Genomic DNA, 118,156 nt, shown 5'->3' with positions numbered 1-118,156 from the left:
CTCTGCCCACTAGATGCCAGTCGTGCCTTCTCTCCCCAGATCCCTCCCCTGCTTGTGGCAGCCAAAAATGTCTCCAGACATTGTCAGATGTCCTTTAGGAGGCAAAATTGCCACTCTCCCCAGGTTGAAAACTGCTGTTCTACTCTAACTCTAACCCATCTTTATAATGATTATATAATAATGTGTTATTAAATAACTCAGAAATATCTTTTAATGGCTAAATATATCTTATTGAATATTAAATAAGTGCTATGCCTAAAATAGTACTTTTGATTATTTTATAAAGAAAAATTTACATTTGAGAATTTGAAACAATCAGGTTCTTTGAAATCTACCCCCTTGGTGTACTTTAGATATCCAAGTAAACTTCATCAATGAAATAATAAGCAGGGGCTGTTTTATATCGCAAAGACTATTAACTTCCTCCTTTAAAATGTGTTGTTACTTTTCACTTGGTATACTTTAGAAGACAAAAATGAAGGAGACTTGTGTCAGTAAAAGATTTAACAGTGAAAGAGTTTATTTGATTACTGTATATAGACATGGCCTAAGTTACAATCAAATAAAGTAAAAGTGCATGCATATATATCTGAAAATAAAAATAATTCATTAGTCAAATTTTTTAAAATTCAGAATTCTTTTATTTTCCTAAAATACCTAGTACATCAATATTTACTAAGGCTTTGGTTTTGATTTTGCTTCTTTTAAAATATATACTTAAATATATATTAAAAGCAAGTATTTTGCTATTTCTACCTACATCATTCACCAAATACCTACTCTTATGTTACCTACTTTAGGAAAGATATAAAAATTATGGTCTGCATTCCTGAGAAAATTATTTTAGAAACAAGTCATATATACACAAAAGCCCTAAGAATAAGAAAAGATAGTGTAAAGCAACGAATAAGATAGTTCACATAATTCACATTAAATAAAAACGTATAACTACAATACACACACCAAAGTTAAGGAAGATAGTAAAATTCATTTAATAGGCATGTTACATATAAACAATTTGTCACAAACTTTGCAGTTTAAGAGTCCACATGAAAAATCACAGTATGCATAGGATAGAAGCAATGCATATGGGACAAAAACATCCTAGAGATGTTTAGGCTGTCAAGCTTTTACATCCCCCAAATCTTTTTAGGGTTTGGGACAAAAAAAAAAAATTGGTCAAAAACAAATATTCTATCCCTGTGGTTTTGACTTATTTCTTCTTACCAAAACAAACAAACGAAAACCAAAACCAAGGCCAAAAAACCCCACCATAATTTCCTACACATTCCATAAAATTTTAAATTAATGGTATTTGGTTTATAGTTATTGAGAACTGTTTTACTCTCTACTATAAAAACAGAATTAAAAACACATCTGGCTAAATAAATCCAAAAGAGAACAGTGGATTTTGTTGGGTTTATAGACAATGATATGTATTTAAGTGACCATACATTCTTAATCTTTTCCTTGGGTGCAATTTGGAAGTAATCTGCCTTTTAATAACCTACATGGTTGCAATCCAAGTGAGTAGCATCACAACAAAATTACCTAGGACACACATGTTGCTTAGGGCTGCAACGTTACCATGGTTACTACCAGATCAAACATCTCAGGAAAGCAGAGCCACTAAAGTCTTTCACCTTGCAGAAATTTAGCACTTTTGATAGGTTCTGAGCCTTCATTTTCCTTCATTTGGGGGCTTTTCCAATTGGTCTTGTGTTGTTTCTTCATCTTTCTTTTTCACATCTAAAAAAATAAATAATTTTCATTCATATATGTAATATATTAAGATATATTTTGTATGATACTGGAATAAAACCGCTGGTTTTTCCTTTATGAACCCTAGCCATTTTCTACTTGATTAAGACATACTTTGCCATCAGTCTGGACATGGACACTACACAAAGAAAGCTCAGACCCCAGCTTTTTGTTTTTATTAGCATTTGGAAACCATTAATCTTTAAACCCTTAATAATATCTGTATTTAGCTAATTAAAAAGAGAACAGGCCTTAAATATACTTATTTATAGCTCTGTTAATAAAACGTTGTCTATGCCATCTACCTCTGTAACTGGGTTTCCTTTTGTGTATTCTTCAACATCTGGTGTTACGTATTGATTGTATTTTTAACACCTGAAGTTTCTTAGTTGTTGCCTTTGACTTTATTCCAAAATGATTTCAAGAAACATATAAAAATAGTAACAATATTCTTTCAGATAATGGTCTCTCTAGTGACCAGAATAAAATGATGAAGACTACTAACTCTCCTGCAGTATATTTGTTCTCTTTTCCTTAACTAAGTTATGTCAACATGTATTTTGGTTTTTGTGTGTGTGTTTATAAACTCTAATTAGGCCTTTTATATTAACAAGTAACTTCTCTCCCTCATTAGTTGAGGATGGCCCTTCAACAACTACACATGTCCTGATAAGCATACAGTAGTCCCCCCTTACCCATAGTTTCACTTCCTCTGGTTTTAGTTACCATGGTCCAAAAATATTAAATGAAAATTTCAGATATAAACATTTCATAAGTTTTAAATTGCACATTGTGCTGAGTAATGTGATGAACTCTCAGGCCATCCTGCTTCATTCCCCCTGGGACCTGAGTTATCCTTTGTCCAGTCCTCAGGCTGTATTCAGTCCCGCCTGTTAGTCACATGTAGCCGTCCTGGTTATCAGGTTGACTGTTGCTGTACCACAGTGCTTGTGTTCAAGTAACCCTTATTTTACTTAAAATGGACCCAAAGACATGCACATAATTTTTATTCCAGTATATTGTTGTAATTGTTTTATTTTATGATTAGCAGTTGTCGATAATCTCTTACTTGTGCGTAATTTATAAATCAAACTTTACCAAAGGTATGTATGTATAAGAGAAAACATGGTATATATAGGGTTTGGTAATATTTGTGGTTTGGGGCATCTACTGGGGGTCTTAGAACATACCCCCTGTGGATAAGGGGAACTACTGTATATAACATTTTCAAACTTAAAAAGCCAAAAACATTATACATATTTTATTTCTTTTATTTTTCTTTCTTCCATCTTTTCATTCATCTCATGTATATACTTTTTTTAAAAGATTTTTTAATTTAGTTTTAGAGAGAGAAGAAGGGGGAAGGGGGAGAGAGAGAGAAACATCGATGTGAAGGTGAAACATCAATCAGCTGCCTCCTGATCTAGCCCCCAACCTGGGCATGTGCCCTGACCAGGAATTGAACCGGCAATGTTTCAGTGCATAGGACAGCGCCCAACCAATTGAGCCACACTGGCTGGGGATTATGTGTATACTTTTTTACTTTTACTTGTAATGTCCCATATGAGAAATGCAATGACCTTTGGAAAAAGGTGAGGTAACTATGGGATCTGACCACAGTCCTTGGCCTAACAATGATATATTTATTTCATAAGAATTAAACCAGGAACATTTGTAACTTTACCAGGTAATAAATAACCTCCCGAGGCAAATAACCTCTGGAGCTCACATGAATGGGGTAGATGTGCAGAAGCTTCTAGCTCTCTCTTGCCTCATTGCCACCAGGAATAAATTTCTATACACGGAGTCCACCCTGACATCTAAGGTGGGATGATCCAGTAATTTCACTTCTGGGAATATATCCGAAGAAACCCGAAACACTGTTTTGGAAGAATATATGCACCCCTATGTTCACTGCAGTGTTATGTACAACAGCCAAGATCTGGAAGCAGCTGAAGCACCCATCAGTAGGTGAGTGAATAAAAAAGCTGTGGGACATTTACACCATGGAATACTATGTGGCCGTAAAAAAGAAGGGAATCTTGCCTTTTGCAACAGCATGGATGGACCTGGAGAGCATTATACTAAGTGAAATAAGTCAGTCACAAAAAGACAAGTGCCAAGTAATTTCACTTATATGTGGAATCTAATGAACAAAATAAACTAACAAAATAGAAACAGAATCATAGACACAGAGAACATATAGAGACAGCTATATGTCCCTCAGAGGGGAGGAGGGTTGGGTGGCTGGGTGAAAAAGGTGAAGGGATTAAAAAGAAGAAAAACCCCACACATAGACACAGACTACAGTGTGGTAAAAGCCAGAGGCAAAGAGGGGTGGGAGGAGGCAGGAGAGGGTAGAGGGGGAAACAGATGGCGGTAGAGACAGACTTGACTTTGGGTGACGAGCGCAAGATGCAGTATGCAAATGATGTTATAGAATTGTGCACTTGAAACCTGCATGGTTTTATTAGCCAGTGTCACCCCAATGAATTCAATAAATAAATAAAATGGGGCACAAGTATTTTGGTAAAGACCTGGAACTGAAATTATCTTTAACCTCTTTGAATGTTTTTAAATGAAGTGATTTTTTAAAACCTTTATCGAATTATCATTATATTTATTTTCAGAAAGCTTAAGTTCTGTATAATCTATGAACTGTGTGTAAGCCATGGGGAGAAAGAACCAGGATTTTCCTTCATTGACTTGAAAGCTCTCCTTTTTTTCTTAATTCAACTACTGGTTGAAGAATGATCACCTTTCATACAAATTCCTTAAAGATCTCATCTCTAGTTGATAATAAACTTCCTCTAAGATAAATAGCTAAGTTTATAGATTACTGAAGTTTAGCAGAAGCTTCCAAAGTGATTTGTTAGTGGGTGGCAGAAGAAAAATTAGGTTATTTCTGAGTACTTCTCAATAAATTTGTGTTAGTTCATTGAGGGAAAGGATAATATCTGTTCACCTCTTATTCCCAATCACCAGCACTGTGCATGACAATGAATAAGTCCAAGGAATAAGTAAATGTTCAGTTTCCACATACACGCCAGGAGATAAAAGATGAAGTTGTCCTCTATCGGAGAGCCTGAGAGATCTACTTAGCCTCAAACAAAAGCTGAAAGGTTTTCGTGAACAGTAAGAAAGAAAAAGTACTTAAACAGGGAGACTGTTCCACAGGAAAGAATCGATTGAGAAGTGCTCCTGATTTTAAGAGAATTTTACTGTTACCTTCCTTTATGGAGAGGGCCTCCAGTTTGAGGGGCAACTCGGAAGTTTCGCCTGTCACAGCTGACCCCTGGATGTCGGGGATGGCATTCCGGCGGCCTGCCCTTGCCGAAGATGCAAAATTGGTGACCGAAGGCTCCACATCAGTCATTTCTGGCAAATCTGTCCTCATAGCAACATCTACAAATAGAATGTGCAGGTGAAAAAGATGAGCCTATTCTGAGGTAAATGTTCCCAACGGCGGCTGAAAGGCAGGGCTTCATCACAAACACAACAGGCTTGGGAACCTAATCACCGATCACACCCTGCATCTGTCTACTGTTCTGATGCTGGAGTTTTATTTGCACAATCGCTGAACAGAGCAGGAAGTTCTCAGTGTGGGCCAGACTGCTATAAATAACCCGAGCCACAAGAGCCATTGGGATGTTTTAGGGTGCAGCAATTCGTGCCTTTTGTTCTGCTTTTCTATGGACAGATCAGCCAAAGAGGGCTGGGAGGGAAGTGAACACTGACTTGTTTGGCCACTCCCGTACAGACTCTGCCTGCCAGTGTTTGCTCTGGGTACTTGCTCAGTCTGAAACCAAATCACTATAATTTGTGAGCAGCAAACAAAACACATGCTGCTCCCACTCTTCAGAAATACGAAATTCAACTTTATGTCAAAGGCTTTCCCCCTCAGTGACAGCTGTGCCCTTCTATCTGCTCTCTTCTCAGACCTAACTTTCAATGCCGCATGTTCATGTTGGGGAGAGTAGGACCAGTTTTACCTTTTCCTGCCTTCAGGTGGACATGGTAATTACTAGTGTTTTCCTAAAGCATCCTTTATCTTCCCAGCAACTGTCTGTCTCTATGAAAAAGATTCTCAAGAGATCACTCACTATATAGGGAGGGAGGCAGTAGATGGTGCATATTCTAAAACTCTTTCATATGATATTTTCTTTCTTTTTTTTATCTTTAAAAAAAAATTTTTAATTACAGTTGATGTACAATAATATATTAGTTTCAGGCTTACAACCACATGACTAGATATTTATATAACTTATGAAGTGATCAGCCCGATAAATCTAGTACCCATCTGACACCATACATAGTACAATATTATTGACTGTATTCCCTGTGCTGTGCTTTGCATCCCCATGACTATTCTGTCACTACAATTTGTACTTCTTAATCCCTTCACCTTTTTCACCCAGCCCCCCAATACCCCTCCCCTCTGGCAACTGTCAAAATGTTCTCTGTATCACATGATGCTAACGAATCTTTCCTGAGAAGTCAACACTGAACAGCATGTCAAACGCAGCAGGAGCAGGCACAAGCATTTATTGAGAAGCTATTAAGTATTAGGCTCTCAGAGGGGCATTGAGAGTACAGAGGAATGACATATTCTCTGTTTTTAGGGGACCTGCATTCTCAAAGGGAAGAAAGAAGGTTTACATGCAATGACAGATAATAACATAACACAGAGTGTGCTGAGTGTCAACCGAAGGATGGAGATAATCATCACTGTGGCACTTGAGGGCAGAAATACGTGAACCTTGGCCTACATACGCAAAGCCAATTAAACTTCTCTCAAAAGGAGCCCTTTCCAATCAGTTAACTTCAATTCAGGAAATGCTAAAAATGAAGGGAAATAGTCACAAAACATGTGCATTTGATATTAAAAATGTAACTCTTTTGGTCCATAGCACTCAGATATGCACATTGAGCTTAGTGTTGGCCTGAGGATTCCTGGAGTATTCTAGGTTTCTTCTCCAGATATTTTCATCTTTCTAGGAATTATGGAAAATTTGAGGACACTGCTAGATTTTAAGACACAATTTTGAAATCAATTAGACTTCTAGCTGTTTAATATTTGCTAACTATCTGGGCTTGATAGTCAGTACAGGTTAATGTAAAGAGCACTGGACTATTAGTAAAAAAGAACATTACAGGCTTACAAGGTGATATTGGTTAATTCATTTAATTTCTCTGAGTCGCTATTTAAAAAACAGCCTTAACTGATTCACAGAATTCTTGTGGAAAACTAATGAGATAAGGGATATAAAAACTCTTTGTAACTATAAAACCATATGGTTGATTATTGGCGTCATTGTTCATGTCTCACTAAGTTTTATTCACAGTACCACTCTCCTATGTATCCCTTTTGATCCCAACAAGAAATATCTTCCTCCTAGAAGACCTCTTAAGTTTTCTAAGAAGGAAGCCAGCATTTATTCAACACTGCATGAACATTTTCATGTCTATTATTCTCATTTAAATCTCCCAATAATCCTAGGAGGCAGTAAGGAATCCCCCTCACTATGTGGATGTGGAAACTGGGGCTCAGGGAAGTTAAGTGACTTATTTAGGGCTGCACAGCTGCTAATCTAGCATCCAGTTTCAGTTTACTCTGAAAGCAAGGTGACGTAGACTACCACAAAATTAACTTTCCAAATCTCTGAGATATGTATAAATAGCCACACAACAGCTACTTTAGATCTTGCCCTTCAATACTTTTTAAATAGGGAAATATTTAAATATATGTTTAATAAATATTTAATATATGTTTATCTTGTGACAACCTCCATTCTACATGAATTTCAACTAGAGATCTCTTCTCTACTTGTGAGATCACTACCCTGTGAGAAGTACCTGACACCAGTGTGGAAACAGGCCCCATTTGCAGGCCTCTACTCTTTTTTTAGCCAATTCACATCACATCAGCAGCCATGGCCATGATCAAATGTTTATTTCTGTGAAACATCTTCCTGTGTAACTACAAATAAATTAACTATGCTAAGCTTGGAGGAGCAGCTCCATGCATACCTTGATTACTACTGGCCTGACACTCCCAAATCTTAAAATTGAAGGTAACAGATACAAAAAATTATTATATGCTATATGATTTGTTAAATAAAATTGGTAAACTTTTTCAGCAAGATGGGATGTGTTAAAGAAGTATCGAGTTAGCATTTGTACATGAAAGAAAGTTTCCAAAATGTGGCCTATAGAATAGGTCATCAACATGGAAGGAGAGATTCTGGGCCCCAAGTTTATTACAAGGTTTCTTTGTTGCTGGCTGCTGTTTTGGAAGTTTTTGCTTTTGCCTTCAGTATTTTTCTAAATTAGCTCTTTTTTATGGATTGGTGTTAGGAAACAAGCTCATCACGAAACTAAATTTTGTCCAAGTTAACTCATTAACTACCCCTTTAAGTTAAAAACTAGAACTAGATATGTAGGGAGGCCAAGCAACAGGCCACTTTTCTCTGGAGCTTTGCTTGGTCATTTCCCAGCTCTCGCTCGCACCATCTTCATTTCAGGGCCGGCGGTAACTGAGTGCCCAGGATGTCATGCTCCACAAACGAGCAACTCACCCAGCAAGCCCCACAGGGCCACGGGGAGAAGACGCTCGCTACGCTGGAAAGTCGCCTGCCCTTCCCGACAGAATGTGTCTGCGATTTAGGGGTCTCCAGCAGCAGCATTTGGCCCATGGGGTGATTCTAACTGGGCTCTTCCCATTGCAAGGAGGTTTAGCGCAGCACTGGAAATAATCCACAAGCCCATGAAGGGAAAAAAGGTGGAAAAGGCTGCATATATTATATTATCAGCTGTTGAAAGAAACGCATTGCTTAGATCTACTTACGGGATGTGTCCATGACACACTGTGAAACAAGTTTAAAAAGTAATATTTACAGTGTACATGTGCGTAGGGGGCGGAGTCATGAATATCATGTAATTTCAACTTTGTAGAAAGAATAAAAATCCTAGATGGGGCTGTGAGAACAAGGAGAATATTAACCATTTTTTGGTACCGCCTTACATATTTTAACTGGTAATAATGAGCATATGTTACTTTTGTAATTTCAAAGAACTAAAACATATTCACCTGGCAAAATTATAAATACACAGATATTCTAGCACAGGAAGGTTCTAAAAATACCATTTTGGCAATACCAAAAATAGCACATCTCTAACTACAAGCCTCTTGTCCTCTAAAGAGTCATCTTACTTGTCTGTTATTATTCTATGCAACAATAATTGCCTATGCTTGATTTTTTAAAGGGACGATGAATATATTATATATGAGAATTGCTCCCTTCAAATGCTTTGTAACATCTAAAATAGTATATAACCTATAGAAAGATGAAATGCTGCTGAGAAAAACATGAGAGAGATAACTTGCAGGTTCTTTGAATTTTCTGGGCTTAAAAAGCTAACCGTGTTTGTTTGCTAACCAAGGCAGATGACGCACTAGCAGTTCTTCCTTTTCTCTCTTCTACAGATTAGCAGAGAAATTTGGATGAGTTCTGCTTTGTCAACTGTGGCTGCTTACAGGAGCTGAAACCATTTGGACATTTGGAGATTTCGCAGGAGTCCTGGAATGCCCACAGCAAGGTAATGTGATTTACATCGCCTGGGACAAACTTCCATCTCTATTGAAAACACATAAATTTCAGGATGCCGTAACAAAACCGTTCTGAGGGCATATATACATACATTCCAGCATCTCTGCAGTCTATGAAATATTGAAAATGCAACGGAAGCACCACTGAAGATAAAGATGTTTAAGCTAATTGGAGCACTGGAGGAATGTATATATATATATTTTTAAAAATCACTAGTCAGCTCTCAGTGGGCTCAAAAGAGCCTTCTAAGAAAAGCGTATGTTATTAAGTTATAAGCATACTTATAGACAGAAGGTTTTGCAAGCTCTTTTCTTCCCAACCATGAGAGTCCATCCTTTTAGTTCACACTCATTCTTTTCTGAAGCTTTCTTACTTGAAGCCAAGCCTGCAAGGAGGTGGGTACCTCTTTTCTGCTCTCTGGATTCATATTATACACCCCATCTCCCACAGTGAAACCACTACTTATTCTGCGTGTAGGACTTGACATAAACTTCACTAAATTAGTTCTCTGGTAGCATGAGTCAGGCTATCTGGAAAACCACTTAAAGTAACAAGAAGGAAGAATATGCATTTTGGAAAGTTAGTGTTCCTCCTGCCAAAAGACATAGTGAAAGAGATAGAGACATACACTGGTCTCAGCTGATAACTGTCTCTCCATACCTTGTGCTAGATTTCTTTATTTCTCTGCCTACAGATCATTCTTTTGTATGATATTCTCTTTGGAACAAACAAACCTCTTCCAAACAAAAAACTATGACAATTGCCTCTTACTACAGACCAACAGAAACAGATAATTATTTACTTATCCAGTTAACATTTATCGAGCTCCTACTAAATTATTCAGTGCCAGGCCCTGTGCTAGGCTCACAAGCTACCGAGAGGAGCCCACAGTCTGGTGAGATCAAACACATTCTGATCTTTTCAGAGACCTTTCTTGAACTCAAATTCTATTCTACCCAAATCAAGTAAAAGTATCCGCTCTAAAATGTGCATCCTTTAACACATCTCTTCACTTAGGTATCGAGGTCATTGTAGGCTACACAGAATGTGTATATATGTACAAAAATTTTTTTTTTTTTCTTACATGGAGACCTTCCTTTTTTTCAGAATTCCTCCATATATGGTATTGCTATGCTTCGAGTATAAACCAAAGGAAATTCTACCTTTTTTCTGTTGACACACATATTTCTTTTCATGCTTAGGTTCTTGCTTGATAATGATTTAAACAGATCCCTCAACATATAATTGGTAGGCATGGCGGTGCTGTTAATCACAGGAAATTTTTGACAGAATAAACCTATACAATTCAAAATGCAAAGCCTATTGATTTCCCCATAATCTTCCAGGTAAAGTACTGAACAAATCTGAATACCCTCCCCGCACAATGACACTTGTTATACTAAGATAGGGCCACTCAGAATAATAATATGGACTGATGTGAATAAAGATAAAAAAAATTAACTGCACTAAATCATGTAACCTCTTTAAATGTGGGGGTCACATTTGACTGGCCATCCCACTCTTTTTAGTTTCCTGCTAGAAAAACTTATTTAGTAAACACCCTCCGTAAAGATTTGTTGGCAGTTAGGCTGTTCTAGGGCTTCCCTGGACCTTTTGCAATTTCCCAAAAGGACCATAAAACTTTTCCCATTATTTCAGGATTTTAAATTTGAAAGGACCCGGTAGTGCAACCTTCCAGATCCTAATCCTTAAGGGATGCATTAACATAGCTCAGCCAGTTTGCGTCAAAGTCTTTCCTAAATTCCCACAGTTCTTTCTGCCATTAGCATGACTCTCCCTGCTCAATCTCCAAAACAGCTTTCCCCACTTGTTAGTACATTATCTTGGGGGGGGGGGGGGCAGTGTTTGTGTGTGTGTGTTGTGTGTAGTGGGTGGTATCCAGGATACAGTGTGTTATTTTCAATTTTCTTTTAAATGAACGTAATTCTAAATGGTTATAAGCCATAGCAGAGAGCCTCCTTCCCATCTTACCTCTTACACAGTTTTGCCCTTTCACCCTCCACTTTTCAGTCCCACCTTTCTGAGGGGTCAGAGGGAGAGGGCACAGCATGGAGCAGGAGTCATTCCCCCCCTCCCCGCCCCGCAAAGCCTTCCTGTTTGGGAATGTTCCTTCCCTCTCATTTATTTCTCACACTATCCTTTCCAATCAGTGGCTCAAATATCGTGTGTTCTCATTTTATTAAGCTCCTGGAGTTTAAGAAAAGAAGTATCTGGATTCAACTCAAAAAATATTTAACACCAACTCTGTGCAAAACACTGTGGAATGAGCTAGTCAGCGAGGCCTTGCCCCGCCTCAGCTGGAGAGCGGGGAGGCTGCGGGCTCCTGGGGCGGGAAGGGGCGGTTAATTCCAGGGGACAGGGCTGGGGGGCTCCTCGGGGCGGGAAGGGGCGGTTAATTCCAGGGGGCAGGGCTGGGCCCTGCCCAGAGCACACAGCACCGCCGGGCCGGGCGCGAGCAGGCACACTAGGGGAGACACTGCTCTCAGACCCCCACTTCTCATCTTGCCCTTTCCAACCGTTTTGGACACAGTGTTCCTAGACTTCAAAAGATTCTCCAAGCTCACCAAGGCCAAGAACGGAATGCGTACTAGCGAGAAAATGATACAGCTCTGAGGCTCCTATGGTTTGCTTGACCCTCAGCCCGTCTGCGCAGTGGGTGTGGAAGCAAGACCTGGGACGTCGGTTCCTTTCTTCAGGAGGCTGTGGCTTTCCAATGACATCAGTAGGAAGGAGAGAAGGGAAGTTAACGCTGACCAGTGTGGTCACACTAGGAATGTCTCTGTCTGGTACATGGACTTTATATTCATATGTAACAGAATGGCAGAATGAAGCTATATCTAAAATGTAACATTATATTTTACAGTAAACTGTTTTTAAAAAACTGTATGTCCCAACACCATACATAGTTACCACAATGTTTGGTGTCCTGTATGGTGTCAGGTGACTACTAGACTTATTGGGGTGATCACTTGGAGTTATATAAATGTTTTATACCTGAAACTAACATAAGATTGTATGTCAACTATAATGAGAAAATAATTTTGAAAAAGCTGTATGTTCCGCTTCATCACTATCTCTTTGCACTAAGCATGACTTCAGGTTCCTTTCAAAGCCTCCTTGGCATTTGGACTTGCATATATTGAAGAAAAGTTTTCAAGTGACGGGTTCAAAGCCGAGCTTTGAGCAATGACATTATTGAACAACGTTAACACAGCTTTGGGACGACAGCGCTTAAGTTAGTCCTCATGTGTGTTAAACAGTCTATATGGAGCAACAGAAAGTCTGGTTGACTAAAAGTGAACATTCCTGAAGTTGAATCTTGCATTGCATTCTAACAGATTTGTGACTCCCAATAAGATTTCTCTGCTAATTAAGTTCCACACTTATCCAAAGTAAAATTAACGTTACCTATTTTACTACCTTGCAACCAAACAAACTAATGGATATAAATGTGCTTGGTTAACAACCACACAAATGGAATGTGTTTGGAAATCAGTCATATTAATTTATAGGCACTATAATAGATTATCATTATGAACATCAATTATCTTCTTAAATTCTGGTGTTGATGTGTCTTAAGAGATAGCCTCTGATGTGAGTTATAAAGACAAAAATAGGTTAACAAAGAAACACTGCTAGAAACTTGGTGTTCAAGAAAAAAAAAGAGAGCATTAAAAAAAAATCATTTACAATCACCCCACCACACATACACAACACAAACTTGGCTACCTCTCTGCAACACCTGTTCCAGAGAAGACACCTGTCAGGAAGACTGCATCTCCCTGCATGCTCATCAGAGTTTCTTCCTAAAGGTGAACCTTCCACATACTGTGAGCAAGGAACCATAGTTAAGTATTTAACAGTTAAAATGGGATTAAAAGTCTCAATTTCTTCATGATGCCTGAGAAACAATTCTTAATCTGAGTAATAACATAATGACATGATATAGTGGGGAAAGAAGGGTCACAGAACTTGTGAGAGAACGCTGCTTTCTCAGCGAGGCTCACCCTTACCACCCCACTTAAAATAGTGCCTCCTCCCTGTAGTTCCTGATCCCATTTACCTTGCTCTGCTTTCCCCCAGGACTTAGTAGCTTCAACACACATAACTGACTATGACTGCACTTGCTGTTTACCGCCTGTGCCCCTCCACAAAGCAGAGGTTCCTGTAGGTTGTTTCACTGACGTATTCATTCATTGCATTAAAAGCCAAGCCTGGCACTCACTCGGCAGGTAATCCATAAAATGGGTTTGATGAATGAAACAGTCATTGTTCCATTTTCCTTTTTCAAAACCAATTCCTTTCTGTTTGCATATGAAAGTAATATAAGCTCGTTGTTGGGGGGAGGGGGGAAAGACAATCCCAAAAGGCGTAAGGAAGAAAAAAATCAATTGCCTTATATCTCATTCCCCAGTGACAGCACTGGCATCATTCTGGTGCATATCCTTCCAGAGTTATTTCAGTGCTCACACATGCAAGTCTATCACATAGTTATCTTACATGTACATATTTCAAAGCTAGATCATATTTATTTGCTATCATTTCATATCTTAAAAATACAATCTTTTTCAGACCAAGGTAATTCTAAATTTTAAATGCAAGTTTTGAAAACAAATTTTCTAGAAAGCTAAATATTTCGGGGTGTATACCAACTGTACACACATAGCCAAAGGTCAAACGCAATGGCAGACGTAAGGGACATGGCTGGGGACTGAAGTCATTCACAAACCTTTCCTTAGCTAAATTAGATAAAGTAGGAACACACAAAACCGTGTTCCCACTTTAAAAGTTCCAGTAATGTCTTTTTTCTTCTACTTTATTAATTTAAAGAAAAATTCTTTGAAGTCCCTTTTTGAATGAATTTAATTTTCATCATTTTTTTTCTGAGAAAAGGAGGGAAATGATCGAGCCTTTCAAGCTCTGATTTGTTTTCTAAGATCTCTTTAGTACTTTATTTTCCTTTGCAGCGGAAGAAATCATTTTAGAGTTTCATCAAGCACAAAATTCAATCAAAATAGCAGTAGCAAAAATTTTAAAGTTGTTTTGAGGTTTTTCTGGGTCATATAGGCAAAAATATTCCCAACCATTGAAGAGAAAAGCCATACCATTGAAATATTTTTGTTCAGCAAATTATGTACATTGGTATTAACCTACAATTAAGTTAATTGAAGTAAAATTATTGATATGCATGCATTTACCTTTTACAAATTCCTTTTGTAAAAATAAGAAATTCTGTTATTGCATTTATTTACTATTACATAAGTTGCATAGAAAAAGGAGACACTTGTAATAAAAATGCTATCTAAAACATATTCAAGAGATATAAAATATTAAAAAAAGTTCAAATATGCACAGAAAAACATGGTAAGGGGAATATACCAACATTTTAACAGTAGTTCTTTCTTCGTAGAGTTATTAGAAATTATTTTTATTTCTATTTTCTTCCCTGACCTTTATTGTTTTCCAAATTTCTATAACAAAGATTTTTACATATAAAAATAGCATAACTATGTGTTGAGTACATACTGTTTAAGCACTTTAATGAGAATTAGCTCTTGTGATTCTGCACTGTGGGGAATTCATTACTATCTTCATTTTAAAGATGAGGAAACTGAGGATCATAAAAATGAAATGGTTTGGCTAACGCAACCCAGTCAGCAAGTGACAGAGATGTGGCCAGAACCCATTTTGTCCATTCTCATTAATTACCCCTTCTATTGTACCTCACCAAATATCTGTTGGAAAAGACTCAAATTTTATTCAACTAATTTTTATTAGCTCTACTATATCCTTTCACTCTGCCAGATAATATAGTGCCAAATAAGACTAAACACTGTGATGGACACTGTAGGAAGACACAAAATTGTGTGGCCCAATTGTACAAATGAAATATGTGCATATTAAAGGAAGTGTAAAAATAGAAGTCAACATATGATACATTCAAACAAGTATTATAAATGAAAAATGTTATAAAAATGTAGGAGTTACTGAATTTGGGGGCAATTAAGAAAGACTTCGCAGAAGCTGTAGAACACATATTAATATTTGGAAGGGATTTACACAGGTAAGAAAGAAAATGAAAAGGTTTGCCAAGCCAGAAAAATACCTTAAGCTAAACCATTAAAATGGGAGTGTAAAAGCAAGTTCCAGATAAAGGAAAAGGAAACATCTGACTATAATAGTGTTATGCCATATAGAGTTGGAAAAATAAGTTTGGACCATAGTCATAACTACAATCCAAGTTGCAAAGAAAATGAATGCTATTAAAAATAAGATTGGCTGTGGCTGGGTGGCTCAGTTGGTTGGAGTGTTGTCTCATACACCAAAAAAAAAAAAAAAAGCTGCGGACTTGATTCCAATCAGGGCACATAACTAGGTTGCGGGTTTGATCCCCAGTTGGGGCACTTATAGGAGGCAACTAATTAATGTTTCTCTCCCACACTGATGCTTCTCTCTTTCTCTCTCTCCCTTTTGCTCTCTCTAAAATCAATTAAAAGAACACATCCTCAGGTGGGGATTATAAAAAATAAAAATGAGATTGTACTTCTTCCTGTGAGCACTGGGGAACCATGGAAATTTCTAACTCACATAATAAAGATATGTATAATATGAACTGTCTGAAAAGAGAACTGATGTGATCTCCTGTTTCTCAGGCCTTCAGACTTGACACAGAATTATATTATTGGCTCTCCTGTGTCTCCAGCTTGCTGATTGCAGATCTTGGGACTTTTTAACTTCCACAATAGCTTGAGCAATTCCTTATGGTAGATAAATACATATTCCATTGGTTCTTTTTCTCTGGAGAACCCTGACTAATACACTGAGATATAACTGTCATTCTTTAAGGTTTATAGAATCTTTTTTTCTGCTATATTTCGAGGATTTAATATCTTTGGTGATTCTGAATGTCATTACAAGGTGCCTAAATGCCTTCTGTGGTTTTTTTTCCTTCTTAGTATTTGTTAGGATTCCTAAGTTTGAGACTTAATCAATTCTGGAAAACTCTCAGGTATTATTTCCTTGAATATTACTTTCCATCTTCCCTCTAATATTTCATTGGAAATTCCAATTAGACATATGAGATAAATACTCTCATTCTATTGACCAGGTCTTTCAACCTTTCTTTCACATTTTCCTTCTCTTTTGTCCTTCTGTACTGCATTGTGAGTAATGTCTTCAGCTCTATCTTCCTGTTCACTAGTTCTCTCTCCTTCTCTGTTTAATCTGATCCATAAGGCATACACCAAGTTTTAATTTCTAATTATATTTTTCATTTCTAGACAATCTGGCTCTTTTTCAAATCTGCCTCTTTGTATTATAGTATCTTATTCTTTAGTCATACATAATTAAAATACTCTCATTTATTCTTTTCATATATATTAAGCCTATGTTTGTAAATTTTGTACAATTCCAACATCTTTATAGTCTGATTCTGTTGTTTATTGTTTCTGTAAAATCTCTCTCATGGTGGCTTATTTCCTTGCATGTTTTACGATTTTGGATTGTGAGCTTTTGTTTTTTTAAAACTTCCTTAAAGTTACCTGAGATCTGAGCTAAAGTGTTTTCCTCTACAGGAGCTGAATTTGCCTCTATTGGGTGTCGGGGATCAGTACCAAATTGGTTAGCTTTAAGTTCTCAAACACAATTTCAAACATTTGAGGTTCTACTTCTGGTAATAAATGATGAGTAAAGTTTTTTCTCCCTTTTCTATGCAAAGAAAGGCCAAGACTGGCAAGTATCCTTGCTGTTTTTCTTTGAAGGTTAGGGTTTTGCCATATTACCCTTTGGCTAAATACATCACTCTTCAGCAGTCTAAGTCTTATGCTGGGGACTCAATCTGATTCCCTGCCTTGAGTGAGTTCTAAGTTTCTTCCCTTATCCCAAGAACATAACTCTTTAAAACAGAACTTCTGAGACACTATGGAACTCAGGGAAGTATCTGAGGCAGCGCTCACCTGCCTCCAGATTTGTGATTTCTTGTTGTTCTGGGTTTATGAAGCATTCTCTTAGTTATTTGCCAATATGGACATTCATTTCAAAGAGTTTTGAAAATACATTATCCTACATTTTAGTGTGTTAGCGGACATTAAGCCTTCCATAATGCCAGAAAAGGAAGTTCTAGCTAAGGCTCAATAATTTTGTAGCCAAGTAATAACAAGATATCCATTTTCTTCAGTCACCAAAAACAATGTGCAATAAAATATAATTGCATTATTCTTTAACAGAACTTACTTTAACTCAGAGACCCATTTTTCCTTCATAGCAAAAAACTCTTATGATTCAAAGTAAAATCACTTTCACAATAATCCACAGGATTCATTCCTCTATGTAGAATAAGGCTTAAAATTAAGGTTCAATATTATATGTTGCCCTGACATCTAGTAAAATTGGGAGTGTTTCAAAAGTTCCCTCTCTACTCTGCTCCCATGGATAAGTATCCTAGCCAAACAACCCCCTTTTAATCAAAGGGATCAGGCACAGTTCCTGCTTATTCCTGAGCAGTGGTTTTCAGTTCCTTGCCAGCCTGTGGAAATATTCAAACAAGCCAATCACATCCTCTTGTGGGAACCAGGAGGCACCACACCCTCTTGTTACTACGTAGTTTGCCTTCCACAACCCTTGGTTATTTACTCTGTTCCTGAGTACAATCCCCATGTGAGCCTGCGTGATCTATGGCATCTTCCCTGGACTGGTAATATATGTGGCTAGTAAACTGCTGTCAATCTCATGAGTCCAGTGTCAAGTGTTGTGTGTTTAGCCAACGCCATATCCCCAGGGCAGGAACCTCTCCCTCACCAACAGGGTCAATAGGAGCCAATAAAAACCACTGGTGTCACAAACCACATGACACTCTCAACCAGGAACAAGGTCACCTGGTCAGCTTTAACTAACTGCTCTTGGCTAACTTAACTGGTTTTGTGATACGGTGAAGGCTGCCTGACGTGGAACCACTAATTGCTGGCAAGCTTGAGCTACATCCTGTGTTGTATTCTATTGTCTTTGTCAGCCATTGCCATCTCTTTCCACCCTAAAACCCTCTTGTCCCCAAGGCAAGAACGGTTGTTATCTGATATTCCCTGGCATAACCTGGTGCTCTCAGGTTTAGCCTGTTTGGCAGGTGGTCTCTGAGGCTCCCACTTGTAAAGGCAGTGAAAACACAGTGACTTAACCAGTCAGAGCTTCAGTCCTGCTAACCAAGGGTTAGGTTAGGTCACTGCATCTAGCCTGGTGACCATCACTGGCTGCCTGGGGAAGCTATACAGACATTGTTTGTATTTGTGCACCTTTGGAACAGGCCCAGAGGACAGTCCTTTGTGAGTCTAATGGGAAAAAAGGAGCTACCCGTAGAGAATTAAGCACGACATCCCAGTTGCTGTTTTTCACGCAAGGGTAATGACCTTGCTGATCTCCTGTGCTGCTGCTTCCCTTGCTGCTGTTGCTTGCGCTGTCCTGACCCCCAAGGGTATGCGGGTGCACATCCATGGTGGCCTGTGGCCCAGGGGCTGATGAAAACAAAAAGGGTAGGGGGAGGAAGGAGCATTTGGTACTCAACTTGCTCTCCTGATGCAAATTCCACAGTCAGTGCACCTAAGCTTTGCTCAGTACTGCTGCTTCCCAGCACACTAAAGAGCTAACCTTGCAATCATTTGTCTATGGCCTCCATCCAAGCTTTAGACAAAATGAGTTTACTGGATATGGACCCTGATCCCAGAAAGACTGGCATTCCCTAGAGGAAGAGGCTGCCATCTATAAGAGAGGCTACCAAGCTCCTGAACCTTTTCCCATAAACACCCAGAAGGTCTTCACCACAGGTGATTGTGCAGAGAGAAACTAAAAAGTGTAACTTTATATGGCTAGAAGCCCCAAATATTCTCAGGGAATCTATACAGAGAGGGGAAAAAAGGGAGACTACATGAAAGAAAAGGTGGGGCTATAGTGGAGGATGGTATTGATCCATTAGGCCTGGGTGGTAGGCCCAGCATGTTTCCCCTACACCGCTCTGCTATCTATGTCTCCATTGCAACAAAGGTCTTAAACCTTCAGTACTATAGGGGAACATGGAACCTTATGGCACCATTAAGAGGTTAATTAAACCTGACTTAAACCTTATAAATCAACCATTGGTATGCTAGAGACGTTTAACGCTGATAATACTGATTTGAGGTTCTCTGGAGGAAGAAAATTATAAATATGATAGGGATAGAAAGGCTACCTCCCCCTCCCCCACCCACCACAAGTATATCCAGTGACCAAAAACAATAGCAAGATTAAGAAGAAAAAAAAGAAAGAAAGAAAAGAAAGAAGGCTGGATATAGGGAGGGAAACCCAACAAACAACAACTTAAACAAATGCCCATAACTTGACCCAAATGGAAATCTAAAATTTACTAAAAAATATGTATACAGCAAACAATGAAGGAATACTAATTATCTTTATTGCCTCTACAACATAGACTCTGAATTAACTTTAGTATCTGTTAAAATTCACAATTGTCAAACCTTCATGGCCTTAACTAATACTAAGGCCAAAATTATAGTTATATCAGGGGATCCCACTGTATTTAAGCATGGCATCCCCCATAATGGGGAGTTTACTTAGGGGGATTACTGAATAGGAGACAAATAGGTATACCCCACTTTAATGATCAGAACTCTTGTATTGCTTAAATTACCCATGGTTATGGCACTCATCGCCCTAAAATATCCTACAGTGGGCATGAACGCTCTGACCTAATAAAAAATAAATAAAAAATAAATTAAGTCTCTGACACAAATTGGCTTGACAAAATATGACACCTCCTTTTCCCTCATTAAAATAGGTTAAAATAGTTAACATGACTCGGTGCAATTTAAAACAGGTTCTTCGAGGATTATTTGTTATATAACGTAATGTGTGAAGGGTGATTAACCCCACTGTTTCTCCATTTTACAGCCCCGTCAAGCCTGTTCTTAAAAATCAGTGGTGCCCCATAGTGGACTGCTGCAACCTTAACACTGTGGTCCTATCCCATTAAGGGCTTTACACCCAATAACTTAATTACTGAAATTGCTGACTCCATCCAATCAGCAACTGGTAAATATTTTGCTACTTCAGATTTGGCTAATATGTTCTGTTCAATGCCTACCTATTTTTAATAGCCTCTCAGCCACAGTTTGCCTTTATCACTGAAGGTACACACACATTTACAAGGATACCCACAGAATCTGAGGGTCAACATAACTGGCACACTTCAATCAACAATTGGCGCCGTCTGCACATTTTTACAAATTCTTAGGCCATTACCTGAGAGTTGTCCTCTTTAGGGTAAAGAACTCTGGGAATCTCTTGCCTCACAGATACCCCAAATATAAATCAAGGTAACATATTTCCCTAAATATACTATGGCCAGAACACAAGGAGCTCCCCTTTGGAGTTCTAGATACTACTGATAGTGGCCAATGCACTCATCTTACTTCTCAGAATACACTGTGCTGGGCTCTTGAAGAAGGCATTCGATCAAACTTCTACCTCCCCTGGAGGCCCCAGGTAGGCACCTCCAAGCAGCCAGTTTAATTGAGAGGCTTGATGGGCTCCTCAAACAACTCCTATTTAAGTCACAAAGTGGAATATTTGTGCCCACCCCCTGGGGATACCCATTTCCTACACCAATGTCACACAGATCTCTCAACTGCCTTTATTGGCTATAAATGGGGACACTTCTAAAGTTCATATTTTTGACAACCACCTCATTGTGTAGCCCTCTCCCTCCTGGTCAAGTGCCTACTCTGCTCCCTAAAAGTCTCAGTCATCTATTTAAACTGATGTCAAGATCTCAAGGGGTCAATAGTGGCATAAGGCCAAAATAAAGGATTGGTATTTTTGTGGTACCTTGCCATTTGATAAAATAAGCCCTGAATGGTATAACCCAAGTTTTCCCCACTCGGAGAGTGTCCCTTAGCCACACAGCTCTCCTTATCAAAGGCGCCAGGCCCAATTCCTGCTTACCCCTGGGTAGCAGGTTTCGGTTCCCTGCCTGCCTGTAGAATTACTTAAACAAGCCAATCGTATTCTCCCACAGGAACCAAGGTGCACCCCACTCTCTTGATACTAAAGTCTATCTCCCATAGCCCTGGTTGTTCCCAAGTACAGCCCCTGCTTGGGCCTGCATGGGGTCCCCCTCCCCAAGGCTGTGAGTGTCCATGACTAATAAATTGCTGTCAATCTCATCTGACCTCACCTGTCCAGTGTCAGATGCCGTGCATCCTCATAACGCTAGGCTGGGAATCCCTCCTTCATCAGCGGGGTGAATGGGAGACAATTAAAACACCCTGCCACCAATACTACTTACCTTTCTCTCCGGAAAGGGAGCCTTAAGTAAAGAGAGGACCAAGCATTAGGTTTGCACATGCCCTGTGTCCAATGAATTGCAACGAGGGTTGTTCTCTTTCATTGTGCACTGGGATCCGCTGCTGTCTCAGGTACAACCATAACCTCAAGTAGAGGCATGTGTATCTGCATCATCTTTGTTACAACTCTGGAATATTTAGGGTCCATGGTCTATTTAAATCACTCTTTGCCCTTCCTGAGGTCATTTCAGTCACCTTCCTGCACTCCTCTGAGGGCCTGGGAACTCCTGCAGCATCACTCTGGCCCATCTGCTGAGGCACTTTTCCTCACCAGTGTTTCTCTTTCTAGGGTTGTACTAGACATGGATCTTCTTTAGGATGCTCGGTTTCCCTGGGAATTAAGGCACAGTCCTCTCTACACTTGGATTTCCTAACCCCATTCAGATGTCTATTGTTTAATACCTCTCCGTGAACCAGGGTCCTGGGCACCTTCCCAGAGACTTAGACAATGCCTGGGGCCTCATCACATTTTGATTTCTACTCCCACCAGCTAGTCAATATTCAGTTCTCTTCCAGACACATAAAACTACTTCCTTTGCCATCATATGCTTCTTTCCCACTCTAAGATTTGTTCTCAGTTCTCCAGTCTCAGATAGCTCACAAATCTTTTCTCTCAAAAAGTCAGGATATTTCCAGAGACAACTTTGACTTTCAAGACTATGGCTCTTTGTTCGCATTTAAAAAAAATCAATCAGAAACTCACGCTAACGTTTGTTGCAGATTATGGGTACCATTCTTCAGCGAAGAGTATCTATAGAAAGCATTAAAGGGAGTTGTAAAAGGATAAAAATATCGTAGTTGATAATTAAAATAATTATCTATCTTATTATCTATGCACATTTTAAAAGCTACTTTTAATTGAGCTCTTACTTAGCTAAGTAGTACACTTGTTTTATATGCATTATTTTTTTATTTAACCCTTACCACAAACATCAGAGATACAAGGTAAGGGGGATTATCTCCGTAATTCAAATGAGATGGCAAATTAAGTCTTCCAGATATTAGGAACTTGCTCTTAATTAGGATTTAAGCCCTGTTATGTGTGATTTCAAATCATGGGATTTTAATAATTTCATTACCTTTCCTCCCTTCTAGAGTCATGGACACTTATAAATTTAGAAGAGATTAAAACAGTATAAAAATACCTAGGTATAAATTTAGGGACCCAGAAGCCACCTAAAACTCACCTACTATGACATCTACCATATGTATGAATCACTTCAGCAACAATATTTTCTTTCTTTGAATCACATATTCTTCATGGTGTTGAACCAAACTCAAAATATTGCTCAAGCACCCTAGCTGGTTTGGCTCTGTGGTTAGAGCGTCAGCACTCGGACTGAGGGGTCAGGGCCTGGGCGGGAGACGGCCCACTGATGTGTCTCTCACACTGATGTTCTCTCTCTCTCTCTTTCTCTCTCTCTCTTTCTCTCTCACACACACACACACACACACACACTCTCTGAAAAGAGATGGAAGAAGAATCCTCAGGCAAATCTTTGAGCAAAAATACATATTGCTCAAGCATTTATCTAATATTGAAACTTTAATTAAATTTTGAATCTTAAAGATGAAGATCATAAGATTAAAATAATATGTACAACTTTCAATAAAAATTACTTTTTGATTTTTTTATAATTCTCATTAACTGTTATATAATATATATAGTATAACTATATAATCTGTGAACACACACATTTAGATGGCTTAAAATTCTTTCATGGAAGACCATAGAAACAAAGTCCTATTGCTGGTGGTAAAATCTTATCTATAATTTAATTATGGATATTTTCAGGTATGTTAGTTTAACCTTCCAACTTACCTGCAATTACATGACAATTAGCATTGAAAATAGTTAAGTCAATATAAACTTTTGTTTAAAGATTCTAGGATTTTTTTGGTTTAATTTTAGACTTTACCGCTGAATTTTATCTTTGTAGTTTTTTGTTAAAATATGAAAATAAGTTTGCATTTAATGGAAAGGCATTTTCTGATAACAAAGGAGAGAAGGCCCCAAGAATGCAGCAAAGGAAACCCACTATTAGATTCTCTGGAGGTAACTGATAGCTGACTGCACTGTATTTACCATACCATTTAGTCATTTTTATACAGTAAGACAAATAAATATGCATTTTACTGTAAAATTTTGAACCTTCCCCTTGGAAGCTATAATTACAATTTGGTGACCTTCTCCAGGCTGCCCTAGCTATGTACACGTTGTCCAAATGTCCTTTTAGCTCAGTAGCTGCTAAATGATCAGGCACTCAGCTTCATCCATCTGCTCTAACGGTGACCTCCTTCAAATTTTTTTTTATAAGCTTTGAATATTTTCTTTTTATAGCTTTGCCAACATAATCATATTACATCCTGACACCAGGCAGTGTAAATTAATTCCTCTCCTGTCTTATGAGCCACACTACAGAGAACTAGATTTTTCACCTTAACACTTGATTAAAATGTGGAAAGGAGAAGACAAAAATGTGAGGTCTCTGGAAAAATTTATCTCACCTTTGTCAGCCTAGAGACTAACAGAGTGAATTTAAAGCACATTACCTCTTCCAATGATTTTTAAAAAATCTTAATGGAGGAGGAGAGGAATAGAGAAAGAGTGAGCAAGGGTGCGTAAAAAGCCTATAATCCTCCCAGGTGAACTAGAGCAGCGTTTCCCAAACTTGCCTGCTCATAGGCTCACCTGGGAATGCCGTTAACAATAGACTCCTACTGCTTTACCTGGAGCCTTCGATTCAGTGTGTCTGCACCATATGTATTTCAAGTATCCTAGGAAATTCTTGTTCTCACACAAGTTTGACAACTGAATTAGAGTAAAAGTTAGGTCAGATTCTCCTCCATCTTTCTCTAATAATATACTGGGGGGGAAAACATAAAACCATAAATTATGCTGCTTCAGGGTCTAACAGTATGTATCACCTGAAAGAATAAACTACTTACTAGTAGTTTTAGCAAAGTAAACCAATACACACAGTCTTGGAGATCTACTCATCCAATTTCAGATCTTTTTAAAAATTTCCTTGTAGAAATTAAACGAATTACAAAACTAACCTTGTCCAAACCTGTTCTATCAGGACATATACTGATGGCCCTGGACCCTTTCACCTTTCACTCTGATAGCCAACCCTGAAGTTCACCACTAAATCAGTTCAACATGTTGTTCACTAAATATTTTTATGTGTGTGACTTATTCTAGCCCCCCACCACCCGAATACCATACCTACTGAGAAGCAAGAACAAATAGCTTCTAAGTGCAGACAGTGGACAGTAGGTGTTCAGTGAGTGCTTTCTGAGTAAACTTCATATCGATCTGACTGTGCAGTCCACATCATTTGCAGATCCTGTCTGTGTGGATAGGAAACTTATGTTACTGAACTTGATAAAAGAGCTCTGTTATTTTAAGCGAATAACCTAAGTTGGCAGTATGTCTGAACGAAGAAAGACCTTTCAAGTCATCCTGCCACTCTTCCCCATGCCACATCAGATTTTTCATTGTTATCCTTTGATATTTGATTAAGGATGCCTAAGAATGTTAGTTGGAAAAATTCTCCCAAATCCATCATAATTAAAATAACTGAAGAGGTTATTGAAGTTATTGTAATGAATACACCTAAACCATAAGTCTTAAAAGTGAATATATATATATTTAAATTAAGTTTATTGGAGTGGCATTGGTTAACAAAATTATGTTTCAAGTGTACAATTCTATTCTACATCATCTGTACATTGCATTGTGTGTAGTAAATAAATCAATAAAATAGGAACTAAAGAGGAAAGTAGTGATCCTAGCATATTCTAATTCATTTATAAGTATTTAAAAGTCAATTTGATTCACTTTTAATGCTTATGGATTAGGTGTATTCAATACAATAACCTCAAAACTTGGGATTTCCATAGCTAGATGAATAAAAATTACTAAAAAAAGATCTTATTTGCATTAAAAAGTGTGAGCTTAAAGAAAAATCTAATCAGTATGTTCATGATAGCTCTTGTTTCATTTGAATGAAGAGTGCTCTGGTTCAAGTTACTCTTGTGTCACCTGGCAGTTATCCTTGGGTCTTTCAGTCTGAAGGGAGTTGACTCATAAATTCCAAGCTACATATTACACCTCAGAGTACTGGCATTTGGGGATCGGCAGGGAAGCAATAATAGTCGTACATCACAGGGTCCAGAGAGAGGAGCATTCTGGCACTTTCAGAAGCCTCTATTTTGGGTGTGGAAATAAAAAAAAAGTGACACAAATGTTCATGGTTTTCTTGTTTTTCTTTTTACCTATTTGTGTGTGTTGCTTTACTAAGCAAATCCTCAGTGGAGCATGGAGAGGAAGCAGAGATGCCTATCTCCTGTGACCTTGAATAGCCTCTGTATTTTAAAGTATTAATTGCCAAGATTAAAATTCAAAACCTGTTTTCCAGTAAACTGTAAGTGAGAAGGCTTTCTATAGTCTGAAACACCATGTTCCCTTGATGTATTTTTTTTTAATGTCTTTATTGATTTTAGAGAGAGGAAGGGATAGAGGGAGAGAGAGAGAAACATCAGTGATGAGAGAGTCACTGATCGGCCGCCTCCTGCACGCCCCCGGCTGGGGATCGAGCCCACAGCCCAGACATGTGCCCTGACCAGGAATCGAACCAGGATCTCCTGGATCCTAGGTCAATGCTCAACTGCTGAGCCACGCCCGGCAGGGCCCCTTGATGTATTTTTAATTTAAGATAAGCTGGTCCAGCCATAGCAGGATATTTTCACTGAGCATTGTTTTTGTAAGCGTTTGTTCTACTGAGGCCACGTAGAGTGGCTATTTTGCTGCAGTGTTTATGCATGAGGTAAACTCTTCTGAACCGAAGAATCTGCCCTTTCTTTTAATCCTCTCTATGTTTTGCCTCCACATTATTTGGGAAACATATGTTGAGCATGCTCATCTCTCTTTCTCATATACATAGTAGAAACTGTATCTACAAATAGAATTTTTAGTCTTTTTAAAACTGCAATTTTAAATTATTACCTGTACTCTGGCACAATCTCTCCCTATAATTTATTTTAGTGGTGGCTTCCATTTTTTAAATTAATGATAGTGATGGAAACATGATTCAGCTCCTAACACAATCACTATCTATAACTGGCGGCCAGTGACTAAACTTTCATAACACATTTTTAATGACCTGTGAAGTTCAGTAGCTGGGTGAAGATTAATAAGGGTGTTTTCTGAATTTAAAAATATGACAAATATTTTTATTTATTATTTTCTTTTTAATTAAATTTATTGGGGTGACACTGGTTAATAAAATTATATAAGCTTCAGATATACAGTTCTACAATATTCATCTGTATATTGTATTATGTATTCACCACCCCAAGTCAAATCTCTTTCCATCACCATTTATCCCCCCTTTACTGACTTTTGAGACAGCATGAATGGACCTGGAGAGTACTATGCTAAGCGAAATAAGACAGTCAGAGAAAGACAAGCACCATCTGATTTCACTTATATGTGGAATTTAATGGCAAAATAAACTAACAAACAAAATAGAAACAGACTTATACAGTACAGAGAACAGACTGACAGCTGTCAGAGAGGAGGGGGTGCAGGGAACTGGGTAAAAAAGATGAAGGGATTAAGTAAAAAATGCATAGAAATATTTTAATAAGCTAATTTTTAAGATTGAGATACAATGTTTTGCAAAACTCAAATGTCTATCTGACCTTGACCACAGCATACTTAATCTGGTTTTTTCCTATTTTGCAATTTAATGGAATTAATGCAGTCGAACTAATCAATGCCATTAAGGACAGTCAAGAGAAAAACAAAACAACTGACAATCCTAAGTAACTTGGAAATATCTGAAAATTTTGGAAACAGAAAATCTTTGGCCATCAGCAGCATAATAATAAGTGAACAAACACACAAAGCAACCTGATTGTAAAGATAAGGGAAGGAGAACAGGTTGCTGGTTCGACAGAGATCTGGTTAACTTTCGAATCAAATTTAAACTTCATTCCACTGGATATTTAAGTCACTACTTATCCCACAATAATGATGGCTTCTAATTTTTTTAAGGATAAAAATCACTTTTTAACAGTAGATCACTTGTGTGGACATAGTGGATGTAATTTGTAAAGAGAAAAGGCCCAGTCTCTGGGGGTGCGTGGGGGTGGGGGAGGGTTGACCTTCTGCCAGGCCTTCATGTGCTTAGGGAAAGGTTTCTGATTGTCAAGTCTATTAGGGAAAGACATGCCCATATTCTTGACCTTGAGCCTTGCTTAGAAGTCAATCTGTGTTCTACAGTTTTATGAAAAAAATCATTCACTCCTTTGATTGGCAAAGCTCTCTTACTTAGGAGTACATTGTTGGGGTGGAGGGGGCTTGGTTAAAAGAGAATCCCACTTTGTAATGATGCGACTCAGACAATGAGTTACTTACTGTTATAACTTAAAAGTTGTATTCATTGGAATCTGAATTGCATAACTGCCAGAATACAACAATCATTGAGAGGTACTGATTTATTTATGTGCAGGGAGAGGAATTTTAGCCTAGATTCCAGGGAGGCAGGACAAGATTGAAACCACCCTGAGGACAATCTTAGGGTGATGTAAACTCGAGAGAGCTGCAGCAGCATCAAATAACTTTAGAAGACAGTAGAAAGTGTGAGCAGAGACCAGAACATCAGACTAGAACAAGTGACAGGTAGTGCTCAGGATAGATTCATGGTATCTGAGGATTCTCAGAAATACTAGGTGTGGAGAAGACAAAAAATATTGTACATCCTGTAATACAGGAGGCATAGCTGTGTTTATTGAGATTTAATCGCAAGATGACACTTCAAGGTTGAAGAACCTACATTTTTTATATATCTGTTGATTGAGAAAATATATAACAAATGAAAAGTTACTATGAAATATTTTTAAAAATTAGTTTTTATTTTTAAAGTAATAATCTGTATTTTAAAATGGTAGTATATATGGTATATGACTATTTATTTAGACAGATACATGGCTTTGTGGGCCTCTCTAATAGCTGTATAAAATCCTAGGAGACCAGGATCCCAATGTTGGCAAACACTGGACTATATCATAAATCATGGCCTTGGTGGCCAGCGCCCTGTCTCCTGTAACAACCATAACTTTAACCTCTAACATGTAAGCCTTCTTCCACTTACTTTTAATTCACCCCTTTATCCATTTAGAATTATAAACTATTTGAGCTAAAAAAAAATTGTTTAATTTCTTCAGTTGGCTCTCAGAGATTGGAAGACTAGATAATTATGATGGTCAACGTTCAGTGGACAGTTCAGGGGGGTGGGGGGTCTCGCAATATCATCTAGAGAATAGAATACAAAAATCTCTCAAGCTGAATTCCATCCCACAGTCCAATCATTTGTTCAGTCCAGAGTTCCAAGAGCCAATCTTAAGCACTGACAGCCCACATTTGCTTTAGGGCTTGGGCTGGCACATTAGTGGCACCCATCCCTAGGCCTTATCCAAGCCTCATTTGCTAGACTATGATAGTCACATGACAGAGAATCATCCTTGAAAGAAAACAAAACAAAACAAAATACCACTCCAGAAAATTCTAAATTATTTTCACAAGGCTAGGATGGAAAAAGTCTCATTTAATTAGCAAGTGGAATAAAGATGTGACATTTAAAAACAAATTATAACATTTCCATTCTTCATTGGTACACTAAATGATGATATATTCTTCTTTTATAGTTGCCACTTCCAAGTTTTAATTGCTTTGGTTTAATTGGTTTAATCCAAAAAAATGTCAATTCGGTAATTACCCTTATGTTGTTGGAATTAGCTTCATTTATCGAGCAAAACAAAATTGACTTCAGAAAGGGAAACCAATTACAACATAATACCAGGGGAAATACTATATCATTGAGGTATTACAAAACAATACTGTATATGAAACTCAATTTATTTTATAGGAATAGAAGAAATTCTAAACAGAAATATACCAAATAAATAGTCAGACATAAATTAGTTAATCCTGAATCACCTTTATTCATTTATAAATTTATTAATTTACTTGGAAAATATCTACTGAGTGCCAGTTATGTGCCTGGCACAAATCCATATATAAATACAAACTGTGGTTAAGTCTTAGATGAGACATTAACAAGTGTTGTATGAGTATATCTGACTCATTGACAGTAGGAGCTGAGACAGAAAGTGCGAAAAGACATTAACTAGTATAGAGACAGAAAAAGAGCTCAGGACATTTCAGGAATTGAAGGAAGACTAGTGTGTCCTGAGCACAGAGAAGAAGGTAGAAAATGGCACAAGATGAAGGAGATCCGTTAGCAGGGGCCACATCACTGATGCATGGTAAAGAGTTGGTCTACCCTAATAGCAATTGGGAAGACTTTGAAGGTTTTTAAGCTATGGCATAATGACCAAAACTGAAGTTTAAAAAGATCACTTTGGCTGCAATAAATGGGGTAGATTTGGAAAATAAGAAGAGTGGATTCAAGAGATGAGTTTGGAGGCAATTGCAGTATTCCAAGTGAGAGAGAATGATAAATTAGAAGGCAGAGTTTATGCCTTCATTTTAACACTCCATAAAGTCTAAAGTTATCTGTGTTCTAGGAGTGACCTATTTTCACAGAATTATATGTGTCAGGGCTAAACAGAAGGTAAAGTGATATAATAAAAGGTATGGGTGATGTAGAAGGAAATACGCCTGACTTAGCACACTGGTCTGAGCTTTTGCCTCCACTACTTATTAGCTTAGAGACTGTAGGCAAGGCATTAAGCTCTCTGAGCCTCAGCTTCCACATCTCTTGAGGGCACAGAATAATACCTCCCACAGTGGAGAAGATTAAGTATGACGACGTGTGTGATATTCTCAGCATGTGGAAGGCAAGTTAATACTAAACAACCCCAGGAGAGATCAGCTGGTCTCATCCACTCATGTTAGAGATCTTCATCTTCCTTTTGAAGCCTGTTTCTCCTCTTGGGTTTTCTTTCTCAGTGTACAGCACTATAATCCACCCCGATGCACAAGTCAGAAGCCCATGAGGCATCTTCTCCCTCACTCCTCATTGTCATCAAGTTGCATAAACTTTATTCTCTGAACAGATCTTCAATTGATGGACCAACAGCTCTGCCCATCCTCTTTGGCTACCCTAGTGAAAGCCACCAGCCTCTCTAGGTTAGATTAACCTCTTCATTGATTATCCTGCCTCAGTCTGGTTGCCCTCTGGTCCATTTTTTACACTGCCAAGCAAATTTCACTATTTAGTGTTTCGTTCACTCCCCTTATGCCAGAAAAAAAGTCACCCAGCTCCTTGGCTTAACAATACCCTACATGACCTACACTCTGCTTACTTCCCAGGCTCGCCTTCTTCACTCCCCTGTGACCCAGCAGTTGAAAGAAGCTGCTACCCATTCACCTCCTGGTTCAGGCCAACGGATGGATGCAGCTCCTCCTCGCCGGACTGCTCTGCCCAAAGCTTCTCCTCACCAGGTCAACAACTACTCAACTGAGGCCTCCGTCCCGGCAGCACTTTGTCTGAGAAGCACTTTTCGGCTACCTGACTGTATCCCCGTATATAGGACCGTCTATAACACGAATTCCATTATTTGAATAAACTGAGCAAGTAGCCAAATGAGACCTGGGGAGTCTGACTGGGCTGCCCACAGTCAGGCAGATTGGGGGGGGTGGCATGAGGGGGCCCAGGTCTCCTGCCACATGCTGCGGTGTCTCTTTCTCTCCATCAGGGTGACGCCGCCTTATAAACCTCAGTTGCTTCAGGTCTCTTCCTCAAGCCTTAGAAAAACATGTTCTTCATGTAGTTTCAACATGTTACACATTTACATTGTTGGCTTTGACTTTGGAACTCAAAACAGACCACTGTCACTTCCTCACCAAAGCCTTCTTTGACGCCCCTAAGAAGTGGCTCCAGGCTCCTGTGGGACCAAGTGCTCCTGCAGCATTTTCCATACCAGTCTCCCTCTCCATGATACTGTGAACTCCTCTGAAACTAGAACCATGCTGGATTCATTTTACATCTCTGGTTTACATCCAAAACCATTCTTGGGACAAAATAGTACTTAATATTTGTTGAACTTGCACTCAGGGATGAACAGTGTCCAAATATGGGCAAGTAAAGTATATAAGGGGCACCATGGGGAAAAAACAATGCAAGAATAAGAATGTTGGGGGCAGAGATACTGATCATACTCTGTTAACCACGATTGTGAAAGGGGGGAGGGCACCTAATAGGAATAGGACCATAGTTGTTTGCTGATTATTTGCCTTACTAACTGTAGAGGAGTTTTCCTACAGATCTTGGGAAACTGAAGGATGTGCTGCAAGAAGAAAAACAGAGCTGTAAAAAGATGAGACACCTTGGGACCTGGATGGAACCAATGCTCGGAAAAGAAGATGAGTTTTGAAGAACAAAGGACAGGATGTGCCTTGATTTGGTTGCTGTGCCTGGAGCCTGACCCCCACCCCCTCACCCCCAGGAATGCCGACCATTCTCAGGTCCTAGGAATTGGCAGAAATGGGTTTTAACACCATTGAAAATTAACTGCCTTGTTATTAGACTTCAAGATCGTGGAAGGAGGCACACAGACCACAGACCCTGCAGCCATCCTCCCACTACCCCCTACCCCTTCTCCCTTGCATCCAGCCCTATAGGACCAGCCATGTAATAAGGGAAGGGCATAGCAGATTTTATGTGGACAAATCCCACTGCTCTCCCATTTGCCAGCAAAAATGGAATACATGCTCATTATTTGATTCAACCTTGTCTCTGCTTAATTGGCTGAAGTAGTGACAGGCAGCCCGGACCCCTGTGTCCGCTTTCAAGAAGGCAGATTAAAATGTTGATGGCTTTGTCATTGAGAGACACGGAATTTGAGAAAAGGCATGGACAGCTCTGGCTAAGAAAAAAGAATCGAGAAGGTGAGAGCCAAGAGGGTGCCACTGCTGAAACAGGCTGCCCCTCCTGGTGAGTACTTCCGCTCCCTCCGTGGCCTGCCTGCCTCGTTTGATTCATGGCAGAGAACTGGAGTTGGAAAGGTAAAAGCTCTCACATTCAGGCAGCTGGACAGTTAAGTAGGGAAGCTCTATGTCTGCTTTGAAGACTACAGCCAGCACTGGAAAAGCTGGTTTCACAGGCGTTCCAGGTTCTTGAAATGGTAGAATCAGAGCCAACGAATTGTAATGGAAATAGAACTGAGCTAGGGGCAGACATCCAAGTGTAAATATAGGTCTTGCCCTGTGGCCTTGAGCAAATCTCTGAGCCACTCTTCCTCTGTGAAGGAAGAAGTTTGAAAGAGATGGCCTCCAAGAGTCTTTCTTATTTAGGAATCCTGCAATTTATGGGCTTGGCACTTAGATTTCCTTAAAACTGTGACACAACCAAGGGTGAGAAGACTGTCAGTCTGATTAATGCATGCAAATGAAGACATCCAAACTTATTCTTTTCATTCCTGTAAACTTGATCTGGACTAGCTGAAACTTAGACCCATAATGATTTCTCATCCACATAAGGTAAGCACAGTCAAAAACTTTATCAATAAAATGTTAGAGGTACAGTGAGGCTGTAAAGCAGTGGTTTGCAAATATCAAAATCAGCTTGGCAACTTTTTGAAAACACAAGTTCCAAAGCCTGCCAAATCAGAATCTCCAAGAAGCCCTAGGAATTTATATATATACATACACTTTACAAAGCTCCCATGTAATTTCGATAATCGACTACTGCAATTGGCAAATCATTTTTAAAGAAAAATTAGTGTCTCTCAATGGGTAGCCTGTAGATCACTTTCATGTAAATTATCTAAGATGCTTGTTATAAACATCTGGGAATGTGGCTAAGAATCTGCATTTTAACAGTTCTTTCAATGATTTCATAAACTCCAACTTTATCCATAAAATAGCTTATGCATGCTGACAAGTGAGATCATTATGTGGACAAAATTTCAAATCTATAAAACAATATAGGCAAGAGAAAAAATTATGATTGTAGCACAGGTTTATTTCATCATTATTATTTAGATTGTATTGTTTCATTATTTCATTTAATCCCCATAACAAACCTGTTACCACAGTAACAAAAATGGCCAGTAATATAGACATTTTTACTCTAATTTTACTGACTAATTGAAGCATTAAATTCGGGTGACTTGCCCCAAACCACAAGATACATTGGAACAGAAAACTAATTCCACATAGCTAAAAAACAGCCTATATTGCCACAGAATATGTAATTAAGAGTTCAGTACACCTTCCAAAGAAACAATGTCTGAGATCTTATCTGATAACATGTTAGAGCTCTGTTTCAGTTCCTGTTGGTTGGTTGGTTTTATTAGCTACTACACATATATTAATGTCATTATAATAATCCCATATTAAACAACATAAAATAACTACTAACTACTAAGCAACAATGTTTCAGGGACTCCCTGGAATCATAAAATCATCTAAGGTAGTCATCATTTCTAGTCAACAACCTTCAAACACAAATATTTATTACAGTTGAGAAGCTCAGCACTGTCCAAAGTCTTAGACACCTAGTGAGGAACCCACCCAACTCCAGACCTTAGTTACTCACCTCTGCTTCCCCAAGCTGCCTTTACATCACGGCCCTAGACTTGACGCTCTTCAATTCAATGTGCTGACTCTTTGCTCTAGTGCCAGAATAGGACTACATTAGACTTGAAATGTCTTTCAAGGCATAAAATGTAAAATGCTATTACTACAGATACATTTTTAGGAAAAACTGACTTGATTATTTGGGGGTTTAGCACATTAGTTATTATTAGATCAAGCTTTAATTTTTTTTTAAAAATTCACTAAAAGTATTAATGGGAAATACAAAGTTGCCCTAAGCGATATAACTTTAAGCACAGTACAAATTCTTCCCTTTCCTATGTTCATGCCCTGCCCCTTCCCTCCTCCCACTGACGCTACAGACTTTCTAAAATACATGGACACACAGATACTTTCACAAGAGAAAGAAATAATAAAAATTACACCAAGGAGAGAAACTACCAAAAGAAAAAAAAAATCAAACCTTCACTAGCTGTAGATAGATTTGGGAAGGTTTTCTGACTGAGGTTTGATTTCTTTGTTTTGCTTTTGGAGGAGTGATTTTCGTATGTGTTTTCCTCATTCAAATTTTGCAGACCAATTCAGATTGAATAGTTGTATCCTGTCAAGGGTTTTACTAAAGGAACCATATCTTCCACAAAATCAATATTTAATTTCCCTTAAAGAAGAAAAGGGTACAAATCGTTGATTAAAATATGTTATTTCTAAGACAGGCTTGGGGAGAAATTCTGATAAACTTTCTTTCCTGCAAACTAAAAATGTATATTTGTGAAGAATCTTAAAAGGTAAAAATCTAGTTAGATTATCAAATTTTAATCATTTTGTCTGTTTTGTTGTTGTTGCTGTTTTTATTGAGTTAAAACTGGTAAATAGGGATTACTGTCAAGTTGAGGAAGCCACCCCCTAAAAATGGCTATTACAGCAAACATTGGTAGGCTAGAAAAAATGATTTTAAGAAAATGTGAGGCTCATTAGATATATTGTTTATTAAAAATAAAATTTTGAGATTCTATAACTATAAAAGAGAGGAAAGATTTGGTATGATTGCACCTTTGGGAGTTGGTAGCCTCATATTACACTTTTGTAGAATGTAGAGAGTTTTTGTATTTTTTGCATCATCCTTAAGTGCCCTGAGGCATTGTACCAATATTCCCAGCACCCACACCCACCGCATGGAAAAAATCCAATCATCTTGCTCCTAGAAACCAAAATAAATTAAATAGATAGAATTCCTGTTCTGAGAATGGACCCTGTGTCTCAGGGCTTAGCACCTGACACAAGAATAATGAAAATACTATAAGTATGAACCCTCAGTATTCACATTAGCTATGCAGGGAAATAGGGCACTTTGCAAATTGCCTCCACCACACTCCCACTGCTCTAGTTCAGCCTATGATTCATTCTTCCTGGACTACTGAACAACATCCTAAAATGATTTTCTTCTTTTTTTTAAGTTGATGTCATTTATTTATTTTATTTTATTTTCCCTGTCTCCTTTTTTAAAAAAATCTTTATTGTTGAAAGTATTACAGATGCTCTCCCTTTTCCCCCATTGATCCCCTCCACCCCACATCCACCCCACCCCCCTAGGCCTTCCCCATACCAATGTCTGTGTCCATGGGTTATGCTTATAAACATATAAGTTCTTTGATTAATCTCTCCCCACCCACACCCCCCTCCCCACCTTCCCTCTGAGATCCCTCAGTCTGTTCCATGCTTCTATGTCTCTGGATCTATTTTGTTCATTAGTTTGTTTATTACATTCTACATATGAGTGAGATCCTGTGGTACTTGTCTTTCTCTGCCTGGCTTATTTCACTTAGCATAATATTCTTCAGTTCCCTCCATGCTGTGCCAAAGGATAAGAGATCCTTCTTTTTTATAGCTGCGTAGTATCCCATGGTGTGAATGTCCCACAGCCTTTTTATCCACTCATCTGCTGATGGGCACTTGGGCTGTTTCCAGATCTTAGCTATTGTAAATTGCGCTGCTATGAACATAGGGGTGCATAAGTTTTTTCTGATTAGTGTTTCGGGTTCCTTAGGATATATTCCTAGAAGTGGGATCACTGGGTCAAATGGCAGGTCAATTTTTAATCTTTTGAGGAACCTCCATACTGTTTTCCATAGTGGCTGCACCAGTCTGCATTCCCACCAGCAGTGCACTAGGCTCCCCTTTCTCCACACCCTCGCCAGCACTTGTAGTTCATTGATTTGTTGATGGAGCCATTCTGACAGGTGTGAAGTGATACCTCATTGTGGTTTTAATTTGCATCTCTCTGATGATTAGTGATGTTGAGCATTTTTTCTTATGTCTCTTAGCCATTTGTATGTCCTCTTTGGAGAAGTGTCTATTTAGGTCCTTTGCCCATTTTTAATTGGATTATTTGTCTTCCTTTTGTTAAGTTGTATGAATTCCTTATATATTTTGGATATTAACCCTTTATCAGATGTGTCATTGGCAAATATGTTCTCCCATACAGTGGGCTCCTTTTTCACTTTGTTGATGTTTTATTTTGCTATGTAGAAGCTTTTTATTTTGATGCAGTCCCATTTGTCTATTTTCTCCTTAGTTTCTCTTGCCCTAGGAGATGTATCGGCAAACATATTGCTACAAGAGATGTCTGAGATTTTGCTGCCTATGTTTTACTCTAGGATTTTTATGGTTTCACATCTTACATTTAAGACTTTTATTCATTTTTAGTTTATTTTTGTATATGGTGAAAGTTGGTGGTCTAGTTTCATTTTTTTGCACATACCTGTCCAATTTTCCCAACACCATTTATTGAAGAGACTGTCCTTACTCCATTGTATGTTCTTGCCTCCTTTGTCAAATATTAATTGACCATAATTGTGTGGGTCCATTTCTGAGCTCTCTATTCTGTTCCACTAATCGATATGTCTGTTCTTGTGCCAGTGCCAGGCTGTTTTGATTACAGTAGCTTTGTAGTATAGCTTGATATCTGTTATTGTGATCCCTCCAACTTTGTTCTTCTTTCTCAAGATTGCCGTGGCTATTTGGGGTCTTTTTGGTTCTATATAAATTTTTGGAATATTTATTCTAGCTCTGTGAAATATGCTGTTGGTATTTTAATAGGGGTTGCATTGAATTTATAGATTGCTTTGGGTAGTATGGACATTTTAATAATGTTAATTATTCCAAATCATGAACACGGTATATTCTTCCACTTGTTTATATCTTCCTCTATCTCTTTTCGCAACATTCTATTGTTTTCCAAGTACAGGTCTTTTACCTTCTTGGTTAATTTTATTCCTAAATATCTAATTTTTTTTTTGCAATGGCAAATGGGATTGTTTTTTTAGTTTCTTTTTCTGAGAGTACATTATTGATGTATAAAAATGCCATAAATTTTCTGGATGTTAATTTTGTATCCTGCTACCTTGCTGAATTCATTTATTAAATCTAGTAGTTTTTTGGTGGAGTCTTCAGGATTTCCTATGTATAATATCATGTCATCTGCAAATAATGACAGTTTTACTTCCTCTTTTGAACCTTTAGCCAGACTCATCAAGAAACTAAGAGAGAGGAACCAAATAAAATCAGAAACAAAAGAGGTAAAGTAACAACTGACCCATCAGAAATAAGAAGGATTGTAAGAAAATACTATAAACAACCAAGCTGGACAACCTGGATGAAATGGACAAATTCCTAGAAAAATACAACCTGCCAAAACTCAATCAGGAAGAGTCAGAAAACCTGAATAGGCCAATAACTGCTGATGAACTTGAAGCAGTAATCAAAGGGCTCCCAGCACACAAAAGCCCTGCCCTAGATGGCTTCACAGGGGAGTTTTACCAAACATTCAAAGAAGGACTAACACCTGCCCTCCTCAAACTATTCCAAAAAATCCAAGAGGAAGGAACACCTCCAAGCTCTTTTTGCAACGCCAGCATTAGCTTAATTTCAAAACCAGATAAAGACGCTACAAAGAAAGAGAATTACAGGCCATTATCCCTGATGAACATAGATGCTAAAATCCTTAACAAAATATTAGCAAATCGGATCCAGCAATATATTAAAAAGATCATACACCATGACCAAGTGGGATTTATTCCAGGGATGCAAGGTTGGTACAATATTCGCAAATCAATAAACATGATACATCACATAAACAGGTTGAAGGACAAAAATCACATGATCATATCAATAGACGCAGAAAAAGCATTCGATAAAATCCAACACCCATTTTTGATAAAAACTCTCAGCAAAGTGGGAATAGAGGGATCATACCTCAACATAATAAAGGCCATGTAGGACAAACCTACAGCCAACATCATACTCAATGGGCAAAAACTAAAATCATTTCCCCTAAGAACAGGAACAAAACAGGGGTGTCCACTCTCACCACTCTTATTCAACATAATACTGGAAGTCCTAGCCACAGCCATCAGACAACATAAAATGATTTTCTTGTACTCATTCCTGCTTCCTATAAATCTATTCTTTACACAGACTGCAGGTGGAATTATTTCAAAGTAAATTTACTCATGATTATTCTATGATCAATCCTTCACAGCCTCCCCATCATCTACAGGATCACTTCTAAGCCCCTTCACAAGGTGCATGGTGCCTGGAGTTGCCCCCACCCCCATCTACCTCCTCTTCATTTTCACCCCGCCGGATCTGCTATGATCCTAGAGCACTGTAGGCACACCCAGTCAATAGCACCTGTGTGCCTTGTTTTTATTGCCCCTGTGACTGAAGTTCTTTGCCCCTGTCCCCCTCCTTATTTCCTGGCTAACATCTATTCATCCATTCAGGGTTAACTTGGGTATCTCTTTCCCAGAAGCCTTCTCTGCCCCCCTGGGCTAGTAGGTTCCCTCCTCTGAGCTCCAAAACACTCTGATATATCTCTATTGTTGAACTTATCACATATATTATAAATTTCTGATTATTGCCTGCACCTTCTCACCCCACCTCACAATAAGTTTTTTAAGCCTTTTGAGGGCATGGACTGTGACTCACGCATCTCACTCAGTGTTTTGCACATGTGGGAGGAATGCAATAAATATCTGTTTGAGTTTCAAGGTGCTTTTCAGACTCAGAGCTGCCTGAATGCACATTATCATCCTGAGAGGATTTAAAATCAAAAGCAGGTATTTTTTAACCTCATTCCTATCCAGCTTCCCATATGGTTTCGGCTGTTGCTCTCACTCTTTATCTGGGACTGTTTCCCTTCAATTGAGTCCTAGTTACTCAGGCTGAATACAAGGAACTGAGAAGAGAAAGAGAAAAATAAATGGGGGGAAAAATCACATGGGAAGTAGTAGTAAAAATAAAAATGTATAAATTTCAAAGTTTATGTAATATAATGCAAATGTGCACCCCTGAAAAACAAGATTAAGAAAACATACTTTCATAGGCCTAATTTTTTCACACTTGCATATAACTCTTGTCAAAGATCTAGTAGAAACAACCAAGAAGAATCCAGCTTAAAGTCAGTTAGATAAAACTAAACATTATTATTTGTGTCTTTAAAATGCATGTTTTAAAAATACCTGTAATTGTTATACCTAGTCCATGATTAAATTTGTGTTTTGGTTTTATGAATTTCCACCTAACTCTGCAAATAGCAATAGAACCAAAAAACAAAAACTCAAAAATAGAAGAGTAAGATAGTTATTTTTCCTCTCTAGCTTTACCTGCAGAATGTACATTACAGCTACCCAAGGGGTATCGGGGAAAATTCCAGGACTCTTTCCAGTGTCATTGAAACCAATCATACTAAATCACTTTGTATGAGAAATGGATATCCCCTCTTTTCTTTTGAAGAAAAGAAAGGATCTTTTCCTCTTCACATAGCGATTACATTGCTCATGGTCTTTAAGCTGCTTTGGAGACAGTTTTTGTTCTTGTTTTGAGTGTTATACTTGAGTTTAACAATCCCTCCTTTTAAAGTTATTAATACTGGCTTAAATTTTAGAATTCCATACCTCCTAGTTTTTTTTAACATAATGACCAGACTTCGGTATTCATTCCCCCAAGTAAATCAGGGTGGGGAGATCTGCTCTAAAGTAACCTCTTCTTTATAATGGTTACAAAATACCTTAACAAAGGTTGCAGTACACCATCAAACTAGCTTGAGGGAGATTTTTTAAATAGCTTTTAAAAAAAAAAAAGTATAAGGCAAGAGTGTCTGTTGGGAACAGGAAGAATTGTATTTCTTGGTACTTAGTATTCAACGTGCAAAATTGTCATGCTTCACCTCATCTGTTCTGCCCATCTCCTCAGGGGCAGCTTGTGTGGTTCTAAAATTCCTGGCATTTAACATATAATTTGAAAGCCACTCTGATCACTCAGGAAAGCCCCTTTCTCTACCCTCTTACTATGTGTCATATAAAAACCACAGCACCAAACGAACATTTATTATAAACTACTCATTGCTTCTTAACGTTTGCTTGCAAAGCTTCATTAAAAGAAGTAACTTCAAAATTTTTCCAACAATCTTAAACTTCTTAGCCTAAATTACTTTCTTGCTTATATCATAATCCTCAAACACCAGGAAATCAGCTCCTATGCCTCAGATGTGTTCCATGTGACTTACAACAGTTTAACAGGTATATCTGGGGCTAAAGAGAAAACTGTTAGGCATCACAGTTAATAAGGGAATTTTGAGGTTAATAATAAAATAGAGTTACATTTTTAAGTACTAACCCTCGCACTATTATATTCATACGAGCAGTTTTAGATCTGGCATTCAAACACTCATGCTCACACAAGAAAGCTAATGAAAACTGTTACACGACTTGTTGGGAGGAAAAGAAGCAAAGAAGTGCTGAGTGCTCATGACTTTCCAGATGTCTTGAATGTTCTCTCACTGAGGCCTTACCAAGGCCCTAGGAAGTAAACAGTAATACCATTGGATGCCTGAGGAAGCCTTAAGTTTTAAGAGCCAGCGCCAAGCAGGGTCAAGATTTGAACCCAGGTCTGCCTGACAGTCATGCTGACTCAATAATGGTAATGGTGCTCAAATAAGTCAACCCATAAGAGCAGTAGGGAGCACACATGTGGGAAAGTAGAGTTGGTGAACTCTACTTTAGAGGTCACTTTGGATTGCCACATTTTTTTCTAAGTGGTTTTTACAAGATTTCCTACTAGCGTTATATTTTAACGCCAGATGCTCCATCGCCACCTTGATAAAATCAATAACCCGTTCAAAGGAACCCGATCTGTTTTTCCCAAAACCAAAGAAATGTCCTTGAAGGCAGGTCAGGACGAGCATTAAATGTGTTGTCATCTTGCATATTTTCCAGAAAGTGGTTTCACATACTCCTAAAGTAAGAGGTGGCAGGTGGGGGAGGAGTACAAAAACACCATAATAGATTCCTAATTTTTCAATTTGTTTCTGAAATAAATATTATTATAGTATGGTGCCCTTAAGGGTGAGGCAAGATGCTCTTATGAAATGGACACAATGACCTTTTCACAAAACATTAAACTCTTTGGACTTTCATTTCCGTACCTGCACAGATGGCCTGCAGGAGCTTTAAGGGCTTTTGCAATGTTAACCTTCTTGAGTCTGGCTGGCAGGCAGTGCCAGTGGTAACAACACTGGGCAAAGGAAGTCAGGCAGTCGTTAAGGTCTGGTCCGAGAAGGCTAAAGCTGGGGCAGATTCTAAAACTAAAGATGGCATAATGCTATACACCTGAGCTTTGGGGTCACACTGGCTCTAGAACATGACAGCTATAACTTGGCCAATCTCAGTCCAACTTTCCTTATTTATAATGTGGAAATAAAACTTGTGCCTCACAGTGTTGTAAGGATTAAATGAGACAATGCCCGTAAAGTACTTAGTATAATGCCAAACACAGTGCTTGATAAACAATAGTCATTATTAGGATGTTCTTTGTACTAAAGGAGAAACAGCACTTTAGAAGATTAAATGACTAGCAGAGATCACAGGCCATTCTACTGGGGAATAGGGAGTCCAAACTCAGCTTCACCTAAAACCAGGTTGCCTCCAAATAGCGAATTACCAACACGGGACTCAAAAGGGTCTGCGAAAATTTCAAATAAATTTATAAATTTCATTAATAAAACTGACTTTCCAGCCAACTTTTTTCACTTTTCCTAACCTCCACTTCCTTTCAAAACTACCTTGGAATTCCTGTGCGTTTTTGATCCTGCTATTTCTTGGGCTGAATGTCTCCCTCTTGAATCTACTTTGCCCTGACATTCTCAGTCACTATTTCTTCCCCGTATAGTCTAAAGAAAGCCAACATGAAAGAGAAAGGTATTAGAGGAATCTTATTTGGAGGCGTATGATAACTACTTAACATTCTGCGGATGTAGATGTTTCTGTGTAAATAAGACACAGGCTGCTAGTTTCGGATTTTGAATCACATTAAGAAAAAATCTGAAATAGCATTTTGAGATAAATCCATTTTAAAGGGTCTACTGAAGGGTAATCTTGGGCACTATCTGTAAGAACACTCTCTGATAAGTAAACTGACTGAGTTAAGATTTCACACTTAGTTTATCAAGAAAGAGGCTCAGGCAGAAATGCTCATTTCTGGTTTTCCTATTTGTTTTCACTAAGTGAAGCAGCCTGGCCTTGTTTCTTTTCTGTCATAGTCATTTTGAGGGTTAAAAAAAAATCCAGGTAAATGGGTCAACTGAAAAAAAAAAAAAAAAGAGGTTCGTTTTTCTAATCCATGATTCATCTAGAACTGGAGAGGCGATTAGAGCAGGCCACTGCATCAGGCTGTGCAGACTGCACGCTTCACGACTTCCACTTACATTGTCATCCAAGGGACACTCATAGCTGAACTTAAGAACTGTTCACGTCATTAAAGTCCAAATTTAGAATACAAGGAAGTCTTAATATACTATTTACAAGGATGTATTTTTCCCTAGAGTGTTATTTACTAGGTACACTAAGTTCTTTAGACTAAATTTAATTGCTTTTTAGAGATGAATCAATTTATTTAGATATGCTTTACTTCAAGACATTAAATTCAAGACAAGAAGATTATGGACAGGACTAAAAAGAGACAACTCAACAAAAACATATTTAATGTCAAATTATCTCCTTTGAATTTGAGAATGACTATGTGTCTGCCTCATTTATGCCTGTGACATTCATTACCAGCTGAATTTACACCTCCTATCACAGCAGCTTGTTCGTGTCAGGATTTATCTGGCGCAGAGAGAAATGACAGCTGCAGTGGTGATTCACTGAAACCAATTCTGGGTGAAGCAGCTGCTGCTGAAGCTGTGCTTCACACATCAGTCATTTGCTGATTGTCGCAGCTAGTTCGGTCACATCATCTCTCAGTCCACTGATTCTGTGGTTGTTGACATTTGGATTGCATATTACTGTTGTCATATCACACTGCACTAGTTGAAATAACATCATCTTGTAGAACTTCAAATATGAGAAAATCCACATAATCATCACAATTTAACCATTTTGTGAGAGAAGTGATGAAAAGAGCTATTCATTCCAAATGCTAAGAGCCGGATTTTCAGCAGAATGATTCCACACACCTCCATGCTTCTTTAAGAGCTGGCCTCAGTAACACTCCAGCAGCATCACAAAGACCAGATTTGGTATATGGGCTGAAGTGTGTTCCCAAAAAGATATATTGAAGTCCTAACCCCTGGTACCTGTGAATGTGATTTTATTTGGAACTCGAGTCTTGGCAGATAAAAACCAAATTAAAAGATGAAGTCATACAGGAGAGGTTAAGCCCTTAATCCAATATGACCGGTATCCTATAAAAAGGAGGAAGACAATATGAAGACAGAGACCCACAGGAAGAACATCATATGAAGATGGAGGAAGAGGCTGCAATGATGCATCTGCAAGCCAGGAAATACCTGGCCTACCAGAAGCTGGAAGAGACAAGAAATGATCCTCCCCTAGAGGCTCTGGAAGGAGCATAGCCCTGCGTACACTTTGATCTCTGTTGTTTTAAGCCACTCAGTTTGTGATACTTTGTATGGTGGAGCTTTGGGGTATCCATTTGGCGATGATGAAGGAACATCAATAGCTCCTAGAGAGCATGAATATAAACTGTGTCGACCCTGGAAACCATAGTGAATTGATAGACTCATCTTTCAGTCCACATTTACTCAGCTTAGAGACTTTTCTCAAATTAGAGCAACTCTAAGTATATATAGATATTTTCTAAAATTAGAAAAATCAGGATCAGACTAATAGATGTTAGATTAAAAATACACAAAAATGGCTTGAGATAAACCAAATATCCCAAAACATCTTGTATTTCTAGTGCTCCCTGGCACTATCTCTCATGACCTGTTGCTAACAGATACAGGGCAAAGGAAGTCACACAGACATTAAGCCATCACCACATGTATTCATGCCAGAAATTCTAACACACTCAAAAGAACAAAGAGATGTACTAGAAACACTAGAGTACCTATTTGCATGAAGCTTTTTAAAGCAAAGGAAATACAGAAGAAATGGTACAATCAGGATAAGGCAAACAATAGAAATAAGCTTAAGGGGTTGAGCCATTAAACTAAACCTTCATGATTCTTTTCTTAAGCTCTTCTCTTGGAAGGTAGCAAAACACAGAAGCTAGACTCAGACACCTTGAGTTATGCTACCTCTGACTAGCTCTGTGTCTTTGGATAAGTTATATACCCTCTTTAAATTTCAATTAACTCATTAGTAAATGATTAATAATTCTACCAATTTTATAAAGAAAGTATTTGGTAATTATTAGCAATTACTGTCATTACTAATCTCAATGTCACTTCACTCATGAGAGAAATGCTCCGTCACACCTCTGCTTTCCATTTTTAAACCATAAAGAAACAAAGCCAGCTGCAAAATGGCCCTGCTTTAAAAAGTGCCCACAGACTCATAGCCTCATCTGAACTATTTGCAATTGGACAAAAAAGAATAAATTCTTTGCAAACATTGCTGATAAGAACCTTTCTAAAATGTTCTAATCTTTTTCTCCTGTTTGATAAATAGGAGATATCTTTTTAATCATTGAGACTCTTGTCATTTTTGATGGTCATTATTCTGAATATCAAATATTATTAGGATTATCCTTCTTACATAGCACTTTAAAGTAATAAGTATACTAACATAGCCATTTATAGGGTACAGATCAGGCTCATAGTGCTGAATACATCCAACATCATCTGATTCTTTTGCTTCTCTTTTTCATTTTCCATATGTGAAATTTCAGACATCTAAACAGCCAGCAATCATGCCCTCAGTCTTTTCTTCTCAAACTAAAATAAATATCAAACATACATAATTTGGTATTTTTCAAAACCTTTCCAATCTGTTGTCAAGCAGTTAATACAGTAAACCTAAATACAGTATTTACTTTTAAGGCCGACAAATTTGGTATTGTCGATTTCAGTTCATCAATCTAGTTTAAGTATCAATTCTACAAATGTTGTCCCTTCCAGTCTTGTGTCATCAGCAAAGCTGAAAAAAATACCTTCTAATATCAATCAAAGCTCTGCCAAGAACAGTGCTATGGAGAATGTCACTAGAGATTTTCCTCTACCCCGAAACTGGTCCATTAAAGAAAAAAAGGTAGATTTTTATAGACAGATTTTGAACCTGAAGACTGTATAGTTAAGATGGCAATATTCCCCAAATTGATATACAAATTCAAACACAGCCTCATCAAAATCCCAGATTGCTTTTCTGCAGAAATTGACACACTCATTCCAAAATTCAACTGAAATGCAAGAAACATAGAATAGCCAAGACAATCTTTAAAGAAAATAACAGAATTGGAGGACTCATATGTCTCGATTTCAAAACTTATTACAGTTATAGTAATCAAGACAGTTTGGTTTTGACATAAGGATAGACATTAGATCAAGGGAATAAAATTGAGAGTCTAGACAAAAAAACATATTTATTAGCAATTGATTTTCAACAAAAGTGCCAAAACAATTCAATGGGTAAAAGAATAGTCTTTTCAAGAAATGGTGCCAGGCAACTGGATATCGAGATGCAAAAGAATGAAGTTAGAACCACCCATATCTCACACCATACACAAGAATTAACTCAAAACAGAGCATAGATCTGAATGTAAAAGCTAGAACTATAAAACTTTTAGAAGAAAAATTAAAGTTTCATGACCTTGGCGCAGTCAATAGTTTCTCAGACACAGCACCAAAAACACAAGCGACAAAGATAAAATAGAGAAGTTGAACTTAACTAAAATTTGAAACTTTTGTACATTAAAGGACACCACCAAAAAGTAAAAGGGTTACCCATGGAATTGGGAAAACTATTTGCCAATCATATTTGATAAGCTACTTGTATCTAGAATATATAGAGCTATTATAATTAATTTGTCCAACAAATATTAAATAAATGAAAAAATGTCATTGTTAATATTATCCTCATTTCATTGATGAGAAAACTGAAGCTGGTAGAGGTTGCCCCCAAGCCACAACCTTTTCTTTATAAGCCTTGCCACAGTGATTCCAAAAGCACATCAAACCAATAAAGACAGAAGGGGCACCTATTACCAGGGTCTTTTCAATAGTGGCTCCTGGACAAGAAATCCATTAATGATTACCTGATTTATTTTCACTCCATCTTCCCACAGAATATAAATCCTTCCATTTGCCATTAGCAATGTTAGTGCCTTGTGGTTGTGATACTGCATTGTTCATATTTTATCACATCCAAAGTTGACCATATCCATTTATAGGAATATCTCAATTCCCATAACTTTTCTGAGATAACAATATACTCTTTTATTATTTTGTTTTGAACTGTAGAGGCAAAGGCACAATTAGAATGAATGCTGAGAGCTTCCCTACTGAAGAGACTCCTGTTTCCTCCAGACACTTTGTCTTCAGTGACCCCTGGTTCTGATTTAAGGTAAGAAGATGTAGCAGCCAGCCATGGTCCTGAGTAAGGTCTGCTCTTGCCAAGAACATGAGACTCTCCCCTGGCATTAATTTAGAGAGAGTTCTGCACAGAGCGCCCTTAGTACTAATGAACTCAACCTCACTAAATTTCTATAGTGATGTGCACATTACATCATGAGAGCAGTAATTGTAAGCTTGCTAAAAAGGTGAAATGAATGTACAAGTGAATGAAGGCAATTAGTGAAATGTAATTGGGCAATTGGCTTTATTGTACCTCAAGGGATAATAGTTAAGTCGTGATCTTAAAGCTCTCAGCTAAGCCAATATATTTCCTGCTCCATTTTAGAGTAATATGTAGCCAAAACTTATAATTATCATACATACCATTACTTTTCTGAACTTGTAAATTGAATCTGACTCATCATTTAGTAAGGATCAATTAATTACCATAATTATATAGTAGCTAATCCAGTGCCCATATGTGCAGATGTTGTCAAGGCACAATAATAAATGACTTCACCCAAACCACTTTTACACATATAATATGTAATGTTATATTTAATATTTCCTACTAATTACTCCAGCATAGCATAAAACCAACTTATTCCAGAAACATTTTGGAGACCTTCAGAAGAAAAAAGTACATAATATTTCTAATTATTGTAAATTAGTAAACTAGTAGTTCTGGTTGATTTCCCTTTAAAATTTGCATGGAAGATTAGTAAATTTAATTTTAATGCATATCTTAATCAACATGACGTAAAGAGCTTAATCTAGAGATTCAGGACAATAGCAGAGAACTAGAATTTGTGTTTCTTTAAGGTTATCATGTACGCCAGCACATTTTGTCTGATTTTGACAGAGCCCTTATCTTTAGTTATGTCCTTTAATTGCTCAAGCAAGAGCTGCATGGTTTCTGCATCTGTGAACCTCGTAGTGAAAGGACTTTTATTGGTTGCATGAGATGTGGGAGAAAGTCAATGTTTAAATTAAATTACTCCTTAATCTTTCAAAGCTTAGAAACACACAGCTGAAGAGAGCTCAGTAAATATCAATACAGTTTGCTGGAAACACTGATGTAAGAAAGATCCCACGCAGCCCTTGCTTAACTACGATGAAAAAGGAAGCAGCCTGCAGATATCCCCAAAGCAAGAGACAATCCAAATACTTCCATAATCGTTCACTCATAAATTCTCCCCACTGTTCATTCTACATATTACCCTGAAAACTAAAGCTAAATTAGCTCCAAAATATCATCTTAACATCCGTCATTGGTATCCATAAAAAGGAACCATTGACATGAACATAAATCATGATACTAAGTAATGAAGAGTAGCTTCATTTTGGTTGTAAACAACCATCAACACCTCCTGCAAGCCAACTGAATAACCACTCTGAAAACCAAAAACCAAACAAGCATTTCTGAACATTTGGGTAACAGTCATGAGGGCTCCAAAGGAATAAGTAGCCAAGGGCAGCAATTTTATGCTCAAATCAGATAAAGGGAAGAGCCAAGAGCAACCACTGAAAGCTTTCATTGTCATTTATTTATTTATTTAACAAATACATACCGAACGACTAGAAGCTAGTGTGGGGGTGGGTAACATGGTAAGCAAGAAAGACAAGAGCCTAAAGACTAAGGGAGATTATAGAACATATATAAGTAATCAGATACATAATTTACAGTTTTAATGAGGCTCTAAAAGGGGTAAATTGGTTGTTAGAGAATAATGAGAACTCGAGAACAATCTAAATTAGATGAGATCAGAGACAGCGTGTCTGCAGAGGTGAAGCCACTGAAGCTGTACATGGCAAATACATTAAGTGTGCCTTGGAGCAAGCATGTGCATTGCCAGTGACCTTGTCTTCCTTGATAACTGATTTACTTTTGCCTGCATGCCAGTTCTGCCTCTACATCCTCAATACCACACCTACAATTTAGGGATGCCCTGCTTCCCTTCTCTTCTACTTGCAGGAGTCCCAGCTTCTCCATCAGCCTCCTTGCCCCCTCACTCCTCCCAGATGGGCTCCTGGCTGGCTGGCTGGCTGCATGTCTAAAGCCATAGCTAGGTGGTCCTGCTGTGTTATATAGCCAGGGTCCGAGGAGTGAGAACCAGCCAGCTGACACAGGTAGGGACAAATCTCGGCACCGATAAATCAGTTTTTGAGATTTTTGTGATTTATAGGAGCAATTTCTCACCACGATAGCTTGGCAAATTTATTTTTCTCCAATTCAAGTACTATATTTAAAAATCTATTTAAGTTTCACTTAATTCCCTATAGCTTGATACTTTCCAATTATTTAAAAATACTCTTAAAGTTTTAGTGTTCAGTTTACCTAAAATAAAAATGAGGTTTATGCTATTGTTGCTATTTTTCAAAAGAGCATTCAAAGTTTGATGATATAATTTCTACAACACAATATTCTTTTATATAACAGATTTACTGGATCTGTTATTTAATGGAGATAAGCACTACCCTGGTCAGATTCTACTGGCACAGACGATAGCTCAATAACCAATTATTTTCAGGTATAAATGTTTGCAGGTGCTAAACCTGAATATTCCTAGTTAGAAAGAAAGAAAAAAACCAAACTCCTAAGATATTACAAACCCAGGCAAACAAAATTCACAATACCATGAAAGATAAATTGCTATCAAGGGTAGAAAAAAAAAATACAAAAATAGAATACTATTGTCATTGAGCTCAAATTTTACAATTTCAAGCACCTTTAGTTTTTGTTGTTGTTGTTGTTTTGTTTTTTAATATATCTTTATTGATTTCAGAGAGAGGAAAGGAGGGGGAGAGAGAGAGATAGAAACATCAATGATGAGAGAGCCATTTGATCAAGCCCGCAACCCGGGCATGTGCCCTGACCGGGAATCGAGCCCCGATCGCCTGGATCCCAGGTCGACGCTCAACCGCTGAGCCACGCCCGGCCGGGCAAGCACCTTTAGTTTTAAGTTTCAAAATCTTACAGCTGGACAGACCATAAATGTTTCTCAGTGTTTTATAGATAGAAGAATAAAACCTAAAAAAACTATTTTCCTATGAGCTTTCTTATATAAGCTAATTTTTTTTAAATTAAGTTACTTCTTTTAGCACTATAAACAGTATTTTCTCAAGCATATCACATTTTTCCTATAATACTTATCAGAGTTAATAGCTATATATTTCTATGTTTATTTACGTCTGTCTTCTCTACTAGACTGTGAACTTCCATGAGGGCAGGTACCATATCCATTTTTGTTCCATATCCTCAGATCTTCAGGATTAGAGTTTGGGAAAGGCTGGGAGAGGCAACAGAAGGAATTTGGCCTTAGGCACTAAGATTATTTGGTCTAAAATCAGAGGTGATCACAAATGGAGACAGGGAAAGGCATCCAGTGGAAGAGGGAGGAGGTGCTAATTGCCAGGGAGCCTCCCACCCCCAATTATGAGTCATCAAGAACAAGATTAACTGTTGGAAGGGTCAGTTTTATGTGTCAGCTCAGCTGGGCTGTAGTCCAGGTTATTCAATCAAACACTAATCTAGACGTGTTGTAAAAAAAATTACAGACGTGATTAACATCTCTAATTGGTTTAAATAAGGGAGATGATCCTCAATAATCTGGGTGAGCCTGACCCAATCAGTTGAAAGAACAGAGCACTGGTTTCCCTGAGGAAGAAGAAATTCCGCCTATAGACTGTGGCTCATTTCCTGCCAAAGTTCTTCCATCCTGCCAACCTGCCCTATGGATTTTGGACTTGCCTAACCAGTCTCCATAATCACATAAACCATAATCATAGAATCTCTACTTTGGTTTATTGTTCCTAACCATGCTATAAAAAAAGGAAAGAAAACAATGAGCTCAGCGCTTGAAATTCTCAGTTCAAGTTCTACATCAATGGCCGAAAGCTTCTATGTTTGCCCAGAAAGAAACCCTTATCACCTGTAGGTGCAGGATTGAGATTTCAAACCCCAAATTTTATCCTATAAATTGCTGAATTACAACACAAACTGAATTCCCAATCTTCCAGAACATTTGTTAAAGTGAGAGCATTGATTGGGAAGGAATTGGATTGAAAATTGGAATAGAGACATCTGGAAAATCCCAATAAAGCTGAAGGTATCAAAACCCTAAATTCTGCTCAGTCATCTCTGCCAGTAAAAGGCACTTTTCCGCCTCTGTCTGAGGAGGTTAACCCCTGCTTTGCCTAAGGTTAACCTGTACTAGCCTCTCCCTACCTTGAAAGACAACACCAAGTCTCCTTAGAAGCTAGCATTGCCACCCCTCTTTGTTTTTAGAATTATAACTAGATTCATGTTCTAGAAGGCCACAAAGGGAGAGATACAAGGTGTGGTCCATGAGGAAGTTTGCTGCTGGCTAGAAGAACTGCATAGTTTTTCCAATTTATACAGACAATCTGGGGAAATACGTATGTAAATGGATATTAAGGGTGTTGGATACTGGTGGGAGTAAGAATGCCAGAACTGAGCACCTTGGTATACTGTAAAATAAATGCTAAAGTGGCTTTATCATGTTAAGCCTGTTCACCAACTTCACGAAGATCCTGAGAAATGAATCTGTGAGGAGAGCCCCAGCATCCTTGAAGAACGCTATGGTTACACTTCTCTACAGATGAGAAATTAAAGTGAAAATCGCTGCCACTGAACTTAGATTTCTAAATACTCTGGGGATAACTGGATGCCAGGGTCGCAGGGGCCAAGTTGCAGTCCTTAAACACCAAAGAAAAGGTAGGTGTGATTACCATAATGGACAGCACAGTCAAAGAGTAATCAGAATAGTCTGACTTGCAAAGAGAGGCCAATGGTGTTGGCTGGTTGATTATGGTGTCCCTAGAAAATAAATAGATGGGCAATCTAAAAACTTCTTGCTTGATCTGTATGAGCGTATGAGTTCTGGGACAAGTGAACAGATGTCTATTTTGAATTATCAAAACAGAGTCACAACCTCTCAATCAATTCATAGTCCTGACCTACTTTATAGACCCAGAACCCCTTAAATGAAAGGAAGGCTGGCTCCCTTTGAAAACCTGCTATACAAAAATTCATATTGTTGATCTTTCCCCAGCCTTCTCCAAAAGAATCTACAACTATTTACTAAGGTAACTGTGCATAGGGGAAAGGAAAATAATGAGAAGTGGCCCAAATTCCCTTGGCCCCTTCTCCCATTGCATTACCTTCTCTCAACCAGCCCATACCTGTTGCCTCATGTGGAGCTGCCTAAAACTAGTTGACTGAGGAAGAGAAAACTTGAGCCTGGTTTACAGATAACTCTGTACAATGCATGGGCACCACCTGAAAGTGGGCAGCTGCTGCATTCCAGCCCGTCCGATATATCCTGAAGGACGATGTTGAAGGGAAACCCCCCAGGGGCGGAACTTTGAACAGTGATGCTAGGTGTTCGCTTGCTTGGAAGGAGAAATGGCCAAAGGTACAAAACTCCACTGACTTACAGGCTGTGGCCAAGGGTCAATGATTTGACTGGATGGTCAGTAATTTGGAAAGAAGATAATTGGAAAATTGATGAAAAGAAAATCTGAGGAATACGTATATGGATAGACCACTCTTAATGGGCAAAGAACATAAAGAAATTTGTGCCCTATGTGGATGCTCACCAAAGGGTCACCTCAGCAGAGGAGGATTTTAATAATCAAATGGATATGATGACCTATTTTGGTGCATACTGTGCCTTTTCCCCAGCCACTGCTGTGGTTGCCCAGTGGGCATATGAATAACAGCCATTACAGCAGAGGTGAAGACTACATGTGGGCTCAGTGACATGGAATTGCTCTCACCAAGGCGGACCTGGCTGTAGCCACCGCTGAGTGCAATCTGCCAGGAGCAGATACAACACTGAGTTCCCAGTATGACACCATTCCCCAGGATGATCAGCCAGCTATCTGGTGGCAGATTGATTATCCTGGACTGCTCCCATCATGGAAAGGGAGAAGCTTTATTCTTTCTGCAACAGACAATCTGGATATAGATTTTCTTTACTGCTGCCAAAACTACTATCCATGAATTTACAGAACGCCTTATTCATCATGTTATTCCACATAGCATTGCTTCTGATCAGGGGGCTCTCTTCACACCAAATTAAGTCAGGGCTCATTCACTTGGATTACCATGTTCTCCTACTCCCTCCAAACTGGGCCTCTGAATATCAGGCCCCAGCCCTAGCCCCAACCTTGAATTCCCACTATCTGTGATCAGACCTCTCTGTTTATCTGCCTGGATATCTATTGCCTGCTTCCAGACTCTGTGTCACCAAGGCCTGCCCACATGCTGGGACACCATCTGTTACACCTTACTGGTTTTCCTGGATTCCTACCCCTGCCTGTCAGGACTGCCTCCTCCTGTCGCCATCATCATTCTCTCTAAATAATAAGCCCACTAGCGTGGCAGGACTTTCTCCCATCAGCTGAAATGAGTTCCAACTTCAACAGTCTCTTTCATGCTGGTTGTTTTCCTGTCTTTAACAAACAAACTAATCCATCCACCTACCACCAAGCTCTTATTCTGAAGTTAGACTGCTGTATGCTCTACAAAATATTTCAACTTAACAGGTATCAAGCTCAATTAAAGATACTGTGAATTGTTTAAGAGTTATGGGTATCTGATAAGTCAAAAAGAGTCATGTACCAACCTGTTCTAAAGAAATTTGATAAATGAAATATTTTCACTGACACTTACAGAGGTGAAAAGCAATCATCAAATTGTTTTCCAAACAGCCTACCATTCAATAGCATATTTATAAAGACAGAAGTTGAAAAATGAAATAAATGACATTAACCCTTTAGAAGGTAAACAAAATGTCCACACAATGCCAAAACAAGTTCCAAGCCCAGTTACAGGGGCTATCACAGTCTACACATCTACGAGATACTGAATATAGATTTTGTCTAGCTTTTAAAGCAATTTTTTAGTTACACATGAGCCTAAAGTTAAAAGAAATGTCCAAAAAAATCATCAATGGTTGACCATATAGCCACTAACATTCTGCATAGAAACAATGCCTTCATCAGCATAAGTTTAGTCAGTTTAAGGTATGTTCAAACAAAGGCTAGAAACAGAAACTTAAAATAGTGGAAACTTCAAACTGGACTCTTATAGACATCAAATCCAATGAAGTCCAATCACATTAAAGTTTTATTAAACAATCAGTCATATAGGCACTATTCTAAGTGCTTTACAAATATAGACTTGTTTAATCTCCTTAATAACTTTATAAGATAGTTACTAATGTCAGTTCCATTTTACAGATGAGAACCTGGAGACAGAGAGGTTAGGTAATTTGCCTGAGGACAAACAGATAAAAAATGGCACTTATTAAACAGCTAATAAGCGGGACTCAAATTTGGCAATCAATGATTTGATCCACTGCACCACACTGTACCTTTGAATGACTTCATAAGACTCATGTAGCTAGATGTTGGTGAAGCAAGGTATAGAATAGAGATCAGACTTCCAAGGTCAGTGATCTTTCAACAAAACCTCTTATGCCATTCAAATGTTCACCTAGTGTCAGAAAGACTATGAACTCCCATATAATGGGCGAGTAAGCTGCTATAAGCAAAACAAAGAACTATTATATGTTCGTGTTAAAATTACAACTTCATGTGATGTGATTAACCTCTGACATGCATTTAAATACTCAAGATCAACACCACAAACTAACATACAGAGTAATTTTAAGTGAAGTGGCTCACTTTGGGTGGAACCCAGGCAGTCAGCTCGAAAAGTTAAGCCATGTTCCACATGAGATACAAATAACATAACCACGAACTAAACTAAGCCAAGGAAGAGCCTTCACAGATAGGCAATGCAAATATGACTTTGAGGGACTTCATCCTTTCAGCCACCCTGCAGCAGCCATGCCCACACGTATGAAATTGTTATACACTAGTGACTTTAATAATAATCAGCAGCTAGAATATTCATGATGTTTTCCAGCAATTTAAAGATACATCATCTGAGACAAATAACAAAAATCAACACATGTGCAGCTTCTGGACAATGGCTTCAACTTTTCAAAAGTTATATTCTTGACCTTTTAGGGTTGTGCTTAAAAATAACCCCACGCAGACCTGGAGGATATTATGCTAAGTGAAATAAGCCAGTCAGAGAAAGAAAAGTGTCACATGATCTCACTCATATGTGGAATCTAATGAACAAGATAAACCAATAAACAAAACAGATCCAGAGACAGAAGCATGGAACAGACTAGACTGAGGGATCTCAGAGGGAAGGTGGGGGTGGGTGGGTGGATGGGGAGAGATTAACATGAGAATTTATATGCATATATGCATAAGCCATGGACACAGACAATAGTGGGTGAAGGCCTAGGGGGAGGGGTAGAGGAGGGAGGAAAAGGGGACATTTGTAATACTTAACAATAAAGATAAATTTAAAAAATAATAACTCCAAGCATTTATACTTCTCTACCAATGGATTTTTATTTTTTATGACTATAGTTACAATTTCTATGCTATGTACAATGTAGGATAAGAGGTTGATATTAACCAAAAATAGTATGTGTCCTCAACCTCCTATAAATTAGGATTTTACAGGCTGAATTTATTTGTAAAATAATCAAATTGCCATAATTTTATTAAGTACATAATTAGGTACTTGATACTTAACACATGCTAAGTCTTTACTTTAAATGTATCATTTATCTTACATAGAGTACTTTAGCAATTAAATTATATTTCCAGCAGGTAGTCAAGAATACTGTTTTTATTTATCTTATAAATGTATAAAACATCTTTGAAAAACAGTAAATTTGAAACTAGTAAAATTTAAAACCATTTGCAAGCCTTTTAATCCTAGGAGTTGTATTAGTTTAGAAGTTTAAAATAAAAATGAAATGATGAATTATTTGTCCTAACTCCATGTACTATAAATGACATACCTGCAATACTACCCTACTATGAAAAACACCTGAGATTGGGCCTGGTAAAGGAAACTGCAGACATGAGTTGGAACCAAAACCCCTTGGTTAATTAATGAGTCATTTCTCTGTCTCCCATACAATCTTGGCATACCCAAACCTTGCAGAAGCAGATATGTCACATTCATTAAGTAGCCAGCTGTTAACAAGACAACTGGGGCAAAGCTAAGCTGACAAGTAACTGAAAAAAGATGACTTCTGATCACCAGGGAAACCTGACTTACCTGGCCACATTCTGCTACTTATGGTGACAAATGGGACTTTATCCAGTGGAAAAAGGCAGTAATTAGATTAACTGGGCAAGAAGAATGCAAGCATAAAGAAAAAATGATGGATTAAAGCCATACTGTAACTAGCCATTCTGAAGGCAAGATATCAGGCATTTCCTTGATGAGGTGGCCCTAAGAATCCATTATCTTACTTCTCTACATCTTTTTTAAACATAAGAAGCAGCGTGATGAAAAGAACAGTGGACTGGAAAGCTATGTATCTTCTGCATGTGACTCCATGCAACAGTGTGCTTTTGAGATTTGGGCTGAGTATTTCAAGGTCCGATTAAAGTAACTGTGTAACCCAGAAAGTCATTTCACTCCCACAAACTTGTTTTCTTCATATGCAGGCTAATACTTCATTGCGATTTGCATGGGAAAGTCCTAGTTTACTCACATTTTTCTTACTTCCCATCTGGCTTAGTTTTCGTCATTTTCAAAAGTTCTCAGTGTTGACAAAATATAAAGACATAAATTAGAATGATGTTTTCTCCTAACTCTTCCAGCAATAACATCCTGTCATCCATGATCACCAGATGTGAATAGCAAATGTCTTATCAAGGAAAACACAAATTTCACCAGGGAGAACAGAGCTAGAACTATATATAACTACACAGATCTCAAAAACATAGTGTTGTAAAAAAGCAATGTGATATTATTTTTGTAAATTTTAAAAACACAACCAGGACTAAATATTCAAATGGTTACGTAAATACATGGGCAGAAGTAAAAAATGGATTGGAACAATATACACTAATTTATAGATGCTTCTGAAAGGAGACAATTAATTGCAACATTTTATTTCTTTAAAAATACTTTAAGCAAATATTATAAAATAAATAAGTGTTAATTCTGAGAGGTGGGAGTTGATTTTACTCTTTGTTCTTCTCTGTCTTGTTTAAATGTCTGAAAATATAAATACGATAATAAAAGACAGAACATGGACTAGTGAATCCGAGAGAAGGTGGAGCTAATCAAGAAAGACCTGGAAAAGTGAGCAGAGTCTTGAAATGGCTCATTTATTGCAACTGGTAAGCACAACTCGCTGTCATCCACAGTCTGTTGAGTTGATGTTACAGGCAATCACAAAAGGTTTTACTGGCTCACGTTGGAAGAACCTGGCCGTAGCACAACCACCTGAGGTCTTTTTGGCTTTCTTAATGGATAATTCAAATTGTTCAATGGTCAATACCAACAGCATGACTCAAACACAGAAACTGACTGCAACGCAGTACTTAGTTACAACCAAAGCCCCAGCACCTTTCAAGTTCATCCAAGTGCATGAACAGGTCATAGCACATTGTCCAGGATCCCTTGTGATATAACAAATGGAGGGTGGCAATATAAGTCTCCTAGCATAATTCAAAGAGCTACAGACTGAGCTAAAAAAAGGAATCTTTCCAACAACAGAACATACAAATAATCAGCAAATGCTAACAAAACGGAACAATTGGCCCAATGTGTTTTACAATGTCACACGCTTACTACTGCTCACCACACATTTTAAAAAGATTTTGTTTTTACAAATCCCAGGTCCGGGAGAGAGGGACTTACTGCATTAATGGATATCATTTTAACTTTCTGGATTGTTTAAGGCAATCTAAGTGCTTCCCAAGATGAGACTCTAGGTTCCCATAACAATACCACTTATTGCATGCCTATTATAGGCTAAACATTCTAAATTAGTTCATTTACACTCATTATTTTTTTCAATTCTCACCACAGCCCTGTGAGACATAAACCATTACTATCCCCATTTCTCTGATGTAAGGAACTAAGGCTCAGAGATGAGAAAGTTGGCCAACATCTAACAGTTAAGTGCAAAGCTGGTGGGCTTGACTCCAAAGCAGCCTTAGAGTCCCTCATTATATTGTCTTCAGGGGAGCCCTTCCATTAAGGAGTTCAATAACAGCTCCTGGAACTTTTGTCCTCAGAGATGAGAGCCATTACCAGCCTTCCACCCTCTCCCACTCACCATCCATAGATGAATCCCCTGTGCCACATTCCTTCCTCGTGGTACCAAGCTTCTGGAGCCATCTCAGTTACCAGAGGTAGCTTGTTATAATTACAGGCAGCCATTCCTTTGATTAAATAAAAATGTGTCTTCATCTTATTCCCACCCACTCAACCAAGCTTTGCCTGTTCACACGGAACAGATGTTATTCCTCACACAACTGAAGACAGTTAGGATGTCATCCCTAAGACCTCCCCAAGTACTAACCAGCAATCACTCCTCATGTGACGCTCTTCTGAGTCCCTCACAGACCCGCCGTCAGTTTTTCTCTAGGTCACCATCACCATTCTGGCAGCTCACAAACCCTGGGTTATTGCAAAGCGTCTACACCTCTGTAACCTCAGTGCTCAAAAAGGCTCCTGGCACAGGGTAAGTGGGGTAAGCGCTCAATAAACATTTGCTGAATGAAGGAATGAGAAAGAGTTTTGCAAACACCATGAGCATTAAATGACAATTATATTTTGATCACTACCAATAGGCTAAACTGTCCATGAGCACCTCCATTCTTTGCATAGGTTCTTTTTTTTCTCCTTTACAAGGAAGGGTGTCTGTTCTGCTCTTTTGTGTGTTGGTTGTTTTGTCACCCATTTTACCCTTCAGAACTCACCACTTTCACATAGTTTTTTAACAGTCTTCAAAAAGTGACAGCCTAGCTAGCATGAAAATTGACAAGATTTATTTCTTTATCTCTAGGATCATGCTTGATTTTGTTATTCTATTTAACACAAAATGGCTAAGCCTCTCTTTTGCTTTTATTACTCATGAGAAGAAGAAAACATTTTACACATTTCTTTTGGCTACTTCCAGGCCTCTTTTCTGAGGATGGTCAATAATATATCAACTAAACATGTATCTACGCACACATAAAGATTCATGCTTAAACAAATATTTAGTGGGGGTACTGGAGCTAAGGTCTAAGCTATATTATTATTACTGTTATTATTATTTAGAGTCAGACATTTCCAGGCATGTCTCATGAGCAAGAAGGATGGATCTGCCAAGGATATAATTTCATGAGTCCTTATAAAAAGAACACTGATGATGGCTGTTAGCTAACCCCCAGGACCAAGACCTCTAAGCTTCCTGAGAAAATGCCACCTATTAACAGTCCTAGCCTTTGTGTCAGAGAGGGAAGAACCTCTTTGGAGTTGATAGATAATAAGAGTTGAAGAAACAAACCTTATCCAAGGACAGTGGTCAGGTTAGAAAGGAGGAGAAAAGTGGCTGCATGCCGAACATTGGGCAATTTGAGCCTGAGACAGAGGTGGGGGTGGATGGGCCATGTCAGCTGAGGGACCACAGGCAGAAAGACATGGAACAGAGTGAGTGGCCTCAGGAGGACTAGCAGTGGCCAAGAATCAGCCCATTGCCAATGGACATGGAGACAGACTGGATATGAACAGAAAGACTAGGAAGTTCATGGGCCTGCTGGTTACTCTTTTCATGAGATATTTGGCACTTGGCGTCTAGTAATTTTCCTAACAGGGCTCAAGACAAAAAAATTACTGTTTCGTTAGTGCTCACATGAATTGATTGTCACAGTCCAGGCTGATATCACACAAAAAAACACCTTTTCCCCTTCATTTCATTGTGCATTGACCATAATAGATTTTCCTGTCCCACTTGTTCTGAGGTCCCAGCATTAAAGAAGCAGAGCTGCTCTCGAGGGAGATGAAGAAAACAATCTTTCCTGCATCATACTCTACCTTAAAACAGGAACTACTTCTCTCCAAATTTTATCATTGTGTCACTCCTCTGCAAGTATCCACTGCATAATTGAAGACAGAAAACTGGAATTACTTTATTTTCATTAGTAATAGCACATTATAAAAATTCAAACATTACTCAGTGAGGTTGTAAATAACTTCTACTGAAATGAAATGCCCTGGCAAGTGTAAGAATTATAAAAAAATTATAGAACTCTCTAGTTGAAATTTCTTACTCACTTGGAGAGTAAGGAATTTAGTTGCTCAAATTAGTTGACCCTTTCAGGTGAAACAATCCTAATTTCCAAGACATTATTCGGTCTTCTCTAGAACTGCACCTTTATTTTTAACTAGGACATTCTACATATTCTCCCTACAAAAATGTCTGTGATCCTCTGTGCCTGCAGCCGGTACAATACCACGTAAGTACTAGCCCAGGAAGGGCTCTGCTTTATTAAGCCTTCAAACTGTAGTGCATTTGGAATATTAGAATTTCCTGATTTATTAATTCTATCCCCAAAACATCAAGAAAAGGACTTTCAAACACATTGTTAGGCATGCTGCCTAAATGTCTTTTCTTTTTATATATACAGAAGTTTTAATATGTCCATATTCAAGTCTTAATTGATGGTTTCTGCCTTTAATGTCATGTTAGACAAGATTATAATATTATTCACCAGTATATTTTCCTTCAGTTATGTTTCATCATATTTCTTTCTTAATTAATCTGATATTTATCTGTATGTTGTATGAATAACATGAATATACAGATAATGTAAAATAAAATGCTTAAATCTGTTTGGGTAATTTTCAAGCTGATTTAGCTCCTCTAAGTCTCTATTTTAGTAAAATGTACCATATTGTCTTAGTAATTGTAACTTTATAATATTTTTTAATACTTGGAATTAGATTTTCCTTCTTTATTATTCTTTGTTTCCAAACTTTTATTTTTCCCAGGCTGTTTTTATAGATGAATTTTAATAGCCATTTTGCCAACCTCTCCCTAAAAATCTCTTTTGGTTTTAAATTGAATTTCATTAACTTTATAAGTTAATTTGGGGAAGCTAGTATCATTACAATATTTTTTATTCTCATCCAGAAATACAACATAAATCTCCATTACTGCTAATCTTTTGTGTTTCTCAATAAAATGTTTTACTTTAATTCTTACACACTTCTTATATATTTTATTCATAGATATATGATATTTCATTGCTATGATAAATGGAATTTTTTCATCATGTTTTCAATTTGTAGCTGTTACAGGTAAGTCAACTGATTTATACACATTTATTTTTTGTATGGCCACTTAACCGAAGTCCCTTATTCTAATAGTTCTTAAGTTGATTTTCTTGGAATTCTTTTAGTAAAAAATACATTTTTAAAGAAAAAAGATGTCACCTCTTTTCAAATAATTATAACTTTTGAAAGGCAGCATACCATACTATTAAAGCTTAAAGACTCATGAGTTAAGCCACTTGAGTTTTAATTCAGCACTACCACTTACTAGCTATGAGACCTTAGCCAACTTACTTAGCTTCTCTGGGACCCAGCATTCTATTTTGTAAAACAAGAATGATAGTAGTCCATATCTCCCAGAAGTGTTGTGAAGATTACATCAGTTAATATTTGTAAAGTATTTAGAACTGTTTCTAGCATACATAATAAGAATTTTTTAAACGTTAGTCTTTTTAAAAGTGTATTGCATTGGCTGGAATTTATAGAATGCTGTTAACTATAAGTGATAAAGTTGGGGCATATAGTAAGCCTGTAACATTTTTCTGTTTTCTTAAAATTGATTTTTAACAATTTCATAACATTTCTCTGTTCCTAAATTACTATGTTGTCTGTATTTTCTTAAAAGAAATACAATTGCATTTTATCAAAGGTCATTTGGAATCCATTAGGAAGTAAAAAATAGGGGTTTTAGTTTTTAGTCTAAAATTATTTTAATAAATTTCCCAATATTGAACCATTTTTACATTCCTAGAATATATACCATTTTTGTATTATTCTACTTTGCTTATTTCTATATTCCTGTATCTAGTATTTCAATAAATTTTTGTGATTTTCTTTTTGTGCTACTTTTATTAGTCTTTTTCCTTGTTTACCAGTATTATGCTTTTCATTAAATAAATCATAAAAATGTTTCATCTCTCTGTAGAGTTTACAGAATATGGAATAATGTGTTCCTTAAAAATGAATTTTCAATCACTAATTGTAAATACCCAAAGAAAACATGATAGTTTGCTCATCTAAACAGAGTATTTTAGCTCCTGCCAAATCTTCCTATCTAAGCTGATCAAAGATATAGACTTAAGCATTGGACAAAATTAGGTTAAATCATAACTTCACCACTTGCTAGCTAAATGTGTGCACTTGGCAAGGTGCATTTTTATCACAAAGAATAGCCATACCTTCCTTACATTCCTCACAAAGAGTTATTATGAGATTATGATTATAAATATCTATACAGTCCACCTGCAATAGATTCAATACATTGTTTTATAGGTTAGTTTTAATTTTCCTTAAATACAAAATAAATGTTTATAATTTTACTTGCTATTTTTCCTTAGTATGAAGATTTAAGTTGTTTACATAGAAATAGAAATGTTTTTGATGAAGTTATTTGTGTGAAATAACTTCATAATAAAAGATAGATTTCAATTAAGACATTCTCTAGGAACATAAATTTAAAAGTTGAAATGAAAATCAAAATGCTCTGATAACACGTGAAAATGAGCACACTGTCATTTCTAACTGGAATTGTAGTGGGTTAATAGGAAAGTTGTACTGATCTGAGAAAACCAGGCAAGGAGCCTAAACCAAATTTAATGTCTTCTACTCTTTGCTGTTCCTTTGGAGCTTTGTTCTCCTGGAAATCCGAGAGTGGAAGGAGAAAGTTTCTGCCTTTGCACCGGCTGAGGCTCACTCTGTGCTCTCCGACCTGCCATCTAAACTGCAACGGGGGAGCAAGTCTTTCACGCAGATGGGAGAGAGCAGCACTGAGGGACTGCAGTGGCCTCAAATACAAATCCTACCAACATAAGACAATTTTTGTGAAATATTAAGACTGCAAAAAGAACATATTTCTTTTTAAAAGAGTATAGGTCCCTATAAAAGAGTGCAGACCCCAGAGCCAACAAAGAAGGTTCCCCCCTTCATACCCAGTGCAGAGCCATGTCTCCTGAACCCTTTGAACCAGCAGGCAAACAGTTACCACCCAAGGCCAGAAGTACTGACTGAAAAGGCAGAGGAGGGAAGGAGATGAGAATATAGCCTCAGTTTTAAAGAACGCACAATCTGTATAGGTGAATATGAATATATGTAGCTATACAGATAGATACAGTATGTACAGTATAAGGTATATAGAGAGGGTGGGGCAAAAGTAAGGTTACAATTGTGAGTATGTAAAACAGAGTTTATTCTTGTATTATTTGTTAATTATTGTATTATTTTCCATACAAACAACTGTAGATCTACATTTGCTCCATCCTGTACTTGTGCAGTACATATACAGCCTATATAGTATATACACTATATGCACATGTGACTATAAACTGAGATCTATATACATACCTCCACAAATTGATATCATTTATATATAGCATTGTCATATATATGCCATTTTTATACATGGGTGGGCAAAAGTAGGTTAATAATAATAAATAATACAATAATTAATAAATAGTACAAAAATAAACTGTTTTGTGTACTCACAACTGTAAACCTACTTTTGTCCACCCCTGCATATAAGATATATATGCTATATAGAAGGATATAGAGATATATATCATTAGCACATAGAAACCTGTTTCCCAAAAAAGTGAGATTTATGTCCACTTTCTGATTATAAATCTTTTACTGCATATATTTGTTCTGGTTACCTAACTTTTGTGGGCAACATTAAACTTCCCCATATGTAAAATATCCATTCATAGAGGACAACTATTATCAGAGTTGTTGGGAGACTTAAATGACATAATTTAAGTCACACAGAACAATGTGAAGAACATATTTCTTTTTTAGCCCTGCCGGACGTGGCTCAGGGGTTGAGAGTCGACCGAGGATCCAGGCGATCGGGGTTCGATTCCCGGTCAAGGCACATGCCCGGGTTGCGGGCTCGATCAATGACTTTCTCATCATTGATGTTTCTGTCTCTCTCTCTCTCCCTCTCCTGTTCTCTCCCTGAAATCAATAAAGATATATTTTTAAAAAAAGAAAAAAAAGAACATATTTCTTTTTTAAAGAGTATAGGTCCCTATAAAAGAGTGCAGACCCCAGAGCCAACAAAGAAGGTTCCCCCCTTCATACCCAGTGCAGAGCCATGTCTCCTGAACCCTTTGAACCAGCAGGCAAACAGCTACCACCCGAGGCCAGAAGTACTGACTGAAAAGGCAGAGGAGGGAAGGAGATGAGAAAGGTTTATACCACTTCTCTCTAGCTGGGCAATGTTAATTATTTCTCAACTCTAACAGTTGCATGTTTCTCTACTTTACAATTTAGCCTCAGATGTTGCTGTGTGTTATTCCAAAGATACTGAAAGAACTCAATTTTGGCTGTTCAAATATGTGCCTAGATCTTCAGGAGAAGCCATTGCTCAACACCGGCAACTTGAAGTCCTAAAAGTAGAACTCGAGCCCTCTTACGAGAGCTGATTAGTTTCGACATTTTATCAACTCTCCTGAAGAGTCATTTATGGACTGTGTTCAATATTAAAAATAAAATAAGATGCAGTCCTGGTGAGTTATCTTCTGACTTTTCTATACAGAAAAAAATTCAAAGCAGTATCTCAAATATTAGTAGCAAGTGCTTGCATTGATACTGAGTCAAATACTTCGCCATTTCAGGCCCACTTAACGAGACCAGAGTTAGCTTGCTGCCTTTTCTCAAATGTAAATATTTGCTTTGGCTAAATAATGTTAATTGAGAAAGTTACATATTTAATGTAGCATAAAGAAAAACTATTTTCCATTGACCCAGAAAATTCACCTTGCAACTAAGCCTGAAGGAGAAAGAAACTGGAATGAAAGTACTTGAAATGAGAACTCTAGCTGCCACAGCTGCCTGCCTTGCACCAAGTTCATGTTTAATTGACTTTACATCAGTAATTCCATACATTGCTTGCAGGTTCACAGAACATAAGTTATCGTCCTTGATTTTAAGGTCAAATACTTACTGCTAGCAACCCTTGTGCCTCTGAGGGAGGGCTGGCCCCCTGCCAGACTGTACTGCTTCCCCCATGAGGGCGCCCGCAACTACTGTAAAGCTCCATGGGGGATGACGCCCCACCATGAGCCCCTGGTTGCTCAGCAACAGCCCCTTATGACTGTTCCTCTGGGACTGCTAGGCAACACCGAGTCTGACCCAGCTGCTCCCAGAGCACTGCCTCTCAAGAGGGCCAGGTTAACAGGAGGCCAGGGGCCCTAAGTGACTACTTACATAATTTATAATTTTATACACATTTCTCAGAATGCTCTCCAACTGTCCCTGAATAAAAATCAGAGCAGAGCCAGTTCCTGCCCTGAAGGGTACCCTTGAATGTATCCTTAATTTAAACTCTATCCTTGAGTGTTTAGAAGCTGAAAGGAAAACTAATGCATCAGAGCTGAAATCTGTGGCAAAAAAAAAAGTGTGTTGAAAAAAGCATACATACACACACATAAAGGAGGCCATTCCTTTAAAAATCACTTTTAAAATATGGCTTTCAAAGCTTTCATAATTTCGAAGAATTTTGCTATTAGGTATTTTCTGTTAACAGACAGAAAATGGGAAAAACATAAGAATTAAACCACATCACTCTTATGGCAAGTTTATTCCTAAACTATTTTAACACATAACTCTATTTAATTATAGCAATTTCTAGGAAACACCTTCAATTTTTATCTATAGTTAAACACACATTTACATCTTCAGTCTCAATTTCTCCTTAGTTCTAGAATCTTAACTCAAACTCATCAAATCTAAATTAGTCGTATTTTTCCATCCACATCCAACTTACCTCTTAAGACAAAAGCAACAACTCAGCCAATTAATCTAAAAATTTACCCACACATTAAAACATGAGTCCATCCTTGCCCCATCTCCCCTACTGTACCTTCCCTGTCTGTGGTAAAGGAAGAGGCATATGCTCCGCGAGACACGGGCCTGCAGCCGGTAAACCACAGTACAAATAAGATTCTACTACTCCACTAATTCAAGATAGTTAAGTCCAAGCTATTCAGCATGACATGCAAGGCACTTCTGAAACTACTTCCCGTTGAACTTCTAGCCACATATGCTATCACATATGATATAATTATAGTTCCCCAAACACGATCTCCTTTGCCTGGCAAACTACTGGCTATCTTTCAAGATCTAGCACTAACATCACCTTCTCTGAGAAACCATCCCTGATTTTAGAATTACTTTTAACCACCTCTGAATGTCTTTATACTTGATTCATACTATTCTGGTGGCATTAGTCACATTGTTTTACAGTCATTTACCTACCCAATATCAATTCCAAGGGCTAGGACCTTGCTCTGGTCAACCTGGTCTCCTTGGTGCCTGGCATATTCCTCATCATTAAAGAGGTATTTATACTATAGTTCATTAATGATTAGAAAACTTTACTCCTAGGCAAAATTATAAACTACATGAAGACTGGGCATTTTTAACCTCTTAATTAACCAGGGATGGGTAATAAATCAATTCATCAAAAACAAAAATATAATCTCCTTACTCTGGGCTGGTTTTCTTCTCCTAAACTATGCTGAATCATAGAGGACAACTAGCAGATCCCTCCACAGTGATCCAATCCATCCAGTAATATGGCTAAAATAATCAGATGGCCTGTATCCCTTTTATTATAATCATATTAACATGAACGTCAAGGGAGCTACATGGTCAGGTAACCAAATCACTCAAAACTGGTCTGGAGTGGGTCTCAGGGAAGATAATTTTCCATTCAGATTAACATCTCTTAAAGCAGGTTTTGCAGGAATCTTGGTGTAACTAAAGTAAGGAAGAAAGTCTAAAAAAAAAGAAACAAAAATTAGGACTAAGTAAAAACCAAGCAAAGTCATTCAACTTTAAAAACCTCCTAAAATAATACTTCACAAAACAGCATTTACTCAACATCTGTTTCCCTCAAAGCACTAATTAAAAAAATAAATAAGAACATGAGCAAACAACACACAAAAGGCTACAAGTGTAACAGCCAGCTGTATTATCACAAAGCCACTCAGCTTCTTACCTCAACACCTCAGGAGCTAGAGCTATTGGCCTCCATTTTAAAATATAACAATGTTTTTATGTTTTTTCTATAAGTTCTTAAGTTCACATATATGATCATGCAACCATACTGCCAAATATTTTGATATTAGCAATAATATGATTGTCTAAATTAATTCATGCAACACAAAGTCTACTTAATAGAAATCTGAATTGTTAGCCTATCTGTGTTAAACTGAGAGAATTCTTAGTCTATTACTAGGTTGTGGGTTCTATGTACTCCTAAGGTTGTGCTTCTCCAACTAGGAAATCTGTAACCTTAGAAATACTTGACTGTATGCTGAAGGCACTCACAACCAAATGGCAAATTTTGCATATCAAAGCAATCTTACTTGATCATATATATATTAAAGCATAGTTAACTATTAAAATAAAAACACATTATAAAGTAGAACGACAAATTTATAAGATGAATATGAAATTTTAATGAACCTTTGCACTTTTCTATTGAGCACTTTGAGTTATGACTCTAGATTTCTGGGAATTCTTTGGTGGAAAAGAGTGAGAAGCCCTCCTCTTGGGGATTCCCTCCTGGAATATGTTGAGGGGAAGATTTCTTCACTTTCATGTAAAAGATAACAAATAGCTTTGGCTCTTCCCTACTACTACCCTTGAACTCAAGGTGCTGCTCCACTTGGACATGCAATTACACTTTTATTGCAGCTTAACCTTTGTAACACCTTTTTTATTTTGTGGCAAAAATCTTTTTTTCTCCAATGTTAGTCCTAAATCTTTCTGCAGGTACCTCACAGGACCAGTGTAAACCCCTACATTCATAAGACAGTCCTTCAAATAGAAATAACGGCCCCAAGGAATGGACGACGTATTCCTTCTGTACTGGCTGCCATAAGGTGTGCTAGGCACCTGACAATCAATAAGCATAATATCAAAACTGCGAGTAAATAGTGGCATCACTATGCTGAGTGAGAGGGAGGGAGGGAGGGAGGGGGGACTAAGCCCACAAAAGGATAAGTAAATCCAGATCCAACACTAAACCTGTTTGTTTCTCTCTTATATTCCTATGTCTATTTTCCCAAGTGTTGATTTCTTCTAGCTAAATATCTCTATTTTATGACTATTCCTTCTATCACTTCCACAATAACTCACCATCCTGAACAATGTGTGTGTTTATTTGTAGAATTAGATTGACCATGGTAGAACCAAGCTGGGCCATCACTTCCCTTATTCTGGATAAGATACTGCTATTAATACAGCGTAAATACATACTACCTTTGTTGAAGAACAATTTGATATTACCAATTCATATTGAATAGTCCATGAACCAAAATTCTTTAGTATTTTTTAAAAATAAATTCTGCTAATAACCATTTCTTCTCAGTCTGTTGTGTGTGTTTTTATGTATACAACTTTTATTCAAAGAATTAACACCCACCCTTTTCCAACTATTCCAAAAAATTCAAGAGGAAGGAAGAGTCCCAAGTTCATTTTATAAGGCCAGCATTATCCTAATTCCAAAACCAGATAAAGACACTACAAAGAAAGAAAATAAGCCTGGCCGGGGGTGGCTCAGCGGTTGAGCGTCCACCTAGGATCCAGGCGATTGGAGTTCGATTCCCGGTCAGGGCACATGCCTGGGTTGCGGGCTGCAGCCGATCAATGACTCTCTCATCATTGATGTTTCTGTCTCTCTCTCTCCCTCTCCTTTCCTCTCTCTGAAATTAATAAAGATATATTTAAAAAATAATAAGAGAGAGAGGGGGAGGGAGGGAGGGAGGGAGGGAGGGAGGGAGGGAGGGAGGGAGGAAGGAAGGAAGGAAGGAAGGAAGGAAGGAAGGAAGGAAGGAAGGAAGGAAGGAAGGAAGGAAGGAAGGAAGGAAGGAAGGAAATTATAGGCCAATATCCCTGATGAACATAGATGCAAAAATCCTCAACAAAATATTAGCAAACTGAATCCAGCAACACATCAGAAAGATCATACACCATGACCAAGTAGAATTTACTCCTGGGATGCAAAGGAAGTACAACATCTGCAAGTCAATGATATACCACATAAACAAAATAAAGGATAAAGATCATGTGATCACATCAATAGATGCAGAAAAAACATTTGACAAAATTTAGCACCTATTTATGATAAAAACTGAGCAAAGTGGGACTAGAGGGAACACACCTCAACATCACAAAGGCCACATATGACAAACCCACAGCTACTATCACACTCAACAGGGGAAAAACAAAAAGTGTTTCCTGTAAGATCAAGAATAAGACAGGGGTGTCCGCTTTCACCATTCTTATTCAACATAGTACTGGAAGTCCTAGCCACAGTGATCAGACAAGAAGAAAAAAGGCAACCAAATCGGAAAGGAAGACGTAAGCCTATCATTATTTACAAATAATATTAAGCATAAACCGTATGTGAAAAATAAAGTTTACAAAAAGAAAGGTGAAGGAAGAAAATGCTAGATATGAGTAGAAATTAATAAAATAGAAATAATGCAACAAATAAGATCAACAAAACTGTATATAACTCCTGTATATATTTGCATATAAACAAGCTGTCAAAATACTTTTTGACTCATAAATATACCACTGATTATGACTCCCTACTCAAAATCATTCAAGAATGCAAATTAGCAACAAATTTAGCATTAAAGTTTTCATCCCAGCATTTAAGATTCTTCACTACAGCCCCAATGTATCTTTCTACCCTTATCTTCTCTCACTCCCTAAAATTCTACACAACTCTGTCTCCTCCTTTCCTGTATGTGTACCTTTGTTCATACTGTTCTTCTAATCAAGAATGTTTCGCCCACTCATTGAAATTCCATCAGTCCTTCGAAGATCATCTCAATTATGGCATCCTCTATAAAAATCTTTCTGATCAATTTCAAAGTTTATCTTTCTTTTCTTTGAAACTCCACAACACTTTTTACTTCTTTTGTGGCACCCATTACAGTCAGCCTGGCAGAAATGTTATTACGTGTATTATCTTCCCTCATCTCCCTCAAATGGGTGGAATTCTAAGCTTCCTATAGAAAGGATGAAGTCTCGCTCATTCTTGTATGCACCATATCACTAACACAAGTACCTGAATCCAGGAGGGTGCTTTTATTTTTCTTTTTTCAGGAGGATGCTTTTAAATAAATACTTATTTATTTGAATCTAGTTAACTATTCATCTCACAAATGTATGTATTGACTTCCAAAATTCATTAAAAACTTAAATAAAGGACATCTATTAACATCCACAAAAGGAACGTGAAAATAAATGAGCGCAAATACACTAAAATATGGTTATAGACTCTATTTAGAATAATACAAGTGCTTTTTTCAGTGTACTGATTTAACGATAAAGAACTGAAATTAAATTCATATTGGTGTAATTGTGTTGACAAAAAACTGAAATCTCAAGAGATTAGGAAACTTCTGGTTCACATGATTAATTAAAAGCTGAGTTGGTCTCATGACGAAGTTTTAAAAATTTCTACTCTAGTTATTTGTTCCACTATTACCACTCAAATCACCTGTTGATATATTTTTTAAAATATTAGTTGCAAAAATATTTATGTAAAGAAGAAAGATTAGTTTTTTATTTAGTATTTATATTATTTGAACAGCCAGAATTTTTTTAAAAATCCATTAATAGTGACTAAAGAGAATTATATTGAACAAAATTTATTTATACAAAACTTATTTATTTTTCAACTTAACTACAAAGAATATAGTCAAGAATCAGGATATTAAAAAATACTACTGTTTGGTTAAAAAATGTCATAAAACCTATACACTAATCATATTCACCTTGTTTACTCATAAGACATCGCTACAGCTTTGATCAGAGCCTGTTTATGCCTCTGTTTTGTCTTTGACCTGTCTGTCACCAGTTCGGAGAGTAGTAAATATTTTGTGTGCCCAATATCCATTTCCCCTTTGAGGAGACTTACGTCCTATTTTTACTCCACGTGACTCAGTTGTTTCCGAGAATGAAGTTGAGACCCAGACATGACAAATCAGAGCTCCATATACGCCCATAACCACAGCGATCAGGTCAGAAGCGGTGAGTGACTCAAGGCCATCCCAGCAAGCTTATGACTCTTTTCCGACCCAGCAGATGCTTAAAGAGTAGGCTCATGATGCAAGTTAGTTCATCCTAGGACTTACTGGTGCCAAACCTACCAGTAAACATGCTTTTTTTCTCTTTGAATTTAAACTTGAGAAGTTAGACCTGGAGCTGGTGATAGCAATTTTGTCACTAAGCAGATGCTGAGAATAAATAAAGCCAAATTGAAGGAGAGTAGAGCCAAGGAGAAGGAATTTGGGTCCTTACAAAGTAATGTGAGTTCTAGATCAACCTGTGACCGCAATCTGGGTTACATAAATCTGATAAATTCGCCCTATCACCTCAAACCAATTTGATGCTGATTTTCCCTCATGGGCAACTGTAACAATCCTAACTAATGTAGCTGGTTATCTGAGTTTCTCAACCCACACTAGATTAAAAGGGTCAAAAAGAAAGAAAAAAAAGAGAGGAAACAGTAAGAGTTATCACATAAATAAATCCTCGCTTTACATCATCGGTAGGTTCTGAGACCGTAAGCAAAACAATGTATAACTAATTTTACCATATGCTAAATGATATAAGAATTAAGTTCCTACAGCATCTCACCCAAGTTATAAAAAAAAAAAAATGACATTATTCAAGGATCTGCTGCACTTCAGATGAACTAATAGCTTATAGCTTGAGAGCGAAGATGAAGACAGATGAGGTGTAAAAAGAAAATAATGAATTTCAAAATCTTCAAAAATTTGAAGTCTTTATGTCCAGGACTTACTCCACATGGAAACCTCTCAGTCCCAGGAAAACCAGAACAGTTGGATCATACTACTTGGAAGAATAGGGATTTTGCAATAATTTGCATAAACAAGAAGATAGGGGTCATAAGATCATGGAGAACTCAAGGCAGGTGGAGGCGAGACTCTGAGTTGTAAGGGAGAGGGTGATACGGAACTAGCCAGAAGCACACAGAATTAAGTTCCCCCATTGACTTGTGCTGATGGAAATGGAATCCACTGACAAACGTCGACTCCCAGCAATAAGTGCATAGAGTGAAAATAGATGGGTCAAAGTATTGGCCATCTCAAGGAACAATCGTAGGTTTAAATCTTGGGATTGATGTTAAAAAAGAATATAGGATGCTATGCCCAGAGAGTTTCTGAATTTGAAATTTTAGGAAGAAACAATTTCACATGATAGCAAGCCCAGGATGTGGCTACAGAAGTGGTTGGGTAAGGAGTAAAAGAGAAGGTTCTGCTTGAGTTGTGGAGGTCAAAAACTGATAGGTTGTGGTGTTGGACGCAGATATGAAGTCACCCAGACTGGGGCCAGGAGATGACTGTATATCAGCTGCTGGAATGTGCAGTGAAGGAAGGGTTTGTTTAGGTGGTTGAGTACATAACAGAAATGAGCAATGACAGAGGATAGTGTAGCCAGATGGCTCAAAGGAACAGGGGTGCGTAAGATGGAGAAATAATGGTCTAGAGATGGGATATAGGTGTATGAAGGACACGTGACCCAGCTCCTACCCTTAGATTCATAAACTATGAAGTAATAGACAGTTTCCAAGAAAGAGCTCAAGGGGAAGTGGGGTACCCAGGGGAGAGTCAAGTTTCAGGGCTAGGGGAGTAAAAGTGGAGGTTAAGAGGAGTTTATTGTGATTGAATAGGTGTTCCAGAGGGCATGAAGGAATGATTTTGAAGGAAGAATGAAAAACAGAGATTAGGTCAGAAAGAAGCAGTACAAACTATAATAATATTCCAAGGCAGAGAGGAAAAATAAGTGGACAAATGATAAAAACAGATTTTAAGCATTAGAAAATTATCTGTTTTGCAGGAATAACAAAATATGTTCCAAAACTGGTAATGTGGGAATTTAGGAAAAGCCAACAGCTATGATGTGAAACATGGAATACTTTTTACTTCTGGGGTGAGGTGTGAGTGACAGATGTGTGTCAAGGCAGCTTAGGGAGGCAATCAAAGAGGCTGCAGCCAGGAAAGCATATAGGTGGAAAATTTGGGAACCTCACAATGGTAGGGACAGCTTTGAGAAAGTTGGGCTCCAAGGAGGTGCAGGGGTGAGGTACACAGGATGTTATTTCAAATCAGTGGGGAAGGAATCAGTTACAGAACAAGTGGATTTGATACAAGACTAGCTATTTAAAAATAACAATAATAATGTTAGATTCCCTACTAAAATAACTTCCAAAGGATAAAAATTTTAAATAAGAAAAGACATCAAAAGTACTATAAAAAGTGTAGGTGATTTACAAGTGAGAAAGTCCTTCTCAAGTTTAACAAAATCAGAATGGAAGAAGAAATTAATAGCAGCTTTGACACCCATAAAATTTAAGTATTTTACAAAACAATACGTAATAGTTAATGGCAAAAAAAAAAAGAAAGAAAGAAAAAGAAACTGATTCACCCAGGCGGCGTGGCTCAGCAGTTGAGTTAATCAAGGATCCAGGAGATGAGATGGAGGTTCGATTCCCGGTCAGGGCACATGCCCGTGTTGTGGGCTCGATCCCCAGTGTGGGGCGTGCAGGAGGCAGCCCATCAATGACTCTCATCATTGATGTTTTTATCTCTCTCTCCCTCTCCCTTCTTCTCTGTGAAATCAATAAAGATATATTTAAAAAAAAGAAAGAAACTGATTCAAAAACTGCAACATAACAGATATACAGAGTTAATATTCTTATTAATAGAAAGCTCTTCAAACAAAGAAGTTGTAAAAATAGGCAAAGAATATTGAAAAGGAATTCATAAAAATAAATCCAAAATATCTGTTAAACGTGTTGGCCAACTAAAAATATTCAGCCTCATTAGCAATAAAAAAAAAAAAAAATACAAGTATGAGCTTTCTTTTCTCACTGATTTCTAAATTTAAATTTTTTGAAACAGTATTGCTATGTTTGTAAAAATGTTATTTTGAATAGAAATTGCTATAGGATTTCTGAAAAACAAAACTGTAGAATGTATTAAAAATCTTTACGAGATGAATATGCTCTCACCTAGCAATTCTATGGAAACTTACTCAATGGAATTAATCAAATAGGTGTGTATAGTGTATAAAGATTATGAATAGTTATCTACTATGATACTGTTTATAAAACCAAATTTGGAGAAATTCTGCATACTTACCAATAGGGATTTGATAAAAATTTAAAAGAACACCATACATCCATTAAAAGTACGATTATTTTCTAGGAAAGATATATTAAGATGATTGATTAAGTGAGAAATAGGGCATATATATGATATATCACTTTTGTTTTTAAAAAGCTACATATAAGCAAATAATTTTATAAATAATGGTGAAAACAAATATAGGTGGGCCTTATTTTCTTAATACAATTCTGAAACTTATGATTTTCATTATAATGCATAATATCTAAAAAAAAACACTATTTCAAAATTTTTAAGTTTAAAACTTGGTATTTTAAGTGACAAAAATTACCTGCCAAAAAAATATCATGTAGAAAAACTCATTATAATGGAATAACAGAGAGCTGGCCAAGGATGAGATTGAAAAAAAATCACTTGATTATATTTTCACATCTGTGATTCTTGGTGAAAAAATTACATTAGCAAACACATAATGGCCTTGGAAAAACTGAATTGTACATTTTGAACATTATTATTCCAACCAATGTATTTTAATTATTTGGGTATATTTTTCTTTTCTTTTCTTTTCTCATTTCTGTGTTAAATCATTAAGTACCACAGGGTGCAGCAAATAAGAATGTAGCTTTTTGGCAAACTGGAAAATTCTGTTTCATACCTTTAGGATCTGAAATTTTATCTATTTCATGGGTCACTTTACTAAATAAGAGAAAATGCCAGTTTTTTAAAATTTGCTCTTTTTTTTTTGCTAATGGTAGTTTTAAGAAGAGAGAAAGAGGTAGGATACAAACTATGTACCACTATTACCTTAGTATAAAAACACATCTTTACAAATGTACAAAGACTAGAAGATATTCAATATTGAAATGATGACTGAATAATACAATTGGAATTTTAAAAAATTTAAGTTTTCTTAATAGTGTGATGGTTTTATGATTAAAATATCCAAAAGAAAGAAGTTAAAATAAACTTTTAACAATCCTTTTATAAGATAATTTGAGATGCCCTTAGATATATCCTAAATTGTTATTATTAGACAAAAATCCATATTTCATTCATCTATATTTCAAGTGGATCATATTGAGACAAAACCTACAAAATGAAGAACTGAATCAATTGGCTATTGAGACCAATAATACTTAGTGACAGATAATATGAAAGTTTTCAACAAACTAGGATAAACTGAGATACTTTTTAAAGAGTTGGTAAAAATAAACATGCATGAGTGAAAAATTTGTTTCCTCCCATTTTGCAGTTAAAACTGAAAGATTTATATTTCCTTTCAAAGCATTCAAACCTAGAACCCAAAACATGGACTTCTCAGAGTTGTAACAGCCTCTGCTGGTTTTACTTGAAGTTTAAGATTATTTGGCAAAAGTGACAAACATCCCATGGATCTTACCCAGACCTACCTTGTAAGGAAAGTATTCCTCTTTCCCCTGAAAACTTTCTCCCACTGCTCTCTGAAGCAAATGAGTAAAAACTGTGCCCCCACCCCATGTGGTAGACTGGCCCCACTTCCACACTGTCAAATCCGTATGGTATAATTGAACGGAAAACCTGAAATGACCTGGTTTAGACATGTACCTGGTTCAGTGGTACAAAACTTTGACTTGGTAAAATTTCTTTAAAAATTATTGAAAGGGGGAACTTTCTAAAAATCTAAATTTAAAATTTAAAATTGACTAAAGAGGAGAAAAAATTCTTTAACGAAAAGGATATTTGACACATTTTTAGATGTCCTGCATAAGGTATTCCATTAGCCTTTGCTGTCTTGTTGAAGGAGTTCTGGTAAAGATAAGGCTAAAAACTGAAAACTTTTTGCAAAAATTTCCCCCCCGAAAGTATACTTTGCTTCAAAATTGGATCATTTGATCTTCCCAAACACTTAATTTGAAAATAAACTCTTTCAAGAGAGAGTCGGTAGAGTGGTACTGACCAGCAAGAGACATACTAACAGGAAACAAACAGGGTTTTCAAAATGCTGGTCTTAACCAGCCTTGTTTGGAACCTACCCCATTACTTCGTGTGAGCATATGGCCATCAAATCTCATTTCAATAATCCAAACTCTGAGCTTTGGATATTAAATCCCAGAACAAAAATGTTTCAACGTGTAGCAAGCAATGCCAACAAAGAAGAAAGGCCTCTTGGATTCTGAATCTACATGTATACAAGGAGAAATGCAATACTCAGACTAAATCTAATCCAATACTTTTTCAGTGTCCAAACCATGAACAGGAGTTTTAGGTTTTTATTTTTTCCAGGTGAATGTTTCAGTGGTCATCAGCCTCGAATCTCCACTGTCCAGTCCTGTACAGACCCTGACTAGTAACACCACCTGCAGTTTTTGGGTTTCTCTCTTCACATATATTTTTAAGTGTTTCCCGTGGGCCCCCACTTAGGCCACGCGCCCTCGGATAAGCGCAACGACGAAGGGGCTGGTCTGTCCGTCTCAGCCTCACCCAGCAGGGTCGCTGATAAAAACACTCGTTCCCGTCGCCTCACCCCCGCCCAGAAGGCGCCTTCAGCAGCTTCCCCAGGGGCAGCGGCGGGCAGGACCCTGGCCCCCCCCCCCCAGCCCCTAAGCCCCGCGACCACCTTCCATTCGGTGTTTCCCTCGGCGCCCGCCGGAGTCCTAGGCTCGGGGAAATCCACCAGCTGCCGGGGGCCCTGGGCATCGCCCCCTCGAACCATCCCCATCCTTAATCAAAGAATGGCCGGAGACTGGGGAGGGGAGGGGACGGCTGGAAACGCGGCCGGGCGCTGGCAGGGCCGGTGGGCGCAGGGCCCCGCGTCCCCGAGGTGGCGAGCCGCGGCCCCAGGCGCACGGCGGGGCGCTGCCGCGGAGAGGCGCGGGCTCGGCCACCTACGGCAGGCGGCCAGCGGTGCCCCGCCTCGGGTCAGAGCGCGCAGAAAGCAGGCGGCGGACCTCCCTGGTTATGCTCCTGGACCTGAGCGCCCCTTTCCCTCTAAAAGCGCCCTAGTTGGCACGTGAACGAGGAGGTCGCCCCAGCAAAAGGGGCGTCCGCTTTGAATCCCCCCCGCCCGCCCACCCCGGGCTGGTGCCAACCGGGCGCGAAATGGGAAAGTTGCACTTACCACGTTTTCCCTGGCTCGGCGTCCCCGGGCTCCCTAAGTCCTCGCCCTCCATCCTCGCACCAGCGACACCCCCTCCCGCCCCTCCGCCGGGCACCTACCCGCCGCGCGGCGCCTCCCGCCAGGGGTCGTCCTGCGCCGGGCTCGCCCAGCCTCGCCGCCGCCCGCAGCTGCAGCGCCCGCTCCCGCCCGCCGCCGGCTCGGTGCGGGGCTGGGCGGCGTCTGGGCTGTCGGGCCGAGGTGCAGCCGGGCGGAGGTGCAGCAGGCGGCGCGGCGACTCCGGGGGCGGAGGGGGCGGCGCCGGGACCCGCCCGCGCTCGGAGCGCCGTTCCCACGCGGCGGCGGAGCCCCGGCGGCGCGCGCGGCGGGCGCGCCTCCCTGTTGGCGCCTCGGGCGGGACTCTTCCCCCGGGGCCTGAACACGGCTAGTGGCCCGCGCACCTGGCAGAGCCGCGTCCCGCGCGTCCTCCCGCCGCTCGGTGTCCCTGGGTGGCTGGCTGTTGGGGGGTCAGGGTTCCTGTGTGCCCGCGGAACTTTAGCGTCTGCGCCCGGGCGCAGCAGCCTGGCCGTCCGCCTAGGTGCGCGCCGAGGTTTTGCTTTCCGGGGGTCCTGAGGTCGCCCCTTGATCCAAAGGTGGCTGTTTGGGGAAGGTAGGAATCGCTTAGTTTTCTCGTCTGCACCTGGAACCTGGGTTTTCGCGATTATTAACAGATTGTTCTAACAGATGGGGAAGCAACATGCCTTGCTGACTCCTTTTGGGCAAAGCAGAGCAGAAAGCAATGCACGTGGAGTTTCGCTTTCAGGTTCTCACGAGGAAAGTGAGGCGCTTGCTGCTAAGGTCTTCCCGTGGCCTCTGCAGCCCTGGGAGATGGTGAGATGCTGGGCGAAATGCCGGCGCTCGTCCGCTTCCCGGGAAGCTGGCGGAGGCCTCTGGTTTCCTGAAAGCCCTCCTTAGGGTTCAAAGTCTTCTTACACTGGGCTCTGGCTTCCGGTTCGGGACCTCGGACACCTGCAGCCCACGCCTGACTACGACTACATTCTTTTTTAGGCAAAGGCTATGTGAGATGCGAAAATGTAATTAAGCAAATATTTTATATAAAGTATTTACTAATGGTGCTACGATCAGGCTCTTTAAATTAATCTTCTTGCCCCCACAATTAGTAATAATTGCCTCTGCTTTCACATAAGAAACGGGCGCCCGGCACGGTTAGGTAATTTGAACAAGATGGAAATAGCTAGAAGGCTCCAAAACAGTTTTGAACAAAGGTCTTTCTGCCTTCAAGGTCGATGGACATTTTTTAAACTTACACAGTATTAATAAAGGTTGTGATTTTCTAAATGCCAACCAGTACATTTCATTTTCTAAAAATAGTTACTTTTATTGTAGTACGGATATTAATTTTAAAAATCGAGTTATTCATATTTTTAGTGTCACTTCCAAACTTATTTGGCATTATCAAATATATTTCTAAGACCTATTATTATTTCATTACATAATAATATATAATATTATCTAAGGCAAATTATTTATTCTAAGGTCTACTTATTTTATTTTATTTTATTTTTAAATATATCTTTATTGATTTCAGAGAGAGGAAAGGAGAGGGAGAGAGAGATAGAAACATCAATGATGAGAGAGTCATTGATCAGCTGCAGCCCGCAACCCAGGCATGTGCCCTGACGGGGAATCGAACCCCGATCTCCTGGATCCTAGGTCGATGCTCAACCGCTGAGCCACGCCCGGCTGGGCAGGTCTACTTATTTTAGAGAGCCCATGGAAGAGAGTAATGCTAAAATGTTTGGATTTATGAGTTACACTGGGATTGGATTTTTATGATTCTGCAACTGTGTTCTTGTGCTCACAAAATTTGTTTTGTAAAACTTATATTTTGGGGTAAATTTGAGAAAATCATTAGCCCTCAGTAATACACTTTTAAGTTACATATTTAAAATCATCAGAACTATTTTAGTGTATGCTCCATGAAGGCTTTATATTCAGTACCTAGAGTAGTACCTGTACAAAATAGGTGCTAAGAAGCTTTTAAATGAATAACTACAACCTCATATCCTTCAATTAGGACAAAATGACTTAAGAAAACACCAGTTATAGAATGCTTTTGCTTATTCATAGTGGATTGAAGATTTCTGATTGTCTCTCATTTCTACTAGGAAAGTAAGGGAGATGATGCAATCAGGTAAGCACCCGAAAGGTTTGCAGTAGCTGCTACTGAGAATGGTAAAGAGAAGCTGACCATAAGTCCAAAGAAGTACTTCTGAGTCCATTGGTGACAGCAGTAGTTCCACACAATCATGTGAATTCGTATAAAATATATGACTCTAAATACAGAAAGTTTAACTAATCCAACTTTGAGGTTTCACCAAGGGGTTTGATGGAAATACAAGGAGAAAGCTTGGCTGCCATTTTTAAGAGAATGGTTGAAGGATAGGGCTATGAAGTTAATTTAAGATTACATAGGAAAATAGTGAAGACATAAAAGGGGAGAGAAAAAGAAGTTAAAGAACTATAAATCTCGATCAATGAGAGAAATATTAAAAGTTGTAGTTAAGGTAGAATAGTTGTCTTGAAAGTTTTAGTAGTAGAATGATATTGTGGTTTATGGAAGAACTATGGGTAGGATTGGCTAACATAAAATGAAGATCAAGAAATTGGAGACTAAAGCACCGAAAAGGCTGTTTACATGGCATTGAAGCCACCAACAACAGTGAGGCCATGGGATAGGGAAAAATTGAGTCAGATACCAAAGACTTCCATGACTGTGGTAGAGTGATCTGGAACTGAGTGGATAGCTGTGCAGAGTTGGGGCAGAAGGTACATATCCGGGGAGCAAGGGCCCAAATGGATCAAGGGCCTGTGTGTAAGAGGTGGTACACAGCTCAGAAGCAAGGTGAGGAGCTCCAAGTGTACCCCCACGGCCCTACAGTGAGATGAGCATTCTACACCGAGGGAGACCTAGGGGAAACTATTCTCAGGAGAAAGCTGATTTTCACCTAAAGCTAGAAACAGAGTGTGGGTGGGCTATAAAGGTAGTGAGATATTTCCATGTGCATAAGGATTCTGCAAGGTCAGAGTGGCTAAATTTCGGAGGCAAGCCAGCTTCATGGGTGTGCAACCTGTGTGCAGTAGCACAAGGCTCTACATTTCAGAAGTCCCATGCTTGGTTAATACTCTGCTGTCCCTTCCTTGAAATTCTTAATAATATTAAACAAGCGATGCCACATTTTCAACTTGCATTAAGCACCACAAATCACACAGCCAGGCCTGTTTGCACACGTGGAGAAATGGGAACTTGGCTGAAGCAGAAGCAGTCCAAATCTAATGGGGATTAAAGTATGGGTGAGAGTAAATGCAGGAGATTGTATTTTTGGTGAGACCAAGAACGGTAGGAGGAGTATAGCTGCAAGGTTTCAAATGACATCGCCTTTTGCTCTCTTTAGGGCCAGGCTAGCTGAGACCTGGGCAGGGAAGGCAGGCAGCAGTCACCGTCAGGGTACTCCACACTGACCCTCTCAGTAGCTTTTTGCGCGACACCCTTTGGGGTCAGCAGTGAGGGAGTGGAGCAGAGCAATAAACACTGCCGAAGAGAGCTTTAGGGAGATAATACTGTTTGAGAGCAAATAATTATTTTCAAAGGTTAGAATTTAAGCACCACTTTGATACCTGGGAGGCAACATCTTCCTTTACAAATCAGACCTTAGCATTACCAGTTAGTACATATGCGTAAGATAAGTCTTCCCAACCTTGTATTGATAAAGTAAGGAAGGGAGAGATTTGGAAGGGAAGAGCAAGTGACTGAAGATTTACCAGACAAGGCTCATGTTTTCCTGATTCCAAATCCTATAATGAAGATTCCCTTTTTTAAGTAAAAAGGAGAACTTTGATACAGAATTCTAAGTTGAAAGGAATTTTCCCCCAATACTTAAAAAAAGTTATTGTACTTTGTCCTATGTACAAACAATGCCTTTTATTCTCTGTTAAGGTTTTCTTTTGCCAGTGATTTTAAGTACATCATTTTATTGTGATTTCTTTGGGTAGTTTTCTTCATATTTCATGCACTTGAGGTCCATTGTACTTCAGTCATTTTTTAAGTAATTTTTCTGCCCATTCTGCCCTTGAGGATTCCAGTTAACACATATGCTTAAGCTACTTGAAGGTCTCCCATGGATCACTGATGCCCTATTCATTTGTTTTTTGGTCTTTTCCTCTCTGTGCTTTATTTTCGATAATTCTATTGCTATGTTGTCAAACTCACGGATTCGTTTTCTTTGTAGTGTTTAATCTACTGTTAATTCTGTAGTGTCCCTTTCATATCTAGAAGTTAGATCTGGATTTTTTATGTAGCTTCCATGTCTCTACTTAATGTGCTTAACCTTTCCTCTACTTTCATGAACATATGGCATATAGCTACAATAACTTTTATAATGTCATCACCTACTAATTCTATTATTTGTGTCAATTTTGGATTGTTTCTATTGGTTGCCATTTTCTTTTAACTATGGGTCATATTTCCCTGCTTCTTTATGTGCCTAATAATTTTTTATTGGAAGCCAGACATTATGATTTTGCCTTGTTGGGCGGGTAATGGATATTTTTGTGTTCCTATTAGTATTCTTGAATTTTTTTCTTGACCATAGTTAAGTTACTTGGAAAGAGGATATCCTTTTGAGGCTTTTATGAGGTGGGATTAGAGAGAAGTCATTAGCCTAGGGCTTATTTTGCTCCACTCCTGAGGCAATAACTTTCTGAGTACTCTATCTAATGTATATTGAATTACGCCTGAAATCCCATGTATAGGAATAACTCTCTACTCTGTCTAAGCTTTGGTGATTGGCCTTTGTGCTTTTTCAGGTGGTTCTTGTTTCCTTACGTGAATAAACTGGTTTATACCCAACTGAAGACCTGCGGGGATCCTCTGGAGATTTCAGAAGTTTTTCTTTGTGAAGTTCTTTCTGCACAGGGACTCTGCCTGCAAACTGTAGGTGCTCTGCCTCCCCAGATGACCATTTTCGTCTCTTCAACTCTGAGAGTTGACCAGACTTAGCCTGGGTTCCTCCACCGTGTACTATTACCTGGAAACTCTTCAGACACAGAACTGAGACAATCATATACTTCCCTCATTTGTTTCCTCTTTCTCAGGGATCACTATCCTGTGCTGTTTGATATTCAATATCTGCAGAACATTGTTCCATATATTTTGTTTGCTCTTACAGTTGTTTCAGGCAGGAGGGTAAATCTGGTTCCTATTACCTCACCTTGACTAGAAGCAGAGTCCATTTAGTAATTTGTTCTTGCTTTTTAGTTTTTGTTTTGTTTCATTTTTCATATAAATGCTTTTCCAAAAAACACTTAGTAATAGTTCCCCGCACACAATGGACATTTTTTAAGTATTTTGGATTAAATGAAGTAAATCTTAAAGAAAAACAGAAATTCTGTTCACTTATATTTTTCTCAGAGAAAAACTTATCTGGAGAACTTAGCGGAGGAGCTCTGATCCTGACAATTTCTGTCCCCTTAACTTTTTATGCCTAAGTTTCCATATAAAATGGTAATGAATGTTGATATTCTTCTCTAAAATTCAGAAAGGTTTTTTACATTATATTCAAAGAGAGTCTTAACTAGGATTAAATTGAAATCTAACTAGGTATCTTGCTTTTGAAGTACTTTGACAATTGTGAATGTTATCTTTTATAAACTATTCATTTTAAACTAAGGATCTAATATCAAGTCCCAAGTCACACTCTGGAAATCATGTGATAAAGTCACCTTTAATAGCAACATTAAGGCTACATCTCAAAAGGGGGACAAATAAAAATTATTTCTCAGTTCAACAGTGATAATCTCAGCTTTTACATTAACTAATGACTTAACTAATAAATGTCACCTTTTTCCCACAAAACATTTCTATGATAGTTATATGTGAACAGCTTCTGCAAATTTCTGGTTTTTTGTTTTTTTTTAAAGAAAAGGCATATAAACTTCTATATCCAACTCTTTTCCCACCCTGTCTTCTGGTTCATATCAAGCCATCTGGAACATCCAAAATACGTAAAGAAAATTAAATAGCAGATATGTGATAGAATTCTGTTTTACCCCCAAAACCCATGTGCATAGATCTGTAGACACAGTTGGCCTGATATGTTAGAAGACTTAGTTTCATTCCAGTAAACATGTCTTCTCAATAAAGGGACAATTTATGGATGAAAATATTAGCTTGGTACCACACACCTTCACCATCAATACTTTTAGTATGTGAAAGTTGATGAGAAAAAGTGACCTCTAAACATTCTTAGATTTCAAATACAAAATATTAACCTTACTTAACCTTAAATATCAGTTATTTACATCATTATGTGAGATTCCCCAGAGCAGTAGAATTCATACCATCAGGGAGCTTGTTAGAAATGTAAGGTCTCAGGCTCCATCCCAGACCTACTGAGTCACAGTGTGCATTTAATAAAGTTCCCAAGTTTTGTTTACATTTTAGAGCTTGAGAAGCACTGCTGTATGTCATGTTGCATCCTCAACTCAGTGGTTAAACTCAATGTTTTGCTCTAACTGTTCTCTTATTGTTAGAAAGGCCAGGCTCTTGTCAGTGTATAAATAATCTTAGTGTTAAAGTGAATCTGATTTCTATGATAACAAATGCAATCTTTTCCTTGAAAATGTGTCCCAGATTTTTTGATTCTGAAGTATGAGACATTGAATATAGCTATACAATATTAAAAATGTAACTCCTTCATGATTCTGTCAATGATTAGAATTTTTCAGAACTTACCAGAACCACGAATTTAAAATAAAACCAATTTTAATTGTTCTGATAGAAAAGTTAGATATAATTGTTCAAAACCACAATCATAATAAATTTAGATCAAGAGAAATGCTAGGGGTTAGTTTCCTTCTGTTTTATAGTACCTCCTGTTGCATTTAAAGGGAAGTAATCTGCAGTAAAAAATTACAGAACTCATTATGTATCCTCATTGTGTAACTGATAGCCTGCCAGCTGCCAAAAGAAATTTATTACAAAGGACCACTATATAAATAGGACCATTAAATTAGATTTGTAAAAAAAAAAAAAATGTATAAAAGTAGTGAAATAAATATAGCAACCACATGACCTATGTTTACTGATATTAAACATTAAATTTGGTTCACTACTTCCTGGAAATTAAGGCAATAAAGGGAAACAAAATGACTATAGTAAGTTCGCATTTGCAATCCCATGTATAGAATCCACTTGAAGATACTAATAACCACATAGTTTATTTTTCTTTTTAAAACCTTCTAATCAGATGACCAATTTTTCAAACCATACTTTTATCTGAAGGGTTATATTTCTATAGTAAATGAAAGATGCTTAAATTTGGTTCAGTGTCATACTAATTGTCGAATAAAAATAGAAGAAAAATCCAAATCCCATTGGCTAAATCCTGAGTAAATAAAACTGTTAAGAACAAAGATATAGTTTAATTTTTTTTAATTAAGAAAAATACTTTGACTTGATGTTTAAGTTATATCTAACTAGTTAAAACCTTCTGGTTAGGTATCCATGGAACAACTGTACTATGGAAATAAATTCCTTTTGCCCAATAAAAATATTCACTCCTTCCCCAGATGAAGACACTTTGAGAAATAATAGTTTTCGTGTACAGTACACTTGCACTGACTTATTCTGTGTCAATATTGGTAGTAAGACCAGAAACATAATACTGACTTTTTGACTTGGATTTCAACTACCATCTTGACAACTGACACTAAGTTCAAATCTATGGGGAGCTATTTTACAAAGGGTGGTGATTGGATATTTTTCATTTTTAGTAAAGGAAGCAGTGGAAATCAGTCTATCAATACAAAAATAATAATAAGTAATAATTTCCAGTATCCCTTCAGTTATTCAGAGGAAAAGCATGTAGGCAACATGTGTATACATGTTGGGGAGGAGGGTGTGGTATATATATATATATATGTTGAGAAATAGGAAACAGATAAAAGAGAAACCTTCCTAACTATAGACTTATTTAACAAGAACCCAGAGCGTGTGGATTTTCCACACTTTTATCTACTTCGATCTATTTTCTGTCCCCAATCCTTGTCAATAAAAGACAGTTATCATCTGTGAGCAGAAGACAGCCCTGTGGACAGGACACTGAGTGAGCACACATCACCTCTACCTCTAGTCATCTCCCTAGCAATGTTCTGACTCTCCCTTTCTTCTTCCTCCAGCTAAACCAAGAAAAATGTCTTGATTGTTCTGCTTTTACCTAAAATCTGAAAAGCTTACTGTGGTGGTTAAACTATCATATCTCTTGTGTCTGTATTTACCAAATTAACTAAACAACTAAATAATCTATACTTTGTTTTTTAGAACACTAATAAAAGGCTATCATTTTACTGTTTGCCTAAGTTTATAAACTTTCACCAGAGGGAGAAAAAAGTAATTCTTCTTTGGCTTACTGAGCACCACTAAGCAAGTGCTTTTCTTTCAGTACCTCATTTACTACCTACCTAAAACAGTCTGTAAGGTATGCAGTATTATTTCTTTTAACAAAAGAGTAAACTGAGGCACGGATAGGTTGAATAAGTTACCAAAGATCATATAAGCTGTAAATACTGGAATCAGGTTTCAAAACTTAGATATGTCTAAGCACTAGGCCTGTGAGCTTACTCTCCACACTACATAACTTCCCATCATAAACCTCACAAAGTTTCACTGTGAATCATATTCCACGTAAAATAAAATTCATGAAGCTCTTCTTCCTAAGTAAGGTTTCACTTTAAGATAACATCATATTTGCTCAGAGCTCAGAAAGATAAATATTTTAGTACAATATAATTTAATATAATAATCTTCTGTGAAGCTATTGAATAATGCCAAAAACCAAAAACGCATGCATCCGATGCACTGTGCTTTCAGATGTTCTGGGTTCAGTTCAGCAGCCAGATGAGTTGACGCCAGGAGCGCCCACCTCCTTGCAGAAGCCTACTCTATCCCTGGGAGCCTGATGGGACACAGAGATGGCCTGGGCACAAGAACCCTGAGACCACCTGGAAATCCTTCCTCGGGAAGGTAATTTCACTAATGAGGTCTTCCAGGCAAATGACACCAAATGTATCCAGGTGCTCCGCAATCGCTGTGTTCTGTCAAAGGGATGATTTTATCCTTGACCTTGGCTCGTCCACGTTTCAAGATCAGTTCCCAGACGTTCCTCAGGTTTAAAAACCCCCAGGTCACATAGGCAGCGTTTTATGGTTCGGGACGGAGGGGTCACCTTGACACACATCACTGAAAACTTCAGGGGGAGCCTCGCAGTGGTCCTCTGCGCCGCGACGGTCACCCCATTCATCCTCGGGGCGCACACAACAAAGGCCAGGGGCTGTTCATCCGGCGTTTCCAAACCCAAAGGCTTCACTTCCAGCCGTCGGGGCCCACCGTGTCTCGTTGCCGCCGCCAGGCATCGCACAGGAAACATTCCAGCCCCTTAACACTGAGATCTTTTCGTTTTCTCTGCTCCTTTTTTCCAAAAGCGCCCGCTTTGCCTGGGTGGCTCCGAGGACCTCATAAGCTTCCTCTCTCCCAGGATCTTCTTCCTTCGCGCTCCCTCCGCCATCTTCCCAGCGCCGCGGCGCCGGCTCATGCGCAGTCCCAGCCGGCGGGGCGGGAGGGCCGCTCTGTGTCTCCCCGACCATAGAGACGACGCGGCCCTCCGCGGAGGACTGGCTCACCCGTCTCCGAGAGGAGCCGCGCAGAGCCGCCTTCGCGGTGCTTGTAGGTGGTTCAGAGCCTTGTCACCTTCAAAGTCCAGCCCTCTTCGCGTGAGCTGTATTCTTAATGCTGGCAGGTGGGCTATGAACAATAATGCTTCCCACATGCCTCGATAAGGTGCTTTTAAGAAACATTTTTTACATGACACAGATAATTCGTGAGCACGTTCTATTTCTTACAGATTTAAAACATGGAGATGAAATCAAGCCACCTTGGACAGCCACCTTCAACTTTCAGTCCTGCCATCCCATAGGTAACTATTTCTTTTACAAATTTAACATTTATTCCCCACCCTTTGTTAATGCCTTTTACATAAATACGATATGGATCCAGAACCACTATATGTATTGTCTTTTTACACATCTAAGCATTTACATAATATAGATACTCTTTCGTTTTTTTATTGTACAGTGTCTTAGAATTATGTTGCTGTTACCAAACATAGGTCTGCCTCATTCTTTTTAACTGTTGCATAGTATTTCGTAGAATAAAAAATTAAGATTTATTTAACCACTCCTCATTCAGAAACATTTAGGTTCTTGCCAGGATTTTATTATTATATACATTGCTGAAATATTTGTTTTTATGAGTCCTATATGCATGTGTTATTCTAGGGTAGATACTGAAGTAGAATTTCTGGGTTATTGCATAAATCTAACTCTAAGAGAGATTTCTGTCTAGACAGCTGTAGGGCCATAAAGGCTCAGGCACTAAAGAACCTCCTCAATCCCGGAGTCAAGAGTTTTAAAAAGTCTATCAATTTAGCAGCAGTTGTATTTTTCCAAAGGAAAACATAATTGTGGTGGAAATCAAAGGAAATGGACACCAACCCCCTTCTGCTGCAAATTAGAAGTTTTGCAGCCTCTCCAGATTTTCATTTCCTCATTCTATAGTATTAAGGGACAGGACTAGATGATTTATTTCTCAGAAATGTCTCAGAAATGCCATGTACATGGCATATTTCTGTTCTTCTTTTTTCATTCATTGAACCAACATAGACAAGACATTACAATCTACAATGTTTTCCTAAGGACTTAACAGGAAATAATACCAGGAAACAAAGCAATGTATAAACAGATATCATTTAAACAAATGTATCTAGGAAACAAACTGTGTGCTCTCCAAAAAAAAAAGAAAGAGTACAAAAGATAAACACTAATCATTTATTTAGTTTTCGTTGTTTGTCTGAATAAAGCAGGTGCTTGGTACAGCTTTATCTGCAAACAATAAAATCCAGCATGAAGCTACTGCCTCCTTCCACCATCCCACTCAGGTGGAGGCACAGGGAGATTTGTTCTAACAACTGCTCATATGTTTCTGTGGCCCCAATGTGGTAATTGCCTGGAAGAGCTGTGGCCAACCCTAAGACTTGGAGTTCTGGCTATTTCTTGTGTTCTCAAGATTCATAGCTCCCCAAATTCTGTCTCAAGCCCATCTGATGGAATTGTTCTACTAAATATATTTTGTTTCATCTGCGACATCATCAACTGTACGTAGCACACACACACACACACTGAATCCAGAGGGGTCAAGAAAGAGGAATGGACTTCCTCAGTAAGAGACTTGTGAATATAACACTTACTTAAAGATCCAAAAGATAACCATTTGATCCAGGTTTTTAGCACTCAGCCTGTATATCTCTTTATTTATTTTAGGTTTTTGTGTGTTTTTTTAAGTTACAGTATCTTCAAAGGCAAAAGGACTATAGGAAGACACAAAAATATGAATCAAAACATAGACAAGGTAAAGTAATTCAAAACATTGAATTATCAGTCTGCTGAGAGGAGAGTCAGAAATAAATTATATAAAGCATAGTTATAGTAAAATGAGGGAAACATGACAGTATCAAAACTGCATTTAATAATTACAACACAAATAATGAAAAACCTAAACTAGGACAGAGTTCCTGTTTGTCAGTGCCATCCTTGGTTCAATAGATCAGTTTGCTTTTAATTTAGACAATGTCTACCCACATAAAGTGGAAAATTTAAACACTCAGTGGGTGATTTTGCAGCATGATTTCACTAAGCCTTTGTCAATTCTATAAATTTAGTTAAGATTAATTCAGTTCAGAGAACACTTATTATGTACCAGGTGACAAAATGTGATCTGTACCAAAAAGAGTTTACTTTTGATTGGAAATATTTGAATTCTCAAATCTCAAAACCAAATTAATTTCAGAGTGTGTCATCTTTAAACAAAGGAAAGAAAAACAAAGAGGTAAGAGAAACAGGTAACATATATTTTGCAAGGCCTCAGCATGATTAACATAATAAGAAAATAATAGCTCTAAAAACATTAGAAATTACTGTTCTGGGTAATTCAAGGAACAGCCCAGTTTTAACATTTTGTAACAAATTGCTTGGGAGAAGCAGGAAAGGAGCATGGAAAGAACGCTGGACTGGAAGTTAAGAAACTAGGTTTTAGCTGTTGCTTTTTCATTAACTTGCAATGCGTACTTACATAATTTAATTTCACTTCTATAGACTTAACTTTCTTCAGCTGTGAGAGAGGGAGAGCATTAAATCTATGACCCCTTTCAACTTTAACCTAACAAATGAGTCAGCTGTTAAGGCTTCTAGTTGTTTGTATAGAAAAGCAGCAGATAAAAGTAGACCGAATAGGTCAGTTCAACAAAAGCCAAGTGAAGTTGAAAGGTGTTCAATTACTCAGTAGACCATATGCCAGTCTTTGTATATTTTACCTCACTGTATTGGATAAATACTCCTCCCTTGATCATAATACTTTGTGAATAAGGTATATAATTAAATTAGTATTTTGAAACAACAGTAAGTTCATCAGACATCTCATACTTAAGTCTCAACCTTCCATTTTAAAATCTTTTTCTAACAGACTAAGGCCATTTTTCTGACCGTGAAGAAATAATATAGTAAATAGAACTCAACATTTTTTTGGTTCTATTCATTGTTAAAACTATATTTAAATCTGCATGGTGTAAAAGTGAGTAATACCTGAGATAGAAGACATTTTTACTTAATGTCTTTGCATCTTCTGAATATGGACTGTAGAAAAAAATCCAGTAGATTGTTTTTGTGTGTGTGTGTTTTTAAATATATTTTTATTGATTGCAGAGAGAGGAAGGGAGAGGGAGAGAGAGAGAGATAGAAACATCAATGATGAGAGAGAGTCATTGATCGGCTGCCTCCTTCACGCCCCCAGACTGGGGATCGAGCCTGCAACCTGGGCACTTGCCCTGACCAGGAATCGAACCTCGATCTCCTGGATCCTAGGTCGATGCTCAACTGCTGAGCCACGTGACCAGGCCACTAGATTGTTAATCAGTGTTTCACAGGCCTTTAGCTTGCTGCTATGCTATTTATTTATTGAATTCATTTATGCAAAAAACAAAACACCTGGTTAGAATTCTATTTATGGTTGAGTTGATCTCGGATTTATTATAATTTCCAAATGATATTTCACTTTTGTATTGGCATATTTAACCTCTGATTTGTAGATATAAATTTTATTTAACATAATATTTGATGTTCCCATGAGATAAGAAAAATGGTACTTATTTTGAGAAATATATAGCAATAAGGTGGAGATACTGCCCTAAAATCTTATACGTGTAACTATTCTTACATTCTTCTCATTCTTAATATATTTCTTTCTGATTGAAATGTAAATGTTTTCATTAGATCTTCTTTTACACTTAGAGTAAACCTATACTTTAAATAGCCATTTGCCCCACTCACAGCCATTAATGGTGTGTAAGATTTTATAGGTAAGATTAGGTCCATTCGGACATAGTTCTGAATATACTTTGATGCTAAGTTGCTCGTCATAGCCAGACTTAGAAAGAATTCCACTTAAATCATTCGTCTCCATCTCTTCCAAGTTCAGTGCTGGCCCCAGTGTTGTACGTTCAGTTGAGTGTTGTGTACTCATCAGCCAGAAGCTCATCTCAGGTAGACAAGTAGCACAGATAGTTCAAGGCATAAATTTAATGTCTGACCGGGGTAGGAGTGGTGATAGCAGTGCTTTTTAAATCTATTCCAGCAGGACTGCAATCTCTTTTTTCATTTCTCAAGCTTTAAATGGATCCTCTAACAAAAGACAGCTCATTGGCTATGGGAAGCTATGAAAGGTATAAACTTAGCTGGCACACCTCCTAGTGTCAGATCCAGTGCATTCGTACATTTCAAAAGAGGAGCAAGGGTATCACCCCACAAGAAAAATAATAGGTAAGACCTTCCCTAATTCCTCCACAACTTCCAAGTCAGGATCTCCCGTAGTGCAAAGACACGAAGTACTAACTCTCCAGCTCTTCATCCAAGTGAAACTTGCAAGTCTCACATCCAAATAAAAATCTGATAAGCCTAACAGTTGGCCTTTCTGCTCTGTTCTCACTGGTCTCAGAGGATCCTAGGAGACTGTTTACCTCTCAAGTCGAGAAAAAAATAATTTAAGTCTATGAAAATAAACTAATCCAGAATGGATTATTGTTAATACTATCATTATTATGATTAATGGTGTCCATTAGAATTGGTATTTGTACCCAGAAGAAAAAGGAAAAGAGACTGGGATTATAACTGCAGAATGCATTTGTGTGTGTGAGTGTGTGTGTATTTTTTTAAGTAAGGGTGGGAAGGGGTTTGGCGCTAAGCTAGCATCCTAAAGTAATAGCAGCAAATCTTTAATGGAATAACCTGGTAAGCAAAGAAAAGTGTTAAGAGGTATTTCAGAAAATTATTTGTGAATAATTGTATTGTGCAAGGTGAATTATTGGTCTTATCTTTAATATGTCTTACTGGTTTGTTACCCATGTCGTTATTAGAATGAAAATTCTCAGTTCTGGGAATAATGCAGTATTACTATTAGGAATGTGTACGTTCTTCTATGGAAGTGCTTTGACACGTCAGTTTTACCATTTGCTGTCTGCAGTCAAGGATACTATTAATATTTGTTTTAAGGCTACTAACAAAATATATTTCTGAAATATATTTTCAAAAAAATCATTAAATACTCTATTAAATTTGTTCAAAATACTATACACTATTATGGCACTGGCTTTTGAGGGGGGAAAAAAGCTTTATTTGAGAGTCAACTGGAAAGACAGGAAGCAAGGCTCAAATCCATCTCCCCCATCCAGGGTTTCGGGTGGGGTTTTAAGGGGCAGCAGTTAAGGGTTCGCAGGAGTTATTCCTGAGTGGTGTTTCACAAGTGTCACTCGTAAGTGGTGTATCTAAGGCTTAAACTTTGGTTCCTGGTCTTGTTAGAAACAAGATAGGATGGGTTTGAGCTGGTTCTGCGATTACAGTAAGTTCAGCTTGCTGAAGAACAGCACTGGATTCTGGGGAGACACATTAGGTTCGAGGATGGCCTGGATGATTTTAGGAATTTAAATTTCATTATTAGGATGTTAACTGTTATTGTATCGGTTCCATGGAGATTCCAGAAAATAAACTGCAGAGTTCTCTCATCTATTCAAGAGGCACAAACATTTTTTGAACAATTCCCATGTATGAACCATGACCCATACATTGAATGCTTTACAGTGTTAGAAGACAATCCCTGCACTCAAAGAAAAAAATACATATACACATATACATATACAAATATATTATATATATACTACCACTACAAACAATGCATATATATTCATGTTTGTATGTATGTTCATATATATGTATGATATATATGTAAAAGAAACGCATAAATATTTTAAAAGTACAGTGATATCATAGTCCACACCTACACCTACTTCCCAGCCCACATTCAGACCACTCTTGCCCTTATAGATAGAAAGCTAGAATAAAAATTTAATAATTGTTATGTATAGAAAGATGGCAGTCTTGAAAACAGATCCTCATGGCTCAGTCAACTAACATTTATTCAGTAGTCGGAGACATCTGGCACAAGTAAAGATTTGCAGTGGTCCCTGCCCACAAAGGAGATGACAATAAACTAAGGAAGAAAAACAGAAAAAATTGTGTTAAATTCAAATGCACATGAGTAAACCACAAAATTATAAGAACAAAGCACATTAAAGGATGATTAATTTTGTGTAACAGATAAAATGAATCTTTTAAACCTTTAATCTTGATCCTTGAAATTTTAAAGATCTGGTAATTGTTTTTCAACATTTATATATGGAAAGTTAATTAAATTTAAAGTAGTCTGACATCTTCCATTTGAAATCTATCTAAATTCTTTGAGAGGCTCTCTAGCCAAGTAATTTACATGACTTTTTGATAACTAGCAATCATAACTTAAGGTGGAAAGGAAAATCTTACATTGTAAAAGAAATGTGATAATAAAAACAACTCAGATAATTGATAGAGGAAAGGAAATTCTCTAAACAGAAATCTGCATTCCCCAGGAGATCTTAAATTTTAATACCAAGAAACTGCTTTTTAAAAAGTCTCTTCTATCCTCTATATAGAAAAAATATGATAGGATTATAATGGTTCCAAATCACCGTGTGATGTAGTAATTAATGTTTTATTTCCACAAAATGACTAGGGCTATTTGAGGAATGAGTTTATAACCTGGCTATGCAGTCACCACATGTGATGCTAACTCTTTTGCCAAATCCTCTGAAAATGTCTTGTTTGAACCCTGGCTTTATTTTTGTCCATAGCTCCCCAGTCTCATTTCACTTGCAGTTGAAGTACAATTGATCTTTCTGGCTCCGATTGTTTCTATCCACATTTCATTCTGACTCAAACAATATTTGTTAATTTCTCATCAATCTCATTTTCTCCTTTCTTTTAACACCGTCAAAAAATAATTCCTGCCCACTAACTTTTACAACCCTTTATCCTAGATTGTACAATGAAATTATCTTTCCTGCCTAACCATGCTCTTTTCTGTTTCTCTCCAATTAATGCATTTTAAATAAATGTATGCCTTTCTCATCTCAAATGAGAAAAAAACTTTTAATATTTCCTCACTGCTGGTTTCTGGGTGGGTTGGTTTTTTTCCATTGATATTTGACAGCAAATAGGTGCTGTGTTTCTGAACATCTTGATTACAAATCGGTTTGAAATATGGTGTAACTATAAATTCCTAGGGCAACATATAAACAAAACAAGTCCAAGTTAGGATCTCGTCACTTTATTGCTTTTTCTTTGAGATCTCTCCAACCCTGCCTCTCTTATTCCAGGAAAAAGTTATTCCATCATAGCTTTCTTAAAATAACACAGGTCAGGTTTTAATCTCATTTTACTTATCTTAAGGTACTGTTTGGTTAAATGTCATAATCAAGCCATGAGTGGCTCCTGTCTTTGAGTACCTGCAGCACCTTTTACATAACCCCATAATGTTACAGTGTAGTCATTGTCTTTCCATCAAATTATGAGATCCTTGAAGACAGTCACCATCCCATCTTAATTCTTATATGTCTTATGATTGGCACAGTACCTGACACATAGTAAGTGGTCTAATGTTTGATGAATAAATACATGAAGAAATTAATGTGCAAATTGTGGAGATAAACCTAATGGCCATCCAGGCCAGAGTACTTTGGAAAAACTATGCTTAAAATGTCATATTTTAATTACATGTAAAGCCAAGCAAGTTAGAATTTTATAATGCATAAGATAATATATCATATACTTAACAAAACAATATATGATGTTAAATATATTCTTTTAAACAAATAAATGTTGTCAGTAATGTTTCTTTACTTATAATTACTTATACAGGGTGGGGCAAAAGTAGGTTTACAGTTTTGAGTATACAAAACACAGAGTTTATTCTTGTATTATTATCGATTATTGTATTATTTTCCACACAAACAACTTGTAAACCTACTTTGCCCCTCCCTATATTTACACATAAATTAAATTATACTCTTTTCCATCATATTGCCTTTGTGACTTTTTATGATTATGAAGGTAATGCTATTCATGGTAAAGACTTAGAAAACACTAAAAAGCATAGAGAAAAAAGTCATTCATAATTCTACAGCCTAGAAATACAAATATTAACTTTGGGTACATTTTCTGCATACATTTTATAAGTGGGATCATAATTTGTGTACAGCTTTTATACCCTTCTATTTTTTTCCATTTAACATCATATTGTGAGTATATTCTTTGTCATTAGACATTTTTAGAAAATGTCTTTAATGGCCATATACTGTTCCCTTTGAAAACAGTAGCATAATATTTTTGCTCTCTGCATATTAAGCATTTGGATAATGTGTACATTTTTAGGTTTATATATACTGCTGAAGAAACATTGCTATAATAAAATGGCTATCAGGTGAATAACTGAATGTTTAACCCTATTCTAAGTTGTTAATTACATTATGTAATTTAATCTTCATAATTTTCTTTAAGATAAATACAATTACCCACATTTCACAGTTGAGGAAATAGGTTTATTGAGGAAAAAAAGTAACTTATTCTAAGTCCCATAATCAATAGGAAGTAGAAGAGGTATTTGAACCAAGACTTGTCTTATACTCAAACTTCTCTCTAGAAAGTCGGAAAAAAAAAACCTAGGAAAACTATAGCTCTGACTGGACCTATACAAGCAAGTCCAAGAAGACAGATTATTGAGGCAAAGGGACCAGCTTTCTAAAATGCTGTGAGCACGTTGGAGAATGTGTGTGCCACCTTATTGACATTAAGAGTAATTAAGTTTTAAATCTTTAAAATATTTAGAGATGAAAATTTAAACTCTTAGTATGCCTTTGATTACTAGTGAAGTTAATTTAACTAAAAACTGGTTAACTAGTTTCTTACATTTTGTAGCCACTTTTGTCTCCTGTTGGAGAATTGTGTATTTATATGCTTTTGCCATTTTTCTGTTAGGACCTTTGCGTTTTTCTTATTGTGTTACCTCTATATACTAAGAACATCATATTTTTCGTATTTGTGGTAGTGTTCTAGTTCACACCATTTTGTTTCAATATTTTACATGTAAAAATTCACTGTTTATACATTTTAATAGACTTTATCTTTTAGAGCAGTTCTCACAGCAAAACTGATGAGAAGGTACAAAGATTTCTCATATGCCTTCTTTCCCCACATGCATACCTCTCCCATCGTCAACATCCCCACCAGAGTGGTACATTTGTTACAGCTGATGAGCCTGCATTGACACATCATCATCACCCAAAGACCGTAGCTTCCATTGGGATTCACTCTTGATGTTGTCCATTCTAGCGGTTTGGACAAATGCATAATGGCATGTGTCCACCATTATAGCATTTTAAAAATTTACATTTTTTATTGGACAACTGCAGGTTCTTTCCCAGTATATAAAGCCCATTGCTTTATTCAGGTGTTTGTACATTCCAGCCAGTCAGTGGGGAGGGGCGGAATGGACAATGAAGCACACAGATATATTAGAGGAAAATGTACCATAAACCACTTTTTTCTTTTTTGGTTAAAGAATAAAGCTTTATAATCAATATCGCACTCTTACAAGTACGATACAAAACTTGATTGTTGTGGATTGCACTTACGCCTGTCTTCTCATCTCATATGCACAGTGTATGGGTGCTGCTGGCGTCCATGGGAAGCAGCCCTCAGAGGAAAACAAGGGTCAGGAATGAAAATGTATTAATAAGAGGAAGCACAAGAAGGCAGCTTTGGGAGGCACCGGCTGGCCGCTCGGCAGAAGCAGATGGCGTGCAGGAAGGTTTGGCTGCTCTTCTCAAACTCCTGCAGCAATCCATCGATCTCAGTCTCCATGCCCTCTGTGTGCTGGATGCACTGGGAGAGCTCACAGGTAAGGAAAACCCCTAGGCGTCGGTCATGGTTGTCCTGGAGGTCCACACTGATGACGAGCGTCTGCTGGCAGCTCTCCTCTTCTCTGGATTCAGATCTTCCGTCACCTGGTCGAACACTCTCTCTTCGCAAGTGAGGATCAGGTCGAACAGGTCTTTGCAGTTCTGGAACCTTTCTGACCAGGGCTTGATCCATTCTGCATGTAGAGTTCTTTGTCTTTCCTAAAGACATCATTGTACATCTGATCATATGTGGTTTTGAAATCATATCCGTTGGGTTTGTCAGGCACTGGTCCTGGAAGCTTCATGTGAATCCCATTCCAAAGGACTGGACACTGAATCCCCCTTTGCCGAGGATGTTGTGCACTTCCATGCTTAGGTCTGGGTGCTGGAGCAGACCACCTGCAGCAGGGATGATGGCATGGGCGTGCGTGGCTGGACAGTCCACAGTCTCCCGCACTGGACTCCTACCCAGGCATGGCACTTCCACACCAAAAATGTACGTTTTTAAGAGTCAATTCTATCAGACTTTTTACTTCTTTTTTGTACTTGTAGAGTTTTTTAAATATTAGATGAATATTCTTTATAAATATTGTGGGGGTTTTTTAGTATAGTTTAGGCAATTATTTTTATATTTCTGACATACAAAAAGCATATGGAACCATATAACTACACCGAGCTCCTATGCAGCTTAAAAAATAAATACCAACATAACTGAAATCTTCTATGTAACTCTCCCAATAACATCCCCCTTCCTTCTCTCTTTATCTTTTATGACAATTGGTTTGATGGCATAAAGAGCCCACAGTGGCCAGTTGTTAGTCTCAACAACCAGCTTAGTGAAACCATTACTGTGTCACCTAGTGGAAATATTCCTTCCTTGGGACCTAAGACCACCAAACCAGCAGAAATAAGAAGTTGCGGAAATAAGAAGCAAAAGATGCAAATAAAAGGCCACTCCTGTTTCTACCCCTTGAATTCTAGCTATGGGAGAAACGGTACCGCGTACTGGTCTCAGATTCAGATGATATACCTAATCCTGGAAGACATTACTGCAGCCCCAAAAGGTGTTGCTATCCAGCTGGCACCACAACTAAATTTTCAAAAGGACATTCCATTGTTCTATCAGGCTAGCTGCTTCAGCTTTTTAATTCTTTTTTCTAACTTGTCTTCCAAATCTCTGATTCGGCCCGGCCGGGCGTGGCTCAGCAGTTGAGCGTCGACCTGGGATCCAGGCCAAATCTCTGATTCGATCATCTGCTTCATTCAATCTACTTTTAATTCCTTCTAGTGTGTTCTTTATGGTATTATTCATTTCTGACTGGTTCTTGTTCATGGTTTCTATTTCTTTTTTCATGCTGTTGTAAGTTTCCTGTCATTCTCACTAAGTTCCTTGGGCGTCCTTATAACCATGACTTTGAACTCTGTATCTGATGAATTGCTTGCCTCCAATGCATTTAGATTCTTTTCCAGAGATTCCTCCTTTTCTTTCATTTGGGGGTTGTTTCTTTGTCTCTTTGTGTTTGTTTCTATGTATTAGATAGGACTGCTCTGCCTCCCAGTCTTCACTAGGTAGCCTTATATAGGAAGTGTCTTGGAGCTAGTAGCGCAGCCTCTTTGATCTCCTGAGCTGGATGCTCTAGGAATGTCTACGGTGTGAGCTATTTGTAATTGGGTCTTGATTGATGTCCCGTTTGTGGGTGGGGTCTCCCCTCAGTCTTGCTGACAGAAGAGCAACTTCTCATTTGATTATTAAAACCTTCCTTTGTTGATGTCACTTGTTAGTGAGCATTTAACATAGGTCATAAATCTCTTCACACGCTATACAGTCAGAGAAATCTATCCACATATCTCTTCCCCAGATTGTCTTGTGACCTATTTTCTGATTGTGCTCCTTCCAACTCTCTTGACTGTTCATCCAAACAGTAAGCACTGCATTGGATCAAGGTAGATCATGTCTCTGGCGATCTCTTCTTCTTCCATGCAAAAAAATGAACAACCACATGCACTGCTATGAGTTCTTCCCATTGGAAGGATTTCCCTTACCACTGCCCTTTATGGCTATCCCTGTGGGGCTGTAGTCCTGCAGTTTCCCACTTTAGAGTGGTGCCAGCATTTTGGGCAGAACCATCTGTAAACCATACCCTAAGTTCTGTTCTTCCTTAGTCAGTTGGTCATAGGGAGTTCCCCATGAGGCCTCAAGCACAGGTTGAGATGGAGGAAGTGACATAGGCAGAAATATGGGCCGTGGGTGTCTGTGATACTTGCTCATACACTAATTAGTGCCTTTAGGACCTGCTTGAGCCTGATCTTATATATACTACTTGCATTTGATGGAATTAAACTTTTTGGCTTGATGCCAAACATTTGGTTCATGATCAGCGGTGAGGTGATTTGGTAACTTTGTGGCCCATGATCAGGCTTTCAGTTATTTATGGCTTGTTTAGCATCAAGCCAAAAACCACTTTTCAAAAAGAGAGTTTTCTGAAGATAAGGCAAAACTTTGCTCTAAAATTATTAAAGTTCCCTTCTATCATTCACTTGTAGGAACCTGCCAAAGGTTCCAGACAGCATCCCTGTGTGCCTCTGCCACTTCAAGAATCATCAGATCTGCTCAGTCAGATGGCCTAAGTTGTGGAGCAGCTTGTATGGAAGCCTGAACCTGATACAGAGCCTTCTTTTCCTTTGTTCCTACTCAAAATTGGCGGCCTTTGGAGATGCTTGGTAAATGGGTTGGAATAGCATGTCCAAATGAGATATATGCTATCCCCCAAAATCCAAACAGGCCCACAGGTGTTTGCCTCTCTCTCAGTGTTAGATGGAGTGAGATACAGCAACTTGTTCTTCATCTTTAACAAGGTGTGACAACATGCTCCAGACCACTAGATCTCTAAAAATTTCACCAAGGGGGAAAGCCCCTAAACTTTTGTGTGGTACTTCTGTGTTATACACATCCTTATATTTCCAAGGTGGTGAGGTTTTCTCTTCATATTATGATGAGACTGCCCTCCTCAAAAGTATCATCACTAATAAGGAAGAGCCAAATGATAGTGAATAGGGTCTTTAAACAAGTTATGAGTAATGGTCTGAAAGAAAGCAGAACCCTAAGATAAATGGAATCAGAGGCTAAGGTTCTAATGGCAATTTGAAAGGAAAAGAGGGCCTGCAGGGTAGGAAACTGTAAAATTAGTATATGAAATTATTCCCCACCTCATACCCCAATACCCATCAAAAGGAGAATGCCCCATTCAGGAATAATTCTGCAGGTCCTTCTTTATCGTCCTCACTTTTAGCACTTGGTATCTCCTCTACTCTCAGCTAAATGCTGAGTTTTATCCATTACCTCTGCCACAATCTATCAGATTCAATAGCTCACTGCTGCCTACAAGATAGAAAACAAAGAACTCATAACCAAAAGTCCCTTTCAAATATGACCCCCAACTCTCCTTCCAGCCTCAGGTCCCTATACAACCTATTCTCAAAATTAGTTTATTCTCAAGTCATGCTGAATTCCTCACCTTTCCTAGAATGTGTTGTAAGTCTTGACAACTTCCAGTTTCAAACACTCTGCTTCTTCTCCTAGGAATGACCTCCCTCTTCTTATTCTGAATTGCTCAATTCATCCTCAAGACTCAACTCAAATATCACTTCTTTTCTGATTTCTCTGATCCCCCCAAAAAGTGGATCAGTCCCATCTCTGGGTTCCCCTCAGCATTTGACTCATAATTATTAGAGAGGTCACCGCGAGAGATTGTTATTTTTCTATCTATATATGCCTCTTGGTGAATAAGATACAGGGAGAGCATAATAAATATTTCCTCAATAAATGAAGAGATGAATTTGTTACCTTCTGGTTTGCCCAGATCATCCACCATAGCACTCCACCTATTCACCTGCAGTTTGTTGTTGATTTTTTAAAAATCTTTAGGAGGGAATTTATTTTTCCAAAACAGCTATGTAAGCAATTATTTAAAGACACTAACAGAATGTTCCTTTGAATTGATTTGTTTAGTGGTCACTTGGTATTTAGCGTTTAATTTGTTGATTTTTTTTTTTTTTTTTGGTGGCCCAGCCTTGCATTAATCTCTATATAAGATAAAGAATCGACCAGTTAATTACAGTGCTGATTTTCTTTTTATAATTTACTCTGTAAAAGTTATGCACTTATCCCAGAATAGGGGACGGAGCCCTTGAATTAAAGTCCTGTTTTCCAATATACAGACTATACGACCCCTCTAATGATAGATAACCCCTCTAATGCTCAGTAACCTTTCCACTGGAAAATAAGATAATAATTCTTGTCTATCATACATATTTCTTGAAAGTGTCAGTTTTTCAAGTGAGTATAAACAGTAGTCAAATCCAAGTATTAGGAGTATTCTTGTGCCTAATAAACACATCGGTACATTTAGTGAGTCATTCCCAAAATAACTTGTGTACTCTAAGATTTTTGTGTACTCTAATATTTATTTGCCCTTATATCTCTACCAATGTGCACAATGCTTAAAATAGGAACCTAATTGACACATATTTAAATAACTGCATTTCAAAGAAGATCACTGAGACAGTACTGGAAAATTCAGGAATCTTTGCTTCATAGTTGGAGTTAATTTTTCCTGTTATTGTTGTGGTTAATATCTCACTTCCATCCAAAAGAATCTGGTTTGTAGTCATAGTTAAGTCTAATGCAGCAGTCCTGGTATCTAGGTACAATTCCAACCCAAGTATATTCTAGGTCAGTACTATCGAATTTTAAATTAGCAAATGTAAGTTACCTATGACTTGCTAAATTCTGAAAAGTTTTTTGAGAACTACAGAATCTCCATTACACCTGTTGACCTATAAATGTAAAGGTTCACTAGAGTGCTGCGATACACTGACAATTTGTCTTACCTAAATTGAAAGTGTCACTTTGCCTCAATCTTATGAGTTGTGAAAAACTCCAAGCTCCCCCTGGCCTGACAGCTGCCCTGAAATAGGTACAGTGCAGGTGCAACTGTGGAGACAGCAGTGGAAATTAGGCTGCACATCAAGGGAGCATAATCCTACCGTTTAACTCTCCCCCTCTCCTAAGAATCTCAGCTTGATTTTGCTTTCTACTCATAGTTCAATTCTCAATGGAAGAAACCGTAAATTAGATTCCTGAAAAATTAAACACATTCATTCATTTCAAAAAGGTTATTGAGTTCTTAATATATGACATAAAGGGCAATGTGCTAGGTGTGGTAATAGAAAGATAATGGGTTTATGTTAATTCATGGAGACAGACCTGTGAATGGCTTGTGTCCTAAGGGAGCCAGAAGTAAAAACTAATTTCAAGAGAGAGAGGGAAGGTCAGGGAGGCTTTTCAGAAATGGTGGCACTGAGCAATACTGACAGATGACTATGCTGATGAGTTAAGCTATTTCTAGAATGAGGAAACAGCATGCATTTAAGGCCCAGGAGTATCCATCTCCTTTGTGAACCCTGAAAACTACAGGAAACTTAGTACTTTGGGAAAAAACAATGAGTGTTGAGAGGTGGACAGCAGAGTCCACAGCAGTCGGGAGAGCCAGGGACTACGGTCCGGGTAGGGGGAGAGGAGCACTGCGTACATACCACACATTATCCTGTGGGTGACAGACGGCCTCCTTGGGCTTGGAGTACAGGCTCAAAGGGACCGTAGCAGTCAGGTCTGAGTCTCAGTAGTTTAAACAGGGATAGTTTAATGGAAAGAATTACTAACGTTAACGGGATTGCAGTAACCAGGGAAGAGCTAACAAAAAGTAAAAACCACTCTAGAGAACACAGGGATAGCATCAGGAGCAGCCACTTCCTTAGAAGGAGGGCAAATTTCAAATAGTCTCAAAGAAATCAGAGATATAAAGGACCATTTGAGAGACAAAAGAACCTGATAAAAAGCATGATGGCAACTTTTAACGTAACTTGATTGTGGAACCGGAGAGGAAGCAGGGGTGGAAGATTTAAGGAGCTAAAGCCTAATCACCATATTAGAAAGTCTATAGGTAGTGCTTAAAATTGAATAATAAAGGTATAGGAGTGTATGCTTAGTACTGAGAAATACAGACACCTATGAAGAAGAAATCTCTAAAAAAGTCAAAATTGATTTCCTCTGGGGAAAAGAATTGGAGGAGTTTGACAGAAAATTACTGTATTTTGTTATATATATTTGACTTATAAACTAGGTGTATGTATTAGTTCTCAAAAAATAAAATTAATTTTAAAGGGAATAAAATATTAGTTATATATGTGTGCCTGGCTCACTGCTCTGAACTGGGGCAAAAATTGAAGTAAGACAGCCTTCCTACCCTCGGAGAGCTCACAAGGTTAGAAACTGAAGAAGGGAGGTAAAAGAAATATGAAACAAAGAAATTAGAGGACATTGCCATTAAGTGCTGAATGTAGAGTATGAATTATAGCATGGGGAATTCAGTTGTCTAAAAGAAATAGAGAAAAAGTTTCTTGAAAATTAATGTTTTTACCATTTAAAAGAGGTTACTGTATCCTGTTATTAATAATAACAGTAGTAATAGCTGGTATTTTTCCTTTTTACTTTCTCATATGTGTAAGACACATTCTAGATCTTTTACCTCTATGCTTTGATTTAATTCTAACTTTAATGGGGCAAATCTTGTTAGCCTCATTTTACAGATGAGCTGAACCATAGTAGCTTTAAGAATAGAAAAGCTTCGCATCTGTGTGGATGGCTAACCCATGATTCAGCCGCAAGGGGAGGGAATGAACTAGATTATCCTGTCTTACTTCAACTACTGTGCATTTACAGTGTATTTGTTCTCTGTAGGTTGTAGTCAAGAAAGTTGAAAGTCACTGCTGTAGGTTGTCAGAACCTCACAATACCGTTGAAATAGACCTCTGTGCTGAAACAGAACATGATGTCTTCATCATGTAAAACATTCCTTTAAAAATTCAATATAACGATTGATCACTACAGATATATGTATAGTTACCAAAGAATTTCTTTTTAAAATAAATTTCTTAGAATTCCCATGTGAATAAATTAAAAGCATAATCAAAATATGCTTGTGTTCTCTTCTTTTGTAATTCCCAAAATGCTAATATTGTTAATTGTACTCAATATATTCTGAATAAAGTAATTTAAACTCTAGCTACTTAACTCTACTTTTCTGTCAGTTTAGTCATTGTGCACCTGTCATATTTGTCTCTTTATAACCTAAAATAAAGGATGAAAACTGAATAAAATAAAATGCTTAATTCTATTTTGTAATCATTCTGCCATCCTATTATTGAAACACTTTGAATAGTATCTACATGTGACTATGAGAAAGTTATTCTCAATTTAAATGAAATGATAAATACTATAAATATTTGATGTCTTTCTCTTATTTTTCTCTATGTATGCTTTCCATCTTGATGCCAGATGACCACTCTGAAAAGAGTAGATTGAGATTTCATATTTGTTGAGATGTTGGGTTTTTTTATGCTTCAGAAATGCTCAGGAAGCCGAGTTCAGCCGCTGAAAGTCTATAAACCATTGCATAATTATAGAAGCTTTTAAAATCTTCATCATAAGTCTCAGAAAAGGTTACTTTCACATTTAAAATTCAATGTGAATTTATTTTTTGATCAGCAAATTAATTGAGAGTTGTCTTTAAGCTACTGTAATTCCCAGGTGTGTTTCTAATTAATTAGAGTCCTGTCAGAACAGGTCTGTTGAAATTAAATTACCTTTGTCTTCCTTCACAACACATTTCCAAACCTGGGAGAAAAGAGATCCAACAAAATACCAGCAACAAGGTTCCTATTCTCTAAAATATAAATGGTAAATAAAATGTTCTAAAGGTATACACACAGATCTATTTTATGGATTTAGCTTTGTTATGCACTGGTCTAAAGCCAACCTCTATGCATAAAAAGTAAATAAAAATAACTCAAGGCAGTAGTCACAGTCCCCTCCTCCCTGCATCTGTACAGCACTTATTCTGAGGCCTCCTCTAAAACTCCTGGGATCCTGCGATGCATTGTGTCTCCTCTCCCCTGCCACAGCACAGCTCTTTAAGAAAGGCATTTTATTTATCTTTTTATTCCCACCATACCTAGCTCTGATTGTGCACATATTTAGCACTCAATACATTATTATAGTGTTTTGTTTTGTTAAAATATGTCTTTATTGATTTCGGAGAGAGGAAGGGAGAGAAAAGGAGAGAGAGAGAGAAACATCAGTGATGAGAGTCATGGATCGGCTGCCTCCTGCGCGCCCCCTGCTGGGGATCGAGCCCGCAACCCGGGCATGTGCCCTGACCGGGAATCGAACCTCGATCTTCTGGATCCTAGATGGATGCTCAACCGCTGAGCCGTGCCCAGCGGGGCTATCATTTTGTGTTTTTTAAAAATAATCTGTCCAGTAAAGAACACTTCAAGAGCATAGTAAAATTTAAAAAACAACGCATGAACCACAGTTTCTTCATCTAAATCTACCAGAGACAGTGTTTTGAAATATCACTTCTCCTTTACTTTTTTCTGTTTGTGGCCATTTTTATATAGTTATAAGCATAGTGTCTGCATAATTTATATATGAAGTTAGACATCATAACATGTTCAGTCTCCATGTATCTTAAAACCATAGTAAACAGTGAAATAGCTACGTGACATTTCATTTAGAGGATATTAAAACAAAGTTACTCTTCATTCTTTTGTTGTGACGCATAAAGGTTGTTGCAAACGATGTTGGGCCTTGAAATCCCCAGTGTTTCTAAAATGCTGTGAGTCATTTTGAGGATATAAGTGTGGCCAGTGATCTCTTGATAAGACCAGATCTCAAAATGTAGGTTTTAGGATATATCGTACCCAACTAAAGGATATTTGTGTTATCCACAGCTATGAAGTGTGATATACTTGGGTTCATCAGATATTGCTAGCAGTTTTGTTCCCTTAATTTTCTACCTTTACCACCCAAAAAACTGACCTCAAGAAGAGGAAGCAATTTGCAGCTTTCAGCAGCTGAAGACCTACAATGCCTCCGTTCATTTCTAGGAGGCACTAAGTCACCCCATTGTTACACTGGTCATTGGGATGCTTCCATAAGGAGAAATGAGCAAGCCTTTAAGAGAAAACCCCGTTCCTGGGACTTCCTCACAGACGATACCCCTAAACTGTATACGCAGGCAACCAGGGAGCTCTCTAGGCCAAATGCATACTAAGGTATCCTTACACACAATGTTAGGAAGTATTCCTTATAACTTCTATTAATGGAAATATTTTTTAGAATTCATACCAGAGCTGATTACCAATTAACCTGATAATTAAGTAGAAGCATTTCATATATTTTTTCAAGCAATGGTTTAATAACATAATTTTTCACTGAATTTTTTCTACAAAGACAACTCTTAAGGCAATATAAAAGAAACTACAGTTCAAGACATTAGGGTGTCAAATTCACAAGCCCCCTGAAGCCAGTCAGTTGACCCAAAGTGCCAAGTGCAGAACTAGTGCTTTATAGATACTAGTTCAGTTAACCTTTAGATTAAACACTTGACTGATACCATGATTCTTCCTCTGAAGATGAGGAAACCAAGGCCTAGATTAGTTAAGAAAGTTTCTCAAACTACCGCTGACAGGTTAGAGCAAGGACTTAAACCTAGATATGCCTTAATTTCCAAGTCTGTATCCTTACCCTCTTGTCAGTTTGCCTCTCCTATGTCCAGACAGTCCAGCTATCTTAAAAAATACAACAGTCAGCAGGTACAAGCAGGAAGGAAGCAAGCATCATATTGCAAGGTTTGTGGACTTCTTAACCACATAAATTGTGGTTGAAATGCAGGCTCTGCCATCGTTACATATATGAATGTGTAAGCATACAGTCAAAATTGAAAGTTGCCATTTTAATAATTGCATAATTAAATCAAACTGTACTAAAAATCTAGTAAGAAACAAAAGCAAATATTGTTTGAATGGTGCTTATATAAAATAAACTCATAATTGAACTTTTTTTTAGGGGAAAAAGAAAAAGGAAGTAGTGATTTACAAAGAATGTTTAAAAATTTTAAATTGGGTACTAGTAGTCAAAACTACTTGAAGAGTTAGTATCCAGTAGGTGAACCTCCTACCTAGATTATAAAGTCTCTGAAGATAAAGTTAATTAAAATTTCATTTTACAAAGACCAAACTGGTTCTGCAGACATAGCTTAATTAAAAACAGATCTCTAAATCTCCCAAACATTTATTGAGAAAAAACAACAACCCACAGGTCTGATCAACCCTTTCAAATTTGGAGGGGGAAACAGGAACTTATTGAGGGTATTATATACATTAATCATTGAAGCTGAAGATAGATCTATTTTTTAAAAAAATATATCTTTATTGATTTCAGAGAGAGGAAAGGAGAGGGAGAGAGAGAGATAGAAACATCAGTGATGAGAGTCATTGATCGGCTGCCTCCTGCAGGCCCCCAACTGGGGATCGAGCCCGCAACCCGGGCATGTGCCCTGACCAGGAACTGAACCCCGATCGCCTGGATCCTAGGTCAATGCTCAACCGCTGAGCCATGCCCGGCCAGGCTAGATCTATTTTTACAAAAGAAGAGCTGACCATTTGAATGCATTACAGCAATTATGAAAATTCTGGATGAGGTAATATATGTGTAAAGAAGAGAATATGACTAATCTGGAGAAACTATGAATGAATGTTCCCTGGAACTCTTGTTGGTATTCCTTTCTATTAATCTCACATATATAAAAATAGTATGTTTTTTTAGTTGATGGTTACACTTCCCGAATCTTTTCCCTCACTTAAAAATGGCTACAATAATATCTATAAGGGTGGCTGTAGGGATTAGCTGTGATATATATATTCCAGAACATGGGCATTGATTAGTTTATCAGTGAATATTATTATTGCTATTGTTAATAGAAAATAATTAGATTCTTTGAAAAGAAGAAATCAGATCACAGGTGACATATATATTGGCAGTTGGAGGAGAGAGGAAGTGAGTGGGCAGCAGGCTGTAAAACACAAGATAGACAAGCAGGAAAGGAGGCAGAGAAGAAGGTTGAGGGGATAAGAATCGAGCGGCAGAAAGAAGAGGTAGAGAAGAGGTAAGCGCTAGAAGGTTTGAGACAAGATTTTAAGGTAAATCAACTGATAAACAGTAAGAGCTGGTGAGCATGAGAAAGGAAGCAGGAGTCAGACATTATCTTAGTAAGATCAGGTAATGTTTTCCTGAGTTAGTTTTACGGTTGTAAATTGTTCTCATTACTTGAGGAATCAAATCCAAAACAAACTCACCTTAAAATACAGTGTTGTTCTCCCAGGATTTTAAAACACAAACATAAAAATTCTACAAGTAAGATGTTACATGAAGTCTCTTATGCTCTGAAATTAAAATGCATTGCAATCTAAAAGGATAAAGAAAAACTTTTTTTAAACTTATTTTTACAGTATTTAGATCATAAATTAGTGTTGATGGTGGACATTTAAAAACTAAATCAGAATTTCCACTTCTGACTATAACAGAGAAATTGATATTGGACTTGCCCTCCCAAAATAAACAAATAGAAAACTGGTTAAAATATATGCCTTCAAACATCAGTTAACAGGAGGGCTGTGATCCCTGTAAGAACTGAGACAACAGGTCTGCTTTACAATCACCCTGGTTATCTCCGTGGTGGCCTTATTTATATGACAGACTGGGGAGGAAGGCCCACCCACAGCATGATGGTCTCTCTGGTTCTGAAGACAGATACTGGAATTTGGGTTATCTGAGGCAACTGTGCTTAATGCTCAGTTATGCATGAATAAGGTAAAACTTTATGAGGTAAAAAATAATTGGTCATTGGTAAGCTAAATAATTTCCAGAGTTCACACAGAGCTGATGGATTTCAAGTTCCTGCTATCCAGAGTAAAAAGACCCCACTGAATACCAAGGCATACGGTGCAGAGCCTGCAAGCATGACATCATAGCAGTGGGCTAACCCAGCACAAGCATAGAGGCTACTCAGGACCCACCTTATCAGCGCTGGAAAACAAGTCTCACAAGCCTCAAGCTACTGTCGGGCAAAGAGCTTCACAGACAAGGAAAAGAGAAAGGAAGTCATCACCACCAACTAGTATTACATGAAATGTAGAAGGGTCTTCTTTAAGAAGAAGCTAATACACAAAATAAATTGATTGACAAACAAAAGAGACCCAGAGATATTGAAGCATGCAACAGACTGATGTATTTCATGGTGGAGGGGTGGGGGGGAAGAGATTAACCAAAGAATTTATATGCATACATGCAAAATCCATGGAAGCAGACAGACAATAATGCAATGAAAGCCTGGGGAGAGGCCAGGAGCGTGATAGAAGAGGTCAATGGGGGGAGGGGGTAAGGGAACATCTGTAATACTTTAAGCAATAAAGATAAATTTTTTTAAAAAAAGAATGGTAAAGAAAGGGGAGAAAAAGTGTCAAGCTGACTCATAAACAACTTTACCTACCAGGTACAATACACTCACAGGGAAGGAAAACTTCCAAACACTCATTAACATAACTTATGATTGCAGCATCAAATACAAAGCAATAAACGTGTGAAGCAAGAAAATGTGGCCCATAGCTAGACAAAAATAAGTCAAAAGAAAGAGATTCAGAAATTATAGAGATGGTGAAATTATCATAGACTTTAAAACTACCATTATTAAAATGATATTTAGAGGGAACTCAGGGAAGTTGGTAAACTATAGGAGTGACAAGTAATTTTGAGATTTTGTGGCCATAAACCAAACTTGAGAAAAAGCCTACAGGTGTAATTATGGACTAGACAAATATTGGATGTAAACAGGATTGAGGCTTTACCAATGTCTTCAGGCTACGTTAACAAAAAAATCAGAAAAACTGCCAATTCAAACTTACAATTCTTTAAGAAACAAAAACGTCTGTCTTAAAATAGATGATTGATTGCATACTTTAACACAAACCCCATGCATAAGTTTTTGCAGCTGCAGTTTGTGCAGCATAATTGACCCTGATGCGCTGTTAGGATCAAAAGGTGCATGAGCCCCCTAGCTGGTATGGTTCAGTGGCTAGAGTGTCTGCCTGTGGGTTCAGTTCGGGCCAAGGGCCAATGTGGCCCTAGGTCATAGGTTCAAAAGAAGTACACGCTCCAGGCTTCCCTATAACCTGCCTTCAATTTGCTATTCCTTTGTTTAGAGTTTTTGTTCCATGAGCACTACACATGAACAACTGGTGATTCTCCCAGTAAGCTTATAACCCAAACCACCAGGTAAATCTATTTATCTGGATCTCCAAAACCAAGGTAGAATCAGTACCCTTCTCATTGATGTGTTCTTACACCTCTAGCTCCCTATTCTGATGTTCCTTTTCTGCCCCCTCTTGGTTCTATGCAGTACTCTCTCAAGCATGGGACAAGTGGCTTAAAGCTTCTGAATAAACCTCCCAAGTATTTCACAAATAGCTGAGTAACCAATACACATTTGGTGGGTTTTCACTTTAAGTAATGTGATAAAATTACAAAGGGTTCTCATCGCTCATAATCCTCACATCTAACTAAAGGAAATTTGCCAACTGTAAACACAGAATATTTATTTTTACCAAGCAGTTCCAGAAATTTAGTTCAAAGCTTTCTAGATTAACTTTGATTTTTCTACATCAAAACAGTTAAGGTACAGACATAATAAACTTTCCCAATAATCCAGTGATTCTTTATACTTCTGAGTCATGAACAGCTTTGAAATCAGATGAAGACTATAGCCCAAAAGTGCATATACAAAGGGCATCCACCAGGACTGTGATAAATTTCCATGATCCATTTTCAAGGAAAGACTTTTTGCACCAGCTGTACAAGGTATTATCTACAGACAGTCTTCAGCTGTCAGCCCCTTCAGAAAGGTTCAGCTTGCCCAAAGCCACCATGCCCCTTCTGGAGGCCAATATCATCAACAACTTATCCATGCCAGAGTATAAAGGCCTGGACATCTAAACTTCATTAAGGCAACTCTGAAGGGTCATTCTAGTTTCAGAGTTTCGCCATGGAGTCAACTGAGGTTGCAGGTAGGTTGCATCACAGCACAATTTCTCCTTCTTCCCATTCCTGTTTCCTTCCCCTCCCTGCTACAGGTATTGATCCCAGGATCACTACTGAATGAATATATCCTCATGCTAAACTCCATCTCAGAGTCTTTCTCCTAGGGAACACAATATGTGTTAACTATGAATGTGACTACATAAAGCAGCATTTTCCCCTTCTCATGGGCAGAATTCAAAAGCTACTAGAAAAAGCTTTTCTAAGTTTGAGAACCAGTTTTTTGAGAACTTAGAAATATGTATAACTCCCAGATTTCCATTTTATATTAAACACTGCTAAAAACAGATGACATTCACTGAAAATATAAAGGAAGCAGTGGAAACAAGAATATCAAGAGCAGGGGCCCAGTGAAAATAGATCTCAAAAAGCACCACCAAAAATATACTTCCAAAAACTGGTGGTATATTCTGCAGCCAAAAAATACTATTTCTAGTTCATAATCCTTGGTGCAAGGACTAGATGAATTGATCCAGGCTTCAAATTCCTCATCTGTAAAATAGGAATACGAATAACCCTTTCTTACAGAGTTGAAATGAGGATTAAACAAATTAACACATGCAAATAGTTATTATAATGCCTTCAATATAGTACAGGTTTTGGATTAATTTATTATTATTATCATTAATGATGATGAATCATGTAGAGGAAAAGCAACTAGGTGATTACTTTTCCTGCCCTGGAATAAATGTCTGTGCCTCAAACTAAATATAAAACAAAGGGACTAACTTAGAAAATGGATAGTCAACTAAAATATTCTTGTTGGCTTTTACTTTTTTTAAAAAACTGTAACTTTATTGATTTCAGAGAGAGGAAGGGAGAGGGAGAGAGAGATAGAAACATCAATGATGAGAGAGAGTCATTGATCAGCTGCTTCCTGCACACCCTCGACTGGGGATCAAGCCCGCAATCCCGGTATGTGCCCTGACTGGGAATCAAACCACGATCTCCTGGTCGATGCTGAACTGGAGAGCCAAGCCCAGCCAGGCTTGGCTTTTACTTTTGAAATGAAATGTCATTCAGGAGTGTCAGGTCTCTTAATTTGATATTCATATTTAACAAGTGAGTATTTATTGCCCTGGCAGGCGTTACTCAGTGGTTAGAACATCGGCCCACGTACCAAAGGGTCATGGGTTCCATTCTCAGTCAAGGGTACATATCAGGGTTGCAGATTCGATCCCTGGCTCTGGTCAGGGCGTGTTTGGGAGGCAAATAATTTATGTGTCTTTCTCACATTGATGTTTCTCTCCCTCCCTCCCTTCTTTCCACTCTAAAAATCAATGGAAAAAAATCACTGGGTGTAGATTAACAAAAAAAAGTAAATATATATTACAAAAATATCAGTCATAAATGGACAAAATTTACCTCTAATAATTCAAGCATTACTTAGAGTTAATAAAAAATCTAGTTATAATTTAAAACCAGGCTTCACATCAAACTGTAAGATTTTCAAAGTGCATCTATCCTAGAATACTCCATTACCTTGCCTTGGGTAGAACTAAACCTTACTACTGTAGAGAGACGATATAGACAATCCCTTTTAAATCACTGGCATTTGATACTCCATATATTTCTCTCAGGACATAATCAATAACCTTGTAAATTAAGTCAGGATTCTCAATATAAACATTCTGATCCAAGTTGCAAGTGTTTTAACATGTAGTTTCAAGGTAAAATTTGAACATCTACATAGAATAAAACTTTTATTTAAAATTGAAATCTTAATTCAAATATTAATATATACAGAATCAACAACCAATTTTTAGGATAGTCAGCTGTTTACTTTCTCAGACAAAACATTGGTTTTATTTATATAAGAGCTACCATATTTATTGGTTGGCATATATAATGCCTACACAAATCTCTCAAGCATTATAATGCCTGCTTTTATGAAGCCTACATTCTGACTTTGAATACACAAGGAAGGTCAAGCTGTGAAAGTCAAAAGAATGTATGACATTATTCTACTACCAGGGCCTACAGAAGAGGGTATTATTGAAGAAGAACTGAAAAGCTCTTAAAGAATCAAAAATCAATCCATCTGCAACAACCGACACTGGCTGCAGGCATTTTTGGGAAGGAATAAATGCATTTGAAAAATCTTATTTTACTTGGAAGTAAATATCAAATTAAAAATCCCCTGGGAGTTTTGAGAACAACAAATAACAGATAAGATGTACCTATGATGACGGAGTTATTGGCAATCACGCTGTGGGTGAAGTATTTTGTTAGTCACTTACATAATACTCACAATCAAGCTTTATGCTTTCAGTTGTTTATTTTTCTGTTTCCCTCCTCAATGGCTGAATGCATCTCAGGGTTTTGTTGACAAAAGCAACCATACTTTCTGCAAGAATTTCTTCCTTCTCCACATCTCTTTAATCCCAATTTTCTAAATCAAGACTTCCAGAATAGAGGATGATTTGAATGCTGTGAAACTTTATTATTTCTTTCTTTTTTAAAAACTGTATCTTTATTGATTTCAGAGAGAGAAAAGGAGAGGGAGAGAGAGGTAGAAACATCAATGATGAGAAAGTCATTGATCGGCTGCCTCCTGCACGCCCCCGACTGCGGATTGAGCCTGCAATCCGGGCATGTGCCCTGACGGGGAATCAAACCCCGACTGCCTAGGATCCTAGGTCGATGCTCAACCGCTGAGCCACGCCTGGCTGGGCAATGCTGTGAAACTTTAAATTGGCTTGATATTTCTATAAGCTACGAAGAAAAGTTTTTAAGGTTGTGAGGTATTTCTTAGTTAAAATTCATGGCAACTCATATCTCTGGCTTTCTAAAAGTTACAATTTGTGGCAACTCGTATTTCTGGCTTTTTAAATTAAATCCCCAAATAAGTCAGAGATTCAAGTTTTATTTCCAAGAAAGTCACTTGTTCTACCCCAAACACATATAAAAGAGGTCAAATGTTTTCAGGTCCCATTCAGTACACAAGTGAAGTTTTGTTGGGATACTTCATCATAATATACCACATATTACCCTTTTATCATCGAGGAAGAACAAAGTAGAAAATGAAATTTTGTGAGCTAGAGTTCAACTTAATATTGTTTTGCATTAAAGCCCTTCTACTATTTTACTAGCATTTGGGAGACAGGGTGGGAGGTAGGAAGGAAACCCTAATAGATTTTCTCGATAGATAATGTCATAGATTGCTTTTCTCTACATTTGTTACTATTACAAGGTTTAGCAATGGCTGTTCATTTAGGACTGTCAGCATACTTGTTTTTTTTTTAATAAAAAATAATAAATCAATATGGGGAAAAATAAACATGATTTCCCGATTGTGATATTTTAGATTACAGTGGTACCTCGGTTTTTTAATGTAACCCGTTCTGGAAGACTGTTCAAGTTCTGAAACATTTGAAAACCGAGGGATCAACAGCTGACAGCTAGGCCACAGGATCTTGCACTCAGCGGAAGCTGTGGGGCATGTTTAACTTCCCAGGAGCGCTCGAAAACCGAAGCATTTACTTCTGGGTTTATGGCATTGGTAAACTGAAATGTTTGTCAACGGAGATGTTCGAAAACTGAGGTACCACTGTATTTCCAAAAAAATAAAAGATGTCAGAAATGTTTAGTCTATCAAAGAAATATCTTCATCAGAGTTTCAAAAGGCAAAAAGGGACCCTAAGTAACTCACTGTCATCCAAATCTTCCTTATTTCCCCCTAACATCAAGTTCACTCTTTTTTTTTTTTTTTTAATGTTTTTATTTATTTCAGAGAGAGGAAGGGAGGAGAGAGATATAGAAACATCAATGATGAAAAAGTAATTAATAGGCTGCCTCCTGCACAACCCCTACTGGGGATCGAGCCTGAAACCTGGGCATGTGCCCTGACTGGGAATCGAACCTCAGTCTCCTGAATCATAGTCGACGCTCAACCAGAGCCACGTTGGCCGGGCCAAGTTCACTCTTAAGTTTATTCATTTATAAATATTTATTGAATATATACTATGTGCAAAGGCATGCCCAGTACTATTGGAGCACATAAAACAATCTATAACTTGCCTGGCTGGAGTGGCTCAGTTGGTTGGAGTGCTGTCCCACATACCTAGGAGGTGGAAGGTTCAATTCCCAGTCAGCTTGTGTGTTCGCTCCCCAGGGGGTAACCCATTGAGGTTTCTCTCTCACATTGATGTTCCTTTCTCTCTCTTTTTCTTTCTTCCTCTCTGCTCCTCTCTCTCTCTAAAAATCAATAAACACATCCTCAGGTGAGGATAAAATAAATTAATTTCATCTCCCTTTTCTTTCTAATGTGGCTACTAAAACACTGTAATTTACAAATGTGGCTTACATATTTCTATTGGAAAGCACTCATTTAGACACTGCCTTAACAACATGTTTAATAAGAATTCAAAAATCTGATGAATGCCAAAATAAGAATAGTCGGTTCCTTTCTATAGCATAATAAGTAACATTTTTGGTAAGTGAGCACTTGATTCAAATAGAAGGTCTTCAATATATGATAACATTATATTTTAATCAACTCTTAAAACATATTTTAGCTAACTGCCCTTGAGATGCAAAATGTTTATGAATTCCATTAGCATTTCTTTAAGTAGTTTCAATGGTTATAAAATAGTATATTAAACATTAGAAATATTTGAATTGTCTACCCACTTCATTATTTACATGATAAATGCTTTTTTCTCTAAATTTATATATGTTCTTCCTGAAAGAAATGTTGTATTTTTGTAGTTATCTACTTCACTAGCACAAACATATCTGGTTGTCATGGGAACTGCTGGTTCAGATTTCGGCAAAAAAAGAAAATCTGTGTGGAAAGAAAATTGTTCAGTTGCTATTTTAATTATTAAGGTAATAATTTAGAAGAGTGTTTGTACCTTTAACATTATAGCTTGTTATTTTTTATTACTATTTAATAAATACAAAATGTTTTCACTGACAAAAGCATGTCTTTTATTAGGATATGCTCTTCCAATTCTAAGTTTATACTGACCCCTATAGGTTATTATGTTCTAATTTATTTCTGGTTTATTCTTTCAGAACATACAATTACCAATATTTAAACATGTTTACACTTAGGATTTAATTATTTTAGGAGTAAAGCCATAAAATACTTTTTTCATAGTCTTTTTCTCTCCTGATATTGTTCAACATAAACTATGCATGAATTTCAGCCATCCTTTAAGACAATTTATTTTGAAGACCAAAGATGTTTTAAACCACATTAGTTTCAGTGTTGGTCTGCTGAGGACAGGGGAACTAAGCAACATAATTTCTAGTTAACAGCAAAACATGACCTGATTATTTTCCTCAAAAACTGTTCTATCTCATAATTTTCATAGCTGTAGTCCATTAAGAAATTAACTTTAAAGTTTATGCAGAGATGTATATAAAGGCAGAAAGGACTTGGAACCAAAGTAAGTCTGATTTCAGCTAACCTTGGCGGATGGACACTGATTCTAGGTTAAACTGGGAACTTTTAATGTGATGTGCAAGACTCTAAACCCTTTCCTTACGGATATGGATGAGGAATTACAGGAGAGGGTGAAAGGTTACAGACTATTTGCTGTTGGGCACAGGCATCCCCAGGAACACGTAGTAAGGAAGGAACTGTCTGGAACATCTGCAACAGGAGCTCTATACATATACCATATGCTTCCTAAAATTGCCAGTTTTGCATGAGATATGGAACTGATTTCTTCCCGGTCTATGCTTTGTACAAAAGGAAACATTTTAACCTAAGAGAAGAGTTTCAACAGTGCTAATTTTCAAGGAGCAGAAACTAGAGCAGCTCAGGAGTAAGTGTGGAGTAATTCCAAAAGGTACAATGCCATGAAGTCTGAATGTGGGTTCCATATTACTCTATAATAATAAACCCTTAATAAGGCTAGAGCATTATTACAAGATGTTTGTTACCAACTTTTAAAAAGATGTTTCATTATTCATACTTGTTTTGGAGAAACAACATTATCATGGACTATGCTGTGAATTCAATATGAAGCCCAGGCTACCCTTGTTTATCTTAAACTTGTACTTTCATATAATCTGAGTATTGGGGATAATAGGAATAACCTCCTTACTGGTCAGATAGTAATTTCCGGAGTATTATAAAGCAGAGGTGTGCTTTAACCCTTCTTCTGACTTGAAGCCAGGCATAGATTGCCATAGGAAATATGAAGCTATATATTTTCTTGCACACTGAGATACGGTTTTATTGCCATACAAGTAAATTCTGATACCAACATTATTATCTGGGGTAGATATTCTCATAGTACTTAATGAGTGATAGTCAAGTCTATAGTTCAAAGTAACTTAGTTTCATAAGGGTAAATTTTACGTCTAAATCATCCTGGGGATTATATTGGTTTAAACTGACTTTTACAAATGCATTACTGAATTTTTTACTATTACCAGAATAAGTTTGATAACGTTGTTCTACATTTTCTCAGACCAGGATGACCACAGTCAGGCTGTACCGGGAGCTGGGGTGCTTTGCTCAGCCCCGTGCGAGAGTGAAGGCTTTTCTGCGGGAGCCTGAAGCCTGCCCATCGTCTCCAGGGCTCCCTCGGCCACGCTGCGCCCGTCTGGTCTGGCTCGTGTCTTGCTCAGGCTCCTGAATTTCCCTAAGATACTATTAATTCCACATTCCACTTATATTTACTTGTTGGACTAGTTTACTGTTTTGTTTGCCACCGAATCCTTAGCATCTGAGGCCTAAGCACTAAATAATCAGTAGGAGGTAATTTTGTTTGGCAATAAGAAATGCTGTGACTGTAAAGGCAAATTAAAAATACATCATTTTAGTAACTTAAAAGTGCTGAATGTGCAAACTTCTTTGAACATCTCAATAGGACAAGAAATTAAAATGCTTGACAAGAGCAAACACAAGCGATTACACTCAAATGAATAGGAATACCACAAGAAAACCCGTCCCAGACGGCGAGCTGCAGGAATAAACCGAGAAGGGAGGTTGCGCCC

At 37.8% G+C, this 118,156-nt stretch overlaps 1 protein-coding gene and 2 pseudogenes across 10 annotated transcripts; all 3 read right to left on the bottom strand.

Moving 5' to 3' along the window:
- Positions 1-490: 490 nt before the first annotated feature.
- On the bottom strand, positions 491-78,135 carry PKIB (cAMP-dependent protein kinase inhibitor beta). 8 transcript variants are annotated; one of them, XM_081140231.1, is made up of 6 exons: positions 64,466-64,552; positions 60,152-60,213; positions 25,008-25,132; positions 18,791-18,895; positions 4,990-5,166; positions 491-1,749 (listed from the first exon to the last, which is right to left on the bottom strand). In XM_081140231.1, the coding sequence occupies exons 4-6, from the start codon at positions 18,873-18,875 to the stop codon at positions 1,682-1,684; spliced, it is 330 nt and encodes a 109-aa protein (XP_080996357.1). In that variant the 5' UTR covers positions 18,876-18,895; positions 25,008-25,132; positions 60,152-60,213; positions 64,466-64,552; the 3' UTR covers positions 491-1,681. The 8 variants fall into 8 exon arrangements, with proteins under 8 accessions (XP_080996357.1, XP_080996361.1, XP_080996364.1 ...); XM_081140232.1 differs by lacking the exons at positions 25,008-25,132; positions 60,152-60,213; positions 64,466-64,552 and adding an exon at positions 77,761-77,869 and having other exon boundaries at positions 492-1,749; XM_081140235.1 differs by lacking the exons at positions 18,791-18,895; positions 25,008-25,132; positions 60,152-60,213; positions 64,466-64,552 and adding an exon at positions 77,761-77,869.
- Positions 78,136-86,659: 8,524 nt separating this feature from the next.
- LOC308559140 (large ribosomal subunit protein uL30 pseudogene) lies at positions 86,660-87,309 on the bottom strand (annotated as a pseudogene). The gene has a single exon. The product of its transcript is annotated as a large ribosomal subunit protein uL30 pseudogene (transcript).
- Positions 87,310-96,976: 9,667 nt separating this feature from the next.
- Positions 96,977-97,566, bottom strand: LOC308559139 (RNA polymerase II subunit A C-terminal domain phosphatase SSU72 pseudogene; annotated as a pseudogene). The gene has a single exon. The product of its transcript is annotated as an RNA polymerase II subunit A C-terminal domain phosphatase SSU72 pseudogene (transcript).
- Positions 97,567-118,156: the final 20,590 nt, after the last annotated feature.

The sequence above is a fragment of the Miniopterus schreibersii genome, assembly GCF_964146895.1.
Source record: "Miniopterus schreibersii genome assembly, chromosome: 6".
In the NCBI taxonomy this organism is placed as follows: domain Eukaryota; kingdom Metazoa; phylum Chordata; class Mammalia; order Chiroptera; family Miniopteridae; genus Miniopterus; species Miniopterus schreibersii.
This window is presented reverse-complemented; position numbering and strand designations above follow the sequence as displayed.

Excerpts from the sequence above, each read along its gene's own strand:
- PKIB (XM_081140232.1), bottom strand. The coding sequence starts at position 18,875 with ATGGATGTGCACCCGCATACCCTTGGGGGTCAGGACAGCGCAAGCAAC. Across the intron at positions 5,167-18,790 it reads CAGCACAGGAGATCAGCAAG|ATGTTGCTATGAGGACAGAT; the intron begins GTCATTACCCTT and ends TTCTATTTGTAG. Across the intron at positions 1,750-4,989 it reads GGCCCTCTCCATAAAGGAAG|ATGTGAAAAAGAAAGATGAA; the intron begins GTAACAGTAAAA and ends TTATTTTTTTAG.